This window comes from Dipodomys spectabilis, unplaced genomic scaffold, assembly GCF_019054845.1.
Source record: "Dipodomys spectabilis isolate Male_0828 unplaced genomic scaffold, ASM1905484v1 ptg000090l, whole genome shotgun sequence".
Lineage (NCBI taxonomy): Eukaryota > Metazoa > Chordata > Mammalia > Rodentia > Heteromyidae > Dipodomys > Dipodomys spectabilis.
The window spans coordinates 391,731-496,673 of record NW_024870767.1 but is presented as its reverse complement, the minus strand read 5'-3'; the positions used below and the strand labels follow the sequence as shown (position 1 = coordinate 496,673).

Here is a 104,943-nt window from a genome sequence, read left to right as displayed (position 1 = left end):
TTCTCTAACACTAGTTCTCTATCACTAACATGTTCCTTAACATTCCCTAAGAATTTCCCTAATCCTTTCTGTAACCCTGACCTTAACATATTCCCAAAGCCTAACCTATTCCCAAATCTTAACCAGTTCTCTAACTCTAGTTCTCTAACACTAACATATTCCCTAACATGTTCCACAAGTTCCCTAACACATTTGTTCGCCTGAACCTTAACATTCCCAAACCATAGTTCCCAGACCTAACTAGTTCTCTAATGCTAACTAGTCCTATAACACTAACATGTGCCCTAACACTTTCCAGAAGTTCCCTAACACATTCATTAATCCTACTCATAACATTCCCATTTGCAAACCCTAACTAGCTCTCTAACTAGTTCTCTAACACTAACATGTTCACTAATGTTCCCTAATCGTTTCTGTAACCATGACCTTAACATATTCCCAAACCCTAACTAGTTCCCAAACCCTAACTACTTCTCTAATGATAACTAGTTCTCTAACACTAACATGTTTCCTAACACATTCCAGAAGTTCCCTAACACATTCGTTAATCCTACTCCTAAGATTCCCATTCACACACCCTAACTAGTTCTCCAACTGGTTCTCTCACTAAATAGTTCTCTAACACTAACATTCACTAACAAGTTCTCTAATCCTTTCTGTAACCCTGACCTTAACATATTCCCAAAGTCTAACTAGTTCCCTAACATATTCCAGAAGTTTCCTAACACATCCATTAACCCTAACCTTTATATATTCCCAGACGCTAAGTAGTTCCAAAACCCTAGTTTTCTATTGCTAACTACTTCTCTAACACTAACATTTTCCCTAACGTTTCAGAAGTTCCCTAACACACAGTAACCCTAACCTTAACATATTCCCAAACTCTAACTAGTTCCCAAACCCTAACTAGTTCTCTAATGCTAACTAGTTCTCTAACCCTACCATGTTCCCTAATGTTCCAAAAGTTCCCTAACACATTCGTTAACCCTACTAACATTCCAATTCCCAAACCCTAACTAGTTCTCTAACTAGTTTTATAACACTAAATAGTTCTCTATCACTAACATATTCCCTTACATTGCCTAAGTTCCCTAATCCTTTGTGTAGCCCTGACCTTAACATATTCCCAAACCCTAGTTTACAAACCCGTAGTAGTTCTCTAAGCCTAACTAGTTCTGTAACCCTAACATGTTCCCAAAAACGCTCCAGAAATTCCCTAACACATTTAACCCTAACCCTAACATATTCCCAAACTCTAGTTCCCAAACCCTTACTAGTTCTCAAATGCTAACTAGTTCTCTAACACTAACATGTTCCCTAACACATTCCAGAAGTTCCCTAACACATTCGTTAACCCTAACATTCCCATTCCCAATCCCTAACTAGTTCTCTAGTTCTCTAGCACTAGTTCTCTAACACTAACATGTTCCGTAACAGTCCCTAACAAGTTCTCTAATCCTTTCTGTAACCCTGACCTTAACATATTCCCAAAGCCTAACCTATTCCCAAATCCTAACTAGTTCTCTAGTTCTCAAACACTGACGTTTCCTAACACATTCCAGAAATCCCTAACACATTCGTTAACTCTAGCCTTAAAATATTCTCAAACCCTAACTACTTCCCAAACTCTAGTTCTCTAGTGCTAATTCTCTAAAACTAACATGTTCCCTAACACAGAAGTTCTCTACACATTTGTTTACCCTAACCTTAACATATTCCCAAACCCTAACTAGTTCCTAAACCCTAACTAGTTCTCTTAACTTGTTCTCTAACACTTCCTAACTTCTCTAACCTTCCCCGAGGTTTTGTTTTTTTTTAATTGTGATTAAGTGATTACATAATTTCCGTAATTTCACAGTATTGTGGAATGATGCTCATTTAAAGTCACAAGTTCATTCTAACTTTCCTGGAGCAAATTGTCTATCAAAGTCTATAACATATAACGGCGGTGTTCACGTTATACACCGTACATGTGATCAGCAGCGTGGGGATATTTAGTAGTGGTTCAACCAGATGACTGGGAGTTCTTTGTTTCTTAAGTCCTGTTAGTTTTGTCGTATCACCTAACATTTTGGATTTAGCATCCACTTATCAGGGAGACCATGTACCGTTTGTCTCTTTGCTCTTGGCTTACCTTGCTCAACATGATTCCTTCTAGCTCCATCCATTTCCCTGCAAATGCCATTATTTTGTCATTTCTAATGGCTGCATAATATTCTATTGTGTTTAGATACCACAATTTTTGGATCCATTCATCTGTGGTGGGGCATCTGGGTTGTTTCCATATCCTAGCTACTGTGAACAGTGCTGCAATAAACATGGAGGTGCACCTGTCCTTGTATATTGGTTCCTGTTGTTCAGGGTAGATGCCTAGAAGTGGTATGACTGGGTTGTAAGGGAAGTCAATCTTTAGCTTTCTAAGGACCTTCCAGACTGCTTTCCAAAGTGGTTGTATAAGTGTACATTCCCACCAGCAGTGTAATAGGGTTCCTCTTTCTCCACATCCCCTCCAGCATTTGTCGTTGGCTGATTTGTAGATGTGGGTCATTCTGAATGGGGTAAGGTGGTATCTCAGGGTTGTCTTTATTTGCATTTCCTTCAACACCAGGGATGATGAACATTTCCTCATGTGTTTCTTTGCCATTTTTATTTCTTCATTTGAGAAGTCGCTCTTTAGTTCCCTTGCCCATTTAGTAATTGGTTTGTTAGGTTTGGGAGGGATTCGTTTCTTGAGTTCCCTGTATATACTGAATGTTAACCCCTTGTCTGATATATTGCTGGTAAATATTTTTTCCCAATTAGTCGGTTGTCTTTCTAGCTTGGTTGCGATAGATTTAGCTGTGTAGAAGCTTTTTGTTTTAATGTAGTCCCATTTGTCGAGTCTCTCTCCAATTTGTTGTGACCCTGGGACTCTGTTCAGGAAGTTCCTTCCTGTGCCTATTAGTTCAAGTGTCTCTCCTACTCTGTCCTGCGGTAGTTTCAGAGATTCAGGTTTAATGTTAAGGTCTTTAATCCATTTTGAGTTGATGTTGGTGCATGGTGATAGGCTGGGGTCCACTTTTAGTTTTCTGCATTTGGCCGCCCAGTTTTCCCAGCACCTGTGGTTGAAGAGGCTGTTTCTTCCATTGTATGTCTTTGGCTCCTTTGTCGAATATCAGCTGGCTGTAGGCCTGTGGATTTATTTCTGGATCTTCTATTCTATTCCATTGGTCTTTGGGTCTGTTTTTGTGCCAGTACCATGCTGTCTTTGTTATTATAGCTCTGTAGTAGAGTTTGAAGTTTGGCATGGATATCCCTCCCATGTTGTCTTTATTCCCTAGAATTGTTTTGGATATTCTAGGTCTTTTGTTGTTCCATATGAATTTTTGGACTTTTCTGTATTTCAGTGATGTACGTCATTGGGATTTTAATAGGAATTGCATTGAATTTGTATATTAATTTTGGCAGTATTACCATCTTCACTATATCAAGTTGGCCTATCCAAGAGCATGGGAAGTCTTTCCATTTCCTAGTGTTTTCTGCAATTTCCTTCTTTTAATTTTTATAGTTTTCATTAAATAGTTCTTTTACATCTTTGGTTAGGTTAATTCCTAAATATTTTATTTTGGGGGAGGTTATTGTGAATGGGGTTGCTCCCTTTATTTCACTCTCTTCCTGTGCATTATCAGTGTACAGGAAGGCAACTGATTTTTGTGGGTTTATTTTGTATCCTGCTACTTTGCCGAAGCGATTTATGATTTCTAAGAGTTTGGGGATGGAGTTTTTGGGATCGTGAAAGTATAGTATCATGTCGTCTGCAAAAAGGGATAGTTTAACTTCATATTTCCTATGCGTATCCCTTTAATGTCTTTTTCTTGCCTTATTGCCCTGGCTAAGGGTTCTAGGACTATGTTGAAGAGGAGTGGAGACAGTGGGCATCCTTGCCTTGTTCCTGATTTTAGGAGAATTGGTTGTAGCTTTTCCCCATTAAGTATAATATTGGCTATTGGTCTGTCATAAATGGCTTTTATTGTTTTAAGAAATGTTCCTTCGATTCCTATTTTCTCCAGAGCTTTTAGCATGAATGAATGCTGAATTTTATCAAAGGCCTTTTCTGCATCTGTGGCGATAATCATGTGATTCTTGACCTTGGCTCTATTGATGTGTTGGATTACATTTATTGACTTACATATGTTAAACCATCCCTGCATCTCTGGGATGAAGCCTACCTGGTCACAGTGTATGATTTTTTTTATGTGTTTCTGGATTCCGTTAGCTCTTGTTAAGGATCTCTGCATCTGTGTTCATCAAGGAAATTGGCCTGTAATTCTCCTTTTTGGTTGGGTCTTTGCCTGGTTTGGGGATGAGTGTGATGTTGGCTTCGTAGAATGAGTTTGGGATAGCTCCCTCCTTCTCTGTTTCTCTGAAGAGCTTGAGGAGTATGGGTATTAGTTCTTCTTTAAAGGTCTTATAGAATTCTGCTGTGAATCCATCTGGTCCTGGGCTTTTTTTTTTGTTGGAAGACTTTTGATAACTTCCTGTATCTCGTTGTAGGATATTGGCTTATTATTTCTCTAAAAATGCATCCATTTCTGCCAGTTTTTCTTCCTTTTGAGAGTATAACTTTTGAAAGTAGTCCATTAGGATATCTTGGGTACATGTTGTGATTTTTCCCGTGGCATCCCTAATCCTGTTAATGTGGGTTTCCTCTCTTCTTTTTTTAATTAATCTTGCCAACGGTCCATCAATTTTGTTTATTTTTTCAAAGAACCAGCTTTTTGTTTGGTTAATTTGGGCTATAATTTTCTGGTTTTCTAATTGGTTAATCTCTGCTCTTAATTTGGTTATCTGGCTCTGTCTAGTAACTTTAGGTTCCATTTTTTCTTGTTTTTCTAGCTGTTTTATACAACAGAAATCTTAACCACTACCACATACTCTAAACCTCACATGTACCCTAATGAGTACATCGTATGTAACAAACAATACCATTACACGTAGCTTAACCCTAACCTGTGCCCTCACACAAGCCCTAACCCTAACAAATAACCTAACGAATAGCCTCACTATTAACACAAATCCTACTACACACCCTAACATGTACAGCGACAAGTACCTAAACACACACTCTAAACCTTACAAGCACTCTAACATGTCCCTTAACATACTCCAATGTATATCCTAACACATGCCCTAACCTTAACTCAAATCCTAAACCTAACATTCTATACACATACTCTAACATGTACTCTAAATCCTAAGTTGTTAGGTAAAAAGTATGCTAACACATACTCCAAACCATATGGGTACCCTTACATGCATCTTAACCTAAATCCCAACCCCACCCATACCCTGATACTTACCAGACTTACCTGCATCCTTGGAGGTAGATGGTCTTCTTTCATCAAACCTGCTTAAGCTGGGTCCAATTTCCACAGAGATACATAGCACACAATACCCACCCATATCCTCACATGTGCATGCATGGCAGGTGTGTAAACAGAGTGAAAGCAAAGCTGATTGCTCATTCCAGCCTCCAGTCTCCCCCAAGGGCCCACACCATAGAGCAGGATAGGGCAAGAACTCTGAGCAAACCAACCCCACAACTGCTGAGGCCATGGGAGTGGCCTAACATACACTCTAAACCATACAGGTTTGGAATCCTGAACACTGACATGTGCCTCAAACATGCCTTAATTCTAACCCAAATCATAACCCTAAGAGATACCCTGACATGTGTGCTAACCCTTATACATACCTTAATCCTAACATGTACTAGAACCCTGAACACATACCTGAACATATACTGTAAACCACACAAGTATCCCTACGTATACCCTAACATGTACCCCAAATGCACTCTAACATGTGCCCTAACACATACTCTAACCCTAACTTGAACACTAATCTCTAACACATACAGGAACAATTACCCTAACTCTCAACCTTACAGCCACCCTTACATATACCCAAACATCTACTTCTTTTGTGTATTAACACATACCCTAACCTGTGCCCTTATTATATACCCTAACACATACCTTAACCCTAACACACCCTAAGACTAACACAAACCAGCAGTGTACCATAAACCTTATTCTTATCATAATATACACCATAATATATACTCTAAACACTAACATGTATTGTAACGATTACTCTTACATGGACCCTGCCATGTACCACAAGCATATACTAACGTATGCCCCAACCATAACATAAACCTTAGCAGATACCCTAACATATACTCTAACCATAGCACACATTCTAATCACTATTACATACTCTAAATCTTACACCCATAACAAGTACCCTACACTTATACCAACACACATCCTAATATGTTGCCTAACCCAAACCATAAATGTAACCCTAACATGTACCTTAAATCTAACACATGCCCTAACAAGTACTCTAACATGTACTTCAAGTCACACATGTATTATATGTACAATAACATGTGTACCACAAATGCCCTAAAATGATTCCTAACATGTACTCAAAACACTAACTCATATCCTAACAAGTACCCAAGTACATACTGTAAACCATACAAGTACCCTTACAAACACTGTAACATGTACCCCCAAAGTAATATAAATCCTAATGTGTCTTAACTTTAACACATATCTTAACCCTATCAGATTCTCCAATAGTATTTTCACTCTAACACACTAAACATGCTCCACACACTAACACACATGGTAACAAGTACCTTAACACGTACTCTATAACCCACACAGGTAACCCTTACTTGTACCCTGAATGTACACTAACATACTCTAACCAAAACAAAAACCCTGACCTTAACAGATACAATAACATGTACCCTAACCACTTACATACTGTCAAAAGTACCCTAATACATACTCTAAAATGTGCAAGTACCCATACATATACCCTTACATGTTCCTCACATATGCAGTAACCCCAAGTTGTACCTTAATCCTAACATGTACTTAACATGCACCCTAATATACCCTAACAGGTATCCTTATATACACCTAACATGTACTCTATCACATAGCCTAATGTGTGCCCAAACCCTAACATGTACCTTAACAATTCCCCTATGAAGTATGCTTACCCGTACCATAACTTGTGCCCTAATACATACCTAACAGGTGCCCTAACCCTAATACATACTATTAACACTAACAAATTCCCTGTCAAGTACCCTAACTGTTACACATACCCTAACATATGCCCTAACACATACCATCACCCAAACAAAACCTGTTTAAGGTGGACCAAAGTTTCCAGAGAAACATAGCATGCAATCCCCAACCATATCCTCACATGGAAGGTGCGTCAACAGAGTGAAAGCACAGATGACCATTCATTCGAATCTCCTGTCTCACCCAAAGTTAGGCCTAACAGGATCCACGCCTTCAAGCACAACAGGGCAAGGACTCTGAGTAAAACCCCATGACTGCTGAAGGCCATTGGACTGACTGGACACACACTGTAAATCTACAGGTCTGGAATCATGAACACCAACAAGTACTTCAAACATGCCCTAACTCTAACCCAAATAATAACCTTAAGAGATACCCTAACACATGTGACAATCTAACACATACCTTAACAGTAACATATGCCCTAACATGTACTCAAACCCTAACAACTACCTGAACATGTACTGTAAACCACACAAGTATCCTTACATGCACACTAACATGTACCCCTAAATGTACTCAAACACTAACAGACAGCTTAAACCTAAAACATACCCTTTAACATAGAACCCTAACATCTATCCTAGCAAATACCCTAATCACTAAGACATACAGTAACAATTACCCTACCAATGCTCTAAACCATACAGGTACCCTTACATGCACCTTAATATGTACCACCAATGTACCTTAATACATACCCTAACACACACCCTCATCCAAAGCCTAACATACATACCCTACCCCACAAACCTTACCACATACTCTAACACGTAACCTAACAAGTACCATAACCCTAATACATACCCTAAACATGTATTCTAAACATTAACAATTATCCCAACTGGTACCCCAACATGAACTTTAACTCTGCAAGGATCCTTACATGTTTCCTAACTTGTGCCCTAATAGAAGTCACTAACATGTACTCTTATCATACATATACCTTAATATACCCTAACAGGTGTGCTAACCTTAACCAAAACAACAACTCTAACCCACACCCTACCATGTGCCTTAACTCTACCATACAGTCTAACCTGAACCCAAACGCATACTCAAAGTATTAACAGCCTAACAAGAACACTAACAGGTACTCTTAAACATACATGTACCCTAATATGAACCCTAGCATGTACTCTAAACACTAATGCACCCTAGCAAGTACCCTAACAAGTACTCTAAACCATGCAGGTACTCTTACATGTACCCCAAATCCTCATACCCTAATACATCCTACCCTAATGCATATCCTAACATGTTCTAAACACTACAATATACCATAGCAAGTACCCTCATATATACTCTGAACAGGCACATTACCCTAACATATACCTAGCCAAAGCCTAACCATATACCCCCAAACCATAATGTGTGTCCTAATCTGTACCCTAACACTACCATGTGCTCCAAACTTTACATGCACCCTAACAAGTACCCAAACATATACATTAACATATACTCTAACCCTAAGGCAAACTCTAACAAATATCCTAAGACATATCCTAACCACAACACATATCTTGACCACGACCACGTACTGTACCTCACATGCACCCTAACAAGTACCTCATATTTACAGAACCATACCAAACACACGGCTTAATCCTAAACTGTACCCTCATATGTGCCCTAACCCCAACACGTAACTTAACCCTAACACATAGCCTCACTCTTCACATATTTAACAAGTACTCTAAACCTAACATGCACTCTAACCTGTCCCCTAATGTACCCCAATGCATATCCGAACACGTGCCTTAACATTAACTCAAATCCTAGCATATTTTCTAACACTAACATATACCCTAACCCTAACACGCATCCTAACACATATCCTAACATATACTCTAAATCCTAACATATAAGGTAAAAATTATGCTAACACATCCTCTAAACCGTACAGGTACTCTTACATGTACCCTAACACATACCATAACACATTCATGTCCTAACCCTAACATGTACTCTAACCACTAACATGGATGATAACAAGTACTCTAACATAGTCAGTACCCTAACATGAACCCTAACTATACCCATAACATCAAAAACCCTACAATTGAAATATAACCTCAATCATACCAACCTTAAAAACAGTAGCCCTAACAACCCTAAACATTAACATCACCCCTGACCACTGACAATCCTATTCCTTTACCCTATTTCTCAACAACCCAAGTGCTTAACCCTATTCCTCCTCTAGCTCTGGGGGACGGGTTAGGGATGCTGAGTGTATTAAGTATACCATTATTGTACGCATTTGAGTTGGCAAATGGCTTCGGGTTAGGCCTAAGATTGGTGAGTGGCTTAGTGTATATGTTAAGGGTACAGGTACCCTAAGCAAAACTTGAACCTACCATTAATATAAACAAACAACCCTATACTTGAACCCAAACCCAAACCTGACCAATCCTAACAACAGTAGCCCTAGTAACACTAGCCCCTATTGTCACCACCCCAGACTCCTGGCAACCCAAGTTTCTTAACCTAATCCCAACCCCACCCACACCCTGATACTTAACAGACTTACCTGCATGCTTGGAGGTAGATGGCCTTCTTTCATCAAACCTGCTTAAGCTGGGTCCAATTTTCACACAGAGATACATAGCACTCAACCCCCACCCATACCCTCATATGTGTATGCATGGCAGGTGTGTGAACAGAGTGAAAGCACAGCTGACTGCTCATTCCAGTCTCCAGTCTCCCCCAAAGTTGGGCATAGCAGGGCCCACACCATTGAGCAGGGTAGGGCAAGGACTCTGAGCAAACCAACCCCACAACAGCTGAGGCCATGGGAGTGGCCTAACATACACTCTAAACCATACAGGTTTGGAATCCTGAACACTAACATGTGCCTCAAACATGCCGTAACTCAAATCATAGCCCTAAGAAATACCCTAACATATGTGCTAACCCTTACACGTACCTGAACCCTAACATGTACCCAAACCCTAACACATACCTGAACACGTGCAGCAAACCACACATGTACCCTAAGATGTACCCCCCCAATATACTCTAACATGTTCCCTAACCCATAACTTAACCCTAACATGTATCCTAACACATACTCTAACCCTAACATGTACCCTAATTACTAACGTACAGTAACAATTACCCTAACGCAGTCTAAACCATACACGCACCCTTACATACACCCAAACAACAATGTGTCTTAACAATACCCTAACATGTGGTCTTAATATATACCATAATCCTACCAAACATACCTAAAACCTAAACCATGACATACCTAAACCCTCACACATACCCGACCTCTAACACAAACCTGCTACCTACTAAAATTTTACCCTTACCCTAACACATATTATAACATATACTCAAGATACTAACATGTATGGTAACAATTATTCTTACATGAATTTTGAACAAAACAGGTACTCTTAAATGTACCCTAGCATGTACCCCAAACACTCTAATGTATACCCTAAGATAGAAATTAAAAGATACTCTGACATGTAACCTAAACATAACATGTACCTTAACCACTGTCACGTACTGTAAACCTTACATATACCCTAAGAAGTACCCTAAACTTATGCCAACACACATCCTAACATGTTGCCTAACCCAAACCATAACTGTAACCCCAACACATACTCAAACATGTACTCACACACTCTAAACATGTGCACATATCTTACAACGTAATCTCATGTGTACTTCAAGGCATGTGTACTTCAAGTCATGTGTACTTCAAATCATGTGTACTCTAACACGTGCACAACACATACCGTTTCCTAACATATACTCCAAATGATAACTCATATCCTAACAAGCACCCTAACACTTATTCAAAACCATGCAAGTACTCTTAAACTCACTCAAACGTGTACCCCAAAGTAACCTAATATACACCCTAATGTGTGCCCTAACTTTACCAAGTATGTTAACCCTAACAGATTTCACAATAGTACTCTAACACATTAAACATACTCTAGACACTAACATAAATGGTAACAAGTACCCTAACATGTACTCTATAAAGCATACAGGTAAGCTTACATGTACCCTGAAATCACCTAATATACTCTAACCCTGACCCTAACATGTATTCTATCAAGTACCTTGACATGTACTGTAAAATATACAAGTATCCATACATGTACCCTAACATGACTCAAACATAAGCTAGCATGTACCCCAACATGTACCCTAACATACCCTAATAAGTACTGTAAACCACACAAGTATCTTTTTATGCACCCTAACATGTATCCCCAATGGTCCATAACACAGCCTAACATGTGCCCTAACCCTAAAAGATGCCCTAACACATACCATAGTATCTGCCCTAAGACACACTCTAACAAGTGCTCCAACATGTACCGTAACCCTAACAAATCCCCTATCAAGTACCCTAATTCTAAAACATACCCCAACATGGACCCAAACACATAGCCTAATGTGTGCCATTACTTTACCATGTATATTAAACCTAAAAGATTTCCCAATAGCACTGTAATGCACTAAACATGCTCTGGACCCTAACCCATATGGTAACAAGTACTGAAACATGTACTCTATAAACCGCAAGTATACCCTGAATGTACCCTAACAAAATATAATCCATACTCTACTAATAAATATGGTAACAAGGACCCTAACATGTACTCTAACCCAGTTACCCTTACATATACCCTCACACCTTCACACAAAAACTAACCCAAACCTTAATACCCTTACACATACTATAATCCTAACATGTATATTAACATGTGCCCCAACCACTAACACACACAGTAACAAGTACCCTAACACATCAGGTACTCTTACAAGCACCTTAGCATGTACCCCAAATGTACCCTAACACTAACCCTAAGCAATACCCTAACACACATCGTAAACCTAACACAATATTGACATGTGCCCTGAAACATCATAGCCTGCATAGTTCCCTAACATGTGCTCTTAAGCCTAGGTACCCTTACGAGCACCCTAACATGTACTCAAAATGTAACCCAACACATACCCTAACACGTGCCCAAAAAATAACCAAAACCATAACCTTAACCAATACCCTAACGTATGTTCTAACCTATGTCCTAACCCAAACACATACTCTAACACATATCCTAATAAATACCCTAACCACTAATACATGGTCTAAACCATACAGGTAACCTTCATGTAGCACAAATGTATAACCTGACACACGACCTAGTGCTGGCTCTAGTCCTAACATGAACCTTAACCCTAACATGTACCCTAAAATGTTCCCTAACATATATCCCATCATATACCCTAACTCTGGCCCATACTCACACCCTAACATATACCCTAACCTAAATCCACACACAAACATGTACCCTAACACCTTATGTACCTTAAAGTGTGCCTCAACCCTAAAATGTACGGTAAACATTAACATATATCCTAACAAGTACCCTAACATGTACTCCAAGTGATCCTTACATGCACCCTAACATGTATACTTACATGTACCCTAACATGTACCCTTACACATATCTAATCCTAACACATAGCTTAACCCTAACAATCCAAAACACATACCATAACTGTACCATGTACCCTAATGTATACCCTAACCACTAATATGTACAGAATCAAGTACTCTAACATGTATTTTAAACCATAAAGGTTTATGTTCACCCTAACATGTACCCCAAACCTACCCCAAATGCATGCCCTAACATGTACCCTAATGTACTTTAAACCCAAACACTATCTTAACATGTTCCCTAACATGTACCCCACCATACACCCTAACTCTGAACCCATACTCACATCTTAACATGTGCCTTATCCCACACTCATACTAATACCCTAAGACATACCCTAAGCCACTCAGCAATCTTATGCCTCACCCTAAAACAGCTGCTAACCCAAATCCATAACTGTATGACTAACACTTTCTACAACTCCCCAAACCTACATTAATCCGTTACTAACAAATTACCTAATCCTCACTTGTTCGATACCCACTCTGAAGACCGCTCCATAACATATCCATTATCCTAACCCATCCCACAAAGTTCTTCCTTGCACGTTCCCAAACTAACTCTGAACCTAACTTTCACAAGTATTTTAACCCTAACAGATTTCACAATAGCACTCTAATACATTACACATACTCTAGACACTAACACATATGGTTAAAAATAGCCTAACACATACTCTGTAAACCATACATGTAACCTTACATGTACCCTGAATGTACCCTAGCATTCTCTAACCCCGACCTTAACATATACCCTAACATGTACTCTAACAAGCACTCTAAAAAACTGTAACCCTAACACACATCCAAACATGTACTCTAATACAAGCTCTAAACACTTACGTGTATCCTACAAGTACTCTAACATGTACTTCAAGTATTACATGTACCCTGAAGTGTGTACAACACAGGTAACCTTACATATACCCCAAATGTATAAGTACCCAAACATGTACTCTATAAACCTAACCTTAGCCTGACCCATTCCATAATCCAAATGTTAATCCCTTCCATAACTCCTAACTTCACCAGATCCCTAACCCATTCTCTAACTAATCCATTATCATATGGTAACATTGACCCTAACACTAACTTAGCTCTTCATAAAAACCTGCTCTGTTTGGCTAATCGAAAACCCAGCACCTGATCTAACCTAGTTCTGATCCATAACAAAAAATTTAATTCTAACTTCCACCCTGAGTAGCCCTAAAACACCCAAACTTAACCCCGCCCTTAGCATCAACAACCCTACACCTATAACCAATTCCTCAACAATTCTTTCATAACCTTACGCCTCTCATAGCTTTGGTAAGTTGGTCAAAGCTCCTGAATGTGTTAGGTACACACTTTGTGAATGGATTTGAGTTAGCTCACAGCACAGGACAGACGGCAGGGTTGGGACCTAGAGTCATCAAAGTTGTTCTGACAAGTAACAACTTACAAGCAGGAAGGAGTAGGCCTCCCTTCCTCACAAATGCCTGCACCCCTTCTCCAGGTAACATAAGCACAGATGAAAGCACGGTAGAGATGAGGATGCAGACCTAAGTTGGGTCTCAGTCTGCCAAAGCATACATTGAGTTGTAGAGCAAGATTCTACATGCATAATTCCAAGTGTGCGAACTCTCCCCAGTTTCTCCTGACACTCAGTACATTTTCTCCTCAAAGTGCCTACAGGCAGAGTCAGGCAACTAGCAACAAAGGATAGGCATCCAGGAGCCCTGTCACAGACAAGGAGGACCTGGTATGTCTGACAAGGAAAAGGAAAAGGCTAGGTTATGCCTTCTGCTTCCCTCAAAAAATCCTTATCAGAATGTGGACATGACTCCAGTCTACAGAAACTGATTGGCTTCTAAGGCATAAAATGGAGAGCTTAGTGTTGAGGTGTTGCCCTAGCCTGTGAAGAGCCCTGAACATAGTATCACCAGAATTCAACAAAGCAAATTGAAATACCTTGGAATGCCTGACAAAATGTCTGTAAGGTGTATGTAATGAAAACAAACGTGTCACACATCCTCTCACCCCCTAACCACCATACCTTATGCAGGACATAGCTGAAAGCTCAGTAAAGACTTGGTGACATGGATACAGGCCTGGGATGAGCCTAATGTGGTCAAATTTGTTCTGACAGGTATCAACTTACCAAGCAGGAAGGGAGAGGCTTCACCTCCTTCTCCAGGCCCAAGTGTAGACATGAAAGTATAGATGAAAACTTGATGCAGACTCCGAGAAATGCCAGTGGCAAGAGCAAGTTCTGATGGGATCCGATCCATCCAGACCATCCCACATTGGTCACCATGAACACCATGAACCTATATTCGTGATTCCAAGCTTCCAGGCTCTCCCCATTTTATCCTGACACTCTGCGTCTTGTCTTCTCAAAATGCCTATAGTCAGAGGAAGACAACATGCGTCAAAGTCTGAAAATCATGCAAAAGAAAGGCTAGAGAGAAAGAACCAGGGCCAAGAGCTGAGGCACTTGCCTAGCTTGTGGGAGGCCCTGGAACACAATACCACTGGAATTCAGCGACAGGAAATTGAAACACCTTTGTGTACCTAATAATGTGTAAAAGAGGGCTAGGAACATGGCTTAATGGCAAAGTGCTTGCCTAGCATGCATGAAGCCCTGGGTTCAAATCCTAAATACCACATACACAGAAAAATCTGGAAGTGGTGCTGTGGCTAAAGTGGTAGAGTGCTAGCCCTGAGTGAAAGAGCTCAGGGACATTGCCCAGGCCCTGAGTTCAAGCCCCAGGACAGGCCAAAAAAATGTATTAAATACCTATGTTATGAAAAGAAAAAAAATCTCTTTGTGCTGGTCCTGGGGCTTGAACTTGGGGCCTGGGTGCTCTCCCTGAGTTGTTCTTGTTCAGTGCCAGTGCTGTACCACTTGAGCCACAGCTCCACTTCTAGATGAGCCAGAACCCAGGAATTGGACATCCTTTAGAGTAGGCCTAGTCATAGCTGGCCGAAACTGGAGCTGTTGCCAACAAGGGAAAGGCCTGGACATGGAGAAAGCCCAAACCAGGAGCTCAGGGAAGGCCCAGACCCAGGGAAGGACGAGACCTGGGGAAGGCTGAGACCCAAGGAAGGCCTGGACCCAGGGAAGGCCTGGGGGAAGAACAGGACCCTGGGAAGGGATAGACTCAGGGAAGGCCCAGATTCAACAAGGAATGGGACTGAGGGAGGCCTGGACCCAGGGAAGCCCTGGACTCGGATATGTGTACTTACAGCAGCCCAGACCCTGAGCTGTCAGGACAGATGTGCAGCCAGCTACAGAGGCCTGGTGTGGGGCCTGCCTGGTGTGGGGGCTGGTGTGGGGCCTGGAGTGGGGCCTAGCATGAGACCTGGCATGGGGCCTGGTATGGGACCTGGTGTGGGGCCTGCATGTTGTAGGGCCCGGTGTGGGGCCTGCCTGGTGTGGGGCCTGGTATGGGGCCTGTCTGGTGTGGGGCCTGGCGTGGGAACTGCCTGGTGTGGGGCCTGGCGTGGGGCATGCTGTAAGGGCTGCCTGGTATGGGGCCTGGCGTGGGGCATGGTGTGGGGGCTGTCTGGTGTGGGGCCTGGTATGGGGCCTGGTGTGGGACCTGCCTGGTGTGGGGCCTGTGTGGTGTGGGGCCTGTTGTGGGACCAGGTATAGGGCCTGGTGTGGGACCTGCCTGGTGTGGGACCTGCCTGGTGTGGGTTCTAGTATGGGGCCTGGTGTGAGGCCTACCTGGTGTAGGACCTGCCTGGTATGAGGCCTGGTGTGGGGCCTGCCTGGTGTGAGGCCTAGTGTGGGACTTGATGTGGGACCCGCCTGGTGTGAGGCTGCCTGGTGTGGGGCCTGGTATGGGGCCTGGCATGAGTTCTGGCGTGGGGGTTGTCTGGCATGGGGGCTGCCTGGTGTGGGGCCTGCCTGGTGTGAGGCCTGGTATGGGGCCTGCCTGGTGTGGGGGCTGCCTGGTGTGGGGCCTGGTATGGGGCCTGTCTAGTTTGGGGCCTGGCATGGGGCCTAGTGTGGGGCCTATTGTGGGACCTGGTGTGGAACCTGTCTGGTGTGGAGCCTGCCTGGTGTGGGGCCTGGTGTGGGGCCTGGTATGGGACCTGGTGTGGAACCTGCCTGGTGTGGGGACTGCCTGGTGTGGGGCGTGATGTGGGACCTGCCTGGTATGAGGCCTGGTGTGCGGCCTGCCTGGAGTGGGGCCTGGTGTGGGGCCTGGCATGGGGCCGGCCTAGCATGGGACCTGTCTGGTGTGGGGCCTACCTGGTATGGGGCTTGGCATGGGGCCTGGTGTGGGGCCTGCCTGGTGTGGGGCCTGGTAAAGGGACTGGTATGAGGCCTGGTGTGGGACCTGGCGTGGGGCCTGCCTGGTATGGGGCCTGGTGTGGGGCCTGGCGTGGGGCCTGGTATGGGGTCTGCCTGGTGTGGGGCCTGCCTGAATTGGGGCCTGATATGGGGCTTGGCCTGGGGCCTAGTATGTGACCTGGTGTGGGGCATGGTGTGGGGCCTGCCTGGTGTGGGGCCTGGCTTGGGGCATGGTGTGGGACCTGCCTGGCGTGGGGCCTGCCTGGTGTGGAGCCCAGCATGGGGCCTGGCGTGGGGCCTGGTGTGGGGCCTGCTTGGTGTGAGGCCTGCCTGGTATGGGGCCTGGCATGGTCCCTGGTGTGAGGCCTGGCATGAAGCCTGGCATGGGGCCTAGTGTGTGACCTGGAGTGGGGCATGGTGTGGGGCCTGCCTGGAGTGGGGCATGGTGGGGGCCTGCCTGCTGTGGGGCCTGGAGTGGGGCCTGACTGGTGTGGGGCCTGCTTGATATGAGGCCTGCCTGGTGTGGAGCCTGATATGGGACCTGCTGTGGGGCATGGTGTGGGACCTGCCTGGTGGGCCTAGTGTGGGGCCTGGCATGGGGCCTGCCTGGTGTGGGGCCTGGCGTGGGGTCTGCCTGGTGTGGGGCCTGACGTGGGGCCTGCCTGGTGTGGGGCCTGCCTGGTGTGAGGCCTGCCTGGTGTGGGGCCTGCCTGATGTGAGGCCTGCCTGATGTGAGGCCTGTCCGGTGTGGGGCCTCGTATGAGTCCTGCCAGGTGTGGGGCCTGGTGTGGGGCCTGCCTGGCGTGGGGCCTGTTGTGGTGCCTGGCGTGGGGCCCGGTGCGGGGCCTGCCTGGTGTGGGGCCTGCCTGGTGTGGGGCCTGCCTGGTGTGGGACTGCCTGGTGTGGGACTGCCTGGTATGGGTCCTGCCTGGTGTGGGGCCTGCCTGGTGTGAGGCCTGGCGTGGGGCCTGCCTGTTGTGGGGCCTGCTTGGTGTGGGGCCTGGCGTGGGGCCTGGCGTGAGGCCTAGTGTGTGACCTGGCGTGGGGCATGCTGTGGGGCCTGGTGTGGGGCCTCCCTGGTGTGGAGCCTGGCGTGGGGCATGGTGTGGGGCCTGCCTAGTATGAGGCCTGCCTGGTGTGTGGCCTGCCCAGTGTGGGGTATGGTGTGGGGCCTGTTGTGAGGCCTGCCTGGTGTGGGTCCTGCCTGCTGTGGGGCCTGGTGTGGGGCATGGTGTGGAACCTGCTTGGTCTGGGGTATGCCTGGAGTGGGGCCTGGTGTGTGGCCTCTCTAGCGTGGGGCCTGGCTTCATTGAAGTCACCTCAGAATGTGCTCAAATGACACACTGGGAGAGGCAGGCCGCACTGCTTCACACCCTTCCACAGACACCCGCACCCAGGCCTGGGCCTAGACAGCTCCGGACGCCTGGCTCAGGGCCTAAACGCACCGAAGTCACCTCAGGAAGGACACAAATGATACACCGGGAGAGGCAGGCCGCACTGCTCCACCCTGTGCCCCACCAGCACCACCCCAGGCCCTGTCCGCACCTGGCCGGAGGCCGCTCGTCCTCGCTCAGCTCCACTCGTCCTCCGCAGTCACCTCACGGTCCACTCAGCTCCGCTCGACCTCTGCAGGCGCCTCACGGTCGCTCAGCTCCGCTCGTCCTCCCCAGGCGCCTCAGGGTCCGCTCAGCTCCGCTCGTCCTCCGCAGGCGCCTCAGGGTCCGCTCAGCTCCGCTCGTCCTCCGCAGGTGCCTCAGGGTCCGCTCAGCTCCGCTCATCCTCCGCAGTCACCTCACGGTCCGCTCAGGCCCCGCGTCCCGCCTTCTCCACAGACAAGCTGACCGTGCAGAGCCTGCGTCCTCCAGGCGCTTCCTCCGGAGAAAAGCCGCCGGCGCCTGACAGGACCGGGTCGGAAGCCCAGCCCGCCACAAGACCACAGTGCGCCCACCCAGCTCTGCAGGCCCGAATGCCAGCCGCGCGCTCAGAGGAAGGAGCTGAGGAGCCACCCGCGGGTCTGCCGCCTCAGACAGAACCCGCCAAAACTGGTCCAGCCCTCCGGCCCGCCCCTGCCCCGCTCACTTCCTCTCTCCTGCCCCGCCCCTCACGCGCTCTGCCCCACAAGTCCCGCCCATACCTGCTCACTCCCAATCTAGTTCTGCCCTTCCCATGTTCTGTCCCCCGAAGCCCCGCCCCTGGACCACTCACTTCCTCTCTCTAGTAGTCCCGCCCCTCCCCCCCTCCCGCACAAGCTCCGCCCTGCTCCCCACAGGCCCCGCCCTGCTCCTGCAGAGCGCCGCTGGCTCCGCCCCACTCCCCACAGGCCCCGCCCTAGCCCGGCAGAGCCCCACAGGCCCCGCCCTGCTCCTGCAAAGGGCAGCTGGCTCCGCCCCACTCCCCACAGGCCCCGCCCTGGTCCCCGCAGAGGCCCCACCCACCCTGCGCCGAGAGGCGACCCAGCAGCAGGCAGCCGACCAATGGTGGCGGGCCAGCGCTGCAGGATGCACTGGTGGTGGTCATGGGAGCCGGCAGCCGCGGGTCCGCGGCCAACCTCAGAGGAGGAGTGGCAGAGGGGGAGGAGGAGGGGCTAAAGCGAGCGCCCATGGGCAGGGCCAGCAGGGTGGGCTGCGGGGCGGGGCCGGGATTTCCCGCCAAGGTGGTGGTGCTTGTGAGGCTTGGAGGCGCAGGGTGTGGCACGCGGGCAGGGCCTGGATTTCCTGTGGGGAGGGCCCGGGGAGGAGAGGGGCCTGAGGGGGCGGGGCTGTGGGGAGGGGCTTGCGGGGAGGACGGGGCTAGGAGTTCCCGGGCCCAGGGCAGTGCAGGGCAGTGGAGGGAAGTCAGAGGCGCCAGGGCCCACGGGCGGAGCGCTGGACGGGCCGGCACCACCTGGGTTGGAGACCCTACAGGAAAAAAGAAAAGAAAAGCACAAATAAGTCCCGAACCCGCATGATCCGACCCCGTACTAGAACACAGCACACCTGTGAGGGGGGAGGAGTCCGCGTCTGTGCAGGGGTGACGGGAGGGGTACTGGGGTCAGGAGGAGGGCTCAGGTGGAGGATGGCTCAGATGGAGGAGGGATCAGGTGGAGGGAGGTCAGATGGAGGAGGGATCAGGTGGAGGGAGGTCAGGTGGAGGGAGGTCAGATGGAGGAGGGATCAGGTGGAAGGAGGTCAGGTGGAGGGAGGTCAGGTGGAGGAGGGATCAGGTGAAGGAGGGATCAGGTGGAGGGAGGTCAGGTGGAGGAGGGATCAGGTGAAGGAGGGATCAGGTGGAGGGAGGTCAGGTGGAGGAGGGATCAGGTGGAGGGAGGTCAGATGGAGGAGGGATCAGGTGGAGGGAGGTCAGGTGGAGGGAGGTCAGATGGAGGAGGGATCAGGTGGAAGGAGGTCAGGTGGAGGGAGTTCAGGTGGAGGAGGGATCAGGTGGAGGAGGGATCAGGTGAAGGGAGGTCAGGTGGAGGAGGGATCAGGTGAAGGAGGGATCAGGTGGAGGGAGGTCAGGTGGAGGAGGGATCAGGTGGAGGGAGGTCAGGTGGAGGAGGGATCAGGTGGAGGAGGGCTCAGGTGGAGGAGGGATCAGATGGAGGAGGGCTCAGGTGGAGGAGTCAGATGGAAGAGGGATCAGGTGGAGGGAGGTCAGGTGGAGGAGGGATCAGGTGGAGGGAGGTCAGGTGGAGGAGGGATCAGGTGAAGGGAGGTCAGGTGGAGGAGGGATCAGGTGAAGGGAGGTCAGGTGGAGGAGGGATCAGGTGGAGGGAGGTCAGGTGGAGGAGGGATCAGGTGGAGGAGGGATCAGGAAGAGGAGGGATCAGATGGAGGAGGGCTCAGGTGGAGGAGTCAGATGGAAGAGTCAGATGGAAGAGGGATCAGGTGGAGGGAGGTCAGGTGGAGGAGGGATCAGGTGAAGGGAGGTCAGGTGGAGGAGGGATCAGGTGAAGGAGGGATCAGGTGGAGGGAGGTCAGGTGGAGGAGGGATCAGGTGGAGGGAGGTCAGGTGGAGGAGGGATCAGGTGGAGGGAGGTCAGGTGGAGGAGGGATCAGGTGAAGGAGGGATCAGGTGGAGGGAGGTCAGGTGGAGGAGGGATCAGGTGGAGGGAGGTCAGGTGGAGGAGGGATCAGGTGGAGGGAGGTCAGGTGGAGGAGGGATCAGGTGAAGGGAGGTCAGGTGGAGGAGGGATCAGGTGAAGGAGGGATCAGGTGGAGGGAGGTCAGGTGGAGGAGGGATCAGGTGGAGGGAGGTCAGGTGGAGGAGGGATCAGGTGGAGGAGGGATCAGGAAGAGGAGGGATCAGATGGAGGAGGGCTCAGGTGGAGGAGTCAGATGGAAGAGGGATCAGGTGGAGGGAGGTCAGGTGGAGGAGGGATCAGGTAGAGGAGGGATCAGGTGAAGGGAGGTCAGGTGGAGGAGGGATCAGGTGAAGGAGGGATCAGGTGGAGGGAGGTCAGGTGGAGGAGGGATCAGGTGGAGGGAGGTCAGGTGGAGGAGGGATCAGGTGGAGGGAGGTCAGGTGGAGGAGGGATCAGGTGGAGGGAGGTCAGGTGGAGGAGGGATCAGGTGGAGGGAGGTCAGGTGGAGGAGGGATCAGGTGAAGGAGGGATCAGGTGGAGGGAGGTCAGGTGGAGGAGGGATCAGGTGAAGGAGGGATCAGGTGGAGGGAGGTCAGGTGGAGGAGGGCTCAGGTGGAGGAGGGATCAGGTAGAGGAGGGATCAGATGGAGGAGGGCTCAGGTGGAGGAGTCAGATGGAGGAGGAGTCAGATGGAGGAGGGTTCAGGTGGAGGGGGTCAGGTGGAGGGAGGTTAGGTGGAGGAGAGATCAGGTGGAGGAGGGCTCAGGTGGAGGGGTCAGGAGGAGGGGTCAGGAGATAGGGGTCAGGTGGACAGGGGATGGTAGAAGGAGGCAGGATCCCCTCCTCTGAGCCCAGGGGCATTTAGGGACAGGGATGAGTGGCCATGGGGTGGTCAGAACTTGAAGACAAGGGACCGGGCAGGGGCTGAGATCACATGCGGCAGCAGAGATGTCTCCTAGACTTAGGGAACAGGGTCTCCTGGGGTTCAGGTCTCCTAGACCTGAGGGTCAAGGTCTCCTGGGGTCAGCGTCTCCTAGAGGACAGGGTCTCCTGGGGGACAGAGTCTCCTAGGCCTGGGGTCAGGGTCTCCTGGAGGTCAAGGTCTTTCTGGGGTTTCATTAATATTCCTGGGTCATCTTCAGTGGCCTGAGGTCTGGAGTCAGTGTCTGCCCAAAGAGCAGCAGAGGCTGAGAGTGGGTACAGCAGGTGGCTGGCATGTGGCATGTGCTGGGGACCCAACCCTGTGCCTCAGGCTGCCCAGGATTCCTCCCAGGTGACAGCTGCTGGGTATGTGGGGGGGAGGTGCTAAGTGTCCCCATGCAGGGTCTGACCGCTGAGTATCCCCACAGTGAGCCTGCATGCTGAGTGTCCCTGTGGTGGCTGAATGTCACCATGGCGGGCCTGAGTGCTGAGTGTCCCCACAGTGAGCCTGAGTGCTGAGTGTCCCCACAGTGAGCCTGAGTGCTGAGTGTCCCTGTGGTGGCTGAGTGTCCCCACGGCAGGCCTGAGTGCTGAGGCACCCTTACTACACCCAAACACCAACGTCTTTCGTAATGCATACCCTACATGTACCCTTAATATATACCACAACACATACCTAAACCATAACACATACCCTAACTGTAACACAAACCCTGCCACATACTATAAATTTTACCTTACCCTAATACATACCATAACATACACTCTAAACACTAACATGTATCATAGCAGTAACTGTTTTTTGTTTGTTTTTTTTTTGTCGGTCATGGAGCTTGAACTCTGGGCCTGGGCGCTGTCCCTGCGCTCTTCAGCTCAAGGCGAGCACTCTACCACTTGAGCTACAGTGCCACTTCCGGTTTTCTGGTGGTTTATTGGAGATAGGAGTCTCACGGACTCTCCTGCCCGGGCTGGCTTTGAACCGCGATCCTCAGATCTCAGCCTCCTGAGTAGCTAGGATTACAGGCGTGAGCCACCAGTGCCCGGCTTAGCAGCAGTAACTGTTATGTGAACTTTGAACCATACAGTTACTCTTACATATACCCTAGCATGTACCCCAAACACTCTAATGTATACCCTAACCGAAGATAAAAATTAAAAGATACACTAACATTTACCCTAGACATAACATGTACCCTAACCCTATCATATACTGTAGACCTTACATATACCCTAACAAGTACCCTAAACTTATGCCAACACACATCCTAACATGTTGCCTAACTGAAATCATAACCATAACCCTGAGACATGCCCAAACATGTTCCCTAAATCTAACACATTAATGTGTCTCCTAACAAGTACTCTATCATGTACTATAAGTCATACATGTACCAGAATACTTACCCTAACATGTGCCAAACATACCATGTATCCTAGTATGTACTCAAAACACTTATTCATATCCTAACAAGTACTCTAGCACATACTCAAAACCATACAGGAACCCTTACATGCACCATAACATGTACCCCAGAGTAAACTAATATACACCCTAATATGTGTCCTAGCTTTAACATGTATCTTAACCGTAACAGATTTCCCAATAGTATTTTCACTCTAACACACTAAACATGCTTTAGACACTAACACATATGGTAACAAGAACCCTAACATATACTCTATAACTCATACAGGTAACCCTTACATGTACCCTGAATGTACCCTAACATACTCTAACCAAAACCTTAATCCTGACCTTAACATATACCCTAACATGTACCCTAGCCACTAACACATGCTCTAACAAGCATCCTAACCCATACTCTAATAAATACATGTGCCCATACATGTACTCTAACATGTACCTCCAACATACCCTAACATGTTCCTTAACCCTAAGATATACCCTAATATGCACCCTAATATGCCCTAACAAATATTTTAATCTACACAGGTACCCCAATGGGTACTGCCAATGTACCATAGCACATATCCTAACATGTGCCCTAACCCTAACAGTAACCATAACCCTACCCCAATTGAGTACCCTAACACTAACACATTCTGTAACATACCCTAATGTGTGCTTTAACCCTAACCCAGACCATAACACCAACAAATCCCTTATCAATTATCCTAACTCTAACATATACCCTAACATGTACCCCAACACATACCCTGACACATATCCTAACACATACCCCAATACATAACAGATATATTAACAAAATGTACTGTAAACCATAGTTACCCTTACATGTACCCTAACTCATACCTTAACACAAAAACTAACCCAAACCTTAATACCCTTACACATGCCCTAAGGCAAACACCAACATGTATACTAACATGTACCTTAACCACTAATACATACAATAACAAGTACTCTTACACATACAGATACCCTCACATGCACCCTAATATGTACCCAAATGAACCTTAACACTAACTGAAACTCCAACCCTAAGTAATACCTTAATACATGCCCTAACCGTAACGCATACCCTACCCATGTACCCTAATCCTAACACATCATCTAAACCCATATCCTAATTAGTTCCCTAGAACATACTCAAAACCATGCAGGTACCCTTACAAGCACTCTAACCCCAAATGTAATCTAACATATTCCCTAACACATGTGTTAACTTTAACAAAACCATAAACCTTATACCCTGAAACATGTCCTAAACCTAACACATACCCCATCCCATATCCTAACATGAACCATTAACATTAGTACATATCTTGATATGTAGCCTAACTATGAACACATACTCTAAATAATACATGTGCCTAACATGTACTCCAAATGTATGGCATAACAGTAGCCTATAACTTGCCGTGATCCTAACATGTATCCTGAAATGTTCTCTAACATATATACATATCCTATCTCTGTAACCTAACCATAACCTATACCTTGACATGTACCATAACTAACACATATCTTATCATGTACCTTAAAATGTGCTCTAACCTCAAAATATTATTTCAACATTAACATGTATCCTAACAAGCACCCTAACAGTACTCAAAACCACCCTTACATGCACCCTAATGTGTACCCCAAATGCACCCTAACAAATACTCTAACATGCCTTAGCCCTAACAAGTACCTTAACCCTGTCATTTCCTACGCTAACATGTACTCTAAATCATAGCAATACCATTACATGCCCTGTAACATGTACCCCAAACCTACCCCAATGCATGCCCTAACATGTATGCCAAAACCTAACACCCTAACATGCACCTTAAACCCAAACACTATCTGAACGTGTTCCCTAACATGTACCCCACCATACATCCTAACTCTGACCCATACTCACATCCTAGCATGTGCCCTAACCCAACTCATACCCTAATATGTACCCCAAGCTACTCACCAATCTTATGTCTCATTCTAAGCCATCTACTAACCCCAATCCATACATAACTGCACACCTAACACTTTCTGCAATCCTACCCTAACAAGTTCCCTAATCCTCACCTGTTCCATAATCAACCTTGAAGACTACTCCATATCCATACCATATCCATAACCCTAACCCATCCCACAGAGTTCTTCCTCACACATTCCCTAACCCTAAACCTTTCCTGGACCCTTACTCTAACATTTCCTCAAGTGCATCCCCAACATCACCCTTTGTCTACCATATTCCCTACACCCTTTCCTAACCTTAAGCCTGATCTATTCCATAATCCAAATGCTAGCCCTAACCTCACCAGATCGATAACTTTAACCTATAATCCTAACACTGACAATGACCCTGACTCTGACCCTAACCCACAACCCTAACCCATACCCTAGCACATGCTCCAACATGTACCCTATCAGTTATCCTAACACATACCTTTACTCTAAAACCCTAAACTGTAACACATACCCTAATAAGTACCATAACAAATATAGTAAACAGTGTCACATTCTATAAGTACCCTAACAAGTACTGTAAACCATACAGGTACATTTACGTACACCCTATGATCTACCTCGAATTCACCTTAACACATACCCTAACACTTGCCCTTAACCCAAACTATAACCCTAATATACACTATAGCATATACCTTAACCCTAAAAATACCCGAACTCTAACACAAACCCTGACATATACCATAAACTTCATCCTAACTCAAACACATGCCATAACATATACTCTAAACACTAAAATGTGTGGTAACAACTACTCTTACATGCACTCTAATACATGCAGGTACTCTTATAGGTAAACTACCATGTACCCCAAACATACCGTAATACATACCTTAACCCTAAGCCAAACCCTAACAAATACTCTAACATGTACCCTACTGGTTAACACAGACCCTAACCATTATTATGTACTCTAAAGCTTACATATACCTTAACAAGTATCCTAAACTTATCCCAACATACTTCCTAACATGTTCCCTAACCCAAACCATAACTGTAACCTTAACACATACCCAAATACGTACTCTAGCACACACTCTAAACATTTACATGTATCCTAACAAGTACTCTAACATGTACTTCAAGTCATACATGTACCCAAACGTGACAAAACATACCCTGTTTGCTAACATGTACTCTAAACACTAACTCATACCCTAAGAAGGACCCTAACACTTATTCAAAACCATGCAAATACCCTTAAATACACTCAAACTTGTACCCGAAAGTAACCCAATGTACACCCTAATATGTGCCCTGACTTTAACATGTCTTTTAACCTTAACAGATTTCCCAATAGTACTCTAACACATTAAACATACTCTAGACACACATACTCTAACAAATACCCTAACACATACTCTATAAAGCATACAGGTAACCTTACACGTACCCTGAATGTACCTAACATACTCTAACTCTGACCTTTACATATACCCCAAATACCTTTACACGTACTCTAAAAAATAAATGTACCCTAACACGTGACTCAAACATATCCTAACATGTACCTTAACCCTAACATGTACCCTAACATGCACCTTAACATCCCCTAACAAGTACTGTAAACCACACAAGTATCCTTACATGCACCCTAACATGTACCCTCAATGTTCCCTAACATATAGCCTAACATGTGCTATAGTCTTAACATGAACCTTCACCCTAACGAATCCCCTGTGAAGTATGCTAACTCTAACACATACCATAATATGTGCCCTAACACACACTCTAACATGCACCGTAACCCTAACAAATCCCCTATCAAGTACCCTAACTCTAACACATACCCTAACATGGACTCAAACACATACCCTAATATGTGCCATTACTTTAACATGTATGTTAAACCTAACAGATTCCCAATATACTGTAATACACTAAACATGCTCTGGACACGAACCCATATGGTAACAAGTACCATTCGCATACTCTATAAACTGTACATGTACCCTGAATGTACCCTAACAAACTATAACTTAACATGTACCCTAAACGTAGCACATCCCCTAATAAATACTCTAAATTCTAATACATTGTCTAAACCATACAGGTAACCTTATGTGTATCCCAAATGTGTAACCTGACACAGGCCCTAGTCCTGACACATACATGTACCCTAAAATGTTCCCTAACATAACCCATCACACACCCTAACTCTGGCCCATACTCACACCCTAACATGTACCCTGACTGACATCCATACGCCAGCATGTACCCTAACTCTAACACCCTATGTACCTCAACCCTAAAATTTGTGGTAAACATTAACATGTACCCTAACAAGTACCCTAACGTGTACTCTAAGTGAGCCTTACATGCACCCTAACATGTACCCAAAATGCTCCTGTGCTCTGCTCTTCCACAAGCCCTGCCCCTGGGCTGTGCACTTCCCTGCTCTAGGCAGAAGGTGCTCTAGGCAGGCGCACCGTCCATGGAGGACATTGGGTGCAATGAGGGCTGCTTCCCACCAGAGGGCGCTCTAGATATGCGCACTGTCCTCCTCACCACCAGGGGGTGCACTGACCACTGTTTCCCACCAGAGGGCGCTCTAGGTATGTGCACTGTCCTCCTCACCACCAGGGGGTGCAGTGACCACTGCTTCCCACCAGAGGGCGCTCTGGGTGTGTGCACCATCCTTCTCAGGTCCAGGGGGTGCAATGACCACTGATTCTCACCACATGGTGCTCTAGGTGTGCACACCATCCTCCTAGGACCCCAGGGCCTCCCACTAGCCCCCCCCCCGGACTCCTCACTTCTGCTCCCTTGCCACACCCCTTGTGCTCTGCTCTTCCACAAGCCCCGCCCTTGTACCACTGACTTCCAAGCTCTCGCCCCTCCCTTCTCGTGCTCTGCCCCTCCACAAGCCCCCATTGATCTGCTCTCTTTTGCACACTTGCCCCATCCCTCTCAAGCTTTGACCCTCCACAAGCTCTGCCTCACTTCCAAGCTCTCGCCCCTCCCTTCTAGTGCTCTGCCAGTCCACAAGCACCGCCCCTGGACCACTCACTTCTGGGATCTTGCCCACGTCTCTCGTGCTCTGCTCCGCCCACAAAACCTGAGGGTGCAGCGAGCACTGATTCTTGCCAGAGGGCGCTCTAGGTGTGCACACTGTGCTCTTCTTCTCCAGGCCAGGGGTGCAGTGATCACTGATTCCCAACGGATGGTGCTCTAGGTGTGTGTACTGTTCTCCTCAGGACCCCAGGTCCTCCCACAAGCCCCACCCCTGCACTGCTCACTTCTTGCTCTGCTCCGCCCACAAAACCAGAGGATGCAGTGAGCACTGATTCCCACAAGAGGGTGCTCTAGGCTTGCATACTGTCCTCTCCTCAGCACCTAGGGTGCAGTGATAGCTGATTCCCACCGGAGGGCACGCTAGACAGGTGAGCACCTTGCTCCTCAGGACCAGGGGTGCAATGAGGGCTGTTTCCCACCAGAGGGTGCTCTAGGCATGCTCACTGTCCTTTCCTCAAGACCAAGGGGTGCAGTGACCACTCATCCCCACCAGATGGTGCTCTAGCTGTGTACACGATCCTCCTCGTCTCAGAACCAGAGGGGTGCAGTGACCACTCATCCCCACCAGATGGTGCTCTAGGTGTGTTCACTGTCCTCTTCATCTCAGGTCCAGGGGGTGCAGTGACCACTGATTGACACCAGATGGTGCTCTAGCTGTGTACATGATCCTCCTCTTCTCAGGTCCAGGGGATGCAGTGACCAATGTTTACCACCAGATGGTGCTCTAGGCCTGCACATGAGCCTCCTCATCTCAGGACCAGAGAGGTGCAGTGACCACTGCTTCCCACCAGATGGTGCTCTAGGTATGCACACTGTCCTCAGGACCCTTGGCCTCCCACAAGCCGGCCCCTGGACCGCTCACTTCCTGCTCCTGCCCCACCCCTGCAGTGCTCCACTCCTCCTAGCCTGTAGCTGCAGCTACTTCTGCCCAGGACACTGTAAAACTTGAAGCCCTGATGAAGTGTCCCAAAGCCTCAGTGCCAAAGACAGACTAGCCTCTGTTTGGTCCTGCTTCAAACTTTAGTGTCCCAAACCCCAGAGCAGTCTCATCCCAATGTTACGGGGAAAAGAGTCCACCACTCAGACAGCCTCATGTAAAAAGATGACTTTATTGGAGAAATGGATAGCTGACCACCCAGGGATGCAACACAGACTCAGAAGCTGAAACTGTGATCCCGAACAACCCACAAGCTATAGTTTTTAAAGGCAACATCCATGTGGTCCAGCCTGGGCACGTGCAGGTAGCCAACGGGATTGTATGTACAGACATAAGGGTTGCATGTTTATGTCCGTGGCCATGGGTTACAGTCTGTCTCCTAGGAACTGTTTGAACTAACCTATCATTCTGGCTTCAGTTGGCATGCAAATTTGGGGTCCCCACATAAAGCAGGCAGATATTCTTACTCTTGGGGTTTGTATATTCCAGAAACATAATGCCATATGCCCCTGTATCCTTGAAGCTGGGGGTTGTTACAAAGACAGCTACAGGAGCTTTATTACAGAGATAGCTGCAGGAGGATACACAATGTGCACACCGAGGCATCGACTCCCTTGGAGCAGGAAGCAATCGATCACGGGGTGGGATGCACAATGTCCCACGGCAGGCACCGTTCTAATTGGCAGAATATGACATAGGGCGGAATTCCGTGTGAAATATGTTTTAAGGTCTCCCTTCATGGCCTCTCTTTGTTTTTAGTAAAGGGTCAACTTCTCTGCTTAGTTTTCCTCACACAGTCTGGGACCTTAACAGTCTAGGAGACCCTTCCCCCTACACCAGCTCTCACTGAATTCTCACAGTGTCAGCTCAGGCCAGCAGTCAGGGCCAGCAGTGATCTGCTGGGTGCCAGGAAGGAGATGGGGCCCCAGAGGAGTCACAAGGTCAATAGGGAAGTAGAGGCTGCCAGGAGAGGCAGGAACATTGTAATGGGTTGTGTTCCCAAAGTTCATATATGGACGCTCTCATCACCCGGTACCTGTGAATGTGACCTTACATGGAAATGGGCTCTGGGAAGATCAACTCCAGTTCCTGTTGTTACTGTGCCCCTAAAAGGGGGAAATTGGGTCCCAGAAATGCACCCAGGGATGATCCTCTGTAGAGACATCACCCTGCTCTCACAGGTTTAGAAGCTGAGAGGAGACCTAGAACTCACCGTGCCTTGTACCTCCTGAGGGAATGTGGCCCAGAAGACACTGATTCCATGCTGCTGGACTTCAGAGCTGTGAACACAGATCTCTAAACCACCCAGTCTGCAGTGGTGAGTCAGAGCCACACTAGAGAAATAACACACAAGTGTTCCACTCTTTCCACACGCTCTCCAGACCACGGTGCCTCCCCCAAGTTCACCCAAAAAGCTTTATGGAAGGCAGGGCCCTTCACAGGACATAGCCATGGCCAGGTGGTCACTTGAGTCTGTCGGATCCCTGACCTCAGCTCTCCACCTCCTGGGACCAGTGGGGAAATTAGGACACGAAACAGAGGTATGATATTCTGAAGCTGGTGAGCCTCTACGCTGCTGATGCTGGATCGCAGGATCCCAGCACTTGGGTCACCTGTGCTTGGAACAGCCAAGACGTCCCTTGTGAACTCAGTGGGGAAAGTGACTCAGGAAGGTTCGTGAGGAGGCTGTTCCAGCTGGTCGTGGCGTTTCGCCCGTGTCCACTGAGCCCAGGCTGGCCTTTTACAGGGGAGAGGGTAGAACAGGCTGTGTATCCACACGCTGCTTCTCAGAGAGGCCTGGGGCAAACCCACAAGGGTGAAAAGAGAAGAAAGAGGCCGGGTGTCAGGATGCTAAGGTTAGAGACCCTCCCCACGGGGCTGAGGATTGACCAGGGGCCTCCTGAGCCATCAACATGAGGGCCTCTGACCAGTGTGGAGTGACCCTTCTCAGGAGGGTCTGGTCTGTGCCCAGCAACAGTCAGCAACAGGGGCTTTCATCCACCTTTCTCAATGTGGACATGCAGCAGTTGGCCAACTCAGCGTTCTAGAACTTTCAGGACAGCTTGCTGCTTGCCCAGAATGGGAGAGAGACAAATGCCCCGAAGTGCTCAGTCCTCTGACTGTGGCCAGCTTCCTCACAAGCAGCCCTCTGCAGGGTGTCTGGGCTCTGCTGGACACAGACCTGGAATGAGCTGGGGTTCTGCGTGTTTCTGGGGACAGAGGGGGACGGCACCCCACAGCTGCCTAAAGCACCACAGTCATTGCTGCCTCCCTCTGTCTCTGGAGGAGCAGCCTGGCGGGAGAAAGGGATCCAGCCCTCCTGGGGCAAGCAGACAGAGAAATGTCCACCCTGATGCCTGCCTCAACATGTCCTTGGCTCAGGAACCCCGGAAGCCAGGCCCAGTGCCAACCTCCTCATGCAGGCCTGAGAACTGTCGGGGTGCACTGACCACAGCTGAGCAGTGTGACGTCCTCCCAGGTTCCTGAGGACCGTCAGGTGCACTGACCACAGGTGAGCAGTGTGACGTCCTCCCAGGCCCCTGAGGACTGTCGGGTGCACTGACCACAGGTGAGCAGTGTGACGTCCTCCCAGGTTCCTGAGGACTGTCAGGTGCACTGACCACAGGTGAGCAGTGTGACGTCCCCGCCCCAGCCCCAGCCCCAGCCCCAGCCCTGCCCCAGCCGGTCCAGCCCCAGCCCCAGCCCCGCCCCAGCCCAGCCCAGCCCATCCAGCCCCAGCCCCAGCCCCAGCCCAGCCCCAGCCCCGCCCAGCCCCAGCCCCAGACCCAGACCCAGCCCCGCCCCAGCCCCAGCCCCAGCCCCAGCCCCAGCCCCGCCCCAGCCCCAGCCCCAGCCCGTCCAGCCCCAGCCCCAGCCCCAGCCCAGCCCCAGCCCAGCCCCAGCCCCAGCCCCAGCCCAGCCCCAGCCCCAGCCCAGCCCCAGCCCAGCCCCAGCCCCAGCCCCAGCCCCAGCCCAGCCCCAGCCCCAGCCCAGCCCCAGCCCAGCCCCAGCCCCAGCCCCAGCCCAGCCCCAGCCCAGCCCCAGCCCCAGCCCAGCCCCAGCCCAGCCCCAGCCCCAGCCCAGCCCCAGCCCAGCCCCAGCCCCAGCCCAGCCCCAGCCCAGCCCCAGCCCCAGCCCAGCCCCAGCCCAGCCCCAGCCCCAGCCCCAGCCCAGCCCCAGCCCCGCCCCAGCCCCAGCCCGAGCCCCAGCCCCAGCCCCAGCCCCAGCCCCGCCCCAGCCCCAGCCCGAGCCCGTCCAGCCCCAGCCCCAGCCCCAGCCCAGCCCCAGCCCGTCCAGCCCCAGCCCAGCCCCAGCCCCAGCCCTGCCCCAGCCCCAGCCCGAGCCCGTCCAGCCCCAGCCCGAGCCCGTCCAGCCCCAGCCCCAGCCCCAGCCCAGCCCCAGCCCGTCCAGCCCCAGCCCAGCCCCAGCCCAGCCCCAGCCCCAGCCCCAGCCCCAGCCCCAGCCCAGCCCCAGCCCAGCCCCAGCCCCAGCCCCAGCCCCAGCCCCGCCCCGCCCCAGCCCAGCCCCAGCCCCAGCCCCAGCCCCAGCCCCAGCCCCGCCCCAGCCCAGCCCCAGCCCCAGCCCCAGCCCCAGCCCCAGCCCAGCCGGTCCAGCCCCAGCCCCAGCCCCGCCCCAGCCCCAGCCCCGCCCCAGCCCCAGCCCCGCCCCAGCCCCAGTCCCAGCCCCGCCCCAGCCCCAGCCCCAGCCCCAGCCCCAGCCCCAGCCCCAGCCCCGCCCCAGCCCCAGCCCCAGCCCAGCCCCAGCCCCAGCCCCAGCCCCAGCCCCAACCCAGCCCCAGCCCCAGCCCCAGCCCCAGCCCCGCCCCAGCCCCAGCCCCAGCCCAGCCCGTCCAGCCCCAGCCCCAGCCCCAGCCCAGCCCCAGCCCCAGCCCCAGCCCAGCCCGTCCAGCCCCAGCCCCAGCCCCAGCCCAGCCCCAGCCCAGCCCGTCCAGCCCCAGCCCCGCCCCAGCCCCAGCCCCAGCCCAGCCCGTCCAGCCCCAGCCCCAGGCCCAGCCCCGCCCCAGCCCCAGCCCGTCCAGCCCCAGCCCCAGCCCCAGCCCAGCCCCAGCCCCAGCCCCAGCCCCAGCCCCGCCCCAGCCCGTCCAGCCCCAGCCCCAGCCCCAGCCCCAGCCTCGCCCCGCCCCGCCCCAGGCCCCAGCCCCGCCCCGCCCCGCCCCACCCCGGCCCCGGACGGCAGCCCCGCTTCCTGCCGGAGGGTGGCCGGGGACTGGGCCTCGTGGTCACAGGCACGCGGTGGATGGAGAGTATGGGGCGCAGCCTGGGACTGCAGGGGCTGCTCTGTCTCCGCCCCCAGCTCTGTCTCCGCCCCCCAGCTCTGTCTCCGCCCCCAGCTCTGTCTCCGCCCCCAAGCTCTGTCTCCGCCTCCCAGCTCTGTCTCCGCCCCCAGCTCTGTCTCCGCCCCCCAGCTCTGTCTCCGCCCCCAAGCTCTGTCTCCGCCTCCCAGCTCTGTCTCCGCCCCCAACTCTGTCTCCGACCCCCCAGCTCTGTCTCCGCCCCCCAGCTCTGTCTCTGCCCCCCCAGCTCTGTCTCTGCACCCCAGCTCTGTCTCCGCCCCCAGCTCTGTCTCCGCCCCCCCAGCTCTGTCTCCGCCCCCAGCTCTGTCTCCGCCCCCCAGCTCTATCTCCGCCCCCAGCTCTGTCTCCGCCCCCCAGCTCTATCTCCGCCCCCCAGCTCTGTCTCCGCCCCCCCAGCTCTGTCTCCGCCCCCAGCTCTGTCTCCGCCCCCCAGCTCTGTCTCCGCCCCCCAGCTCTGTCTCCGCCCCCCAGCTCTGTCTCCGCCCCCAGCTCTGTCTCTGACCCCCCAGCTCTGTCTCCGCCCCCCAGCTCTGTCTCCGCCCCCAGCTCTGTCTCCGCCCCCCCAGCTCTGTCTCCGCCCCCAGCTCTGTCTCCGCCTCCAGCTCTGTCTCCGCCCCCAGCTCTGTCTCCGCCCCCAGCTCTGTCTCCGCCCCCCAGCTCTGTCTCCGCCCCCAGCTCTGTCTCCGCCCCCAACTCTGTCTCCGCCCCCCAGCTCTGTCTCCGCCCCCAGCTCTGTCTCCGCCCCCCCAGCTCTGTCTCCGCCCCCAGCTCTGTCTCCGCCCCCCAGCTCTGTCTCTGCCCCCCCAGCTCTGTCTCCGCCCCCCAGCTCTGTCTCTGCCCCCCCAGCTCTGTCTCTGCACCCCAGCTCTGTCTCCGCCCCCAGCTCTGTCTCCGCCCCCCCAGCTCTGTCTCCGCCCCCAGCTCTGTCTCTGCCCCCAACTCTGTCTCCGCCCCCCCAGCTCTGTCTCCGCCCCCAGCTCTGTCTCCGCCTCCAGCTCTGTCTCCGCCCCCCAGCTCTGTCTCCGCCCCCAGCTCTGTCTCCGCCCCCCCAGCTCTGTCTCCGCCCCCAGCTCTGTCTCCGCCCCCCAGCTCTATCTCCGCCCCCAGCTCTGTCTCTGCCCCCAACTCTGTCTCCGACCCCCCAGCTCTGTCTCCGCCCCCAGCTCTGTCTCCGCCCCCCAGCTCTGTCTCTGCACCCCAGCTCTGTCTCCGCCCCCAGCTCTGTCTCCGCCCCCCCAGCTCTGTCTCCGCCCCCAGCTCTGTCTCTGCCCCCCCAGCTCTGTCTCCGCCCCCCAGCTCTGTCTCCGCCCCCAGCTCTGTCTCCGCCCCCAGCTCTGTCTCCGCCCCCCAGCTCTGTCTCCGCCCCCAGCTCTGTCTCTGCCCCCCCAGCTCTGTCTCCGCCCCCCAACTCTGTCTCCGCCCCCCAGCTCTGTCTCCGCCCCCCAGCTCTGTCTCCGCCCCCCAGCTCTGTCTCCGCCCCCAGCTCTGTCTCCGCCCCCAGCTCTGTCTCTGCCCCCCAAGCTCTGTCTCCGCCCCCAGCTCTGTCTCCGCCCCCAGCTCTGTCTCTGCCCCCCCAGCTCTGTCTCTGCCCCCCCAGCTCTGTCTCCGCCCCCAGCTCTGTCTCCGCCCCCCAGCTCTGTCTCCGCCCCCCAGCTCCGTCTCTGCCCCCAGCTCTGTCTCCGCCCCCCAGCTCTGTCTCTGCCCCCAGGTCCGTCTTCAACTCCAAGCCGGGTGCCCGCCCCCCGGGCCGGGTCTGCACTGCCAGCTCCGCATCCTGGCAGGCATGTCTCGCGTGCAGGGTCGGCATCCCCGCGCCCACGCCCCGCAGGTCAGTGCGCGCCGGTCCGGGAGGCCGGGGGGTTGGAGCGAGGCGCGGGGGACCGGACCTGGCCCAGGTGCAGCCGAGCGCGGTTGCTCGCAGGAGGAGGAGCGGCTCGGCTCTTCCAGACCCGGTCGCCCCGCCCCGGACACCGGCTCCAGAAGCGGCCGACCGGCTCCGGGGGAGGCTCGGGCCACGGCGGGAAGTGAACCCGAGTGGGGCGGTGGCTCGGGAGAGCGGAGCCACCGCGGGGCCGGGGCGGGTCCCGGGGTAAGCGGTCCCGGGGTGGGGGGTCCCGGGGTGAGCGGTCCCGGAGTGAGGGGTCCCGGGGTGAGGGGTCCCGGGGTGGAGGGGTCCCGGGGTGAGGGGTGAGGGGTCCCGGGGTGAGGGGTCCCGGGGTGGAGAGGTCCTGGGATGAGGGGTCCCGGGGTGAGGGGTCCCGGGGTGGGGGGGTGAGGGGTCCCGGGGTGAGGGGGTGAGGGGTCCCAGAGTGAGGGGTCCCGGGGAGAGGAGGTGAGGGGTCCCGGGGTGAGGGGGTGAGGGGTCCCGGGTGGAGGGGTCCCGGGGAGAGGGGGTGAGGGGTCCCGGGGAGAGGGGGGTGAGGGGTCCCGGAGTGAGGGGTCCCGGGGTGAGGGGTCCCGGGGTGTTGGGGTCCCGGGGTGAGGGGTCCCGGGGTGGAGAGGTCCTGAGGAGAGGGGGTGAGGGGTCCCAGGGTGAGGGGTCCCGGGGTGAGGGGTCCCGGAGTGAGGGGTCCCGGGGAGAGGGGGTGAGGGGTCCCGGAGTGAGGGGTCCCGGGGTGAGGGGTCCCGGGGTGTTGGGGTCCCGGGGTGAGGGGTCCCGGGGTGGAGAGGTCCTGAGGAGAGGGGGTGAGGGGTCCCAGGGTGAGGGGTCCCGGAGTGAGGGGTCTCGGGGTGAGGGGGTGAGGGGTCCCGGGGTGGAGAGGTCCTGAGGAGAGGGGGTGAGGGGTCCCGTGGTGAGGGGTCCCGGGGTGAGGGGTCCCGGGGTGAGGGGGTGAGGGGTCCCCGGGTGGGGGGGGGGGTCCCGTTGTGAGGGGTCCCGGAGTGAGGGGTCCCGGGGTGAGGGGGTGAGGGGTCCCGGGGTGAGGGTCCCGGGGTGAGGGATCCCCGGGTGGGGGGGGGGGTCCCGGGATGGAGGGGTCCCGGGGTGAGGGGTCTCGAGGTGGGGGTCCCGGGGTGAGGGGTCCCGGGGTGAGGGGGTGAGGGGTCCCGGGGTGGAGAGGTCCTGAGGAGAGGGGGTGAGGGGTCCCGGGGTGAGGGGTCCCGTGGTGAGGGGTCCCGGGGTGAGGGGTCCCGGGGTGTGGGTGAGGGGTCCCCGGGTGGGGGGGGGGTCCCGGGGTGAGGGGTCCCGGGGTGGAGAGGTCCTGAGGAGAGGGGGTGAGGGGTCCCGGGGTGAGGGGTCCCGTGGTGAGGGGTCCCGGGGTGAGGGGTCCCGGGGTGTGGGTGAGGGGTCCCCGGGTGGGGGGGGGGTCCCGGGGTGAGGGGTCCCGGGGTGGAGAGGTCCTGAGGAGAGGGGGTGAGGGGTCCCGGGGTGAGGGGTCCCGGAGTGAGGGGTCCCGGGGTGAGGGTCCCGGGGTGAGGGGGTGAGGGGTCCCCGGGTGGGGGGGGGGTCCCGGGATGGAGGGGTCCCGGGGTGAGGGGTCTCGAGGTGGGGGTCCCGGGGTGAGGGGTCCCGGGGTGGAGGGGTCCCGGGCCCGGGGGTCCCGGGTGGCGGGTCCCGGCCGCGTCCCCGCGCAGCGCTTGGTGACGGGCAGGTCTTGGCGCAGAGCCCGGAGCTGCTGCTCGCCCCGGCGGGCGGGCCCGGCTGGCCTCACCGGTCCGAAGCCCGTTCGCAGTCGTTGGCACCACCGGGGGACGCACCCGCACCCGAGGACCCTTGCTCCGTAGAAAAGTCCACGAAGCCTTCCAGAAGCCCACTCGCAGCCCAAGCTCGGCGCCTGCATTTGTCAGGTTTTAAACGGTAAACGTCCCAGCTTGGTGAGCAGCAGTTGCAGCGCCAAAGCACCACCGGGTCTGCAGGCGCAGAGGCGCGGGGCGGCTGGAGAAGGGGTCGCTTCCTCCGCCAGGAGCCCATGGAAGCGGGGACGCGGAAACGGTAGGTGCCTCCTCTGCTCCCCTTTGCATTGCCATCACCAGGGGGTGCAGGGGGCCGGGGAAAGAGTGCATTTCTTTCTCACAGTAGGTAACAATCTTTGTGTTTTGGCACTGCGTTGTTTTGTGTTACAGACTTTATTGTTCAGTATTTTCATAAACGCTTGTTTAAAACTTAGGACATCCATGGAAGTTTCTTGCATTTGATGAAGTTGTATTCACACACATTCGTATTTAATAAAATGTACTCTGCCTGCATACAATATTTTAAATATAATTTAACAGAAATTTGAGAACTTAACCTTAAAATCATACTCATCTATCTATCAGTTCTCACAAACAATATCAGTTCCTGGCATATTTTTAAAATTTCATCATTAAGTAGCTGTACAAAGAGGTTACAATTCCATAAGTCAGGTTTTGAGTAAACTGCATATTGACAGATATCAACCCTTCCATCGTTCTCCCCCACTCTATACCTTCAAGTTGCATAGTTCAGTTTTTACATAGCATTCATTAAATACGACTGTATTCGGTCACCCTTCCTTCCTCCATTTGTCCCTCCTTTTCCACCCTACTCCAACATGTTTCTACTTCCCCTGATGTTCTTCTGATAAACAGTTCATTAGTTAGTTGCTCAGGGGCATTGTGTTTGGACTCCTCCACTTAGACATGCCATCTTATAGTCAGTTTGTGTGTATATGCATAAAACTACATACATTATATATGTTTGCATTTTAGACCTACCTTCTACATGTGAGCAAAAACATGTGATGTACCAAGTGCCAGTGGTTCATGCCTGTAATTCTAGCTACTCAAGAGGATGATATCTGATGATCACAGTTCAAAGCCAACCAGGCAGGAAAGTGCATTGGACTCTTATCGGCAATTAACCACCAGAAAACCAGAACTGGTGCTGTGGTGCAAGTAGTAGAACACTAGCCTTGAGTGAAAAAGCTCAGGGACAGCACCCAGGCCCTGAGTTCAAGACCAATATCCAACAACAAAAAGTGAAGTTTGTCTCTGAGCCTGACTTACTTCATTTAACATAATTTTTTTAGGTCTAATTCCCTGCAAATGATATATCATTGTTCTTTCTAATAGATGAATAGAACTCTTATCTAACTCTCTATCTCTCTATTTCTATCTATATATCTTATTTTCTTGACCCATTCATCTGTTGTAGGGCATCTGGGCTAGTTCTATACCTTGGTTATGTCATGAATATTGCCATAATGAACATGGATGTATAGGTGTCTTTACCATATCCTGACTTGTAACATTCTAGGTAGATGCCCAAAAGTGGTTTCTATATTTCAGGAATCTTCACACTGCCTTCCAGAGTGGTTGCACTAGTTTACATTCCCTCCAACAGTGCCACAGGGTTCCTTTTCCCCCAGAATCCCCACCAAGATTTGTTTGTGTTTGTTTTCTAGATGCTGCCAATCTAACTGGGGTAAGATGAAATCTAAATAGTTATTTTTAAATTTAATTTACTTTTGTCGTAAAGGTGACCTATAGAGGGGTTACAGTTACACAAGTACATTTCTTATCAATGAATACATTTCTTATCAAACAGTACAACTCTCTCCCTCATTTTCTCCCATATAGTTTTGATTTGCATTTTCTTTATGGCTAGGGATGTTGAGCATTTCCTCTATTTAGCGGCCATTTTTCTTCTGAAAAGTCTCTGGCTCCTTTTTTCCATTTATTTTTGGGTTATTAATGGGGGGTGGGCAGTTTCTTTAGCTCCTTGTGTATTTTGGATATTAGGCCCTTGTCTCCTTGTGTATTTTGGATATTAGGCCCTTGTCTCCTTGTGTATTTTGGATATTAGGCCCTTGTCTCCTTGTGTATTTTGGATATTAGGCCCTTGTCTCCTTGTGTATTTTGGATATTAGGCACTTGTCAAAGGGCAAAGATCTCCCACATTGTAGGCTGTATTTTTAGCTTAATAACTATGTCTTTTGCTGTACAGAAACTTTCCAGTTTGATGCAATCCCATTTTTACATTTCATTGTCAGTTTGTTGAGCCCCCGGAACTCTGCTCAGAAAGTTCTTATCATGGCCTGTGCATTGTGTTCATTGTGTGCCAGTCCTGGGGCTTAAACTCAGATCCTAGGCAGTTTCTGAGCTGTTCTGCTTAAGGCTATCACTCTACCACTTGAGCCACAGCTCCCCCTCCACCTTTTGGGTGATTAACTGGACATAAGAGTCTCATGGACTTTCCTTCTAGGGCTGGCTTTGAACTGCAGTCCTCAGATCTCAGCCTCCTGAGTAGCTAGGATTAAAGGTGAGGGCCATCAGCACCTGGCTAAAATTCTAGTTTTAAAATAGTTTGCTGCTTTACAAAGTCATTTATTCACAATTTTTTTTTAAAAAAAAAGTTGTGGCTTTGGGCTGGGAAGGTGGCTCAGTGGTAGAGTGCTTGCCTTGTATTCATGAAGCCCTGGGTTCGATTCCTCAGCACCACATAAGCAGAAAAGGCCAGAAGAGGCACTGTGGCTAAAGTGGTACAGCACTTGCCTTGAGCTGAAGAGCTCAGGGACAGTGGCTTTCATTATACTACATAATTCATAAAGTACTAGTTCTTTGTTCACAGTTAAAGCACTATTAACTGGAATCTAATGAAACTACATTTTATGGAGTGTTTGCCTTGTGATTTATAGCTTTAAATGAATGCAACCTCCTGTGGTCCAGTTTTCATTTATTGCCCATCCCTGGCTCCTGTTGCTACCAGGGGAAAGAGCTCTTGCACCTGCTACAGATGGTAAATATTTAATTATGTCTTATCTCTAGTATATTTTATTTCATTCTATTGTTTCCCTGATTATAATCTATGGAAATAAGGACCTCATGTCTCTTCTGAGCTAAACGAAACATACAGGCTTCAGAAGATGGTGGGTCTTTAGAAAATAAGAATATATCCCAGTCTAAAACTTTTAAGTCTTGTAATTACCAGTTCTGGAATGGAGTATTATATAAAGACTCTAAATGAAATCACAAACTTTTCTTCATTCTCTCCAATAGATCAAAGAGTGTTAAAACTTTGTAGAAGATACAAGTTTGATTAATTTTTATTATCTGTAAGAAGTTGAGCAAAGGAATTACCGTTTAACCAGGGGTTTTTTTGCCTTTTTTTTTTTTTTTTGCTTCAGTTCAATCTTACAAAAGGTTAAAGACCTTTATTAGAAAAGGAGAATATTTTGCCATCTAGTTGTCATTTAGCGGGGAATACAGATATATTATTTCTAAACAATTTATAAACAAGACAGTCTGATATTACTTAGCCCTTTATGAGCTATGTATGAGAACAGACTGGTTAGGGGGGCCGGGAAGGGGTAGCGCGCTTGCCGAGCCTGCGCGAAGCCTTGGGTTCGATTCCTCAGAGCCGCACGCAGGGAAAAGGCCGGAGGCGGCCCTGAGTTCAAGCCCAGGACTGGCAAAAAAGCAGAGGAAAAGGGGGGAAAGAGGATGCCTAGTGGCAGGAGGCAGCACCCGGAGGTCGTCGGGCGGGTGGGGCGGGACCGGGAGGCCGGGCAGGCGGGAGCGAGGCGCCCGGGGACGCCGCCGGGGACGCCTGCGAGGGCGGCGGGCACTCAGCCGCAGGCCCCGTCGCGCCACGCTTCCGGGAGCGGCCTCGACGCCGCGGCGGCTCACGTGTCAAGGAGGCGCCGGGAACGCGCGCCGCCGTCGGGGCGTTGACGCCCGTGGGCCGGGTCGCGGGGCGATGACGCCGAGGGACGGGACGCGGGGCGATGACAACATTGGACAGGTCAGGACGTGGGGCGATGACATCATTGGACAGGTCAGGACGTGGGGCGATGACATTATTGGACAGGACAGGACGTGGGGCGATGACGCCATTGGACAGATCGGGACGTGGGGCGATGACGCCATTGGACAGGACGCGGGGCGATGACGCCATTTGACAGATCGGGACGCGGGGCGATGACGCCATTGGACAGGACAGGACGCGGGACGATGACGCCATTGGACAGGACAGGACGCGGGACGATGACGCCATTGGACAGGTCAGGACGTGGGGCGATGACATCATTGGACAGGACAGGACGCGGGGCTGCGGTGGCGGCCCGCACTCGGCTCACCCCATTTCCGACGCCCCTTGGCGAGCGCAGCAGCCGGCGGCCCGTGGCGGCGCGGCCTGGGGGCTTCCCGGTGCGGCAGGCGGCGGGGGTGGCGGCCTCCTCCGGGCGCGGCCGGACCGCCACGTGGCCAAGGGCGACAAGGCCGGCCTGGGCGCGTGGGCGCTCCGTGGCTGGGGCCTCGGTTTCCCCGCCGTGGGCGCGTGGGCGCTCCGTGGCTGGGGCCTCGGTTTCCCCGCCGTGGGCGCTCCGTGGCTGGGGCCTCGGTTTCCCCGCCGTGGACGCCGTGGGGCGCTCCCGTGGCGGGTCTCTAGCGAGGTCGGTGGCTCCGGGCTCCGTCCCCTCGTCCTTACCGGAGCACCGGCGTCCGCGCCCCACTCCCAAGGGAAAACGCAGCTGCCCACCGCCCTCCAGCGGATGTTTCCTAGTCAAGAAGCGCCCAGTCCGCAGCGGGGAGGGGAGGGAGAGGGGAGGGGAGGGCGTAGGAGGAGGAGGAGGGAGAGGGGAGGAGGAGAGGGCGGGGGAGAGGAGGGGGAGGGCGTGGGAGGAGGAGGGAGAGGGGAGGGGAGGGCGTGGGAGGAGGAGGAGGGAGAGGGAGGAGGAGAGGGCGGGGGAGGGGGCGGGGAGGAGGAGGAGAGGGAGGAGAGGGGGAGGGGCGGGCGCGAGGAGGCGGGGAGGGGAGGGGAGGGGATGAATGGGGAGGAGGAAGGGGAGGAGGAGAGGGAGGGGAGGAGGGGAGGGGGAGGGGAGGAGGGAGACGGGATGAATGGGGAGGAGGAGGGGGGGGCGGGGAGGAGGAGGGGGGGCGGGGAGGTCGCCGCGTCTCCGTTCCCCGGCAACCGGGCAGCCGCCAATAGCAGCGCGGCGCCTGAGTCACGTGGCCGTTGGCGGCCGGGGACGAGCCCGGCGCGGACCCTCAGGGCCTGCGTCCCGAGCATGGCGTCCGCGGCGGCGGCTTGCACGCATCGGAGCCCGGACGCGCGGGACGAGGACGAGAACCGTGACTCGGAGGACGCGGACAGCGTCTGGGGCTCGGACACCTCCGCGGGCAGCGGCTCCACGTAAGGGTCTGCGGCCGGGCCGGGCCGGGCGGGGCGGGCTCGCTGGCCGGAGGTGGGGCCGGGGCTGTGGGGCCGGGCGTGGCGGGGGGGGGGGGGGCCGGGCGGGGCAGTGGGGCCGGGGCGGGCGGGGCGGGCTCTGGCCGGGGCGGTGGGGCCGGGCGGGCTCTGGCCGGGGCGGTGGGGCCGGGCGGGCTCGCTGGCCGGGGCGGTGGGGCCGGGCGGGCTCTGGCCGGGGCGGTGGGGCCGGGCGGGCTCGCTGGCCGGGGCGGGCGGGGCGGGCTCGCTGGCCGGAGGTGGGGCCGGGGCGGTGGGGCCGGGCGGGCTCGCTGGCCGGGGCGGGCGGGGCGGGCTCGCTGGCCGGAGGTGGGGCCGGGGCGGTGGGGCCGGGCGGGCTCGCTGGCCGGGGCGGGCGGGGCGGGCTCGCTGGCCGGAGGTGGGGCCGGGGCGGTGGGGCCGGGCGGGCTCTGGCCGGGGCGGTGGGGCCGGGCGGGCTCTGGCCGGGGCGGTGGGGCCGGGCGGGCTCTGGCCGGGGCGGTGGGGCCGGGCGGGCTCGCTGGCCGGGGCGGTGGGGCCGGGCCGAGCGGGCTCGCTGGCCGGAGGTGGGGCCGGGCGGGCTCGCTGGCCGGAGGTGGGGCCGGGCGGGCTCGCTGGCCGGAGGTGGGGCCGGGCGGGCTCGCTGGCCGGAGGTGGGGCCGGGGCGGTGGGGCCGGGCCGGGCGGGCTCTGGCCCGGGCGGTGGGGCCGGGCCGGGCGGGCTCGCTGGCCGGAGGTGGGGCCGGGCGGGCTCGCTGGCCGGAGGTGGGGCCGAGCCGGGCCGGCGGAGTCCCGTTCTGCAGTGAGGCCTTGTTGTAAGGTGATTTCCGTTTTCCGCCCGCCCCGGGCGCGGACCGGGCCTTCTTGGTCTCGGCGGGCGCTGTGACGGGCGTCCGGAGCGTGCCTGCCCGGGCTGGCTTCGAACCGCGGCCTGAGCAGCTGGGATGGCGGGCGTGCGCCCGCGCCGGGCCGCTCTGTGCGGAGAGCACGCAGGGCTGGTAGCTGGGTCTCGCCGTGGCTCCAGCTGTAGCTTCGCACCCTCTTCTAGCCCGGCCTTGCGTGGCGTGCGCGTGCCCGGCGCTCCCCTTGTTTCCCCCGTGTGCGCGCGCGCATGCGTGCAAAGCCCCGGGGCTGGACGGGGCCTGGGTGCAGTCCAGAGGAGTTTTCTGCTCCCTCTGCACCGTAGGCTTTTGGAGGTTAACTGGAGATGAGCGCGTCGTGGGCATTCCCGCCAGGGTTGGCCTCGGCCCATGGTCCTCAGATAGCAGCCTCTAGAGCACCTAGGGTTAGAGGCGTGAGCCTCGGGATCCTGGCGTTACTCTGCATCTTCAAAGCAACTTGTGTTTCGGACACACGAAATGTGCACTTCTTCTTTTTATTTTTGTTTTTTGTGGGTCGTGGGGCCTGAACTCGGGCCTGGGCGCTGTCAGCTCCTCAGCCCGAGGCCAGCGCGCTCCCGCGGAGCCACCTTCCCAGCGCCTGCACTTCGTTTTACACTAGCCATGTTCTTTCACACCTACAGATTCGTGTACTTGGCTCCTCTGTTTGAGCCTTCTTTCTTCCTGTTTTCACTTGTTAAAATCCTGAGGTCCAACTAAGTGCTTCTTCTAGATCCTTCCCTCATCTCTCTCAGACTTACTTTAGCATCTGTCCTTCTATAGCAGTCTTAATTTCTGCTTCAGAACTTGAATTTTGGCTACTTGATCATGTCTTTTTCTGGGTTTTATTTTTTAGGCGATCGATGGGTGGGTGGCACTGGGGCTACTTGCGTTTGGAGTTCTCTCTTACTCTCTCCAACTCACTCCTTCACCACTTGTGTTTACCACTGTTACTATTATTTGCTACAGCTGAGTGCCATCCTCCAATATCCATCCCATCAGCTCCATGGATCTTTGAATTATATCCAAAAGGTTGTCTTCTATTCAAATTTCAGGATTTAAGTGAGCTATTTATTTACTTATTTAGTCGGTCATGGAGCTTGAACTCTGAGCCTGGGCACTGTCCCTGAGCTCTTCAGCTCAAGGCTAGCGCTCTACCACTTGAGCCACAGCGCCATTTCCGGTTTTCTGAGTGGTTTATTGGACATAAGAGTCTCATGGATTTTCCTGCCCGGGCTGGCTTTGAACCACCATCCTCAGATCTCAGCCTTCCTAGTAGCTAGGATTATAGGCCTGAGCCATCGGCTCCCAGCAAGTCAAGTATTTATGTTGAGTAAGTGGAAAAATATTTCTTGGATTGCTTACTGCTAATACAAACAGCATACCAAACTAGAAGGGTAAAATTATAAAGCAGATAACTATAATCTATTATTTAAATTTGTATGTACCTGTTTTTGTTTTTTGGCTGGTCCTGGGCCTTGAACTCTTAACCTGGGCACTGTCCCTAAGCTCCTTTTGCTCGAGGCTCAAACTGTATCACTTGAGCTACAGGTAAGCATCTCATGGACTTTCCTTCCTGGGATGGTTTCAAACCATGATCCTTACCTCTCAGCCCCCTGAGTAGCTAGGATTACAGATGTGAGCCACTGGCACCTGGCTGTATGTCTCTTGATCCATATAAATTTCTACTTTCAGTCAGCTTTTGATCTTTGTGTAGAAATACCCAGGATAAACAGTGGGAGAGAGGAAGGCTTTATTTCTGCTCTTTCCCTCCCCAAATAGTGTCTGTATTGCACTCATGTCGCTTATTTTTCACATATGAAAACAAAGAATATTTGTCTTTCTCAGTCTGTCTTATTTTGCTTAACGTGACAATGTCTAGTTTGATTTTTAGCTTGAAGAGTCTTCATACTAATTTCCACAGTGGTTGCACTAACTTGTATTTCTACTATCAGTGTATAAGTATTTCCCCTCCCAGTATTTGATGTTTTTTTCTCCATGATTGACATTCTTTCAGGTGTTTTAGTTACATTTCCTTCAAGGATGTTGACTTTTTAAATGTGTTTATTGGCCATTTGTACTTCTTGGAGAAGTATCTGTTCCAGTCATTTGTCCACTTGCTGGGTTGTTTGTTTCTTTGATGTTACTTTTTTTTTTAGCTCTTTATATATTCTGTATACTCAGTAATAGAGTGTTTCCCTGAGCACAGACACTGAATCATGTGATTCCATAACCTTCTCCCCTACACAGGGAGTGAACTGTTCAGCAGGGAAAATGCTTAAGAGAACTAGGAAGTTCTCTGCCTACCCAGGTAGGACTCAAGCCTCTGTGTGCTCTATTGTCTCGTACATTAATAGGTCATGCCTAGACTTGGAGGCTTGATGTCCTCAGATACACAAACTGCAGGGCTCAGCCTGTGAAGTGCCCTGTAGCCAGCATTGGTTCCCAGTACACAAAGAAGGGAAGCTTCTATAGTGAAAGTAGCTCAGAAATGCACAATCAGCCCTTCTATTAGCAATTGATTCTATTAGTGGCTGATCAGGCCCAGTGCTCAGAACAAGAAGGCATAAATACTTGGCAACTGAGCCTAACCCACCCACAGTTGTACAGTTCTTGGAGGTTATATGAGGGAGGGATCTGTAGAATCCAAATGATTGGGAGGATCTGGGCTTGGGGTCCCATGCCTGCCTGCCGCAAACTTACGCAGTTCCCAACATTGTGTCTCCATTCTTCAGGAGTCTACAAAATGCATTTTAAGGAAATGAATTAGAAGCGAAAAGAATTTTAAAAAATCAGATAACTTCCACCCCTTCTGCCTCCTTATCTGTAAAGCTGATCATAACTCCCTAATAAGAGAATAGAACTGTCTTTCTTACATTGGATTGATATTATGGTTATCATTTTTAAATTTTGCATAGTGATTTTGAACCTGAGTGGCTGGACAGTGTGCAAAAAAGTGGTGAGCTGTTTTATTTGGAATTGAGTGAAGATGAAGAAGAAAGCATTTTTCCTGAGACATCGACTGTGAACCATGTCAGATTCAGTGAAAATGAGATTATCATTGAGGAAGATAATTACAAGGAAAGAAAAAAGTATCAACCCAAACTCAAACAGTTTACTAAAATTTTAAAAGGTAAAAGACTTTTACCCAAGTGCTACAATAAAAAAAATAGCAATGATAATGGGCCGATATCCATTCTAAAGCATCAGTCCCATCAGAAGGCAGGTATCATTGTCCAACAGATGCATAAAGATGTGAATATTTATGTAAATCCCAAAAAATTAACTGTCAGCAAAGCCAAAGAGCAGCTTAAACTTCTGGAAGTACTGTTTGGAATTATCCATCAGAACAAGTGGAGTTGGAGAAGAATTGGAAAACAGGGCAGTGGAGAGAGGCTTGTGGTCCACGGCCTGCTGCCTGGAGGGTCTGCTATGAAGAGTGGCCAGGTGTTAATTGGTAAGTGTGCCTCATGAACATCAGTCCTTGTCTGCAGAGACACATGGTTAATGAGTCCATGTGAAGGACATGATACAAACCAGAATTTATGTATTCTTAACATATTAAGGACTGATAAATATCTGGTATAGTAGTGAAATGGTTACAGATAGTAAACCACAAAGCACAGTGTTCTTAAGATAGCACTTTAGATGGTTGGATACATATGTGAGTTGTCAGGGAACAGCTTAACTAATTTTGATTTGTACAGTTTTGTTACATCTTGGTTATATATTCTGAGAGAGAGAGAGAAAGAAGTTGATTACATAGTGGTAATAATTTGGACTTCAATGATTGTATCAAAAAATAACACAAAATATATAATATATGAATAAGTATACTTTTAAAGTGTATGTACTTGAGTCCAATAATTTCACAGAGTGGTTTGGCATACTTAGCAATAGTGATCATATACATACACTTCCTTTTAAAGGTACATGTCATGAAATATACTACCAATTTTGTGAAAAAAACCCATGAGTTATTTTGATTATATTGATACACTTTGAGCTATTATATATCATGTTTAAGTTAGTAGCATGTGCTTACTTGAAGATAAGCTGATCAAATCTGAGAATACATTTATTAGTGAAACATAAAAGTCAAGCCAGGCTCTGGTGGCTCATGCTTGTAATCCTAGCTTGTAATCCTAGGCTGAGATCTGAGGATCACGGTTCAAAGCTAGCTCAGGTAGGAAAGTCCGTGAGATTCCCATCTCCAATAAACCACCCGAAAACCGGAAGTGGCTCTGTGGCTCAAGTGGTAGAACGCTAGTCTTGAGCTGAAGAGCTAAGGGACAGCACCTAGACCCAGGGTTCAAGCCTCACAACTGACAAAAAAAAAAAAAAAAAAGCCACAGTTCTAAAAGCTAATAGTCTTGAGTTAACCCATCTTAGTGGCTTTAGTAGATAGCACTCTTTGTTTGCCTTACTGTAAGTGTAACCCCTCTCTGAATCACCTTTATAATAACAATAAAAATTTTAAAAATATGAGAAAGTAGAGATACGGCTCACTTGGTGTTAGCCTTGAGCAGAATGCCAAGGGAGAGTGCCCTGAGTTTGAGCCCCAGTACTGGCAAGATACTCACACCAAAATATAAGCTCTTCTCTAAGAGAAACGTTTTATCTTTGCCCTTTCCTTCATGAATTTAATACTTACTTTCCATATTTTTTGTCCATATGTGTGTGTGTATAGAAACATTCTTAAAATAATATCTGACCTAAAGTCTCATTTCAATTCTTCATTGACTCAACAAGTGAAAACAATTTATATGTCTCCTAAATTCCAGAACTGCTTAAAATTATCTAAATTATGTAAAGTAGGTCATAGAATAATGGAAGAACTAGACCATAACTAGGTAGAGAGCCTTACAGAGTAGCATAAGTACCATGTTAGGACTTTACAGAGTCCTCAGAAACACGTAGGAAGTATGTCTATGAAAATTGGGTGTTCCAAAATGGTTGCAACAAGATTTTCTTGTCTCCAGACGTGGAGAGGCCAAGAGTACACACAGGACTGATAGCCTAGCTGAGGTCCCACCTACCAGACATGAATGAAGAAGTCTTTGAGATGACTAGCCACAATGACCATTTAGCCTTAACTGCCTGAGGAGCCATTGCTGAGCCTACAGTGAGGAGAGCTAATACATGATTGCTGCTGTTTTAAGCACTACATGTTTTGGATGGTTTGTTATAGAGCAGTGGATAATTAGAACAGAATACAATGCATACCCGTGTCATTCTAAGTCCTCAAAAAAATTTTTTTTGTAAAGTAATGGGACTAAACTGGAATATCTTTTAAGGTCAGTCCTTCTACTTCAAAAGATCTGTCTTACTGTTTGTGAAATCCAACCTGGTTGTTAGCTAACCACAGTAATTGAGAATCCCACATGGTTGGAAATTCCAAGCAGTGCATTCCCGTTCTACATACGGACCCTTTGCTCTCAATGCCTATTTAGACTGGATTATAGATGAATTTCCACAATCTCTTTACCCTCCTCTCTTGCAAGCTAGTTTGCATGAAAGAAGCATAGAGAAGAGAATTTCTGTCATGAATAATCCCACTGTTTATCCTGTAAGAATTCTACCTTTTCTTGGCCTTTGTTAGCATAATGTGTCATCAATCATGAACAGAAAAAGCAGGTTCAGTGGATCATATCTATAATCCTGCCTCTTGGGAGGTTAACAGTGGGAGAATTGTGGTTTGAGGTCAGACCAGGCAGAAAAGTTTTCAGAACCCCTTCTCAACCCATAACTGGGCACAGTGGCACAAACCTGCTATCTTAACCTACATGTGCTCTGTGATTGGGAAGGTTGAGGTTCAAGGCCAGCTGGGACAAAAAAATCCACAAGACTCCCATCTCAACTGAGGGAAGCTAGATGGAGTAGCAGATCCAAACAACTACAATAAGCCTAAAAGTGGTATAATGGTCCAAGTGCTCATCTAGGCTAGAAGAGAGACCCCTCTCAAACATAATGGTGTAGGTGCTCACCCAGGAGGAGAGACACCTTCATAAACATAGCCAGTGAGGCTGAGCACCGATGGCTCAGAGCTGTAACCCTAGTGACTCAGGATCAGGATCTCAGGATCTCAGTCTTGAAGGGTATGTTTTGAAGCCATCCCAAACAGAACTGTTCATGACTATCTCTACTTACTTAACCAGCAAAATTCTGGGCTGGAGGTGTTGCTCAAGTGTTGGAATGTCCAACAGAAAGCTGTGAGAAAGAGCAGGAATCCGAGTTCAGCATGCACATACACATTTGCGCATATGTATGCATGTATGCACACATGTACACATGCACACAACCAATTAAAACATGGCTGGAGGTGTGGCTTAAACCTCACTCCCTCCAGCCCCCCAAAAATGGGGATAAAAAGAGGCTTGTAGTTTCTTCTGAATGTTATAGTTTGCAGTCAGCTATAAATGTCAGTAAATGATCTTATAATGACCCAAATAAATGTCATTTATTAAAAAAAAAAATGTGGCTCAGTGGTAGAGTACATGCATAGCAGGTGTGAGACCTTGGGTTCAATTCCCAGCACTGCAATAAAAACAAAAAAGTATTCATATTTGAATATACTAACCATACCAATATATTCCTTTAAGAAAAACATCCATTTACTTTTTTTTGGTGCTAGTCCTGTGGCATGAACTCAGGGCCTGGGTGCTATTCCTGAGTTTATTTGCTTAGAGGGCTTGGGAGTGGGGAGTGTTTTCCACCCTTACTCTCATAATAGGTATTTATTTGAAACTAAAAAGACACTGGGAATTTTAAGGTGTGTGTGTGTGTGCACACATGCTCATGTATACAGGTCCTAGAGCTTAGGGCCTGGGTGCTGTCCCTGACCTTTTTTGCTCAGTGGTCTGCCCTTCTGGTATATAAGTCTTATGGACCTTCCTGCCCAGGCTGGCTTCCAGCCACTACCCTTAGATCCACATTGTATTTGGAATGGGAAATTATATTTATTATGCCACATGTTCATGCCTCTTGCCCCCCATGCTGCTTATCACATCCTAAATATTGGTTTTAAATAAGATTCCCACAAAGAAAATACTGCTGGCCAAATAAATACCTTGTTGTTTAGTATAATTTAATAAAATGTGATATAAAGTTTTTTAAATAAAGATATTAACATTAAAAAGAATAGGAATTTTGAAGGACATTGAAGAGAAAGTGATGTAATCATGTGAATATTTTTATCTCAACATATAAGGAGCATTATCTGTAATAGGCATGAATGATGTTGGGATTTACTTTAGACATATTTGTCCCACTTGGAGTTTTGTTTTGTGTTATCCTGCAAAGTCTTCATGGCTGGTGTGTCCATATGGAAAAATATTTCTAGTTTTAGTTTTATGCTTTTCATGGTGCCAGGAATCAGATCCAAGGCCTTGTGTGTGCAAGGCAAGCTCTCTTCTGCTGAGCTACACCTGTCCCTAAGGAAAACATTTCTTTCTCCTTTATTTAATATCTAATGGATATTGCAAAGAAGTATAATTGGAGATTCCTGCTAACCTTCTAACAGTTTACAAATTCTTTTAAGAAAAGTTCCTAGTGTACCTGGTATGTGGCTCAAGTAGTAGTGATGGCCTTCCAGCTCAAGGTTAAACTCTAGTACTACCGCCCAAACGCCACAAAGTAAAGTGAGAAGAGAGAAGAAAGAACAAAGAGTGAGAGAAGGGAGGGAGGAAAGGGGGGAGAGAGAGGGAGGAAAGAAAGGGAAAGGAAAGGAGAGAGGATGGGGGAGGGTTTCCAAGCTTACCTGAGGTACTGTAGTAGTTGACCATGACTCTGTCCCCATTGGGAGCTCTCAACTGGATTGCACTTCCTGAGCATCTAACAGCCTTTATAAAAGCCTTCACTGGATGGACTAGGGAACTCCTTCTCCACTCTTTTTGCTAACTCAGTCTTTTTTCCACACAGAGAATCAGGAAGAGAAAGGAACAGCACAAGCATCAGCATTTCCATCTATTCACTACTCCTAAAGAGAACAAGAGACACCTAGTAGTTTATATTAAAACTGAGGAACTTTACATTCAGGGAATACCATGCTGTTAAACAATTATGAGTAGTAAGATACTGAGCAAGACTTTTTTTGTTCTTGTTTCATCCAAGGCTGTTCACTATACAAGCAACCCTGAAAAGAGAACAAAGTTTCTGTTGCCTCTTCCTGCAAGATGCACAGAAACGTGAAAGAGCCACGAAGATTTGTCTGCTGTGCTGTTTTCCCTGTGTAGATATTTATTACCCATCTTCCCCTGAGACCTTTTAGGTTTCATGAGAGTAGAATGGTCTTACCTGAAATTCCTAAAATAATACTTGTCCCTGGATACATGCTTGACAAGTACTTGTTGAATGAATGTGATTGTTTAATTGATTGCCTAATGGTATATTTTGGAATGATGAGAAAAGTAACTTAGGTATGTTTGTGTTTCTGTTCACATATCTTGCTGGTGTTTTAGGCTTTTTTTTTTGTCCAGGCCTGGGGCTTGAACTCAGGGCCTGAGCATTGTCCCTGAGCTTCTTTTGTTCAAGGCTAGCACTCTACTACTTGAGCCATAGTGCCACTTAATGGCCTTTTCTGTGTATGTGATACTGAGGAATCAAACCCAGGGCTTCATGCATACTAGGCAAGCACTCTACCACTAGGCCACATTCCCAGTCCTTGCTGGTTTTAGTACTATGTTTAATTATAATCTGAAAATAAACTTCCATTTTAACGTTGATCTTTAATTATCAAATCTGATAAACATACAACATTGAAAGAATAGTCCTGGAAAGGGGAATTTTTTTTTTCTGAAACATGATGCATATTTTAATGTGGTTTTAACCTTTGAAGCAAATAACTATACATACAGACACAAATCAATAATAGCAATAAGACCATAGAATACTGAATTATGATCTAGTTAGATCATAATTAGAATTTTAGCTGATTTTTTGCTTTGTTTTACTGGGGGTCTCAGTGATTAGCTTCTGTTTCATTAACTACAATACTTGGCTTATGCTTAAAACTTTGTTACTTGAGTTTACGTTACTCTCCTAAACATATCACAAATGAGAATTTTCATTTCCTGACATGTTCATGGGTTGTAGTTCATTTATAGTTCTATTGGGCGGTATTATAAAATGGGAAGGGTAGAGTGCAGTGGCTATAGTTACGTCACTAGTGTAACACAGCCTTGGATAAATAAGTACCTGTATATATCACATTTTCTACTGTACTTAGATTAAGTAAGAGTACGTTCTTTTTAATGTTTCAATTCCAGATCTCTTTGGAGTTTGTATATTCCTACAACAATCTTTTATTATTCTAATTTTAGGTGATGTCCTTGTTGCTGTGAATGATGTTGCTGTGACCTCAGAAAACATAGAGAGAGTTCTGTCTTGTATTCCTGGACCCATGCAGGTCTGAACATTCTTTTGCAACATTTTACAATGAGTTATATGAAATACATACATTTTGTATTTCTTTTTTAAGATTATGAAAATTATCATGCTTAATATGTGAATTACATTTATTCTTGAATATTTAAGAAATACCTTTGTAGTATTTTTCTAAAAATAAAAATCATTCTAAATGAAGCAGCAATAGCAATAATAATAGAAACATACATAATTACCACCTTGCCATTTTAACTACCATATGTACTGATCGATACCAATCTAGTTTCTAGAAGAGTCATTTTAAACAGCTATTCAGTGGTCTGTTTTGTGAGGGTGTTTTTGTTTTTGTTTATTTTTTGGGGGGTCCGGTCGTGGGGCCTGAACTCTAGGCCTGGGCGCTGTCCCTCAGCTATTCAGCTCAAGGCTAGCGCTCTGCCACTTGAGCCACAGCGCCACTTCTGGCTTTTTTCTTTTTGCTTATATGGTGCTGAGGAATCGAACCCAGGGCCTCATGCATGCAAGGCAAGCGCTCTACCACTGAGCCACCTTCCCAGCCCCTGTTTTGCTTTTTTGGTTAGTCATAGGGCTTGAACTCTGGGTCTGGGCGCTGTACCTCAGCTCTTCAGCTCAAGGCTGGCACTCTACCACTTGAGCCACAGTGCCACTTCTGGTTTTCTGGTGGTTAATTGGAGATGAGTCTCATGGACTTTCCTGCCCGGGCTGGCTTTGAATTGCGATCCTCATATCTCAGCCTCCTGAGTAGCTAGGATTACAGGCATAAGCCACCAGCGCCCAGCTTGTTTTCTGAGTTTTTGAAACAATTCATGCTAGAAAATTTTTAATACTGTTTTACTTTAGTATCTTCTTATACTATTTTCTTGATTTTTGTTACTTAGGTAAGCTTTCATCCTGAACTGTTGGGAGTTAAAAATAAATTTCTCCTATAAGTCACATGATACTCTAAATATCAACATTTTATATTATAAATTACATTTTAAGATACTCAATGCATTTTGAAAGTTCTTTTCCTTTTCATAGGAATACTCTTTTCAATGTTCTCTTACTTGGAAGGTAGACATTATATGCTTTAAGTAGGTTAGAGGATCCATCAGACAGTGAGAGGATGAAGTAGTTTTCAGATTCGTTAACATGAATAAAATCCTTGATATGTCAGAATCATGTATCTGCTTTGATATTCTGTAATAAGATCCATGATGAAATTCCCTGTTTTCTAAAAAATAAGATTTCTTACATTCACTATCTTCTCTGAAATACACCACCATACATTTCCACTAACTTTGTAAATTTAGATATCCTTAGAAAGTTAAAATGAACAATGGAATAACTGATAGCTACGGACAAGCAATGACTACAGATGGCTAAGCGGATATAGGTAAAGACAGGGTGGTGTTTGAAATATTAGCCCTTAGAAACCAATTCGCCATTATCCTCTTTAGTCTCTAGATGTTAGGAGAGGACTTGGTTGGGACAAGGTACTAAGGTACCTCAAGAGACTTAGCAGCTAGTAAAAAATAAGTAACCAAGAATTGTAGCATTTTCACAGCTGAACCAGCCTTCCCCAGATAAAGTGGCTACATATCAGAGTTCTTCATTTCTTGCCTATGTCAGTTGCAGTACAGGTGGAATGACAATTTTGCCAGAACTCAATCATGTTTATATTTACTATAAAATTACATTATACTTACATTTAATTAATGATTGCAGATTCATTTGTATATAAGCATAACATAAGAAAGAAAGAAATAGCTGAGTGCTGGTGACTCAGGCCTGTAAATGTAGCTACTCAGGAGGCTAAGATCTGAGGATTATGGTTCAGAGCCAGCCCTGGCAGGAAAGTCTGTGAGACTCTTACCTACAGTAAACCACCAGAAAACTGGTGGTTTACTCAAGTGGTAGAGCGCCAGCTTTGAGCTGAAGAGCTGAGGAACAGCGCCCAGGCCCAGAGTTCAAGCCCCACAACCCACCAAAAAAAAAAGAAAAGAAAGAAATTATGGTTTGACTGTTTTGGGCATATCTTCAGTAAATATACAAAAGCAACTATGTATTTGCTATTGGTCCATGTCCTACTTTAAAGAAAGATAGGCATTTTGCAATAGTATATGCGGTTGTATTTTTTATACAGTGTAACTTTAAAGTGCCACAGCTTTATGCCACAGCTCTACTTCTGGCTTTTGTTAGGTGGGTAGTTAATTGGAGATGAGTCTCACACAGACCTTCCTGCACTGGCTTCTCTTTGTACTGTGAGATCTTGACTTCTTAGCTTCCTGAATAGCTAGGATTATAGATGTGAGCTACTGGCACCCAGTTAGGAGATTACTTTAAGAATGGAAGAAGAACTGAGTTAAATTTATGCATTGAGAAACTATATTGTACTCCAAAATGGCATTGCTTCCCTAATACAATTTTGAAGATACTTTGTTTATATACAACTTCAGAATATAATCCCATCATGAGCAAATATCATTAAATCTATTATTTTAGAAAGATGTATATTATAAAGGTAATGCATCTATAGTATTATATTTTGGAAACCACAAAAAAGTAACTAAGGAACAAATTTCTCCAGTACTCAACTACTATAATATTTTAGTGTACTTTATTATGATGTTATTTTCTGTGTATAAACATTTGTTAGTTTTGCTAGTAGATTGGGTATTATAACTGTGTCTTTCTCAAAAAACGAGCACCTGTGTTTAGGTAATGAATGGCTAATAACTATATAGAATTTAGACTTCTTAACTAGAAACCAAAATAGACCATGTTTTCCTTTTTTATTGTTGAAAGGGGGTTTTCTGTTACAGCCATTTCCCTGAAGCCCTGTAAGTAGAACTAGATGGAGCCAGGAGTAAAATAGGGAAGGGGACTGATGTTCCCATATGGCAGGCAGTATGCTAAATGTATTACTTCTACCTTTTGGCAGTTGGAAAATGGACATATTCTTACCAATCTTAAGGTTAGGGTACAAAGCTAAAACTATGTTGATAGAACTGACCGTTTATCTTAAGGCTATGGTCCAGGACCTATTGTGTTGACAGGTTTTACCATCATTGGTCTTTACTGTAAAAGATCACAAAGAATGTCTGAGAAAATACTTGAAGTACCCCATTTGAAAAGAAAGTAAAATCTGGTTGTGTGAAGTTGATCTTGATCCTTTGTCTCTTCATTTTATCTCTTTCAGTTGACTCAGTGCTATCAGTATAATAATGTAGTATAACTTGAATACATTCTCACTTCATACTAAATTCTGATCTTTTCATGGCATTTCTTGTTTTTGTAGTCAATAATTAAGAACAAATAAATTAAATTACTCCTCAGTAAAGTTTTATACTGGTCAGACACTGTGCAAGAAGCTAGATACAAGTATAAACCAGTGGAACATATAACCTCTTCTATCAGGACTCTTTGCTCTAGAATGACTTATCCATACAGTGTACACCTTCTTTGAAAAATGCAGCCAATTTTGCCTCATCTTAATTTTTAAGGTGAAACTGACATTTGAAAATGCATATGCTGTGAAAAAGGAAACTATCCAACCAAGAAAGAAAAAGACACAGACAAACACAAGTGATTTAGTGAAGCTCTTCTGGGGAGAGGAGGTTGACAGCATCCAGAATCCTCCACATTCTCCACACATCATCATGTATCTCACACTGCATCTTGACTCGGAAACCTCAAAGGAAGAGGTGAGTGTGTGCTTGAAAGTGGAAGGTAAAAAGTAAGGACCTTTTGTAGTCTTTTCAGTAAATGTAGGCATGTTTTATTTTGGTTTAGGGAAGAATTAAAGCGAGTAACCTATTTTCAGACTTATTCCTTGTGTATTTTATTTATGAATGTTTCACACAACAAATGTTTTTTTAAACATAAGTGAATTAACTATTTAGTTGTTTCAAGCAGTAGGAAAAAGAGAAAGAAGATACTATTGCAGTATCTTCTAGCTTACAAGCTAAGCTCCTGTTCCCCTGTACTCTTGTTATCCTGAACTCCTTTTTTGATTAGTCTTTATTGAGGTATTGCTTTTTATATATTAAACTAAACTGTGTTAAATGGACAATTTGTTGAGTTTTGACAAATAAGTACAAATATAGTTGTGTAAACGTCATGAAAGGTTCTCACATTTTGTAATCAGTTACCTCTTCCCGTTTATGCTTTACATATTTTTAATTCATATCTCAGTGTTTTTTAAACAAGTGTGTCTGGTGTGGTATTAGATTTTATGCCTTTTTTTTTTTGAGGGGGGGCAGTCCTGGGACTTCAACTCAGGGCCTGAATGCTGTCCCTGACCCTCTTTGTGTTCAAGGCTTGAGCCACAGCACCACTTCTGGCTTTTTCTGAGCACTTTATTGGAGATAAGAATCTCACAGACTTTTTCTGCCTGGGCTAGCTTCTAATTGCGATCCTCAAATCTCAGTCACCAGAGTAGCTAGGATTACAGGCATGAGCCACCAGCACCTGGCTAGATTTTATGTCTTTTTAGTCATAAATAAGAAAATAATCTAGCAGGGCCCTGGAGGATCACACCTGTAATCCTAGTTATGCGGGAGGTAGAGATCGGAAGATTGGGATTTGAAGCCAATCCATGAGATTCTTATCTCCAGTTACCACTCAGAAAGGCCTAAATAGAATCCTGAAATTTGAATAGAAACCACATCTACAGAGATTTTTGAGCTTAAAGAACAAAGCTGTGGAGATATTATGCTACCAGACCTTGATATATACCACAAAGCTAAATATAACTAAAACAACATGAGTTTGACATAGAAACAGAAACCTAGATGACCAAGAGAACATAATAGAGTCCAGATATATCTTTATGCATTTAGAGCAACATAGGAGACAAGAAAATGGGGAAAGGACAGTCTCTTCAATAAATACTGTTGGAAAAATGACACGTCTACACAAGTTACAAATATCAATTTAAAAACTTTAAACAAACACATTTCTCAGATTTTGAAATAATATTCCTTTGTCTTTAGAGTTCTATCATTGAAGTCAGTCTGTCATTTTTTTTTGTCAGGAAAAAGTCCCAGCAAAGTCCTAGGAGCAAAGTCTTCTTTCCACTAGGCCTGTCCTCTGGCAACCAAAGACTACTATAGGAAAATGGGTTCATTTAAGATTTAAACCACAGCAAGCAGTTTCTCTGTCTTTTTTTGGGGGCGGGGAGGGGGGTCCGGTCGTGGGGCCTGAACTCTGGGCCTGGGTGCTGTCCCTCAGCTCTTCAGCTCAAGGCTAGCGCTCTACCACTTGAGCCACAGTGCCACTTCCGGCTTTTTTCTTTTTGCTTATGTGGTGCTGAGGAATCAAACCCAGGGCCTCAGGCATGCAAGGCAAGCACTCTACCACTGAGCCACCTTCCCAACTCCATTTTCTTATGTCTTTTTAAGGATCTTTGTCTGAACTTACTGCTTGATTTTTATCTTGGAAGTCTGATATTTGTAAAGTGGGAATACTCTCTAGCATTCTCTCTCTTGTACTTCAATTTCTGCCCCCTAATTAAGGGGCACTTTAGCATTGCCTGAGGATCTGGACTCAGTTTACTGCAGTGGTACATGGTGGCTCAGCTTGCCACTAGCCCAGCATTCTGTTGAAGCTATCGTAAGCATCAACCCTTAGGATATTGCTATCTCTGTCCTTTTGCTCAGCATGCAGAACTCCTAGCTGAATCCCAGCTTCTTTTGTAGTGATGGATGAGGAGGGTGGAAGAATATGTAGAGGATGCCTTAGAAACCTCAGTACTTCTTGCATGCCATCAGTTCAACTAGCCAGGAAGCTATTTTTACAATAGAAAGCTCTCTCAAAGCATTTAGTCTAATATAATTCTCTGAGCAAAAGTGAGATCTGAAAAATGTTTAACTATTCTGAATTTTTTAAGCCTCTATTCCCTACATTTCCTGTGTGGTTCATCTGTCAATGAATGGTTCATATATAATGAATTATTACATGGCAAAAAAGGAATGTACTATGTTTTTTAAATCATTTTCTTTGTTCTGAGCAACATATTGAGACCTAGAATTAATCATTCTTATTTCTTGTGTGTAATAGTGGCCCCTTATATCTCTAAAACAAGTGACACTTAGGAATTTATTATATAAAACATCCAACAAATGTCAAGGATAACATCCAGCATTATTCCAGGTTGCTTTGGAGTAGGGCACTACTAAGGCCTTTTGTCATCCTTGCCTCTTTTTCCCTGGGGAAGTGTGAACAGGTTTCTGTCTCTTCTAGCTATGTAATTAGGAAAGGCTTTTTATTCTTATTGAACAGAGTAGAGGCTGCTGCAAATGCATACTATTAACAAGTGCTTAAAAATGCAGCTAGTTAAATTGGGTAATAACTGAAGAGGTTGCCAGGTCTTTAATACTAAGGGTTTGTGATTAGTATAGAGACCTATTAAAATGGTCTCTTTTACTAGTCATACTACTCCTCAATGCAATGTCATAGGGTCATTTTGTTTGAGCTTTTATTTTTAATGAGAATCTTGAAATACTCTTCATTCTGCTTTTTTATGACATTATGTATTTGGTAAAAACTTGTCATTTTTTAGCTACAAGATGTAGACTGTAAGGACTATAATCTAAGAGATTTGAAAAACTAATCAGATTGTTTGAAATGGTGTTTGATGTTTCAGCTAAACCAGTGTGAAAGTACTTATTAAGAAGCATTTAAACGTATGTGTTAGATAGACAAAGCAGAAGACCTTAATTGATGTTTGACTTAATTTCTAAGGATAAAATAATGTTTTGTTACAGTGGAAATATTATAAGAAAGTTTGAGCCGGATGCCAGTGGCTCACGCCTGTAATCCTAGCTACTCAGGAGGCTGAAATCTGAGGATCGTGGTTCAAAGCCAGCCACAGCGTCACTTCCAGCTTTTTCTGTTTATGTGGTACTGAGGAATCGAACACAGGGCTTCATATATGCTAGGCAAGCACTCTACCACTAAGCCACATTTTCAGTCCCAAAGCAGCTATTTCTAGTTTATCATTATTTATATTTGTCCAGTTGTAAAAATTCCAGTATATGGGGGCTGGGAAGGTGGCTCAGTGGTAGAGCGCTTGCCTTGTATGCTTGAGACCCTGGGTTCGATTCCTCAGCACCACATAAGCAGAAAAAAAAAGCCGGAAGTGGTGCTATGGCTCAAGTGGTAGTGTGCACGACCTGACCACCCCCCCCCCCCCAAAAAAAAAATTCCAGTATATGGTCATCATGTTAGTAATGATTTCTAACACAAATAATTATCTTCTAACACAAGATAAACTATAGAGAGAATCAAGGAGATAGGATAATGCTTGAGGAGATCAGGCTTGTGACTGTTAATCTGTGAGGAACTGAAAGCCACTCTGAATCATTCCTGGTTTCCAACCAGATGTTTTTATTTTGCTTGTTTTTGAGTTGCCTTGTGAGAAATTTAGATGTTGCCTAATTAGCAGCAAAAAGTGAGAAATACAATGGCTCATATTTTTGTGTTTGAAAAGTATTAAGATGGACTGGAGGCTCAAGTGGTACACTGACATCTGTGAGTGGAAAGCCAAGCGAGAGCATTAGGCCATCAGTTGAAGTCCCAGTACTGGTGTGTGCGTGGGTGCGCGTGCGCACACACACTTATTACAAATACTAGCACATTGCACATCCTGAGCGATTTATTATTTTATCTATGTATGTATGTTGGTTGGTTGGTTGTGGGTATTGAACTCTGGGCCTGGGTGCTGTCTCTGAGCTCTTCAGCTCAAGGCTAACACTCTACCACTTAAGCCACAGCTCCATTTCCAGTTTTCTGATGGTAAATTGGAGATAAGAGTCTTATGGACTTGCCCCGGCTGGCTTGGAACAATGATGTTCAGATCTCAGCCTTTTAAGTAGGATTACAGGTCTTAGCCATTGGAGCCCAGCCTTATTAGTTTATTTTAATCAGCTGTTTGTATACTTGGAATATACTGTTCTTGAAAATAGAGAAACACCTCACATTCTTTTTTTTTTTCTTTTCTTTTTTTTTTTTTGTCGGTTGTGGGGCTTGAACTCTGGGCCTGGGCGCTATCCCTCAGCTCTTCAGCTCAAGGTGAGCACTCTATCACTTGAGCCACAGCGCCACTTCTGGATTTCTGGTGGTTACTTGGACTTTCTAGGTCAGACTGGCTTTGAACCTCGATCCTCATAGCGCAGCCTCCTGAGTGGCTAGGATTACAAGTATGAGCCACCAGCACCCAGCTGCACATTCTTAAAAACCATTTGTGGATTATCTTACTGACTAGAATAACATATACTCTCCTTTAACATTTGAATTTAAATTAATTTGTAGTATGCAAATACTTTCAAATTTAAGAAGGGTAAGATTATAAAACATCACCATATGCTTTCTATTTATACTACTTTATTGTTGCATTCTCACTTTGCAAGTATAATTGCAGTTTTGTCTTAAATTTAAATACATATTTTATGATTTTATCCCAAATGAAGAAATGATCTTTTATAAGCCAGTTGAAGGAATTTGTATTTGAAGACTCCTGATAGTTCCATGTGGTGTGTAAAGTTCTATTAACTGTAGGTAATAAGAATACATACAGAATGAAATGTAATGAAAGATTAAGAATAGAAATTGTTAACAGTGATTAAAGTTTAAAAGACTTAGAAATTGTAATTTCAAATAATCAGTATCCTAATTAGTATATATTTTAGTAATATGACCAATTGGCAGTTTCTGACTTATTTTCAAATATAGTTTTAATTTAATTTATTATCTAGAGAGAAGGAGGATTTTATAGCGGCACAAAATGGAATGGTAAATCTGACCCCAAAGCCTAAGAAGGCACATTGGCAAATGGGTTGTTTTAAATGCTAATTTAAAGATTCAAGGCATGCTTCTTCCATGGGTATAAAACCTCACTGAAATTGAAAAGATTATCTTTTCTGTTCTTGATACAGAATCTGAACTTGCCACAACAAAAATAATAGTTGGAAATTTTGGTGTAGAGAGAGTTCATCATTTATGTTTCCTTTCATTTAACAGCAGGAAATTCTGTATCATTATCCAAAGTCTGAAGCATCTCAGAAACTAAAAAATGTGAGAGGGATTTTTCTCACACTCTGTGACATGCTGGAAAATGTAACCGGGACACAAGTTACCAGGTAATCATTAATTTCTATTTAGTTCTTTTCTTGAGTGTATCTGGTTCTGAAGTGCTGCATATACTGGTATCTATAATGTGTAGGTATCTGTATTGATGGGATATCTGCAGATATTTTGTTCATTGGCATTATGCCCAGAGTCATCTACTTGATTTATATAGTAGATTTTTCAATACAGCTATAGAGCTGGGTGTTTGGGCACATTTTAATGAATAGTGTTTTAAGTTCTTCATAGGGCTGGGAAGGTGTCTCAGTGGTAGAGCGCTTGCCTTGTATGCATGAGGCCCTGGGTTCGATTCCTCGGCACCACATAAGCAAAAAAGAAAAAAGCCAGAAGTGGCGCTGTGGCCCAAGTGGTAGAGCGCTAGCCTTGAGCTGAAGAGCTAAGTGACAGCGCCCAGGCCCAGAGTTCAGGCCCCACTACCAGACCCAAAAAAATAATAATAATAAGTTCTTCATAAAAGTATTATCTTTTTTCAGCATGGAATTATGATTCCAGCTTCTTCGTGTTTTTACTGTGATTGTTACTTTGTTAGACAATGCTTTTGTAGTTGGCAAGAATGACTAAATAGTGATTTTTTTCACAGAAAAAAATACTGTTTTCACAGAAGTGATAGAAAAGTATAGTGTAGTATAGTGATAGAAAAATACAGTAATTACTTTAGGATATATATTCAGAATTTATTGTCCCCTGTAAGCAAAATTAATGTCAAATAATTTTTGTGTGTGTGTATAGGAGGGTACTAGGATTTGACTCTGGGCCTACTGCTTTCTCGGCTTCTTGCTTATAGCTTATACTCAGAGCCATGCCTCCAGCTTTGCTTTTTGCTGGTTAATTGGAAAAAAAAATCTCAATAGACTTTTTCTGCCAGTCTGGCTTGGAATTACAGTCTTAGTTGGTCTCAGCCTCCTGAGTAGCTAGGATTATAGGCAAGAGCCACTAGTGCTTGCTGCAAATTCAAATTTTAAACATTAGGGCTGGAGATGTAATTCACTCCTAAAGCAGTTGTCTAGCATATATGAAGCTGTGGAAATGATTACTAGCACTTAAGGGAAAAAGAAAAGAAAAGTTCTAACATTGTATAGTTAGCTATAGAGCCAAACACCCATTCCAAATTGATTTATCAAGCCCCGACTTTAAAGTACCCTAATTAATTTGAGATGAGAGAATTCAATGCTTTTGAAGTTTGTTTTTATAAAAATGATGATTTTTTCCTTAATATTTCATTACATTTGGAGCTTATAAAAATTTCAAATTTTAAGAGCCCTGTATTACTCATGAAATAATAAGTTGGAGTTTTAAGGCTGTTTTTCCTTTTCCTACTTTCTCATAAATATTATACTATTACATTTTAAAAGGTAGTGTCTGTTAGAGAATAGGAAGAATTTGTTTTCCTAGATAAAAGTCATGCTTAAATCCATGAGTTTTAATGTGGTCATAAATAGAAATTAGTTCATTCTGTCAACAGTAGTACTCAAAACCTCATTTAGGGTATAAATTGCATTTATAAAAGCACTTTACCAGACCTCTTTTTATTTGTATTTATATTTCATTTTACAATGAGGCCTCCCACTTTGCGGGGCAAATGCTATATACCACTGTCCTGTACCCCTAGTCCTATTTTTCACCTGTGTGGGGCGGGGAGGGGGTATGTGTGGTATGTGCATGTGGCGTGTGCGTTCAGTCCATCCTGGGGCTTGAACTCAGTGCCTGGGCATTATTAATGCCTGTGCTTTCTAGCTCAAGGCCAGCACTCTACCACTTGAGAGCCACAGCTCCATTCATGGACTTCCTGTCCTGGCTGGCTTTAAGCCAGTATCCTCAGCTCTCAGCCTCCTGAGTTGCTACAGGTATGAGCCACCTGAACCTGGCTTCCCCCCCCTTTCCCTTTTTAAATGGTTTGTTGAGAAATAGAATTCATAAACATAAAATTCATAAAATCACAGATTTTAAAGGTGTACAAGTAATAATTTGATTTATATTCAGATATGTATAACTACCCCAAAGTCAATTTTAGAACAGTTTTATCACCTCAGAGAGAAATGCTGTGCCTTTTAGCTACCAGCTTGCTTAACTGTACCCTGTCCAAGCCCTATACATGTATGAATGGAATCATATATGTGATTACTTGTGACTGTCTTCTACCATTTGCCATAGTATTTTTGAGGTGCAGGTCTCCTTTTAAAAGGCACCTTGTTTTATGTTTCTTTATGTAAAAGGCTATGTATGTAGCTAGCTCAGTAGTGTGGCAATGTGCTAGGTTCAATCCCTGGCACTGAGAAGGAAAAATAAAATTGAATTTCTTCATGTAGGTTCTTTTTTTATTTATTTATTTTTGTAGTTGTTGGTTGTGGGTCTTGAACTCTGGGCCCAGGCGCTGTCCCTGAGCTCTTCAGCTTGAGGTGAGTGCTCTACCACTTGAGCCACAGCTCCACTTGAAGCTTTTTTGGGTAGTTTATTGGAGATAAAAGTCTCATGGCCTTTCCTGCCTGGGCTGGCTTTGAACCTCAATTCTCAGATCTCAACCTCCTGAGTAGCTAGGATTACATGGGTTCGCCACCAGCGTCTGGCTGCTCTTTTTTAATACCTTATGGGATAGATAATTATCTTATTTAATATTTAGGTCTTGTTATTAGTGATGAGGTATGAGTTAAACATGTACAGTAAAACCAGAGAAATAATTTTAAAGAAACAATAGATGTGATTTTTACTATTTTAGGGGTTCCTTAGCAATATGAATATCTTGGTGCATTCATACTTTTAAAAACCTTTGTAAAAATGTTAGGTGATATGACAAAATTAACGGGACTTAAGAAACAAAGAACTTCCACTCATCTGGTCGAACCACTACTAAATAACCCCATGCTGCTGATCACACGTATAGTATATATGTGTACACTGGAGGGGAACCAGGAAGACGACACAGAATTAGAGGGAATCAGGGAAAAACATACAACAGTGGGACCCATTAGCTGCACTGGACATTGACCAAAATGAACTAAGCAACTTAATGGCAGCGATGGGAGGGGGGGAACAAATGGGAAAGAGGGAACAGCTGACGCTATGCAAAACAAAAGAAATGTACATACCACCCAATGTGGAAGAAATAACTGTATTGCAAAGCTCATAGAACTCATAAATGTTATAGACCGTGATAGACAATTTGCTCCAGGAAAGTTAGAATGTGTTTGTGACTTTAACTGAGCATCACTATCCCACAATACTGTGAAATTTGGGAAAGTATATAATCACTTAATCAAAAAATAAAAAATTAAAAAAGGAAAAAAAATAGAAACCTTTGTAAAAGTATTCATTTTTAAATGAGTACATAAAATAGTAAAGAAAAACATTAAAAATAGTAATAAAGATGTTTGGTAATTCATACATATTTAAAAATCTATGCACTTACATTCTCTGTATTTCCATGATTCATTGTGTCTCTTTTGAGAATACATTAGCTTTTTGCTGCTTCATGACATGTACTCGACATAAATTGTGCAGGTGTAAAATACACAGTTTTATCAGTTTTGACCTAAGTATATGTCCTCAAAACTATTCCATAGTTAACATACCCATTACCCCCAAGAGTTTCCTTGAGAACATTCTTAATGTCTGAGTTATGTTTTGGTTACTTGTTTATATATTTAAGTCCCAGAGTGGACTGTCACCTTCTGAGCTGGGATGGCTTCCTTTAGCATGTCATATTCAAAAGTGAGCAAAGGTATAATATACCAACTGGTATGGAAACTTTCTTTTGAAGAAAACAATGAGTCTACTTTTGGTTGGCCTATATTAATTTGGATTGTTTCTGTTTTTTAAAAATTTTAGAAAGTATTTTTGTTCTGATGTAATTCCCTACCTTTTCTTTATGACAGTTAGAAATTTGCATATTTAATATTGACTTTTAAAATCATACTGTTTAAGTCATGCCAAAGCTTACAAATAAGTTAACTTTATGACATTTAAAGATAATCTAACTTCTTGAATTTATTTTTCCTTAGTTCATCCCTCCTTTTAAATGGGAAGCAAATTCATATAGCTTACTTGAAAGAGTTTGACAAGTTGTTGTTAATTGGCCTACCTGCTGAAGAGTAAGTTGAGATTTTTATTTAATATAAGAAATATTGGTAACAAATCTGGTATCATTAAAATGGTGACATTTGATCAAAAGACAGACTACTAATGAGTGTTGTGATGTAACGCTATGTTGTGCAAGTGTAGTGGTTACCTATATTCATCTAGTATGAATAGGGTATAAAGATGCACCGAGGTTCCTCTGGACACACAGAGGCTATGGGCTATCTGTACACTTTTCTCTTTGGTGATACAGAGGTGGCTGATAGATGAGCTTGTCTTCTGCTCAGAATTTTAACAGTGTTTTAATACAGATTTTACATATTTTCAATTTACTTACCGTTGTTGGAAAATTAAGGGTCAGCAGAAGGATATTTTGTCCAAGGTTGAAGGTCTTTAACAAAACATTGAGTACCTATAACTTTCCTAGTGATACATCTTAAACGATTACATCTTCCTCATAGCTTTTTTTTCAAGTATTTTGAAATACATCTTATTTTTGTAGTTAGTAATAGAGGCATGATTGACACTCATAATTAACTGACCATGGACTGGTCTGAACATGGACTGTATGAGGTGCTTTATTTTAATTAATCCCATTTAATTTTAACTATTAGCTCCAGATGTACTAGTGATTAGTGGCTCCATTTTACAAATGAGTAAAGTGAAACCAAAAGTAAAGCTTAGGAGTCAGATAATCAGCATGAGGTTGAAGTGGAAACTGAATCAAAATATGAGTTCTTCCTACTATATGGATTTTAAGAAAGAAAAGTGGACCAAAAACTTTCAAAAGAACAAAACCATCATCCAGCCAATCTGAGCTATTATATACCACTATTTTCTATTTGTTAACCAGATTTCTTTTTGTTATGTAATAGTAGTTATCTATTTCTGCATAATAAACTATTTAAAAAAACTCTATTTAAACTGAAGAGGTAAACATTTATTATCTCATAGATGCTTAATGGCTCAGAAATCTAAGAGCAATGTTAAGTCGTTGTGGCTTTTGGTCTTGGAACCACGGTGGATTACACCCTCAGTTACTGCCTTGGTTCCTTGCCACAGATACCTCTCGTTAGAGCTACTTGGGTGTCCTTAAAACATGTCAGCTGGCTTCCCCCCAAAATCAAAGTGTCTAGAAGGGAAAGGAAAGTGGCAGGACCTTTTGAGTTCAGTCTTAGAAGTGATATACTGTATATACAGACAAGAAGTGAGTTGATAAGTTCTCAAGAAGAATTTCTTGAGAAAAGTACTTGAAGATGGCTGCAATAAAAAAAAATACCAGAATTATGTTTTAAGCTGGGTGTTAGTGACTCACACCTATACTTTTAGCTATTCAGGAGCTAGCTTGGGCAGAAACTCCATCTCCAATTAACCGGCACAAAACAGGATAGGCTCAGTTTGTAGAGTGCCTTGAGTAAGAAAAACTAAGCAAGCTTCAGAGGCCAGTGGCTCACGCCTGTCATCCTAGCTACTCAGGAGGCTGAGATCTGAGGATTGCAGTTCAGAGCCAGCCCGGGCAGGAAAGTCCTTGAGGCTTTTACCTACAATAACCACCAGAAAACTGGAAGTGGCGCTGTGAGACAAGTAGTAGGGTGCTCACATTGAGCTAAAGAACTGAGGGACAGCACCCAGGCCCAGAGTTAAAACCCCACGACCAACAGGAAAAGAAAAACAACAAGCATGAGGCCAAGTTCAAGCCCCCATACTGGAAAAAAAAAGTTTTTATGTTTTGAAGGCTTAATTTTGATAAAAGAGATACAATTATATATGTGGGTTTCAAAAATGTTAACATGAAGGGCTAATGGTGCTTTGACACCCACCTGCTGTATGTGGCACTCTGTCTGTGAATGGATTATAATGGACTGTGGTAGGAGGCTGCTGGATACCAGTGAGTTGGAATATGAAGAACTAGGTAATTGAAAGTATGAGTTTATAAGAATTAGAGAATAGGGGCTGGGAAGGTGGCTCAGTGGTAGAGCACTTGTCTTGCGCGCCAGAGGCCCTGGGTTCGATTCCTCAGCACCACATAAGCAAAAAGAAAAGAGCCGGAAGTGGCGCTGTGGCTCAAGTAGTAGAGTGCTAGCCTTGAGCTGAAGAGCTGAGGGACAGCGTCCAGGCCCAGAGTTCAGGCCCCATGACCGGACCCAAAAAAAACCCCAAAAAACAAACAATAAAATCTTAAAAAAAAAAAAAAAAAAGAATTAGAGAATATCCAGTATAAAATAATTCAGGAAATAATGGCAGAGGAAAACATTTGTCTTAAGATTTTTTTGTAGTAATCCAAAAGACAAGAGAAGAAACAAACAAAAACACATTAGGAGCACAGGAAGTTAGAGAAGGAAAGGAAGGAAACAGCCATAGCTGGTAGACGGTTTGTTAAATTTACACATTGAACTTATGCTAGAGTTTACCTATTTGATTCTTGCTAGAAACCTAAATCTGGAGCTAAAGGTGATCAAGTACTAATGTAATAAGCACTGGTTTTCCACAGTTTGACTCATAATTGACATATAGACCTTATATATAGTCTTTTAGATATATATCATTGTGATTATGCTATAAATAAAAAAGGCATATTTTTGGTCTTCCTAGAGTTCCTCTTCCCCAACTAAGGAATATGATAGAAGATGTTTCCCAAACCTTAAAATTTATGTATGCTTCTTTAGATGGGTAAGTATTTCTTTGAACTAATCTCAAAGGTTTTTTCTTTCTGTTTTTGTGCCAATCTTGGGGCTTGAACTCTGGGCCTCGGTGCAGTCCCTGAGCTTGTTTGCTCAAGACTAATGCTTAACTACTTGAGTTACAGCTTCACTTCCAGTATTTTGGTGGGTAATTGGAGATAAGAGTCTCATGTACTTTGCTATCTGTGGCTTCACATTAGCATCCTCAGATCTCAGCCTTCTGATTAGCTTCAATTACAGGCAAGAGCCACTGGCTTCAAAGTGGTTTTGAATATATGATTTTATACTGCCTTCTGCACTTTATAGTACTTTTAGTTGTTTGGCTATCCTTTTCATCCTTATAACTTTCATATTTTACTACTGTACTGGGTTTTCTCTTATAATGCGAAACAGTTTTTCCACTTAGTCCATCCCCCTCCTTTTTTTTGGTCAGTCATGGGGCTTGAACTCTGGGTCAGTGCGCTGTCCCTGTGCCCCTCAGCTCAATACAAGTGCTCTACCACTTGAGCCACAGCATCACTTTCAGTTTTCTAGTGGTTTATTGGAGATAGGAGTCTCTTGGGGACTTTCCTGCCTGAGTTGGCTTTGAACTGTGATCCTCAGATCTCAGCCTCCTGAGTAGTTAGGATTACAAGCGTGAGCCACAGGCGCGCAGCTGTTCCTTTCCTTTTTCCTGTTTTTTGTTTTTTTTTTTTTAATTTGGTCTCACTCATATTACTTTAGTAAAAACTTTTTGTGAAAAATACTATTCTTGATGCTATATTATAATATATACTGATATAATATATACTGCTTTATTTCTGTAGGGACAAAGGTTAAGTATTTTTGTATAATATAGAAAGAAGAGTAAAATTTTAAATGACCTCGTTTTTCTGTTTGAGAACATTACTAAATTTCTTTCAAAGTTTTTAGCTAAAAAAATCTATTGACTAGTTTCATTAAGATACACTTATTAAGCTACAAATCTATTGACTAGTTTCATGTGTATTCTTCCCTATATTTTCTGACCAATATGAACATAATGCTCTTTTTTTATACAGCTAATCCATATTACATGTTTTTCTGCTTCTTGCTTTTGTAACCTTATAATATGATGCATATTTCTGTATGTAAAGGAATAAGTCTAAAGTAATTGTTAAACATTTGAACATACAGAATTCGGATATTTGTTGGATGAAGCAGTGAACATTACTTTGGAATGTCATTATTGTATGTACTAGTTACTGTATCATGTAGGGAACCATTCAAATTAATAGTTACAGTTAATGCTCTGTTTCATATGGTGAAATCCTAGCATTCAATAGCTCTCTTTTCCTCCCCTCCCTCGCTCTTCTCTCTCTTTAATAATAATGCCTACAGTTGAGGGAAAGAATAATTTAGCTCCTTATTTTGTAATTACTTGTACACTAGTAATGACTGTGGTAAGAAAGAATACTTATTATATACAAGGTAGTTTGCTTATGTTTGATTGTCTTAACTCCAGAGTTACAGAAATTCAGAGACAGATTAGGTTATTTATCCTGTGATAATGATCTAATAAGGACAACATTAAGATTCAAAGTCAAATGTGTACTATTACAAAGTCCAATCTTTTTATTATTCTGTTGCCTGAAAGACAATAGAAATTTCAAACGACAATGAAAGGAAAGAAAGAAAGTGAGAAATAACAGATAGGGTGAACTTCTAAATACTCTCTCCTCAGTAACAGTGTAACAGTGAGTGTGGACATGAGGGACAGAGAGAGTCTAGAAGTTAGGAAAGAGCCAATCTCCTTAGGAGCACACAAAAATGACCACCATAGGTTATTCTAACTTACAGCTCTTATTTTTTCAGCGCCTTTTGCCAGGTTGAGAACATACCTTGTTTGGATCATTTTTTCTACTTGTTCTTTCAAAGAGCACTTCAGCAGGCTAAGCTACATTCCAGTGTCTATCCCAGTGCTCAACAGTATGATGTTTCTAGTTCAGTACTTCTAGACAACCTCCCTGGAGTTCGGTGGCTCGTACTTCCACAGGAAATCAAGGTAATCTTACGTGATAAATAAGAATCAGAACCATTATCTCATTATAAGTCTTTACTTTCTTTTATTTTCCTTAGGCTTTTTGTAATTGTTGGGAGTATGGGTAAGAATTAATAAGGCAATTGAGCTGGGCAGTGGTGGCTTGTGCCTGTTATCCTAGCTACTCAGGAGGCTGAGATCTGAGGATCATGATTTGAAGCCATCTGGCACAGTAAAGTTGGTGAGACTCCTATCTCCAGTAAATGCCTCAGAAAAAGCCAGAAGTGACTGTGGCTCAAGCAATAGATACTAGCCTTGAGCAAAAAAAGCTCAAAGACAGCACCTAGGCCTTGAGTTCAATCCTTAGGACCAGCACTTTTTTTTTTTAAACAGGGTGGGGGGGCAATTGGTTAATGAGGTTGAAAGTCCAATGGAGTAAACTCAGCAAATGACTTTTTTTTTTATTTCTGCCAGTCCTTGGGCTTGAACTCAGGGCCTGTGCACTGTCTCTGAGCTTCTTTTGCTCAAGGCTAGTGCTCTACCACTTGAGCCACAGCACCACTTCCAGCTTTTTTTGTGTATGTGGTACTGAGGAATTGAACCCAGGGCTTCATGAATGCTAGGCAAGCACTCTACCACCAAGCCACATTCCCAGCCCCAGAAGATTCTTTATAAATCAAAATTGGGTCTTTATTTTTATTTTGTACTTAAACTTTGTCTAAACTCACTTCTTTCAGAAATCATAATTAAATTGTATATCTTAGTATAAAATTTTATGATTTTGATTTTTATAATGTAAAGTCAGAAACGAGGGTTTGGTTTTTCTTGTCAGTTGTAGGGCTTGAACTTAGGTTTAAGGAACTGTCCCTGACCTTTTTTGCTCAAAGCTATTGCTCTACCACTGAGACACGGTTTTCTGGTGCTTAATTGGAGATGAGTCTCACAGATTTTCTTGAACAGGCTAGCTTCCAACCACAATCTTCAGATCTTAGCCTCCTTAGTATCTAGAATTACAGGCAAGAGTCACTAGCACCCACCTTCAGAATTATGTGTACAGAATGATTAACAAATAGTGTTAATGAAAAAACTGATGTAATGAAATAGCTAGTTACTAATAGCAAAATAATTCATTTTTTTTCTCTTTTTCTTTTGTTGGTCGTGGGGCTTGAACTCTGGGCATGGGCGCTGTCCTTCAGCTCTTCAGCTCAGGGCGAGCACTCTACCACTTGAGCTACAGCGCCATTTCCGGTTTTCTGGTGGTTTATTGGAGATAGGAGTCTCACAGTCGTTCCTGCCCGGGCTGGCTTTGAACCGTGATCCTCAGATCTCAGCCTCCTGAGTAGCTAGCATTACAGGCGTGAGCCACCAGCGCCCGGCTTTTTCTCTTTTTCTTATTCTGGTGCCGCGTATTAAATCCTGGGTCTCTTAAATATATTCAACCACTAATCTACACTAGCAAGCCAGCAAAATCATGGTTTTTGTGGTGGTTGTTGTTTTATGGTATTGAGTATCAAACCCAGAGCGTTGTATCTGCTAGACAAGCACTTTTCCACTGTACTCAGCGCTAGCAAAATCATTCTTTACACAACTATATGTATTTAACTTTAATGAATTTTATAAATCCAGTATAATTTTGGAAGATATAATAAATTTTCAGCAGTGTGGCATATAATGTAATCTGTTTAGTGACAGCATTTTTGTCAGTCTTAAATGAAACACTAATCAGGCGCCAGTGGCTCATGCCTCTAATCCTAGCTACTCAGGAGGCTGAGATCTGAGGATTGTGGTTCAAAGCCAGCCCAGTTCAAGCCCGACAACCAACAAAAAAAGAAAAAAAAAATAGAAGGCCCTTTGCTCCAAGCCTGCCTCATGCCCATTCTAGGATCTTTTTGCCTTGGAGAAGCATGGGATCTTCAGAGTCACTTCTTAGGTGAGAAGATGCCAGTTCATGAGACTGCCATTCCAGTTGGCAGTTACTCAAGCTCTTGTCTGTCTCTTCATTAAAGACACCTCTTTCGGGCTGGGAAGTTGGCTCAGTGGTAGAGTGCTTGCCTTGCATGCCTGAGGCCCTGGGTTCGATTCCTCAGCACCACATAAGCAAAAAGAAAAAAGCCGGAAGTGGCACTGTGGCTCAAGTGGTAGGGCACTAGCCTTGAGCTGAAGAGCTGAGGGAGAGTGCTCAGGCCCAGAGTTCAGGCCCCACAACCGGACCAAAAAAAAAAAAAAAGACACCTCTTTCTTCAAAATAGATAGTTTTTGCTTTCCATAATAGTAGGTGTACTCGTTTTTAAGGATAATGTCTTTAGAATTTAGATACATTAATATTAAAATATGATCTGCCTCAGAAGTTCAAGACATTTAAAAGTGTATATATACTATATATATTTTTATTGTAAAGATACTGTACAGAGGGGTTAGTTACATGAATAAGGTAATGAGTACATTTCCTATCGATCATTGTTACCTCCTCTTTTGTTTTTCCCCTACCATCCCTTCCCTCTCCACCTCCCCAACCCCTCCCTCCCCCCCAAATTGTAAAGTTCATTTCCAACATAGTATCTTGTACATCTCGTTACAATGGGTCAACCTGTATCCTTATTTGAGCATTTTATTATTTCCCTTCCTCTCCCCAAATTAGAAAAATGTATACACAAGATGCAGAGCACCAGAATCAAATATAGTGAAAACAGGGGTTATACCATGGGGGAAGAACATACAAAAGAAACAGAAAATTTACATGGTACATTATAAATACATTAAAAACAACAAATATATATTAATTTATATTTTTTGTTGGCTGTGAGGCTTGAACTCAGGCCTGGGTGTTGACTTTTAGCTCCTTTGCTCAAGGCTGGCAAGCATTCTGTCACCTTGAGCTACAGCACCACTTCCTGTTTTCTGGTGGTTAACTGGAGATAAGAGTCTCATAGCTTTTCCTCTGGGCTGGCTTTGAATTGCTATTCTCAGGTCTCAGCCTCCTGAGTAGCTAGGATGACAGGCACCAGCTGTCAGCATCAGGCAAAAGTGTATCTATTTTGGTCATAAATTTCATCTGAATGCTGTACCTCATATTTGGATATCTTTCTTATTGGAGACTTTTCTTAATTTAACACAGTTTGGAGATCCTCATATCTCAGCTTCTTGAATAGCTAGGATTATATGTGTGAGCCTCCACTGCCCAGATATTAAACATTTTTTATATAGCCGTTTCTGGAAAATAAGTCCAATGTTCATATAATTTTTTTTCTTTAGATGGAATTAGACACAGCATTAAGTGACCTGGAGGCTGCAGACTTTTCAGAACTGGTAAGAGGAGGAGGGTTTTTAAGAAATTCTCAGTACTGAGGGTTTTTTTTTTTTAATTAACTTAATTGTACCTAGAAGGTTTTATCATATTTACAATTTGTATATAGCGTATTTGAATCAAATTTACTCTATGTGTTTTTTTTTTCTTAACCACTTCTCCACCTATTCCCTCTTTAACTTGTTGGGAGTATTGTGTTCTTTCACGCACATATATGTAATTTAACTATATTATCCATCCATCCTCCCCATTCTCTCCTTTCTCTGTGCTTCCTTCCATGGGTTTTCCCCCAATAGTTCCCCTTTCACAATCATGCTGCTTGTTTTTAAGATTACATGCTGCACATTAACAAAAACGTGATATTTGTCTTTCTGAGATTATCTTGCTTAGCTTATCTCATTTAATATAATGTTCTCCTGTATTCATTTCTTAACAAATGACATAATTTCATTTTTTCTTTATGGCTGAATAGTACTTGATTTTTACATATACCATGTTTTCTTTATCCAGTCATCATTTGTTAGAAACTTAGGCTAGTTCCATATCTTGGTTATTGTACATAGTACTGTTATAAGCATTGTATGCAAGTGTCTTCCTTATATGTTGGTTTACATTGTTTTGAGTAGTATATAGCAGGATAATACACAAATTCTATTTTTACTTTCTTGAAAAACCTCCATACCAATTTTTGTACTAGCTGGATTAATTTATATTCCTATCCACAGTGTATAAAGATTTCTTTTCTCCACACCCTCACTAGCATTTGTTGTTGCTTGTTTTCTTGATAATAACCATTATGAAAAGTATGAGATAGAATTTCAGTGCCACTTTGATTTGCATTTCCTTTATGACTAAGGATGCTGAATATTTCTTCTATTTATTACTCACTTGAAACTTTTAAGAACAATTTGAATGTTTGCACATTTTTATTTTAATTTTATTAGGGTGATGTAAAGAATGGTTAGTTATATAAGTCAGGTAATGAATACATTTCTTCCTTTCCTCCCTCCTTCTTTCCCTCCCTCGCTCTTTCTCCTTTCTCTCTTTCTCCCTCCCTTCCCCTCTCTTCCTTTCTCTCCCTTTCTTTCTTTCTTTCTTTTTCCCTCCCTCCCTCCTTCCCTCTCTCTCTCTCTCTTTCTCTCTTTCTTTCTTTCTTTCTTTCTTTCTTTCTTTCTGCTTAAACTCAGGACCTTTGTACTATCCTGAGCTTATTTTGCTCAAGGCTAGCACTCTGCCACTTGAGCCATAATGCCACTTCTGGCTTTTTCTGTTTATGTGGTACTGAGGAATAGAACACAGGGTTTAATGCATGCTAGGCAAGCATTCTACCACTAAGCCACATTCCCAGCCCCGAGTAAATTTTGTTTTGAACAGTGTCACCTCCTCCCTCATTTTCTCTCAGATTTTCCTCTCCCGAAGTTGTATAGTTCATTTCCAACATAGTATCTAGTGAGTATTTCTGCTGAATTGGTTCATCTTTTGTTTCCCTGTTTCTGTACTTTCCCTCCTCAGATCCAATAATGTATATACAAAAGGTACAGAAATAAACAATCAGTGACAAAAAGGAATAAACCAAAGGAACAAAAGAAGAAAAAAATAATCGTTACCATTTCTTGGAGTTCATTTTGATAAGCATAATTTTATATGGTCACATGCCCATAGCCATTGAGCCATGTGATCCTCTCCTAAGAGTATCCTCCTTTGTTCTGACTATATGAAAGTTTAGAGTGATGTTTAATTAATCATGTCCAAATGTAATTATTTGTCTTTTACTGTCCATTGGATTTAATTGTATATTTATGGATGTATTCTAGTTATTATAAATGAGAGAAACTGGAAGTGGTGCTGTGGCTCAAGGGGTAGAGCGCTTGCCTTGAGCTGAAGAGCGCAGGGACAGCACCTAAGCCCAGAGTTCAAGCCCCAGGACCCACCAAAAAAAAGAAAACAGTAGGAATTAACAAATGAGGGAAACTATGAGGCCTGTGTCTCTTTGGGTCTGGCTTACTTTGCTTAATATAATTTTTTCCTAGTCTTTCCATTTCCTTATGAATGGAACAGAGTAATTCTTTCTGAAGAAAAGTTTGCACATATATTAACTGGATTGTTTCTTATGCCTTTAACATTTTTTAACTTTTTATATTATGGATAGTAATCCTTTGTCTGTTGAAATAGCTTACAAAGATTTCTCCTGTGAGGTTTTGGTTTGTTTTTTTTTTGCCAGTGCTGAGGCAAAAAGTGAGGCAAAAGTGAGCAAAAGAACTTGAGGCCTGGGGACTGGTCCCTGAGCTGCTTTTGCTAAAATTGAACTCTCTACCACCTTTAGCCACAGCACCACTTTCGGCCTTTTCTGTTTATGTGGTATTGAGGAATGGAACTCAGGGCTTTCATGCATGCTAGGCAAGCACTCTACCACTAAGCCACATTCCCAGTCTGTGAGTTGTCTCTTGATTCTGGAAATTATTTCCTTCGATATGCAGAAGCTTTTTAGTTTGATTCAATGCTGTTTGTCAGTAATTGGAGTCCTATTTAGAAAGCAATTGTTTATGCCTTTATTGTTAAGTTTTTACCCTATGTTTCCCTGTATTAGATTTAATTTCAGTGTTAACATCTAGATCTTCCATCCATTTTGAATAGATTTTTATACAGGGTGAACAATAGGAATCTAACTTAATTTTTTTTTTTTGGTAGTGAGGCTTGAACTCAGGGCCTGAGCACTATCCCTGAGCTCTTTTGCTCAAGGCTAGCACTCTTCCACTTTGGGCTATAGCTCCACTTCTGGTTTTCTGGTGGTCAATTGGAGATAGGAGTTTCATGGACTTTACTCCTTGGGCTAGCTTTGAACTCAGATCTCAGCCTCATAAGTAAATAGAATTATAGGCACAAGACTAATTTAGTTCTTACATATGTGAATATTCAGTTTTTCTAACATCATTTGTTGAAGAGACTTTTATCCAACATATGTTTGAGGGACTTTGTGGAGGAGGGGGGTCCTGAACTCAGGGCCTGGGTGCAAACTGAGCATCTTTGTGTTTAAAGACAGCCTTCTTCCACTTGAGCCATAGTGCTACCTCTGGCTTTTGTTTTTGTTTTTTTTTGGTTGTGGGGCCTAAACTCTGGGCCTGGGCACTGTTCCTCAGCTCTTCAGCTCAATGCTAGTGCCCTACCACTTGAGCTTCAGTGCCACTTTTGGCTTTTTTCTGTGTATGTGGTGCTGAGGAATCGAACCCAGGTCCTCATACATGCGAGGCAAGCACTCGACCACTCAGCCACCTTCCCAACCCAGCTTTTTTAGAGTAATTTATTGGAGATAAGAGTCTCTTGGGAACTTTTGAACCCGGATCCTCAGATCTCAGCCTCTTGAGCAGCTAGGATTTCAGGCGTGAGCCTCTAGTGCCCAGCTCTAGGGACTTTTGACAAAAATCAGCTTGTTGTAGCATTGTGGCGTATTTCTGGATCTTCTGTACTACTGGTCTGCCTGTTCATTTTTTTGCTACTTTATGCTTGTTTTGTTTCTATGGCAGTGTAACATAATTTGAAGTTAGATATTATAATACCTTCAGCATTCTTCTTTTTGCTCAAGATTGCTTGGCTATTTGGAGATTTTTATGCTTCCATGTGTTGATATTTCTGTTTCTATGAAGAATGACATTGGGATTTTTGTTGGAAATTGCATTGAATCTGTAGATTGCTTTTCAATCCATAAACATGGAAAAACTTTCCATCTTCTAATGTCTTCTTCAGTTGCCTTCTTATGGTTTTAGTTTTCATTATAGAAGTCTTTTTATTTTTTATTTTTTTGGGGGTCCGGTCATGGGGCCTGAACTCTGGGCCTGGGCGTTGTCCCTCAGCTCTTCAGCTCAAGGCTAGTGCTCTACCACTTGAGCCACAGCACCACTTCCAGCTTTTTTCTTTTTGCTTATGTGGTGCTGAGGAATCGAACCCAGGGCCTCATGCATGCAAGGCAAGCGCTCTACCACTGAGCCACCTTCCCAGCCCCAAGAAGTCTTTTTAAATCCTTAGTTTATTCCTAAGTATTTTGTAGAGTACTATAAATGGGATAAATTTACTGATTTCTTTATCTTCCTGTTCATTGTTAGTATATAGAAGGTCTACTAGTTTTTTTTGTACATTGATTTTGTATCCTATTACTTTAACAAAAGCATTGATCAAATATAAATTTTTTTGTAGAGTCTTTGTAGTTCTTTAAAGATAATCTCAACTCTGACTTTTTTCCCCCTACTTATGTATCTTTTTTTTCTTCCTTGTATTGGTCTGGCTAGGAATTTCTGCACTGTCTTAGATTTGAAAGAGTGGACACTCTTTTCTCATTTATGATTTTAGAGGAAATGGTTTCAGTTTTTCCACATTTAGTACAGTGTTGGCTATAAGTTTGCCATCTATATTATATATTGTGACATATATATTATGTATATTATTTTGAGGTACATAACTTCTGTTCCTAGGTTCTTCAAGGCTTTTATCATGGTAACATTGAATTTTGTCAAAGACTTTTTCTGCATAAATTGATATGATTATGTAATTTTTTTTTTTGAGTCCAGTCGTGGGGCCTGAACTCTGGGCCTGGGCACTGTCCCTCAGCTCTTCAGCTCAAAGCGAGTGCTCTACCACTTGAGCCACAGTGCCACTTCCGGCTTTTTTTCTTTTTGGTTCTGTGGTGCTAAGGAATCGAACCCAGGGCCTCACGCATGCAAGGCAAGCGCCCTACCACTGAGCCACCTTCCCAGCCCCATGATTATGTAATTTTTGTCCTATATTTTGTTTGTGTTCTGTGTTACATTTATTGATTTGCTTCTGTTGAACCATCTTTGCATCCTTAGAATGACACCAAATTGATCATGATATAAAGTTGGGTTTTGCTTTTTTTTTTTTTTTGACACTCTGGGGGCTTGAACTCTAGGCCTGGGTGCTGTCTCTTAGCTTATTCACTCAAAACTAGCATTCTACCACTTGGCCACAGTTCTACTTCTGGCATTTTGCTGGTTAATTGGCGATGAGTGTCATGAACTTTTCTGCCCAGGCTAACTTTGAACAGTTATCCTCAGATCTCAGCCTCCTGAGTTTCTAGGATTACACATGTAAGCCACCAGCACCTGCATAATAGGAAATTTTTGTCTTATTAGGTTTATTTTAAAAATCCCTCATAGAATAACAAATCCTTTGTAGAAGTCTCTAATCAACAGTAGGTTAAGTGTTTATGAAAGTGTTTCTTTAAACTCAAAAACCAAAAATAAGGTTGTTCTCAGTCAAATAAATATACAGTTATATTTCAGTTATTAAAGAATGTAATTTTCATTTTAAGTACTATAGTTCAGTAGGATTTTTTTATATACACACACTTCATAATAAATCTACTTTGAATTTTTTCTTCCAGTCTGAAGATTACTATGACATGAGACGGCTATATACAATTTTGGGGTCTTCTCTATTTTATAAGGTAAGGTGAAGCTTGAAATATTTTTAAATTTTTGATTACTGTTTTGTTTTTTTTTGGGGTCCGGTTGTGGGACCTGGACTCTGGCCTGGGTGCTGTCCCTCAGCTCTTCAGCTCAAGGCTAGAGCTCTACCACTTGAGTCACAGCGCCACTTCCGGCTTTTTTCTTTTTGCTTATGTGGTGCTGGGGAATCGAACCCAGGGCCTCATGCATTGCAAGGCAAGCACTCTTACCACTGAGCCACCTTCCCAGCCCTTGATTACTGTTTACGTATATGTAAAGTTAAATTTTCTCATTTTATGCACAGAAAAATCCATGCGTCTCTTTTTTTGGAGGATGTAGGTACTCTAAGCTTAAGATCTTAAAATAATCCACCTACACATTTATAAACAAATAAATACTTATGGTTTTATTGTTTTTTGTAGCATTGGTAATTGTGTAAATGAGAAACAATATTCAAACACACCTAGTATGTGAGAGCTAAGAACAGTACTTTCTTTTTTTTCTTTTTTCTTTTCTTTTTTTTTTTTTTTGGTTGTGGGGCCTGAGCTCTGGGCCTGGGTGGTATCCCTGAGCTCTTCAGCCCAAGTCTAGCTCTCTACCACTTGAGCCACAACGCCACTTCCAATTTTCTGGTTAATTGGAGATAAGAGTCTCACAGACTTTCCTGCCTAGGCTGGCTTTGAATTGCAATCCTCAGAGCTCGGCCTCCTGAGTAGCTAGGATTATAGGCTTGAGCTAACCTGCACCCAGCAATACTTTCTCAATTACTTTTTCCAGTAATATATATTTTTATCCTATCGTAGCATGAATTTTTCACGTAAATCTTGTAACATAAACTAGTGTACTTGAATGTACACCAACTTAGACATCAAGTGAATTTCAGTACTTTGACTTAAGAAATATTTTTAAACTCAAAATATGCCATTAACAAAGAATTAAACAAGCCAAGTGCTGATGGCTCACAATTATAATCCCACTACTCAATAGGCTGAAATCTGAGAATCGTGATTCAAAGCCAGCTTGTGTAGAAAAGTTCATGAGACTTTTATCTCCAATTAGCCAATAAAGCCCTATAACTAGAGTTGTGTCTTAAGTGATACAGTAAAACTTCAGCAGAAAAGCCGACTAAGAACAAGAGGCCTTTGTACTGGCATGCTCACATGTGCATATACACATATACAAATAGAATCAAACAATACAGAAGGATAAAAAGGATCTTCCCACCTTAATGGCAACTTCTCCACTTTGCCTTTTCTGAATTCAGGGTTTTGTTTTTTAATTTGGTAAACATTCAGGGTACTACTACACAGAAGTGATCTTGCTTATGCTAAAGTCTATTTTTTGGGTACCCTAAGTTATTATTCAATATCTAATTTGACCTCAAAAAAGAATTCACCTCTGGCTGGGAAGGTGGCTCAGTGGTAGAGTACTTGCCTCACATGCCTGAGGCCCTGGGTTCGATTCCTCAGCACCACAAAAGCAGAAAAAGCCAGAATTGGCGCCATGGCTCAAGTGGTAGAATGCTAGCCTTGAGCTGAAGAGCTGAAGGGACAGCACCCAGGCCCAGAGTTTAGGCCCCATGACCAGCAAAAAAAAATGGCACTTTTGCTACATCTTAATTTTTTATGTTTGAAACTAGATTATTTTAAGACAACGAAAATGTTTTTACAAAACTTCAAAATATAGAATTGTTGTTTTGTATCATTTTGATTTGCTCTTTCCATGGTAAAATTCCAGGGTTATTTGATATGCAGTCATTTGCCTAAGGATGATCTTATTGATATTTCTATCTACTGTCGCCACTATTATCTACTGCCTTTAGCAGCAAGACAAAGAATAGGTCAGTTGATAATATGGAAAGAAGTATTTCCTCGACATCACCTCCAACATGCCACAGACTCAAATTTTGAAGTCTTTCAAGAACCTGAAGGGAGATATTTTTTACTAATTGTTGGACTGGTAAGTTTATCTGGACTTCTTTCTTTAAAGTTTTTTTTAAAGATCTATTTACTATCTAAGTAAAAGAATACGGGTATGACCTGGTGGCTCACGCCTGAAATCCTGGCTACTCAAGAGGCTGAGATCTGAGGATCAAAGTTCAAAGCCAGCCTGGGCAGGAAAGTCTGTGAGACTCTTATCTCAAATAAACCATTAGAAAACCGGAAGTGGTGCTGTAGCTCAAGCGGTAGAGTGCTGCCTTGAGCTGAAGAGTGCAGGGACAGCACAGAGTTCAAGCCCCACGAACGACCAAAAAAAAAAAAAAAAAATATATATATATATATATATATGGGTATGTCAGATACTAGTATTCAAGAACATGTTCTGCTCTCTTTTTCCTTCACATTCATGAAGAAATATTAATAAACTCTGGGATAAGATTTTAGCAAAGTCTGAAGATCTGTTGTCCCCCTTCCTATAGTGGTTTTATCCTTACTTGTTTTGTGAAATAGAACAAGACATGAAAAAAACACAGAATCAAGGTGAGTGTATTGTTGCACACTTAAAGTTCCAGCACTAAAGCTCTGGAGGATCATGAGTTTGAGGCCAATCTGAGCTACCATAAGAAGAACCAGTTTCAAAAACAGACAAACTGCCAGAATGTAGAGTCAGAAATAGAGTTACTATGTAATTGTAAATCCAAGGACTTCTAATAATTGAGACTCTTTGAAAGTTGTCTTAGGAAATTTCATGTGCAAGAGAAGTGGCTGATAGTCTATTAAAGTAAGGTAACATTGTTTTTACTTGGTATTAGCCAAGTACCATTGGCTCACACTTGCAGTCATAGCAACTTAGAAGGCAGAGATCCAAGCCTGGCGCCAGTGGCTTATGCCTATAATCCTAGCTACTCAGGAGGCTGAGATCTGAGGATTGTAGTTCAAAGCCAGGCCAGGCAGGAAACTCCATGAAACTCTAATCTCCAATAAACCACAGAAAACCAGAAGTGGCGCTGTGGCTCGAGTGGTAGAGTGCTAGTCTTGAGCCGAAGAGCTCTGAGGGACAGCCCTCAGGCCCAGAGTTCAAGCCCCATGACCGACAAAAAAAAAAAAAAAGAAGGCAGAGACCTGAGGATCTCTATATGAGCCAGCTGGGGCAGACAAATCCAAGAGGCTCTATCTGCAGTTAACCAGCAAAGAGCCAGAAATGGAGGTGTGACTCAGTTGAGTACCAGCCGTGAGTGCGAAAGCTAAGTAAGAGCAAGTTACAAAGCAGCAGTAGCTTTGATAATCAAGGAGAAATTTGTAATAATCACACAATTATGCTACTGTATGTCTTTAATATGAACCTTTTTTTTTTAAATTTTGTGCCAGTCCTGTGGTTTGAACTCGGGGCTGGGCCGTTTTTTTTTTCTTGTCGGTTGTGGGGCCTGAACTTTGGGTTTGGGCATTGTCCCTGTGCTCTTCAGCTCAAGGCAAGCGCTCTACCACTTGAGCCACAGCGCCACTTCCTAAGGCCTGAACTTTTTTGATCAAGGCTAGCACTCTATTACTTGAGCCAAATTTCTACTTCCAGCTTTTTGGTGGTTAATTGTAGATGAGAGTCTCATGGACTTTCTTACCCAGGCTGGCTTTGAGTTACAGTTCTCAGAGCTGGATCTCCTGAGTAGCTTGGATTACAGGCTTGGGCCACTGGCACCCGGCTCAGTATTTATGAATATATTATGTGTAAATATTTTGTGGTAACTAAACTTATACTGATTTTCTTTCATAGAAACATTATATGTTATGTGTACTATTAGAAGCTGGAGGCTGCTCATCCAAAGCTAATGGAAATCCTGGTCCAGACTGTATATATATAGATCAAGCCAAAACAACTCTTCAACAGCTGGAAGGAGTAGATTCTTATATAAATGAACAGCTTATATCTTCTTCAAACACCTGTTTGTCTTGTGCTGACTGGTTCCTTGCTGGACCACATGAAAAAGTAGATAGTTTGACTACTTCTCCTGTCCTCAGTAGGCTGCAAAGTACTTCTAAAACAGCAGCTTCTCCAACGTGCAGAAGAACACTTTTTGGTGACTCTTCCTTAAAGACACGGAAGCCCAGTCCTTCCCGAAGCAGTGGAGGATCTGACCATGGTTGTGAAGGTGAAGAAGGTGTTAGTACAAATCTGCATACTACACCAGATGTGGTATGGAAGCAAAGAGAATCTCAGGGCTCTGGTGGTTCAGAAGAAAGTGGAGCCTTGCTTAAGGTGAAGTATGTTCATTCAAGTATATACATTGTAGAAATTAATGTCAAGAGAACTTTTAAAATTGTTCCTCATTTGACATGGTGGTAGTTTTAGTTATTTGAAAAACCAAAGATTTAGAGGGGGAAAAAAGAGGAAGTGATGTCAATAAGACAGCAGCCTCTTGCCATTCCAGGTATTTAATTAACAGTGCTTCTAGGTAGAAAAACTCTAATCTTGTTGTCCAGTTCCATTGATACTCTGTTTTCAAGCTGAAACCATAGCCTCGTACATGTGGACATTTGCAGGGACACCTCAGATTAAGTAGCCAGTGGAATGTTCAGTAGAAGCTGGGTGCCTGGTAGAAAATGTCTATAATCCTACCTATTCAGGATGGTGAGATCAGTAGAAATGGAAAAGAGATAAGAACAGAAAGAGAGTCTTTGTTATAGTTAAGTATTTTTGTCTGCACTTGTAAAGGTTTCAGAAATTCAAAATGTGAATCTTAAGAAAAATGCCCATTTTTCAGATTATCACTTAATTTTTGTTTCTATGAAAATCAATAACATGTCCAAGTCATTATCCAAACCATCACCTTTGGAGGTTTTATACTTATTTTAGTGATATTGTTGTCTTTCAGAAGATTTCTGAAACTTGACATCTAGGTGGATGGAGGTCATGCCTGACAAGATATTCTGAAAGAATGTGAGAAGGAGCACCAAAGAATATGAGACTCTTGAGTGTCATGAAATAAAGAAACATCAACTCAGTCTCTTAATTCAAAAATAGAGGACACTTTTACAGTGCTAAATATAATGTATTTAACAGTGATCATACTAGTTATGTTTAATACCTCTCTCCATGAAATTGGTAAAATATAGTTTAAGAAGACTTTGTAGCTTTAAGAACAAAACTTGAGCCAGGCGCTGGTCAGAAATCCTAGCTACTCAGGAGGATAAGGTCTGAGAATCTTGGTTCAAAGCAAACCTGGAAAGGAAGGTCCATGAGACTCTTATTTCCAGTAAAACACTCAGAAAAAACCAGAAGTGGTGCTATGGCGCAAGTGGTAGAGTGCTATCCTTGAGCATAGAGAGAGGCTCAGGGACAGAGCCCAGGCCCTGAGTTCAAGCCCCAGGACTGACAAAAACAAACCAACCAAAATAACAAAACCTGAATAGCTCCCAAGAGAAACTGAATTAACCTTTAAGTTCAGCAGTTCAACAAATGTTAATTGGAACCTACTAAGGGTGAAAGGCTGTGCTGTACAAAGATAACGAGTAAGACAGATCATGATTTTGAGGCATTTAGGCTATAGGGGGGAAAGTAAGCATACCTACAAATTTCGTAATGACTAATGGCTCTGACAGGAAGCTTTCAGGGAATACCCTCCTGCTCTCCATAACATGGCCTTCGGATTCTTGTTACCAAAGGATAAATCAAGAGGTAAAGTTACCCTACAGATGCTTAAAGGAAGCATCACAAAATAGTAATTACTTCTCTTAGGTTTTTCTCTGTTTTTTTTTTTTTATTGTAAAAATAGGATACAGAATGGTTATAGTTACATGAGTAAGGTAATGAGTACATTTCCTATCAAGTGTTGTTACCTCCTTCTTTGTTTATCCCCTACCATCCCTTCCCTCCCTACCTCCCCAACTCCTCCCTCCAATTTTTTATTTCCTAATCATTTCTGCTTTTAGATTCTGGGGCTGAGAGGGTGGTTCAGTGGTAGAGTGCTTGCCTTGCATGCATGAGGCTCTGGGTTCGATTCCTCAGCACCATATAATCAGAAAAAGCCAGAAGTGGCACTGTGGCTCAAGTGGTAGAGCGCCAGCCTTGATCTGGGACAGCGCCCAGGCCCACAGCTCAGGTCCTATGACTGACAAAAACAAAATAAAGAGTTCTAGATATAAGATTCTATCTTAGATATAAACTGATTTACTTTTAAAACTATTTTTCAGATCACTAAAAAGAAGTCTACTTTCCCAAATCCATTTCATTTGGGAAACTTGAAAAAGGACCTTTCAGAAAAAGAATTGGAAATATATAGTACAATGAAGTAAGAAACCTTCTGATACTGGGGGTTTGGGGCGTTTTTTTTTTTTTTTTTGGTTCCAGTCCTGGGACTTGAACCTAGAGCATGGTCCCTATCCACAGCTTCACCTCTGGCTTTTTTGGGAGTTCATTGGAGATAAGAGTCTCATAGACTTCTCCTGCCTGAACTGGCTTTGAACCTCAGCCGCCTGAATAGCTTGGATTTAAGTTGTGAGTCCCTGGCACCTGGCTCTCTAATACTTTTTCACTTAAATTTATTTGTCTTTGAGGAAGTTTTACTATAAGTACAATTTCAGAGCATGTTGTGTTTACTCAACAAGTATAATTAAGATAGATATTACATAGTTGAGGTGATATGATATTTCTGTTAATATTTCATTACACATTTTAAGTAAAATGAACATTCAGGGGCTGGGAAGGTGGCTCAGTGGTCGAGTGCTTGCCTTGCATGCATGAGGCCCTGGGTTCAATTCCTCAGCACCACATAAGCAGAAAAAGCCAGAAGTGGTGCCATAGCTCAAGTGGTAGAGTGCTAGCCTTGAGCTGAATAGCTGAGGGACAGCGCCCAGACCCAGAGTACAAGCCACATGACTGACCAAAAAAAAAAAAAAAGAACATTCATATTATAAGAGAGTAAAACAACCCATTATTTCTCTTTCACAGGTAAGATTTATATATTATATAGATATAATCTATCTGTATCTACTTTTTTTTTTTACTTTAGACTCTGGCAAATGCCCAGTTTATCCCTTTGCATAGATTCATTCCCAGTGCTTGAAAAATATAGCTGCTAATGGCTCAAAGTTGAGTGCCTCCTGAGAGTAATACACTTCTAATGACTACTTGCTCTGTTTTAGTTCTATCACCCACCTACAGCTATAATTCTCTGGACATTGGCCCACTAAACTTACTCAGTCTGGGTTCCAAGAACTGGTTCCTATAAGAACTAGGTAACAACTGGGTGCCGGTGGCTCACGCCTGTAATCCTAGCTACTCAGGAGGCTGAGATCTGAGGATCACGGTTCAAAGCCAGCCCAGGTAGAAAAGTCTGTGAGACTCCTATCTCCAATAAACCACTAGAAAACAGGAAGTGGTGCTGTGGCTCAAGCAGTAGAATGCTTGCCCTTGAGCTGACGAGTGCAGGGACAGCGCCCAGGCCCAGAGTTCAACCCCACAACTCACAAAAAAAAAACAAAAACAGGTAACAGCTTGAAGTTACACCTCTAAGGTGAAAGGAACTGAGGATGGACTGTTTGATTACTTAAACTGTGTACAGTCATTGCAATATGCAATGTTAGTCACCTCTTGTACAGTCGTGATTGACAGTTGTGTCTGTTTTGCCTGATACTTAATTTTGATAGTCATATATAAAAATCACATTTTTGCTTAAGCAACCAGATATGTGAAAGTAGAATTCTTTCACAACCTTACAACACACAAACATGAGTGCATAACTATCACCTTTTTTAATCACGGAAACATTTGTTTAAGAAGTTAAAATCAGTAAGTTACTAAATTACCAGAATTTTTTTTTTTTCCTGAGAGGGTCTACAGAATTAAAAATTTTGGTTTTAATGCTTCCACATATGAATGGTTAGTTTTTAAAAAATAATCATATTTGTTTTTAAATCTGAATCATGACCTTTATGGAACCTTAAAACAACTTTACAAAATGTTGATATCCTCCAGTATTTTGTTCCCTCCATAGCATATTTCTAATTACATTGCTTTGGCACCATCTCTAGTAAAGAGATTAGACAGATTCACATGTGATGGAAGTCATAGACTCTTACTTAAAAAGATGCCAGAGATCCTTTTTCTTCCCTCATTATTGAATGAGAAGGTGTTCTATGCAGTATACTATAGCTCATTTTAAAAGCATGTATTATCCTCATATGTACATTTTTAGCAAATAAAATATATATTATATAGTAAAAACACTTATGTATATGTGTGTATGTAGCATATATAATTTCATTGGTTAAGAAACTACTGTCCATTAGTATTGCAGTCTTTCTTGAGTCCATCAGCCATTTCCTGTGGATACTACCTTGGTTCAAACTCCCGTTTTTCCCTTCCAGCTTTTAGAAATGAATCTAACTTTATCTGCTTTTTTGTATAAATCTTTTGTCTATTGTTGGATAATTGATTGGTTGGTGACTTTTTTTAACTTTCAGTTAATAAGCACTGATTTTGAAGAGCTAAACTTCTTCATTGTGTTTTATTTTTGAGGAAAAATATATAGATAACAAAAATATTGATCTTTGCTATCCTTCAAGTGTATCTTATTAGCAGTTTGGGGTTCTTTTGATATAATTTTGTTATTGTTGTTAGGGTGTTATACAGAGGGGCTCATGTCATGAGTCAGGCTATGAGTCTATTTCTTCTTATAGACAGAGCTTCCCCGTTCCTTAGCTTTCCTCTAGTTTCCCCCTCCCATCCCTGCCCACAACAGTTTGGGTTTTTTTTTTAAGAAATAATTTCTATTCTTTGTCTGTATTTGAATTTGAAGACCTCTGACTTAGAATGATCCTTTTTGAATAAATATAATTTTCCTTATCTTGATTATTTTTTTAAGATATCAGCCATCAGTTGTTAGTCAACTGCCCTCTAAAAATTTTGTAGATGATTTCCTTCCCTCTCTCTCCCTAAATTTGGTGATAACAAATTTATTCAGATCATGCTGTTCAGACAGATTAACAAATTTATCAGGGAGTTAGCATAAATGATGGGTGAAGGAACTAGGGCAATAGCTTAAATATGTCTTTTCTTTGGTTGTGTGCTTAATTTTTGTGGTTTTTTTTTTGTTGTTTTGTCGGTCATGGGGTTTGAACTCTGGGCCTGGGTGCTTTTCCTCAGCTCTTCAGCTCAAGGCTAGTGTTCTACCACTCGAGCCACAGAGCCACTTCCGGTTTTCTGAGTTTACTGGAGATAAGGGTCTCATGGACTTTTCCTCCCCAAGCTGGCTTTGAACTGTGACCCTCAGATCTCAGCTCCTGAGTAGATAGGATTACAGGCATGAGCCACAGGTGCCCGGCTTTGTGCTTAATTTTTATTTTTTAATTTTCACTTATTTATTTTTTTTGGTCTGGTCGTGGGGCCTGAACTGTGGGCCTGAGCGCTGTCACTTAGCTCTTCAGCTTAAGGCTAGCGCTCTACCACTTGAGCCACAGCGCCACTTCCGGCTTTTTTCTTTTTGCTTATGTGGTGCTGAGGAATTGAACCCAGGGCCTCAGGCATTCAAGGCAAGCGCTCTACCACTGAGCCACCTTCCCAGCCCCTACTTTATTTTTATGTTTTTGTCAATCATAGGACTTGAACTCTGGGCCTGGGTGCTGTCCCTCAGCTCTTCAACTTAAGTCTAGTGCTTTACTACTTGAGATACAGCACCACTTCCGGTTTTCTGGTGGTTTATTGGAGATCAGAGTCTCACTGACTTTTCTGCCTGGGCTGGCTTTGAACCGTGATCCTCAGATCTCAGCCTGCTGAGTAACTAGGATGACAGGTGTGAGCGCCCAGCGACCCCAGCTTATGTGCTTAATCAAGTGAACTAGCGGTTGGTTCACTTAACATTATTAGGATGGACACCTGAATGTTCTGGGGGTGGGGGGAGGGGGGGGCCGTTGCGGTCCATAACACAAGGACTACTAATCAAAACTCAGCAGGGGAGAACAAAAGGAAGTTACTGGAAGAGCAAACTCAAAAGGCAGCTAAGGTCTGCTGCTACTGGCTATGAGGTTTCAATCCAGTTAATACAAGCTCGTTGAACATTAGTTTCTTTGTGGTTAAAATGAGGATAATAATTAATATCCTAACACACTTGCCCTGACACACAGAAAACAATCAGTAAATAGTAACGACTGCATTATTGCTTGTCCTTGCCATTACTGTGCTTCACCTCTTTTCTCAACTGGTAGAAATTAGTTCTGTTTACAGCTTCTGCTGATCTGAGATTATGGAGAGGAAAATATAGGGAAGAAAAAAAGTGAGAAAACATTGGAGAAAAGAAAGATTATAATGATGAGATGTAATAGGATAATATCACTTATTACCATAGTATAATAGAATATTAACCCAACTTTAAAACTGCTAATAATGATTGCATTTCTTCAGAATTACTAATTTTTACTGGCATGGTAAAAGACTTAACTGCTGCTGACTTAAATGTGTCTACTTTGCTGGAAGATATTTTTATATATCCTCACCCCAAACTGATACCTTCCTTCTGGCTTGAAGAAGTCTGGGGCAGACAGGAGCCGAGTAGTTCATTACCAGCTATAGAAAGAGAGGCTTGACCAATTTGGGTTGTTCAGTGAAGGGACAGTTGTGAGTTGCAAATGAACTAGTGCTCATCAGCTTAACAAGCAGATTCCTTTTGGAGAATTACTAATATTCCTACTATATACTTTAGTTGTAGATGAAGAAGGAATTAAATGTTCGGCCTATGTTCCCCTTCCTAATTGTACTACTCAAGTTCGCTTGTAAATTCAAAGTGAAACAATATTTTTACTTACTTAAATTTTTCCTCTTTCTCTTTCTCCTCTTGTCTCTTCTTCTCTCTCTCCTTACAAGACTGACATCTGGGCCTGAGAATACTCTTTTCCACTACCTTGCCTTGGAAACAGTGCAAGGAATTTTCATCACTCCCACCCATGAGGAAGTAGCTCAGCTAAGCGGCTCTGTCCACCCTCAGCTAATAAAGAATTTTCATCACTGTTGTCTCTCTATCCGTGCAGTTTTTCAACAGACACTGGTGAAAGAGGTAAACACAGTTCTATAAATAGAGTTCTCTGTGATATAATTTCTAATTTGTAAACATTATCTCTACTCTCTAGTCAATATATGCAGCAATGTTTTCATGTAGTTAAGGTGTTTTTAACAGCCAGTTTTTAAAAGATTATGCACATATTACTTAACCTTAAATGTTCATTTATTATATAATACTGTGTTAGATGTCCTAGGTTAATATTTCAGGAAATGGTAGATGTGTTTTATAGCAAAAGTAGAATGTAATGTAATACAATTTCGTAATTTATATTTGTAATACAATTAACATCTTCTATTTGATATTTGTTACTCAAACACAACCATTATTTGGTCAGAAGGCTTACCAATTAGTTCCTAAAATAAGGCTGATAATCTTTTTATGTTTTCAGCCAACAATATAAATTGTTTTGGAATATAATGTGGTCTTATAGTTAAGCCATAGACACACTACTACTGAAAATGTTTTAGCAATTTGTTGACCGTTTGCTTCTCAACCTGGGTAAGGACTAGTACTGTACATAATTAAAATATCAGATTGCTTTGATACAGGGAAAAATGGGCGTTGATTTCTAATAACATATAAACATGTAGAGATTTACTTATAACTAGTCAAATATTCAGCCAGTAAAAGCTCTCTGAAGATAGTTGCATTTTGTACACCAATATGTATATGTAAGTATGGCAAATTTAAAAGTAGAACTTTGGTTATGAGGTGATGGGTCATGTCTGTAATCCTAGCTGCTCAGGAGACTGAGCTCTCAGGATCATGGTCAAAGTCAGCCTGAGCAGGAAAGCCCACGAAACACTTATCTTTAATTAATTACCAAAAATTCCAGAAATGGAGCTAGAGCTGTGGCTAGTGTGCTAGTCTTGAGCAAAAAAAAAAACAAAAACAAAACAAAACTCTGGGAGAGTTGAACTCAGACCCTGAGTTCAAACAGTAGGACTGGCACAAAAACAAAACAAAACAAAAAAACACTGAAGAGATGATGATCACTGCTTTAAAAAGGTCCCTCAGAACATGTCCAGTAATTCTTGAACAGACATGAGTGATGCAAGGGATGGAACACTGTGGCTGTCTAGATGTATGGTTTGGGAAAGGCCAGGGTATAGTTACAGGGATGGGAGAAGCTGGGGTAAGAAATCACTGGAATAGCCTGAAAAGAGTGGGAAGTGGTAAGATCTGGAAGGTATGAGAGCCAGATCAAACATGCCTCATCTGCTGTGGAAGGACTTTGTGCTTTGTTCTAGAAGAGAATGGTTTTGAGCAGAGGAAGAAGGTACTCTTTAGTTTTTAAACATAATCCCTGGGGCTGCTTTGGAAATTAGGCTGTAGAGAAAGGGAGCAGGGCCAGTGAGGAGACTACTATTAGAATTCTCAAAGCAAGAATGACAGTTGCTTCTGGATTCTGGATGTATTTTGTATGGTAAAACAAAAGAATTTGTTGATGGATAAGAGAAAAGAATTAAGAATCACTGTTGTCTTTTGGGCCTGAGCCTTATAAAAATATCTATATTCTGCATAAGTTATTGGTTTGCAAATGAATAAGAAATTTAGAAAGTATGTACATCAAAGGAATGCTTTAAATATATTTTAGGTTTGGTATAGAATATTTCATCCACTTATTACTGAATAAGCCCCTAACTCTCTATATAAACACCAATGTGCTAAAAATATACAAAGACATATAGTGTCTTGTCTCTGCCCTGGAATAAAAGGTTATAATCTTCTTTCTTTCACAAGGAAGACAGACTTATAAACTGCTAATATAATACAAAGCAATTACAACAAAATGGATCATTGAACAAAGTGTACCTTAAGATATACTTTGCTGATGAAGTCCCCTTTAGGAAATAGTAATTACGTATTGAGGAGGAGTAGAAAAGTTCTTGAAGGTAAGGGGAAGAATAGCACTGTAGAGTCTTAAGTGTTAGGGTCAGGAGTTCAAATCTATGTTACATATGATCACCAGTTATACTAATAATGTCTATTAATTTATAGAAAAAGAAGGCACTAAACGGTGAAGATCATTCACATTCTACAGATTCTACAGTATCTTCTCTTAGCCCTGTGAAAGAATATGGTGTGTTGTTTGAATGCTCTCCTGAAAATTGGACTGATCCGAAAAAAACACCACCAGTTATGACTTACTGGGTAGTAGGGTAAGTGAGAAAAGAGTTTGAAAGTAAACTAAATTGTTACAAAATTAAAAAAAAAAAAAGTAGTAAAGCAGACTAATGTTTTAAAATACAGGGATTTATTAATCCCAGCCAGGGTATTTAAATACTATATTTGAGTTTTTATTTACTAATATCACCATTAAATTCCTCCCCAATCATTTATTACAAAAATTGGCTATTGAGTTATCTGGGAAAGTCATTAAAAGAATAATGCCCTATTTTTCCTCCCCTTTCTTACTTCACTACTTCTCTTCTTTCATGTCTCTTTTATTTCTGTCTTTCTACTCCTTTACACACATAAGATACAACTCAGTCCAGGCCACCTCTGTTTCACTGTCTCATCACTCTTCTCGCTTCAGTGTACTCACATTAGCACCAATCAAATCTTGTTACTGCTATTCCTTCTGCATGGATGTTGTCCCTTAACCTTTTGCACATCTGGTTCCTTGATATTCAAACCAGGACTAACAGATGATCTCCTCACTTAGGATCTATCATCTCTTTTCCATCATTGAAGAGTTACCTGTAGTTCTCTGTATTGCCTCTTTGGTATTTTTCTTGCTTGATTCTTGTCTTTCTACATCACCAAAATGTCAGCACTGTGAGATAAGGAATTGTCTTGTGCACAGTTGGTGTCTACAACAGCACCTGGCACATACCAGTTGCTTCATAATCATGATGGTTTAGTAATGGAGGTAGCCTAGGCAAAATGTGGTGGTGGATGGAAAGATGGGTGGTATATCAAATATGAAAATGAAGATATGGTCATTATTTCCAAGAATATTCTATTTTACAGAATATGAAATATGCTTAAATAGCTATATATTTATAAGTATTATATAGGCATTTACATATGTATATATGTAAATATCCAGAAAATACTACTAAATGCTATAGGAGTCTTGAGGAGGGGGGTGAAATCTAAGCACAGATTAAAATCAAAAGTTTAGAGGTGCCCGGCCAGGAACCTATTTTTAAAAAGCTCCCTTGTAATTGAATTGAGTATGTAACCCACTAGAGTTGAGAACATCAACCTAAATTTAACTCTGTAGTCTAAATAGAATTGGGCTTTTATAAAATTAAGTCAATCTATGTAATGGTGGAAAGAAAGGAAAAACTAGAGATGAAGAGTTAAGTTACATGCATGTTTATATAGATGTGTAGTATAACTTTACATTAGAACAACTGGGATGGAAAGAGTCAAAAAGTGTTGAATTATAATGCAGAACCACAAAGAAGAGAACTTTGAAAAACATCAGACAGAACTACTCCCTTATTTGAAATGTTCCATTTATATACAGTAGGATTCAGTAATTTTTTTCTTTTCTTTTCAAATTGTGAGTTGTTTTTTTTTTTTTTTTTGGGTCCGGTCGTGGGGCCTGAACTCTGGGCCTGGGCACTGTCCCTCAGCTCTTCAGCTCAAGGCGAGTGCTCTACCACTTGAGCCACAGTGCCACTTCCAGCCTTTTTTTTTTTTTTTCTGCTTATGTGGTGCTGAAGAATCGAACCCAGGGCCTCATGTATGCAAGGCAAGTGCTCTACCACTGAGCCACCTTCCCAGCCCTAATTTTTTTCTCTTTAGATAGGTCCTTCTGTGTAGCATTGAGATCTTCCTGCCTCACCCTCCCAAGTGCTGTATCACTGTACTACCACTACCACCCTACCTTACTAAGAAAATCAAACAGAATTTAAATATTAATCCTAATCCAGGGCTATCTGAAAAAAAGGCCCTACTAAATGTTTTAATAATAATTAAACTTGTGAAAGTAAGTAGCAATAAAATGTTTACTAAATATTGTGATTAAAATGATGCTGATGCTATTGGCTGCTGTAATAATGACTGGATTTAATATTTTAAAATGGAGTACGACACTGTTATAAAATAGTATATGTGTGTGCACACGCGTGTGCGTGCTGTGTGCGCATGCGTGGGTGTGTACTGCTATTAGCTTAAACTGAGAACATGAGTGCTTTCCCTTAGCTGTTTTGCTCAAGACTGGCACTCTACCACTTGAGGCACACCATGGTTTGTTTTTCTGTGTGGTTAATTTGAGATAGAAGTCTCAAACACTGTCCTGTCCCCACTGGCTTCAAACCACAGTCCTCAAATCTCAGCCTCCGAAATAGCTATGATTCAGGCCTGAGCCATGGATGCCCAGCTAAAATAGGGTTTTTATACTTCAGAACAACAAAATTAATGTAAGACATGTATTGTTTTATTTAGAAATATAGCTGTAGCCTCCCCATTGTAGACTTACATTAGTTTTATAATTTTGAAACAAAAAGAAATCTGAAGTAGGGAGATTTGTTTTGTCATTTTAATTTCTGAAATATGTGTATTCTTTTCTTCTGCAGGAGACTCTTTCTTCATCCAAAACCTCAGGAACTTTATGTCTGCTTTCATGACTCAGTCACAGAAATTGCCATTGAAATGGCTTTTAAATTGTTCTTTGGCTTAACTTTGTAGTTCTGACAGTGCTGAAAGATCAAATTCAACATGTAGCAATAAGGTTTAGCTTCTTTTCACTTTCCATAATTGAATGTAATAAGTATTGAAATGAAATGGTTTGTATTTAGGCATCAAACTTATGTAGGACTAAAGGACTTCAGAGAAGTCTTTCAAAATATGAACAAGGGATTAATTTACTGACATGTTGGTATATAATGTTAATTTACTCACTAATTTGAAATAATATGAAGTGTTTTCTATTAAATTAATGTTGGACTTGTTTATTTTGAAGAAAGACCTAACACTTTTTTTTTCTTTTGTCGGTCATGGGGCTTGAACTCTGGGCTTGGGTGCTGTCCCCGTGCTCTTCAGCTCAAGGTGAGCACTCTACCACTTGAGCCACAGCGCCACTTCCCATTTTTTAGTGATTTATTGGATATAAGAGTCTCACAGACTTTCCTGCCTGGGCTGGCTTTGAACCGTGATCCTCAGATCTCAGCCTCCTGAGTAGCTAGGATTACAGGCGTAAGCCACCAGTGCCCGGCTTGACCTCTAACACATTTTTAAATTAATATTAATACCTAGTTAGAGGCTGGGAAGGTGGCTTCCCCATCTCCTCCACAAGTTATACTGACATCAAATATAGTGAAAGCAGGGGTTATACTGTGGGGGAGGGACATACAAAGCAACAAAGAGATAATCTTATAAATGTGTTAGAAACACATGCATGAAAGAAAAAAACATTAAAATACACATCTAAGGGTTCATTTTCCTGACATCACATTATCTGACCTTTTCCGCTTGACTCATACATATACTAGATATTACAAATAAGGGAAACCATGGGACCTACGTTTTTTTGGGCCTGGCTTACTTCACTTAATATAATTGTTTCCAAGTTTTTCCATTTCCTAACAAATGGGGCAATGTCATTCTTTCTGATGGAGGCATAGAATTCCATTGTGTATATATACCACATTTTCTTGATCCATTCATCTACTGAGGGGCATCTGGGTTGGTTCCATATCTTAGCTATGGTAAATAATGCTGCAATAAACATAGTTGTGCTGGTAGCTTTAGTGTGGTCTTGTTTGTAAACATTTGGGTAAATGCCCAAAAGTGGGATTGCTGGGTCATAGGGGAGTTCTATGTGAAGTCTCTTGAGGAACCTCCATACTGCTTTCCAAAGTGGTTGAACAAGTTTACATTCCCACCAACAATGAAGTAAGGTTCCTTTCTGTCCACATCCCCTCCAGCATCTGTTGTTGTTAGAGTTCTTGATTTTTGCCGTTCTAACTGGAGTGAGGTGATATCTCAATGTTGTTTTGATTTGCATTTCTTTTATGGCTAGGGATGTTGAACATTTCTTCATGTGTCTATTGGCCATCCTTCTTTCTTCTTCAGAGAAGCTTCTCTTTAAGTCTTTCGCCCACTTACTTATTGGGCAGTTGTTTCTTTGAGGGTTTGTTGTTGGGTGGTTTAATTTTTTGAGTTCCAAGTATATTTTAGATATGAGACCCTTGTCCGTTGTATGGCTAGTAAAGATCTTCTCCCAATCTGTGGGCTTTCTATTGATCTTGCTAGCTATGTCATTTGCCCTGCAGAAGCTCTGCAACCTTATACAATCCCATTTGTCCAACCTTTCTTTGATTTGTTGTGTTTCCGGGTCTCTATTCAGAAAATTTCGGCCTGAGCCAAGGAGACCCAGGGTTTCTCCTATTCCATCCTGTAATGTTTTCAGAGTGTCTGCTTTGAGTTCAAGGTCTTTGATCCATTTGGAGTTGATTCTGGTGCAGGGTGATATATAAGGATCTAGCTTAAGTTTTCTACATGTAGTTAACCAATTTTGCCAGCACCATTTACTGAAGAGGTTGTCTTTCTTCCATTCTATTGTTTTAGCTCCCTTATCGAAGATTAGATGGCTATAGGTCTGTAGGTTCATTTCTGGGTTTTCAATTCTATTCCATTGGTCCTGAGGTCTGTTCTTATGCCAATACCAAGCTGTTTTGATTACTATGGCTTTATAGTAGAGTTTGAAGTTTGGTATTGATATTCCTCCAGCAGTGCTCTTTCCATTCAGGAGCGTTTTTGCTATTTGGGGTCTTTTATTGTTCCATATGAAATTTTGGATTGCCTGAGAAGCTAGGTTATTAACCTGAGCTACCAGCATTTGGCTGGCACTGTATTTTTAAGAAGGAAAATCCTTTTTCATCAGACAGGTGCTGGTAGGTCACATTTGTAATCCTAGCTATTTAGAAGGCTGAGCTCTGAGGATTGTGGTTCAAAGCCAGCCCAGGCAGAAAAGTTTGTGAGACTGTTATCTCCAATAAACTACTGAGAAAAGGCTAAGTAGTGCTATGGCTTAAGTGGTAGAGTGCTATCCTTAAGCAAAAGAAGCTCAAGGACATAGCTCAGGCACTGAGTTCAAGCCCCAGGACTGGTGCACATGCGCGCACACACACATACATATCCTTTTTATCTCTAGGTGAATTTTAAACAAGGCTTTATAAACTTATTATGTTTTTCCAGATAGGCTCAGATTCAAATCTGAAAGTAGGTCAATCTGATTAGTGAGTAATAAAATACATGTTATTTCATTAAATTAAGGGAAGCAAAGTGATACTGCAGATACCCTAGACATATGCTTTGGTAGAAACAGTCACAAGTTGGATTTGTTAGCATCCTGTTAATGTTTTCTTCCTACTTAATAGCTGTCTCCCCTGGTTTTCAGCCACTGGTATTTAAAAATAATTAATGGGCCAGGCACCACTGGCTAACATCTGTAATCTTAGCTAATCAGGAGGCTGAGATCTGAGGGTCTATGTTGGAAACTAGCCTGGGCAGAAAAGTCCATCTCCAATTAGCCAACAAAAAGCCAGACATAGAGCAGTGCCTTGAGTGAAAAGCTAAGGGACAGCACCCAGGCCCTGAGTTCAAGCTGTAGTACCAGTGCAAAAATAAAAATAATTAATGGTAGTAATATCTATTTTATACTTAAGATGTGCCAGTTACCTTGTAGAGAGAACATATACAACACAGAATGTCAAAGCAGACAAACCTAGTAAATTGGTTTGTCTTTTCTATTGGTACTAGAAATATTTTAAGTAGTTAATATGATAATATTAATAGATTACTGTATACCTCTACTCTTTAGTTTTGCAGTAGTAGGGTTTGAAATCAAGACCTCAGGCTTGCTAGGCAGCTCTCTCAACACTGAGCCATGCCTCCAGCCTAACTATCACTCTTTTGAAAATAACTTATTTTCTTTTGTTGTGCTGGTACTACAGCTTGAACTGAAGACCTGGGATGGTACTCTATCATGTCAGCCACAGCTCCACTTTTGGCTTTGATCTCAGCCTCCTGAATAGATAGTATTAATGTTTAAACCATCAGCACCCACTAAGAGTTGTTTTTACTGCTGTCTTAGCTGCGTGCCAGTGGCTCACGCCTGTAATCCTAGTTATTTAGAAGGCTAAGATCTGAGGATCTCGGTTCAAAGCCAGCCCAGGCAGGATTGTCAGTGGAACTCTTATCTCCAGTTAACCACCAGAAAACCAGAATTGGCGCTGTGGCTTTGACTTGAGGGACAACATCCAAAACCAGAGTTCAAACCCCATTATGGACAAAAAAAATTTTTTTCTTAATCCCAAGGAAATACATTTCGACTCTCAAACTTGTTTTTCTCTTTTTCCTTTTTTTTTCCACTCCTTTTGTCTTTTATTTTCTTATTTTTTGCTTTTCTTAGGTTTTGTCAATTCAGAGAACTATGTCTAGTAACTGTGTAGTACCTACTTTAAAAATATTTCTGGTACAGCCGGGCGCCAGTGGCTCATGCCTGTAATCCTAGCTACTCAGAAGGCTGAGTTCTGAGGATTGCAGTTCAAAGCCAGCCCAGGAAGGAAAGTCCATGAGACTCTTATCGCCAATAAACCACTAGAAAACCGGAAGTGGCACTGTAGCTCAAGCAGTAAAGCGCCCTCCTTGAGCTGAAGATCTGAGGACTAGTGCCCAACCCCAGAGTTCAAGCTCCATGACTGACTATATATATATCTATAGATATATAGATATTGTACAAATGGGAAATTTTATTAAATACATTAGGTTTGTCTGCTTTGAGCAATATGTATTGAATGTCCTCTTGCCATAGTGACTGGCAAGTACTTTTAAGTGTACACTGTGATTATCATCTACTATTATTAAATATCCATCGGATGAAAACCATAGGAGTCAAGCAAATCACACCTGCTACTGTACATGTTGGGATCAAACTTACAAAAAAATATGTTCATCATTACATAGATGGAGAACAATAATTTATATTTGAGAATTTTAAAACATACTAAGTGCTATTAAAACTTTAACCTATATACTACCTTGTATGAAATAATTTTGTTTTTTGTTTTTTTTTTTGTCGGTCATGGGGCCTGAACTCTGGGCCTGAGCAGCTCTTCAGCTGCTTCAGCTCTTCAGCTTAAGCCTAGCACCCTACTACTTGAGCCAAAGTGCCACTTCCAGCTTTTTCTGCTTTTGTGGTGCTGAGGAATCAAACCCAGGGCCTTATGCATGCAAAGCAAACACTCTACCACTGAGCCACCTTCCCAGCCCCTGTATGAAATAATTTTGTAGAGATGTATTTCTATATTCTATACAGTTAAGGATATTTTTTTATAGTCTGTTGGTAGTTTTAAGTAAAAGTCCTTTGGAAGTTTGCTGTTGCACTGCCTTTTCATGCATTCTCTAACATGTTTACTGAATTTCTACCCTCTGACACTTTTTGGGGGGGTTGGTCGTGGCGTGGGGCTTGAACTCTGGGCCTGGGCACTGCCCCTCAGTTTTTCATATCAAGGTGAGCACTCTACCGCTTGAGCCACAGCACCACTTCTGGTTTTCTAATGGTTAATTGGAGATAAGAGTCTCATGGACTTTCCTGCCCGGGTTGGCTTTGAACCTCAATCCTCATAGTTCAACCTCCTAAATAGCTAGGATTACAGGCGTGAGCCACCAGCGCCTGGCTTCCTCTTACAGTTTGTACCCTGCTGGATGCTAAAAACATAGCAAAGAACTAAGGATCCCTGCCTTTAGGGAGTTATGTTTCAATGGCACAGGCAGCCATAAGTAAGACAGGTAATTTTAATAGAATGCTAAATGTTAAGAGAAAAAAGTAGGGTAGCAAGAAAAACAGAATATGAAGTTGGCAAACAGGATGCCAAAAAGTTGAAGTGACCTCAAACCTGAAGACATTTAATAATGATTTCTAAGGAGACATGAGTAGTATAAAGATCCTGAGACTGTGTATTTTTAATATCAACATGAATTGCTAGAAATTTTTTTCTTTTACCAAGTAAGACCTAATAATGTAATGCAGCAAAATAAACGCTTTTAACTCCAAGTTACTGGATTTGGTTTAGATCCCTTTCCATTAAAAAGCTGTATCCCTAATAAGTACTTTCACTTTGGCCTGTCTGATATCAATGCATGCATATTATAAGCTTAGTATTATAAAGAGATAAGCTACAATAGTTAACAGCTATCAAGTCAAATGTAATGGTGGCAGTGGGGATGAGAAAGTTGCCCTGGTGAGCAGCAGAACACTTTATGTCCCTTAACCGTAAATGGAGTCCTCATGGCACTTTAAAAAGACAATTGCCTAAAGTATGATTCAAGTAATTTCCCCCTTAAATTTTTCCTTATGTGTTTGTTAACACTTTGAATTTCTTTAAAGGAGATGTAAGCATTTGGTTTTTCAAGATGTTTGCAAATAAAAAGTTTATACTAGAATTTGTGATCCACTTCACCATGGGTTTTAGGGACAGTGCATTGAAAGTAAGTTTTCCAGTGGCTGCATATTTGAAAATTAGTGTAAAACTAATTTGTATTAATCTTGGAATAATGAAAAAGGAGCGGGTCCAAATATACTGTACCAAGCTGATTTGTCAACTGGCTTTATGCAAAGTAATAAAAATATCAACAAGATTCCCGACCCAAATGGCACTTTACTGGGAATATTAGAATGGCTAAAAAACAAGATGCTAAAGATAAAATGAATCTGAAGTTCATAAAAGCCAAAAATTTACCTTATAATAGATGTGTTACAAGACTGTTCAGGGCATACCTGGTCATACTAAGAGATCTATTGAAACTATTTACTAAAAACAAGATTTAAAAATAAACTCTGGGCTGGGTGCTGGGGGCTCACACCTATGATCCTAGCTACTCAGGAGGCTGAGATCTGAGGACTGAGGTTCAAAGCCAGCCCAGGCAGGAAAGTACATGAAATTCTTACCTCCAATTAACCCCCAGAAACGCGGAAGTGGCAGTATGGCTCAAAGTGATATAACCCTGGTCTTGAGCAAAAAAGTCAGGGATGCTGTTCAAACAAAAACAAAACCCTCTGACCAGGAACTATGTGTCTCAAGCCTGTAATCCTCCTCAGGAGGCTGAGATATTAGGATCATGGTTCAAAGCCAGCCTGGGCTGAAAAGTTCCTGTGAGACATCTCCAGGTAGCCACCAAAAAACCAAAGTGGTGCCCATGGCTCTAAGTGGTAGAATGCTATCCTTGAGCAAAAGTGCTCAGGGACAGTGCCTAGACGCTGAGTTCAAGCCCCATGACTGACAAAAAAATTTTTTTTAAATTCTGGGCTGCCAACAAATGCTGTATTGCTGGTGGGACTGTATACTAATACAACCACTTTGGAGAACAGTATGAAGGTACCTCAGAAAGCTAAATATAGACCTCCCCTAGAACCCAGCCATAGCACTCCTAGGCATCTACCCTGAACAACAGGAACCAGTACACAGAGAGACATGCACCTCCATGTTTATTGCAGCACTGTTCACAATGGCCAAGATTTGGAAACAACCCAAATGCCCCACTACTGATGAGTAAGCCAAGAACAGAGACAAATGGCACATAGTCTCCCCGATATGTGGATGCTAAAGCCAAAATACAAGGAGATATGACTAACAGGACTAAAAAAACAAAGGACAGCCACCCATTTTGTCATGTCATTGCTAAATGACTCCATGTTCTTGACCATATATATGGTAGATATATGCATGCAATGGAGGGAAGCCAGGAGGAGGAACAGAATAAGTGGGAACAGCCTACACTAAGCAAAAGGAAAGAAATGTAAACATCACCTGATGTGGAAAAAATAACTTGCATTGTCAAAGCTCATAGAATTCATAAACTGTGTAGACCATGACAATGACTATTTGCCTTGTGAAGGTTAAAATGTGTTTGTGACTTTAAGTATCACTATTCCACGATACTGTGAAATATGTGAAATTTATGTAATCACCAAATCTCAATAAAAAAAAGAAGGGATGGGTTAGCAGAGATGGGTGACAATGTTATCAGACACTTTGTACTCATATACTGTTTTGTAAAATGGGAACTTCTTTGTACAACTGCTTAAAGATAATAAAAAAAGAAAAAAGAAAAGAATTCTGGGCCGAGTGCCAGTGGTTCACACTTATAATCCTAGCTACTCTGGAAGGTGAGATCTGAGGATCGAGGTTCAAAGTCAGCCTGGGCAGCAAAGTCCATAAGATCCTTATCTCCAGTTAACCACCAGAAAACTACAAGTGGCACGGTAGCTCAAGGTGGCTAGCTTTGAGTGTAAAGCTCAGGGACAGTGCCCAAGCTCTGAGTTCAAGCCCAAGACAGACCTCTGACTAGACAGGAACTGATGTCTCAAGCTGTGAAACCTAGAGAAGGGGGTGCAGGGCATCCAATATACATAGGCTGGATGTTCTGGAGAGGAGGGAGATAGAGAAGGAGACAGGCTGTAAGAGGCCGCAAGAGACACGCCTGCTGGAGGGGAGCAGTACCTGGCTTCTCAGACTGAGGAGAGCCCCAGCTGGCAGAGAGGCCTGAGGGAAGCCCAAGCCAGCAGAAAGGCCTGTGAAGAGCATAGAGGCCCTTGAAGAGATCTGTGGAGAGGCCTATGGAGAAGCGGAAAGGGCTGAGGAGAGCAGAGAGGCCTGTGGGAAGGGGAAAAAAGGGGGAAAAAATTGCCCCTTGGAGGTTGCAGCTGCTCCTAGTTCTGAGGTAACCCAGGACAGGACCATTGCAGACCAACTTATTTAAACTCCTTTGCCACCTTTAACTGTGCCTCTATGGATATTCTTGCTCACAGGTCATTACAAAGCCTGAAGTCCTACTCAGGAGGCTCAGATCTGAAGGTTGTGATTTGAATCAAGCCCAGGTTAATCACCAATTAACTTAAAAACTGGAAGTGGAACTGTGGCTCCAAATGGTAGAGTGCTAGTCTTGAACAACAAAGTTCAGAGACAGTGCCCAGGCCCTGAGTTCAAGTCCCACACTGACTAAAATTAAAATAAAAACTCAGGATATATTTTATGCTACCATAGAGGGATTCCAGGTTACAGTAAATGAGAAAAGTGAAGTAGAAAATGTACGTGTGCAGGGTAAATATACATCTATGAGTATTCTTCACAAAACAAAACTTGAAACTGATAGCCTCCAAGCAAGTTCCCAAAATACTGTATATCCATTCCTGTCACTGAGACTCTTCAGAGACTTTATGAGGTTACAATTATTTTCATAATTATACTAAGACTTACAGAACTTTCATTTTGTTTATCCTGACTCTACAGTGGAGTTTTTCATTGTTGCATGTATAATGGGATTATGCACAAAAGCAGTACTATTTAATCCAACTGTCTTTCAAGCCAGGCATTAAAAATTGCTGATATAAAGCCGGGAGCTGATGTCTCACACCTGTAATCCTAGCTACTTGGAGGCTGAGATCTGAGGATTGTGTTTCAAAGCCAGCCTGGGCAGGAAAATCAGTGAGACTCTTGTCTCCAACTAACCACCAGAAAAGTGAAATGGCGCTATGGCTTAAGTGGTAGAGCACTCACCTTGAGCTGAAGACCTGAGGGACAGTGCCCAGGCCCAGAGTTCAAACCCAATGACCTAAAAAAAAGAGCCGGGCACCAGTGGCTCACACCTGTAATCCTAGCTACTCAGGAGGCTGAGGTCTGAGGATCGAGGTTCAAAGCCAGCCCCAGCAGGACAGTCTGTGAAACTCTTACCTCCAATAACCGGAAGTGGTGCTGTGGCTCAAGGGTAGAGCGCTAGCCTTGAGCTGAAGAGCTAAGGGACAGCACTCAGGCCCAGTTGAAGACCTACAACAGACCAAAAAAAAAAAAAGCTGGTATTAGCCAGAGCGGGTGGCAGCTCAGGCCTGTAAATCTGAGGCTGAGATATTAGGGTCATAATTAGAAGCCAGCCTAGGCAGAAAAATCTGTGACACTCTTATTTCTAATAAACTACCAAAAAAAAGCCAAAAGTAGAGCTGTGGCTCAAGTGGCAGAGCCCTAGGCTTGAGCAAAAGCTCAGGGACATTACTCATGCCCTTGGTTCAAGGCGCACACACACACACACACACACTGCTGTTCTTGTCACTTTTTTGAGTTTAAATTTTTTTTTCCAATGTTGATAAATGTATTTTTTTTTAAATCTTTGATATTGCATGTGTCAGCATATTTTACAAAACAAGTTTTTTGTAGACCTCAGTACTTTTATTTTTTCTTTTGGGTAATAGGGTTTAAATTCAGGGCTTCATGTCTATTTGGCTTGTGGTCTACTAATTGACCACATCTCCAGCCTTGCTTTTTGCTGGTTATTTTAGAGA

General features: G+C 44.3%; 2 protein-coding genes across 2 annotated transcripts; one reads left to right on the top strand and one right to left on the bottom strand.

Annotated features, from left to right (window-relative positions):
* Positions 1–35,443: 35,443 nt before the first annotated feature.
* On the bottom strand, positions 35,444–37,393 carry LOC122111995 (basic proline-rich protein-like). Its single transcript, XM_042684806.1, has one exon. It carries the CDS (start codon positions 37,391–37,393, stop codon positions 35,444–35,446), a length of 1,950 nt encoding a protein of 649 aa, XP_042540740.1.
* Positions 37,394–41,558: 4,165 nt separating this feature from the next.
* Positions 41,559–95,621, top strand: Intu (inturned planar cell polarity protein). Its single transcript, XM_042684805.1, has 17 exons — positions 41,559–42,066; positions 42,495–42,708; positions 46,537–47,075; positions 52,939–53,024; positions 56,506–56,706; positions 62,024–62,142; positions 66,145–66,234; positions 68,813–68,890; positions 70,735–70,924; positions 74,153–74,206; positions 79,597–79,659; positions 81,398–81,619; positions 83,369–83,851; positions 85,786–85,883; positions 90,452–90,641; positions 92,649–92,809; positions 95,183–95,621. Exons 1-17 carry the CDS (start codon positions 41,559–41,561, stop codon positions 95,292–95,294), a joined length of 3,408 nt encoding a protein of 1,135 aa, XP_042540739.1. The 3' UTR covers positions 95,295–95,621.
* The last annotated feature ends 9,322 nt before the right edge of the window (positions 95,622–104,943 follow it).

Coding starts and splice junctions, on each gene's coding strand:
- LOC122111995 (XM_042684806.1), bottom strand. CDS start 37,393: ATGCAGGCGCCGAGCTTGGGCTGCGAGTGGGCTTCTGGAAGGCTTCGT.
- Intu (XM_042684805.1), top strand. CDS start 41,559: ATGACGCCATTGGACAGGTCAGGACGTGGGGCGATGACATCATTGGAC. Junction 83,852..85,785: donor AAAGTGGAGCCTTGCTTAAG/GTGAAGTATGTT, acceptor ACTATTTTTCAG/ATCACTAAAAAGAAGTCTAC. Junction 92,810..95,182: donor ATGACTTACTGGGTAGTAGG/GTAAGTGAGAAA, acceptor TTTCTTCTGCAG/GAGACTCTTTCTTCATCCAA.